The 127314-nt window shown below is 32.1% G+C and overlaps 2 protein-coding genes, 2 non-coding genes and 1 pseudogene across 4 annotated transcripts; 3 read left to right on the plus strand and 2 right to left on the minus strand.

Annotated features, from left to right (window-relative positions):
* Positions 1-1542: 1542 nt before the first annotated feature.
* Positions 1543-61473, minus strand: LOC123706127 (homeobox protein aristaless-like). The gene is made up of 5 exons (XM_045655289.1): positions 60985-61473; positions 10255-10522; positions 8262-8307; positions 2996-3189; positions 1543-2560 (listed from the first exon to the last, which is right to left on the minus strand). Exons 1-5 carry the CDS (start codon positions 61169-61171, stop codon positions 2245-2247), a joined length of 1011 nt encoding a protein of 336 aa, XP_045511245.1. The 5' UTR covers positions 61172-61473; the 3' UTR covers positions 1543-2244.
* Positions 61474-83470: 21997 nt separating this feature from the next.
* On the minus strand, positions 83471-95404 carry LOC123706168 (homeobox protein aristaless-like). The gene is made up of 5 exons (XM_045655334.1): positions 95268-95404; positions 87697-87890; positions 87380-87425; positions 84467-84660; positions 83471-84184 (listed from the first exon to the last, which is right to left on the minus strand). The coding sequence occupies exons 2-5, from the start codon at positions 87885-87887 to the stop codon at positions 83824-83826; spliced, it is 792 nt and encodes a 263-aa protein (XP_045511290.1). The 5' UTR covers positions 87888-87890; positions 95268-95404; the 3' UTR covers positions 83471-83823.
* An 11037-nt stretch (positions 95405-106441) lies between these two features.
* Positions 106442-106561, plus strand: LOC123690773 (annotated as a pseudogene).
* Positions 106562-111315: 4754 nt separating this feature from the next.
* On the plus strand, positions 111316-111433 carry LOC123690772. The gene has a single exon (XR_006751335.1). It is a non-coding gene; the product is annotated as a 5S ribosomal RNA (ribosomal RNA).
* A 461-nt stretch (positions 111434-111894) lies between these two features.
* Positions 111895-111968, plus strand: Trnat-agu. The gene has a single exon. It is a non-coding gene; the product is annotated as a tRNA-Thr (tRNA).
* The last annotated feature ends 15346 nt before the right edge of the window (positions 111969-127314 follow it).

The following is a 127314-nucleotide window of genomic DNA, read 5'->3' on the forward strand; positions in this document are numbered from 1 at the left end:
TTCACACCGTAGCGTAGCCAGAGGGCGGTTCCTGCAGATAACTTGGCCAGGATAAAAAACTTCATTTCAATAAAAATTAACTGCTTATTTATTTGTTTTATAAATTCCTAAATGTATATACACTGCATTATGTTGTTTTGAGTATAAATGAAGTGGGTTTCTAAACTGTTCCAGAGTTTTAATAATTTTTAGTTTTATTTCAACCTTTAAGTACAACTTCCGAATAATTTATCATGCTCAAATAAAAGTATATAGAACCAATTCGAATCACAACTATTTCTCATTAAAATCGTTAGCTTAAAGCAACATTATAATTGAATTTTAGATTAATAACTCTTTTGAAATCAATCGAACCCACGCTCTTCCCACGAAGCTATGATGGGTAATTGAATTTCTTATTGGATTACATTTTAATTAGAAGTGATTATGTTATTAATGAGTGTCATAGATGTTGTATTGTCTATGTGATGGAAGAATTGAACGGTGAGTTACTGGCCATGCCGCGGGTCTGTCTGTGATTGATCACTGCCCTGCGGCGTTTGATGATCGCCGAAATTGCTTTGCAGGGCTGGATTTGAAACTGAACTTTTAGGCTTTCTAAGACGATTGGAAATGTACTTCTGGATTCAAGTTTATTTGTGTGTGTGTAAATACTTATAATTTTGTTACATTGTTTGCTTTTATTGCGTAGCTTTTCCAATATATGAAATGCAAATAACTTAAAAAAGTTTTTAAAAATGTGTTCGTTTGCTATAATATAATAAGCTGTATTTCTAAACAAGCTCTTTACACCGGGAGTTTATGTATTATTATCGTAGTTCGTAAATATATGCAAACTTTACATGACGCTATGAGTCTCGTTACAGTCTATGTAAAAATACGTCAGTGTGCTTTAAAAAAATATGACGGCATATTACATACATTTTTCCATCAATAGAGACAACATTAGCGAGCTTTAAAATGACATAAAATTTTAATACTTTATATATTTTGTATAATAATTATATTAAATATAATCCGGTCCTGGCTGTATCTTCCTTTAATTACCATTTAGTGAGGTCTCGAAAAGTTAATAGCTCCTCTTGATCACATTGAAATCAATGAAGTAGTTATGTAAATTATCAAATCGGATCAGCGGGGTTACATTAATCTTGTTATAACGCTCTAGTTTCTACTAATATATGCTATTAAATATTATGTAAATTTATAGGTTAGTTGAGCGTTCTCACAAAAACGGTTGTGTGGATTTGGATGAAGTTAGTTATATGGATTTTTATGCTTAATTGCTTATTGTAGTTCAACAGCAATCTTATTTTATTTTAGGAAGATTTCAGTTTCTAATGCTGTATTTCTATGTAGTTTAAATTGGTACGAAATTTACTGTCATAGTATATTTTTAATTGTTCTACGTTTTTTTTAATTTTGTCTGAGAAATTTTAAAAAAGACAGACATTTCACTTCCATTAGACTTTTAAGTACCTATATGAGTTATTGGAAGATTAATAATATCAACTTATAAATGGTTTAAATAAAAGACACACAAAGCTTTAATTTTTTATTTCATACGGTTTAATGTATTTCATATAAAATAGAAAACAAGACCATTTTTACACATAGTTTGTAATGTTTTACCATTTTGGAAACTCATGCGTTTCTTTGGTGCAAAAAATATGAAACTCACAATAAATACATTGGGAAACAATTTAAAATGAAATTATTACTACACAATGTCAATGGTCCACAATACAATACAATTTATTCTAAACAAATACCATTGTCTATCTCCCTTAGCACCTAATTATATACATCTATATTAAAACTAGAATAAATAACAGTAAGGCAAATAACTGGACGGATGAAGTAACTATATTAATTTTATTACAAATAAAAACATCAATTTGTATTCGATGTTCATTATGCTATGTATCGGTTTACACAGTTGAAAGTTATTACATTTCGAGGTACATACTCAATTTATCACAAATTAGTAATTACAAAAAATAAATCCATAAATAATTAAGTTCTACTCAAAAACAATCAAACAAGTTTAAATACTGAAAAATAATTGGTCCCATTATTAGTATAGATAAACGTAACGAATACAAAATGTAGATCAAAAAATAACCTATTGAACTGAAACTGTGTAAACCAACATGTGCAATCACCATATAAAATACAAAACAGCCCCAGATCACGTGTATGCACCGAACGAACAAACAAAACCATTCGCTAATTGTACAAGGTTCAACTGATCATGTCAGTGTGATGTCTTTGTCGAAGCATTTCAAGTCGTAGCTCATGTTCCCGGGCCGCCATTCGCAAGGCCGCGATGCTAGAACTCCTGCGTTCTACTTCTGGGGGATTTGGGGGGGATTCGCTGCCGGGGGATATGGGGGGAGAGACGGGGGGAGGTTCAGGGGAGTGGCGGGGGGGAGCGGATAGTCCCGCTAGTAAGGAGTGGAAGGGGGGAGATGATGTGTACATGGGAGCGCTGAATAGGGGAGGACGGGAGAGGGGCGCGCTGAGGTACTGTGTGCTGAGCACTGGTGAGCCCGTGTAGCTGTTGAGAAAATAAGTTTATTATTTATTGTGACTAATAGTAAATTATTTAGGATTCAAAAGCTTATGGCTTCCGAATGAGGTGTCTTAAGTTTTTATTTATTTTTATTTCGAGTAATTATTTTAATTAGGACAACTAAGACTATTTACTTCTAGAGTATTTTTCTACGGCAATATACCCTTTCACTGAATATTCAGTACCTAAATATATTGATTTTAATTAAACTTCAAATGTTACGTCACGATTTCATTAAAGTGAAATTAATAATTGATTGTAAATGTTATTTCCTAGCAATCTTTAAATATTTATTAATATTTGAAAGTATAATAAACATTTATATGCAAACGTACATTCTATATACAATCCTTTTTATACATAGGAACTAGAAATTAAATGTCTCTATTATTTACTACCTAATGCAAAGCAAGAACTTACCGAAAAGACGCCAGCGCATTGGCATCAAACGGTTTTCTGAAGCCAAAGCTGAGCTGCGAGAAGGGGTTAGGCATGGACGCGACCACAGAGGGCGGTGGGGCCGCTGCTCCCCCCAGGTACGGGTTGTAGGGGTGAGCTTGGGGACCCACTTTCTCTTGCTTTCTCCATTTCGCGCGACGGTTTTGGAACCAGACCTGTAAATCAGTGGAGAGAGGATTTAGTTGATATTGTTACTGTACCTTAGTTATTGTTGTATTTTTTAAATTCAGAATTTTTCTGTTCTTTGTCCGTTATTGGTTATTGTTTGCAAAGTTGTGTTTCGAATAACCAATAATTTAGAATTCTTATTCACTCACCTATAATATGCAGTCATTCATAAATAGTCCGTTGAAAAGTTACATTTGGGGTTGCATTTCTTAGAGGACGCAATTTTATTTTTTCGATGTGTAGAGGGGGTTAGTGTGAAGCTATCACCAAGTTTGTGGGGTCGCGACCCTTGTCCCACGGCCGCCATCTTGAAAATAGTGGAATATATGGTTTATATACTTACGATATATCTCCTAAACTGTATATCTGATAAAAAAAATTAGTTAACATTATTTGTTGAAAATTAAATTCTCTACAATTTTGGTCCAGTAACTTTTTGTCGTAGAACTATAAATAAAAAGTTATAAGCGAAAATGTTCAGATAATAGAGATATTTATATTTTTCAATAAAACTTTTTTATCATTTTACGAAGAAATGATATCAGACCATTTTTGTAGATTTTTTTCGAGGAACAACTTTTACATACAACATTTTTTCATAAAGTCAGTAGCTAAGGTTTTAAAGCGCTCGACGAAATTAGTACTATTTTTCAGTACTGTTAGCTGTACGTTAAACATATATTATGTGTGTATTAATAATTATTTGTCATCAGTAATTGGTTTTTTTTGTTATTATAATATTTTTAATAATTAATTTTGCAATATTATTAATAATTAATTATTGACTCTTTTCCCCACCACCCAGGAGGTAGAGTCTGGAAGCACGTTTTTTTTTACGTCGAAAAGCAGGGCTGAAATGTTCTGTTCTTGCAGTGCTGCATGGGAAAAGAGCCAATAGCTAATATATGTATAGTTAAGAGTACTGAAAAATAGTACTCACTTCAGAGCGCTGAAAAACCTTAGCTATTGACGTAATGAAAAAATGTTGTATATAAAAGTTGTTCCTCGAAAAACAATCTACAAAAATGATCTGATATCATTTCTTCGTAAAATGATAAAAAACAATTTTATCGAAACATTTAAATAGCTCTAATTTCTGAACATTTTCGCTTATAAATTTTTTATTTATAGTTCTACGACAAAAAGTTACTGGACCAAAGTTGTAGAGAATTTAATTTGCAATAAATAATGTTCACAAATTTTTTTTATCAGATAAATAGTTTAAGATATATCGTAAAAACCATTTCAACCACTATTTTCAAGATGGCGGCCGTGGGACAAGGGTTGCGACCCCACAAACTTGGTTTTAGCTTCACATTGAACCCCCCTACACATCCAAAAAATAAAATTGCGTCCTCTAAAAAATGCAAGGTTAGGCCAAAAAAATGTAACATTTCAATGGACTAAAATACTATAAGACATACTGACATAGTCAACCCTTATTGAATTCACAGTTTGAATAAATTATGTGTTAAGTCTTATAATAAACCAACTAAAAGAGCTAATCGGAGATTCCGGCAAAACAATATTTTGAATCAAATTTATGGCAAATTTTTCTCTACCACCTACCAAACTTTACAATATCCCTGCAATTCATTTTGAGGCACATTGTACATTCAAACCATTTAAACGTTTTACGAGTTTTTATCCGTTTGATCCGGTTTAATTTCTTACTCATTCTGGTTGAATGTAGGAAGCAAAAACTACTGGAATTATTAAGCTTAATGAACGATCGGTAGAGCCCCCCGTTGATTGATTTTGCGATGCATTCGAGTTTAACAATCATTTACGGCCTACCGCCGTGTTTAAAATTCCAACTTCAGTTTTTGTTGAGTATTTAAATAGAATTTATAATACCATCAATATCTTGCCAATGGAATAAAACAAATAACAACTACATGAAACCGTATGTATGTTTCGAGAACGAATTGTTTTTTCCTAATTTGTTCGTTCAAACGGTAAGTTAACGGTAAGTAAATAATAATTCCACTATACTTTACTATAGATCGATTAATTAATACGACTATTATCGATCTAAGTATAGTCAAATGCTATGTTTTTCCATAATAAATGAATTGAAGCGTGTGTAGGTCACATAGCTCAATAGAAATGTAAATACAATAGAAATTATAACGCAACTTTTTGCTGAACTTTGAAGGTTACATTATAACCTCAAATATGCACTTGTACAGTAAATGCATCGTGCTAAGTACACTCCTGTTTTAAACATGAGTTTTGTTGTTGCAAAAAGCGCCAGACAACATGCCGTAATCATTATGTAAAATTTCATTTTATGGTGATTTAAATTAATTCACTTATGATAAATGTGCAAGTGTAAAAAATTCAGTACGTTTCTTTAAATGTCGACATAATTGATGCTATGTGGGGGAGCCGTGCGTTCGGCATTCTTGGGCTTTTACTTTATTTTGTACAAACTGATATTGTTCACTTAAGTAATAATAATGGGGTTTTACCTCACAGTATTTCCATCCATAAATTCTTGATCGGACTTAAAGAACAAGAAAAGAAGAAAAAAAAAGAAAAGAAGGATGAATTGAAACCAGCTGTTCTTGTGTTTTGTGCTTAATATACATGGGCATGAAATTCTTTAGTAATTTATCGTGTACATTTGTATATTAAGATATCAATTAGCTAGAGTTATCTAAAGTTAAATAATAAAGAAAAAATATATTTGTTTATAAATGTATTTACATTAATCTTCCACTAATTACATAATAACAAAAACTAACTCAGTTTTAAGAAAACTAATTCCAATCCCGTAATATCTGAAGTCATGGTCACCATCCGTCTATAGTTACGAATAGTTAGTTTTTCATGAGTCGGTGAATTTTAACGGCTCAATTTTGTACCGAGCATTTTTGAAATAAAGTCGCTTTTGGAACGCTGTTAATAACTTCATTATCGCGAACTGCGTAAGTGTGTGTTGCGAATTAATTTCTCAAAATATCTAGCGTTTCTTTGAAATAATAACTGATTCTGAGCTGCTGTAATTGTTTTAATTAAAGTGGTTTAGCAGATCTTTAGTTTCGTTTGATGAGTGCCAATTAGTGCGAGTGATTTCTGTTCGTTGGAAACAAAAAAAGCGTTTACGAAGTTTACAAACGGTATGAAACGTTTTTTTTTGACAAAAAATTATGATTTTTATATTTTTTTGTAATATCATTAGGTGGTTTTGTTACGGGACCGTATCGATGGTAGAAGTTAATAAATATTAATTTACAAAGAATGTAAATAAACTAGGCTAGAAGCAATTATCTAGTTTGTAGTTCGGTTCTTGTTTAATTTTTTTTCATTTTAACAAAAAGTCTAAGTGAACAAGAGCATTTACTAACGCTTATTTTTTATTTTTCTACAAAGCATAGAAAATATACTTCATAGCCGCATTTGTAGCAGTAATGATAAAAACATTACGAGGGCGACATAAATTTATTACGCGTTATCAAATTTTAATGTTTCATTTTGTGTCCGTACAGCCTGCAGTACTATCTCCATAATTTATTGCCGTGGATAGTGGACCAATTAGGTTTGCATTCAATACAATTTTTTGAATTCTGTGTATTAAGACTGTTTTCATAGTAAACTTCATAGTGATGATTATAAATGGTTTTCTTTAAAAAAATAATGAACGGTTAATCCTGCACTTTGATCAATTACTATGAATTAATAAAAAAAAAATGACGTGTGGCACTCGGGGACTGCCGCGGTAAAGCTATTGCATGCTATGCCTTCAAGCCACACCTCCGCCCGTCGGAGTGGTGAGCGTGAGGTTTTTTCGTTACGGAATTTCTCGATTCGGTCCCCGCACTCAAGGCCCGCGATAGAAGCTATGCAATAGCTTAAAAAGATGATTCAACACTTAGTTATCAAAAATACAAATACAGATTAATAACTTTCGAAAATGAGAAGACTCAAAACGGGAATATCATCGAAGTATGGAATACCAATCAATATTTTTAGGTATAGAATAATGTATGAATATACCTTTATCTTGCTCTACATATAGATTGATAACAGAATCAGATGCAAGAGCCAAGATGTGTACCTATCAAAATTAGTTGAATTCATTATATAAAAGTCAAAAGATGGACAAAATATTATGTGATGTACCTAGATTTATATTATATGTGTAACTAAATTTTTAGTAAGGATAAGTTAAGATATAATAGAGATACAATATAGTTAAAATAAAAATTGATCTTTTTTGGTAAGTCTGGTGTTCACTTGTTTGGGGTATTTGACTGAACAACTTTCTTGGAAAATTAGGCGATAAACCTTCGGTGTCTTAGACCGAGATTTTTTTATAGTATGTATTTTTGTATTGTCAAGTTAGATAAAAAAATTGAATATATCGAGTTACTTAATAAATTTATTCAATCAAACACAATTAATATGTTAAGAAATTGAATACAATTGCGAAAAAAACCGAGTTCCGCTGTTTGTAATAATATGGCGCTCTTATTAGAATAAATGTAATTAGTTTTTGCATTGATAAACGTAATTGCATAGTGTTTAATTGGAAAACTTATTGGAGCGTCAAATAATTTCCGTGAAAATAGTGTAGATCATAATAATTATATATTTTTTATATTTCCTAATGTCTACAGACATAATTAGGTAAGTTCGGAGGTCTGCCCTTCATTCGTTCTTCCATTATTTGAATAATTATATATTTAATAGTAACCTATAGTGATTAAGAATACGAGTTATTTGGTATTATGACACAGATACTAATATTGGATGTTTTAATTACAGAAGGTATATATGTGTGGCTTAATTTAACATCGTGATAGAGCCAATATATTCTAGAACCAAAAAATAAGTTTGAAAACATATACCTAAAATCTGCGATTAGCTCAAAGAGTGAAAGATTATAATATAGGTACGAGAATAGAAGTTTTTTAAAATAATTACTCCATTCGGAAGTAGAAAGTCTCTAAGTTACTATAGAGACGTATTCAAAGATCTATCAATATTCTCAGAGCATATACGTTATACGAATATTTACATAGATATTGTAAAATTATTATGAGTTTATTACCTGTATTCTTGCTTCTGTGAGACCGATCTTCATTGCCAGTTCTTCTCTGTAACAAATAATATAAATATTACCCTTCATATTCAATATTCAAACGAGAAACAATTGACTGAAAAGTGAAAACACATTTAAGCATTGCTTACACTTATTTCAGTTCCAAATGTTGCAGAAATGAAATGAAATGAAAATTTATTTGTAGAATTGTGGTTACAAAGTTTTTTTATAAAATTTATTTCTCGACCCCACAATTCGCCAACAAATTGGCATACAAATCTTAATATATATAAATCTCGTGTCACAATGTTTGTCCTCAATGGACTCCTAAACCACTTAACTGTTTATAATAAAATTCGCACACCATGTGCAGTCCGATCCAACTTGAGAGATAGGATAGTTTTTATGAAAAAAAAACATAATAAAAGGTACCACGGGCGAAGTCGGGGCGAACCGCTAGTATGTTTATAGAATTCAACAGATTGAGTAGGTATGCACCTATTTTATTGGAACTTGCCTTATAATCTTAACATAGGAGATTCATAAGCTACATTAGAAAAAAAATCTAGAATAGGGAAAATACTAGAGTAATTTGAATTATAAACACTGAATATTTTTTGATAGTGAAACAATAAGTATTTAAATGTTCTTATATTATATTGTTGTATTGTGTAGGAAGTTCTTGAGAAGCCTTATAAATAATTATGTAGCTATTTAATTATCAGCCGCGTGCTTATGAGCAATTAAATAGCTTATTAAGATTAAAATGAAAAATATTTTTCTTATAGTCTTTTATATTATAGTAGATTTAATAAAAACAAGATAACGTCTAATTAAATCAACTATAATTATAATTATCGGTTGTTTTGCACTTTTTCTTATTTATCTATTATGTTTTTATGTACGTATATAGTATCAAAGAAAATGTAGCATAAAAATAACTGATAGGATAATTGGTATCAAACGGACATCCTGTAATTGGTTTGATACCTATCAACATCTGGCTAATTAAGTAATGAAATTAATGCTATGATAAGATATATAACCCCGTATTTATTTATATACCCAGGAAGTTTAGCACAAATTACCGCAATCTATCAATAATTAATCCAATTATCTTAATCTTGTTCAATTTACGCATTTCCGATATGACTTTAATATTGATAAAATATTGTGTTCTATCTTATCATGTTGGTTATATAACGAAACAATAAGTAGCAGACGTTATTATCTAGGCTTTTGCAAATTGCTTTATCAGGGATTTGCGATTTGATAAATGTATTTTTAATAACTCAGGCCCCGGAACCACAGACTCAATAGAAAATCTATTGTGTCTGGGGCCGATCTGGCCGCTTGGGGCTCAATGGATTAAATTTATAGTAATTAGTATTGGGTAAACATATTAACTATGAATATCTATTAGCATCCTGCGGTGAAATATGTATAAGGTTGATAGAAATAGTACAGCCATTTTATCTACGATATCATTTGGTAACTGAAATTAACTCTAGTATAATTGATAATTTAATATATTTTGTGATTTAGCTTAAATTTTGTGCATTTTATTATTACACGCTCTTATTACTAAGCTCAAAGGAGGTTATAGTTTTGCATACGCTGAGTTCGTAAAAATACTTATAAAATTGCAGACGCATTTTTTTTCATAAAGATGAATTCTTAAAACTCTATGTGCACATCCATAATTAGCAACCCGCCCAACTTTGCCACCAGCACGTTAGCTATCGTTTGATTATGTTTTCATAGACAAAATGTTCACATTAGCGAAGCGGTAGGTATATGTCGCCGGCACATGGATTTTCAAGAAAAATTTATCAAAAAAATTTTGACGTAGGTAATTTTGTTGTTTAAGTATTTTTTACGTGATTAAGTAGTGCATGCAAAACTACAAGTCGCCTCGCGCTTAGTATACCAATTGTGGGACACCCTGTATATTGTAGTTTGTAAACTAAACTAGATTGTCAAGGATTCTTCGCAAACTCACCTCGTAAACACATCAGGGTAATGCGTCCTAGAGAAAGCCTTTTCCAGCTCTTCCAATTGGAAACTCGTGAAGGTAGTTCTGTATCTCCTTTGCTTACGTTTGGGGGCGAAGTCGTCAGCGTCGTCACTGTCCGCGGAGCCCGGGGGCGGCCGCTCGGACGGGGACTGGTCGGAGCGGTGCAACTCCGGCGTGGTTCTAGGAGAATCGTCCTTTGTAAGCTCGGATATGCCCATGCTAGTGTACTTTTGGTACTCTTGTGCGTAGTAATCTGTGGAAGAGATGACTGTTTAGTTATAATATATTTCAAGGGTGTGTTACAATGATGTTTAGATGGCAGGAATATAATATGTTGGTATACCTAGACAATAAAATATATAGCACAATTCTTTTGTTAACAAACCCATTTTAACATGATACAAATCCATGTTGGGATTTGAATTTAGATATGTGATATATGATATGTCATATATACCTACATACTATCATAATATAATATTTGTACAATATGTCAATGTTCAAGTCTATTTTACCATCGATACATTGTTTTGCTAAGATAATATTAATTAAATGGTATTCGTTTTTCTAGTCACAAACTGCATTACATTGTAACAGATAAAAATAACAATTCCTTAACTTTGTAAAGCAATGACGTCTATCGTATCAGTATCGTGTTTAGCATCTATTATTCACAATGCAAATTCCGACCTCAGTTTCTCGTAATCAATCGACGTTTAATAAGTTAATGCTATTAACTTAATTACCGCTTGATTATAGTGTTGTCTTTAATTGGACCGTCATTACGGCTCCGAGAAAATAAGAAGAATGACAGACGTATGTGCTAGAATGTGCGTTAACGTATCCACGGCAAAAAGTGTTGCCATTTTCGATCGCTTTTTGTTGCCAGTTATAATAATTGAACGAAAATTAAAACTACTAACGAGTTATAAAGAAATAATTAAAATATCTCTTGGGCTCGTCAGTAGAGTAAAAAGAACAAATTCGTAAACAGATCGTTTAAAGAACTTTGGAAAACCTATAAGATCGGTCTGTTAAATTGTGTATTTAAATTAACGTTGCGAGCGGATGTCGTGAAATCTAATTACGTATATTTTCGCCGAGTTATGAAGATCGCGTGTGATAATTTGACAAATTATTTAATTTAATTCGCAAATTGCTGATGCTTGCGTTGCGGGTGCAATTATGTAGATATATCAGGAATGCATCAATGTTTACTTATTATAATATATTTTTATTGTACATGAGGACAAGTACAACAATAGAATATTAATAAGTGTGATAATATAAAGCTTATAAGAAAACTGTATTAATTATGCTAAAATGTATATTCGCATTAAAGTAAGGGACGCATTTTAAAATCATGGTGTGTCAATAAATTGATCACATAATAATATTTTCTAGCTTCAATAATTGAATAAAATTTTACCATTTACTTCAAAAATGAGATTAATTAAGTATAGGTAGTGCTGTGAAATATGAAGTTTATTAGGTACCGTATTTTAACTGTACAAAATAATATTACGAGGCAGACCTTCTGGTTTTATAGAATAGCAATGTAAGGTCTAAGGAATATTCCACTTTTTAAGAATTAATTGCAGAAAACTTGCTCAATACTAGAAATTTTAAGGTATCAGTTATGTAATTACATTCGAATTAATCGAAATTACTATTCACTAATTAAAGCAATAATTATTTGCATAATTTGTGCGAGTCAAGTGTTTGATTGTAATTACAATATAATTCTCAAGAGTCACGAGAACGGAAGGATGTTTACGTAACGCCTGATAATAATGGATATAATTTGATAATTATTTATTGGTAATTCGATAATAATTCCATTATCAGTTGTAAATAGATCAATTTTACCTCAAGCTATTATTGTACAGAATTTATTAGGCAACAGTTTTATCTTTTGTTGATATGCTTTGGCTGTGTTAGATTAGAAAATACATAATATGTATTAGAATAAGTGTAAAATAGTAGTTGTTGTTAATAGGTAATGGTTAAACCTCCCGAAAACCCATACGGTCAAAAGGACAATTAATATGCCTCTCACGATTCGTAATTGTTTAAATTAGTAAAACCACAAAGCGAGTAAATACGGGAAGGAAAATCTCAATGGAGAGGTTCCAGAACCTTAATTTACCGTTATAATGTGACCTACCGATTATTATAAATTGTATAATACCTAATTTAATAATATACACACCGGCACAATACAATTTTATAAATGAATACAATAGTTGTCAAGTCATAATAATTATTATATCAAACGTTATATTGCAGTGGGAATATACACATACCTACATGTATGTATTATGTACAAATGAAAAATGCATACTATAGTTAGCGTTTAGCTACTATTATGTATTCTGTGCTATAGTGTTCATTCCACGTTGATTGATCATGTCGATTGCAATGTCGATAATGAAATCTTTGAATATGACACATATCAGTACCTACCTATGTAATTTGTTCGCCTTTTTCCCCATAAAAATATGTCGTTTCGCAATTTGTTTGTTTTCCTTCTCATATTTAATTGAAAATTATAATTATACAGTCGGGGATTCCTCAAATTGTGTGACTAAGATTTACAACATCATAACAAATAAGTTTTGTGAATCACCGAAGTACTTGTCACAAGTTGTGAGCAATGAAAATCTATATATTTAAAACCAATTGTGTATTATCAATTATTTACATTTTTATTCTGAATCTTATTGTTAATTAAATAAACTCCAAAACTCAAATTCAAACATTTATTTATTCAATTGCACTTCTTCGAGAAGCACTTTTGCAACGTCATTTTTAACATTAACCGATATAAGCTTCTTGCATTAACCCCTCTATTACAAAATGGATATTATCATCAATTTACAAGGTAGGTACGCAAAAATGTATTGCATAGGTATATCTTATCAATTATCACATTGTCAATTTCCCGTTTCCTTTTGTTAATATTGATAACGAATTGCAGCTAAAGTAATTTGTGTTATTTATCAAGAATCGGTAATCTGCTCATTCATTTTTTAATCGACAGTATTTATGACATGACAAATCGTTTTATCAAATGTCATTCATAGTTATCCAGTGTTATCCAAAGTATAAATAGTGATAAGAATAACCATAAACATATTATTATGGAGTTAATTCATCACCTAGAAGTTTATTTGTGACGCTTAAATTGCAGCACGCTGTTTGGTTCAGTTTTTAAAGGTCGTGCAGATAAAATCGTGAGATCAATCATTATTGAATTTTTACTACTATTCATATTTGTAGTAATCTTCTAATTATAGATGCAAGAACGATTACGGTGGCAAGATCATCTTTTTTTACTGTTCTTCATAATTATTAGTTAGGTACTAGCTTGCTTACTACCCGCATACTTCCTGTTCCCGTGGGATTTCCGGGATAAAACCTATCCTATGTGTTAATCCAAGTTACCCTCTACAGGTATGTTTGCTACATTTCGTTGTAATCGGTTCAGTAGTAGATATTTGCGTGCAAGAGTAACAAACAAGCATACATACGCATATTATATATATTAGGATAGGATAGGATAGCTAAGCTGCACAACTTATAAAGTATAAGACATCATTCTCAACAATAATATAAAACCTCAATGTTACACGAGCTATCGTATAAAAAATTGTTTCCAATTAAATTATAAATTCTCGAAACAATTACGTCTACAATTATGCATTATTTGTATAAAATGATTATTTCATTAAACAATTACACTTGGAGTTATGACCTATGATATGACATTTTGTATTCTCTTATAAATGAGTTTTACTTTGTTGCGCCACCATAATTTAAGGGCTTAATAAACCATAATAAAATCTTTATTACCCATGATTGCAGCTCAACTTGATTAAATAATTCTCCGATACAGAATGTAATGTAATTGAAATTATGTTGAATTAAAAATCGAGATCGGCGAAGGTTTTATTAAAAGAGTATTTAAAATAGAATAAAATACACGGGCATTGGAAGGTCAAATAAAGAATAAAGTTGAATTGTTATCCTCTTATTTGTGACATACCTAATTTATGACATTCATAACTAATTGTGTGTATTGATTTATTCAATACTTTTTTTTAAGATTATTTGCAGGGTTCGAATTATTTTATAGATGTAACGATAAATACATATATAGGTTTATTTGCTTCAAACAATGAAACTGTAATTCTATAAAAAGGGTGAACTGAGAACGGTATTCACAAATGAGCCGCTGTATTACAGCGATTGGAATTAACAAATAGCAATAATTTACATCGTAAATTATGCCTTAATAACATGGCAACTTATCTCGACCTAAGACATCTACTCTCACAAACATAATATTCAATTTTATAATTTCCTGTATGTCGTAAGTTGTAGTAATAAAGTTCAAATTTGAACAACTGTTTCGTTTCGTATTTGCAAAAATAAGTTTGTTAATGTTAGTCATAAAACAAAAGGAATGATACGTGGAAGTTAATTACGTTCAGAAATGTAATTAGGTCTAATCAAATAACGTAATCTCTTTTTGTGCTTTTATCGTGTTAAAATTATTTTTTATGTAGGTAGTAGGTACATATGTTAACTTTTTAATGGGAGCTCTTGTGAGAGTCAATGCTTAGAATGTAGCGAATGATTAAAAAGTATACAGCATTATAAGCAAGATTCAATAAATCTATCGTTTGGAACTACAGCAACAAGCAAACAATTTTTCTGCATTTTAATTAATTTATACACACTTCCATTGTTATGGCATATTGAATTTATTGAGTTTTATAAGTATTAAGTATAAAAAAGCACTCATTAATTCAACTGCATTATTATTGGAATGCCACTTTCCTTAATACATGCCATTTTCAATAATATTATAATCAATGCATCTTAGATACAATCATCCTATAAGAAATATTTTAATTCGTTTATTAAACACAACAAAGATTAACTTAAACAGATAGGTGTAATTAGGGCTGCAAAAATTTCCACAATGCAATTATAGATCATGTGAACGATAAGTTAATTTACGCATTGTAATGTAAAAATAAAAGTCGCCAACCCTAACATACCGCAGGCTCTAGTCACGACTGACGTCGCATTTTTAATAAAATTACCCTATAAATTATTGCGTGTGCCTCGACATGAATGTTACTGTTTATTGACAGCACAATCAAGACTGTCTTAAGTTGTAATGTATTTAAAATGGAATAATTACGTGCTAAGTGACCGGCGACAATAGAAACGTCGCGCTATCAATATTTATTTCTATAAGAAATGCAATATATAAATAACCCCATCAAAATTAACGGAGTCAATAATAATTACCATAAATTACAGCTATGACCGGTAATGTCGAGATAATGATGATAAGTTATAACATTCACAACACAATGAAATATAAGCATCGGATATAAAATTATGCGCATTGCATTCTAATTTGAAAGGAAAATTAATTCCAACGCGCGTCGTCGCATAAAATTGGAAAAATAACTGAATGGCATATAATAACATGGCTGCGGCGCTGGACGGTTGATTTTATCTTCGACACTTATATGCGGGTATTGATCGAAAGTTCTACGAATTTTATTAAATCACAATCAATGTTTCATTTTCGTTAACCTTGCTGTAGCTTTTCCTAGAAAAGCAATCAACTTGCTGAATGTTTCAAATTTACATTATTAATTTATTTGTGGCGCAATTTTTATCAATCGGTAATGTGATAATTATTATCTAACGTTGATATCAAAGAAAGTTATAATAATTTTACAAACTTTTTAAACGCAGTAATATTCTGGTAATAAATTAAAAATTTTATGTTTATTTAATTCTTTACGCTGTAGTGCGTTAACGGAAATTACATTATTCAACAGGAGCCACAAAGTGGTAATAAATAAATAAAAAATGAATTGATTAATAAATTCTTTTGCTATTTTATTGAAATGAAAAGTATTAAACAAATAGAGAATATGTTTACCAGTTATTTAATGTTTTTTGTAAGGCTCACTGTTGTATTAAAAATGAACAATTTTATGCAAGTAGTAAAATAGCATTTTATGAGTCAACAAATAATCTTATAAAATAACATAGCCTCACAAAATAAACACAAGTATTATACGAATTACGAAGCAATATCCTTTATCATGTCAACGCGTATAAAAATGCCCGTATCGTAATGTAAACAAACGTTAAATAATTATAAAAGTATAATGTCCATAATGCGATGCGAATTGCGAACTATGACGCAGACATTTACGTGTTTCCAGTCAATAAAAGTAGTCTCCCATACAAGAAGCAGCATTAATAGCAATTAATTTCTCAAACGCATATTCCGAACGGTTTCACATCTACTCGCGTTCCGGTTTCGTGCTAATGAACAATTATACAAACTATTATTTATATTTACACCGGCCGCGGCCGCGGTGCGATCGATATTAGCAATTTTAAACAGACATTATATACACTCTCTCACGGATGCTACAACTACCTGATAATTGTTAGCGCTGACAAGAAAAATAGGTGTCATTTTCTTAACGGTTCTCTTTATTGATGCAAAAACTTAATGCAAAGATGATCGTGCGTTTATTTCAATCTTCGTCTAATAACTAATTGTTATACGAGTTCTTGTGATATTATAATGAGTAATTGTGATATTGTAACGCAATGCGGTCGTTAACTTAATAAAAACTAAAAACTGAAAACTGCACTATTATTGCATTATTGTAATTCAATTGTTGTTTCTATTGATAATGTTGCTAATTGTTCATTTTTTTTCCTTATTTGGACTCACTAGGTACACATTTACGTGCGACATTCTTACCCTATACGTACTGACGTGTAGCACTTACGGCTTGGTATTTTTAACCGACTTCAAAAAAAAGGAGGAGGTTATCAATTCGGCCGGTATATATTTTTTTTTTTTATGTATGTACACCGATTACTCCGAGGTTTCTGAACCGATTTACGTGATTCTTTTTTTGTTCGATGCGGGATGGTGTCGGATTGGTCCCATAAAAATTTTATTCGGATAGGCCCAGTAGTTTTTATTTTATGAGCATTTTTGTCTGTAGGTATTTGTAAATTTTGCAAGTGCAAGTTTGAAGTCGGTTGTTTTTAACGCAATTATCACTTGTAAAAAAAATGAATCAAACGGATAAAATGTCATGTTAATAAGAATTTACGATATCACAAACAGGGATAGATGTTTACACATTATATTTGTTATGAAATAAAATACTATTGAGTATTGATTTACCCTGCACAAAACTAACACGTAACTTCTATGATATTTTTATCACAATTTAACTATTTTTTATGCACACTCAATTTCACTCTATCTGATTAACACACACCTATTATATAAGACACCCCTCGAACTTTTTACTTCTCACTATATTACCATAAAATGAAGTTAAATACAATCGAAGTTACAAATCACACGCTACACTTGGCATTAGTATTTTTGTATTAATAATGAATTTCTATTACACTTTTTGTATTATTTCTATCAGACAAATGACTCATATTATCTAATCAAAAGTATATGAGATACTATGTATTAAATATCATCGTGATTTGGCACTATTTTTGCAAAAAAAATCAGTGTAAGGCATGTGTAAGTGCTTTACAGTGATATGAAAGCCCATAAATTAGTACAGTACAACACATTTCAACATACTTTCTGTTATCAAATATGCGGCAATTTTTCGTCAACGATGGTTTCAAAACCTATTTATTAATTTATTTTTGTTAGATTAGTTAGTAATTTTTTTTTTCAAAATATCTCATTATGGTTCCGCTCCTATTGTTATAAGTTTAAGAGATAAAAGGACGATTCAACACGAAAAATATTTTTCAATTTGAACCAGTAGTTCCTAAGTTTGGCACGTTCAAATAACAAAGAAACAAATTCTTCAGCTTCAGTCAGTAGGTATCTATATGTAGATTATTAGTACATAATTATAAAGAAAATATGTATTTTGTTTAAATTTTTACAAACAAATTAATCAAAACGTTCAAAAAAAAATCCCACATGCACAATTTCCTAAACAAAAACTCATATTTGCCCCAAGTAGCTTTCTTTTGACAAGAAAAATGTTTCAAATCGAATTCAACCGTTGCAACCAACGGTTTAGCAATTAAAGTTAGTATAGTCGGCCCTTTCACTCGATTCGCAAGTACGAATTAGCAACGTGCGCCGGAGTGCGGGCGATAATTGCGTACGACGCATGCGCACCGCGCACTGCGTACACATACAATTATAGTGTAAATGCAGCTTACGCACGGAAGTTGTTAGAGATTCGAGCTATTTTAATGTTTCCTAACAATCTGTTCAAGTGTTCGGCTAACTAGAACCATTTTACCCTCATTTGGCTAGACTAGATCACAAGATAATACGCTAAAAAGCTATAAGAAAATCATTATGGGCTATAGTTAGGTTGAGCGTGTTGCGTATTTTGAGAAGAAACAAATTCTATGAAGACTAAAGTAAATGTACGATTCGTTCATGTATATGACCTTCCTTTGTTTTTATTTGTGTGGTTAATACAAGTCTAACAAGTCACATTTTGAACTACTTAATTTTAAAAATCACTGAATTATACATGTACCTAAAAATATAAATGAATATATCTACTTATATATTATATTCACTGAGTACAAGAGAACTTTACTCACTCTCTGCCAATTTATAATTATTATAGTTATGAGATTGATTATCATATTAATAAGCTAAATTTTATTAGTCGGTGATCCAATGTGCCAAATTTTGCCGTACCTACTTATACAATGTATAAGTAGTGCCAATTGCCAAATCTTATTAAAGTTTTGTCGAAAAAGAGTAGGTAACAGCCTAAGATTAAGTATATTTTGCATTTAGCTAGCTAGTAATATATGTAAAACCGTTTCATGTTACCCTTGATTTAGAAAAGTAATAATATTATTAATTGCCTGGTTTTATCGAATGTCGTTGAACAAGCGCTACCGTCCTTTTTGTGTCAGCTTAACTACCGACTCGGCTATCCATGTGAATGTTCATTTATTTATTTTAATTTAATGCAAGTACCTAACCAACTAATTAATCTACTTAGTACAACGTATTAAGTATGATATCGGGGAGGAAATCGACCGTAATTAATTTATTTTTATTTAATTTGCAATTAATGAACACAATTACTTAGTCATTTCCTTTTATTTATATAACTATTATTGAAATTTAATTAATAAGAAGATGAGTAAGGATACGTTGGTTGAAGTTGATTTTCGGATTCATATTATATCGTAATAGGGTCACAGTCATCATAGTGTTTTATTAGATTTATTATTTTTGTACGAATTTTTTGCCCCACTCATAATGCGAAGCAATAAAGATTGCTCTATTATCGTACCTAAATGTAATATTATGTTGTTACATGGAGTTTCCAATTATAATTTATTCTGTTATATATTTATTTAATTATATTACTAAATATTATATTAATTGGCCACTGTTGTTGATTCATGCCGTGGAAAGATAGATACATAATGAATAAAAAAACTGAAATGGTTGGCTCTTTAGAAGTAAATGTCAATCGTCAATCACTAAGCTCTAGGCTATCTATACTTAGAATTAGTATCTTACTTAGGTTCAGTAGTTCCTTAGATCAACAAGCACTAAATTGATTAATGATATTGGTAGTTAAGTAAAGGTCTGGTTTGGATAAGATAAAGTATAAACTTTACGGTACAAACTAATTGCTTATGTTAACAAGCTAATGTAAACCGGGGTTAAGTAAATAAGTTGTGATTATTTTATTTATAGCCTTGGGTTTTATTATTTGATGACTGGAATTAATTTTACCGTCTTGGTCTACTGTTGAACTTTTTAATCAATTAATTTAACTTCGTTCCTTTATAAACAGGTACTTGCTTATATTTATGTAAATTTTAAAATATGTTAGTTCAAGAATAACATTGCTTGGAATATTAATTTAATTTAAAAAGTTTAAAGTTGTATTGTGACGTACCTACGAATAAAAATGTACCTAAAAACTATATCAACACGGTTTCGATAAAAATATTGAAAATCTAAAATACTTCTTTTGTTTTATGCAATCTATAAAAATATATAAAAAGTTGCTCACGATTTGTCATTCGGATTTATTTTAATGTGACGGTTTGTTTTGATTAAGTTCAATCAAAGCGTAGGGTTAAGCGGATTCCCCCCAACGGTCCAGGCCTTGTCGCGGCGGAGGGGCTCAGTAGCTCAGAGTTATGGCCCTCTGAGTGAAGCGAAATTGGACCAGCGAGGGGCTGAACGGCTGGTTTAGAGTCGGGGAGATTCGACCGGCCCGACGGCCAGGGCTAGGTGTGGCCCAGCGGCCGCTGTGTGCGGCGTGGGATGGCGACCAGAGGTCGTGGCTTGGTGGACCTCGTGTCCACTAGGCAAAGGTGGCGCTGAACGGCAGTCGGGGTTGGAAAGCCTCGACTGACCCGACGGCAGAGGTCCTGTTTTGGACCAGAGAGGAGCCGGCTTTTATGCGGCGGTGGATGGCGGCCAGAGGTCGCGGCGCGGCTGACTTGCTGGTTTAGCAAGCCACGCCGTGCAGCGGAGGGCGGGATCCCGACGCGTCATTGTGATGACGCGCGGAGACTCCTGCAGAGAGGTGTGGAGCGGCGGCCGCTGTAAAACGGCCGTCTGCCAACTCGTAATCCGGTCCGTGGGGCCGGACCGAGGGCCGCCACCTCTGGTGAGGTGGGGGCTGCGAGGTAATCTCTATAAAAGTGCGCCGGAGGGTCCCTCGACGTGTATTTCACACATCGGAGGACCTTCCGACGTGCACCCTCCGGCCGGACGGTGATGGGGTCGGGGGTTCGGGGGAACGCGGATGATGGAGCGGGGAAAAATCCATTGTCTGCGCGTTGGTGGCGTAAGCCTTCGTTCCAGCAGCCGCCAGCGAGGGGGGATCTAGTGGTGGGCCTGGAAACGGGCATCTGCTGGGCGGGACACGCGGTAGAGTCGTAACTGTTCCCGCAGTTCCGTCCAAAGCAGCGCGATGGAACAGAGTGGGGTTTTAGTCGGTAGAAATCCGACATAACCACGGCTCCATCCCCGGGAGCCGGGGGTATCTAAGAAGATTTCCCCACTATAAAAAAAAAAAAAAAAAAAAAAAAAAAAAAAGGGTTAAGCGGATTACGGCGCACGAAAGGAGATGCAAGTAACACGCGTCTTAATTCGCTACATCTACTGTTTATAGTATTAAATGCTTAATGGACCGGATATTAAATTTATTATTGATTATGTTATGGACCATAAAATTTTAATATGCTTTTTAATTACTTATAACCACATTTCCTACTTTTCGATATGTAGTGAGGATATTTTATAAGGGATAATTAAAATAAAATTTTAATTGAATATAGTACATTTAATTAACACAATTTAAGATAAGTCGTAATTAAAAATTCTATACGCATATATGAAATACCTTTGCTCAATGCGCATGCTTCTATTTGTTCCAGAATTCAACACAAAAAGTGAAAAATGTATTGTATGTAATATGTATATTGTACAGCTTTTAAAACTTCGTGGAAGCTCATAACTTAACCGTAAACTTTAACATTAAAATATTATCGTGCCTTTAACTACTCTTTGATAATTCCATAAAATTAAATCATTTAAGACCAAAGAAAAAAGTCACTTGGCCTCACATATTTTATAGTAACAGTAATACCGAGCATGTTTATTAAATTACCTTTTAATGTAACTTAATTGAAAGCAAGCAAGTAATTTGCTAGCCTTCGGGCCAACTATTCAACATAGAGTAAGAACGGAACAGAACCGGCAGGATTCTTGATACATACCCATAAAATAACTATTGTTATTAGTACCTTTATGTTTTAAGAATTAACGGTTGATGAAAATTATAGGCGAATGTCGTAATTAAATATCACACAAATAATGAATATCGTAAATGAATGGACATTAAATATGAAATTAATTAATGCGTTGAACTTTAAATGTGAATGGGCAACGTTGAATTGAATATATTTACTATAGGAAAATTTCTTTAGATTCAATACTATAGTAGAGCCATTTTAATAGGCAACATTTGACAGTTCAACAAAATTCAACAACGTAACCTAGTAACGACGACATAGAATAACATGATATTTCGTTTTGTTAGAACTGCACATTTGCTTAACTTTTTTCAATTACGATTACATATTTATAATTATAATGACCGATACAAGTTATTTTAAGATTTCATTTTACTGATAAACCATCCTAAACATAATAAACAATTTCTGAATTGAAGAACTGCCTCTCTTCGAAGATAAAATTGATAGACGTCAAATGTTGCCTATTAAATTGGCTCGACTATAGTAGCATGGAACTGTAGTTTGAGGGGTAAATAAAATTTAAGAAATATCGTTATAATTGTATATTTTATCCTATACGTATAAGGCCATGTCATTGTCTAGGTGTTAATTTAATTGAGGGTAGCCCTAAACCAAAATAAAGGTATGTGAAGGTACTCCTTTTAACATAAGTTATTGCCCGTGGGATTCCTTTCAAAACCTGTCTAGTCCTTTAAAAGATTACGCGGAACAATCCGATAGACAGAAAAAAAAGGTTTTTTTTGTTATGGATACCGAAATTACAGACGACTATATTTTTAATCATTTTTACCATTAGGTATATAGGAGTGAAAGAATTTAAAACTAAACGGTTTCACATGCATATTAATGATTGATTAATTAATCTATGATAATTTTATTGTTGTCGTTTAAAAATAGACTACTTAATTTTATCTACATTTTTTACTCTGCCATATTATCAGCTTAAAGTTAAAAAAGTAAAAAAACAAATTACTTTTTTCTAGAAAATTTTGATAAGGAAATACCGTTTCGATGTCTGAATGCCTTACCTACAAGTTAAAACCAAGTCTCTATGCATGCGACTATATTTTTACTTGAAATGAAATATCGCAGAAAAATAGTTTCGGAAAATCTATGGCAGATTTTGTAAAAAATAATAAAGATTTTGTAAAGTATGTACCTATAAAATTTCGTGATACTGAAAACGTGTAAAAATTCTGTTGAAATATTTTTCTCAATGGTAAACTGAGTTCAATCTTCTTAGTACATAAACAAATACATAGAACAATTCAACTCGAAATTACACGATTTTCCGTGCAGACTCTACCCTCGAAGCTAGCTGAGCATTCAAAACGAATAAATCGAGTAAAAAGGAAAAAATAGATCGCGTTTTAAATTGTCTTTAATTAGTCTACTTTGTCACAGATTACGCAATTGCATCGCTGACAGATGGAAAGATTTACAACTCAATTAAATTTGGTTCAATTAAACCCCATTGCGGTATTGCACAGCGCTGTTATTTATCATTAAATTAATAAACATTTTATAAGGTATTGTCCCATTTTATAATTTATGGGCGACATTTAAGCGGGCTGCATGATTGCAGGCCTTATTCATTACTCTTTTAGCCAGCGGCACAGTGGCCAATGTTAACAACTGTGTGTTCATATACCAACCTGACACTAAGTGTAAGTGCGTAGCGTAAGAGCTGGGGAAGTGCTTTTAAGTGTGTTTTATTTGCAACAATTTTATACATTTATTAGGGGCCATCCATAAAGTACGTCACACTAATTTCATGAGTTTTTGAGCACCCCCCCGTGCTTGTCACAGGTGGTCACATTTCTAATTTCCCTAGTGTGACGTCACATGTTTTGCAATTTAACATCGAAAAATTATTAAATTAAAACAGCAGTTCCGAAATTAGTTTTATTTCCATTTAAATTAAGTACTTTTTATGAAATCTACATAATATCAAATATTTGAAACAATAACAAAAGAATAAACTACCTAACGAATAAATATAAATTGTCAACAAAACAATTTAAACCGTATTGACCTAAAGATAGAGTTGGACATATTTTTTAGTTTATATAATTTATATTTCAAATTACGCGATTAGTAGGTACCTCTAGATTTTGAAATGTGATGTCACGAAACTTAGGACCCCTCCCACCCCTTGTCACACCATGTCACACTTTGTCGACCCCCTCCCCCCCCTCTTTACGTGTGACGTACTTTATGGATGGCCCCTTATCACAAATATGTGTTTTGTGTATTTAAATATGTGTGTGAGTGTGTATTTAAATATGTGTGTGAGTGTATATGTGAGTGGTTTGTTGAAGTACATCAGGTTTGTACATTGTACAAGTGATTTTTCTTATAATAATAATAATCAATAAAAATATGTATAATTAAAAACGACTATATTAATAAAGTAAATAACTTAGATAACTCTTTGAATACTTAACCAAAAATAAACTATAATAAAAATTCAAATACTTTTTTTACAAAGCGACTCAATATATAATTAACACACATAAATTTTCAACTGATTACATCAATTGCGAAAGTCATGCGAGAATGCAGGCAATTCTTATTTATCACGAAAAAACAATTAAAACATCATTATTACATACCCCACTCTAACAATAAAGCAATAAAGATTTATCGGCTCTTATTCTAGTACCTACTTGAGGCATTACCGCGAAGTAGTTTATTTAATTAAACTAAGACAGCAATCAACGTGCCTTCCCAGCCAACGTACGAGGAACTCGACATCTGTCTTCTGCTGAATAGACTCCGGTACACGCGATACGGAGACGTGTAAAAATGCTTGTTATTGAGTATTCAGAGACTGTAATACGATAAAGCTTTGTTCCACTACGTTGTTAAAATACACCCTGTATAAAATGTGTTTTTAAATCTGGTACAAATAGGATTATATTTGGTTTCAAAGCTATAAATATGTATGTCTACTTACACCTGCATAATTTGAAAATCATAATTGCTGGTTACGTTAACCGCTTAAGTGATTACAAAATGTCACATAAATTATGCGTCAAAATGCACTTCCCTTTGATTTTGCATAATTAGGTGCATGCAAAGTTGTATAATGATCGACACACCCTTTCAATGTAGTAAAACGGCAAGTGACAAAATATGACCTGAAATGACAACAATTAGGGATATCTGCGCGTGCAAATGATGATCTTGAGAAAGAAACATAAAATTACAAAGACAAAATTACACTACCAGTACAAAAATAACAAATTGAACACAAAAATACTGCAGAAAAAAGTATCTATTTTTTTGTCGTATTATAATGCTGTATTCGTATTACGCGTTTTAATATTAATATGGACACGAGCGCAAAATTGAACTGGAGTTATAAGGAATATTACGCCTCATATATTATATTTTTTATCCGATCCCTCATTTAACTGAACAATTCCGAACTGTCATTACCAATGTCGTTTATAGACATGTCCATTTCTATTTCTTTCTAGTGGATATTGTTTTTGCGCAATGATCATTAGATGCCGCGTTTAGTGAAGATACTTATTTTCTTTTGTGCGACGTTCTTTTATAATGAAGTGATATTGACGAGGGAAAGGAAAGTACTAAACAAGTTGTTTACGTAAGTACTTACATAAATAAATAAGATAACGTCGATCTACATCCAGTATTAAGAGGAATCGTTAAGAATGTTATGTTAAACTTAAATATTAATATACATTTGAAAAACTGAGAAAACATAATCATCACCTAAATAACAAATCCATCTAAAACAAAGATAAACTAAGAATTTTGTAATGTTTTATCAAATATTTAACCGTTCGTAGCATTATGTTATTAAAAGGCAGAACGAAATGAAGTAATTTATTCCATTTCTAACAAAAATAAATTAATCCTATAACAGAGTACGATTTATTATATTCTTCGCGGAATTGGTAACATCATTTCTACTACCAGTTTTTATCTCGTATAACCAGCCGCTGTTATACTGATTCAAACGAATTCACTTTTAAAAGGTCGTAACTCACAAATGCTTATTGATTTTTAGTTGACGTTTGATTCAGTCTCTCTCAATATTAAACAACATCATCTAACAGGGTGGCAAATTGCTCCTTTTTCGATGCCTCGACTGTTTGCCTGACTGGAATTTATAACATGCGAAATCCCTAAGCTTGTAAAAAGTAAATTCCATTTAATTATGGACGATTTAAAAATCTGTGAACAATGCGAACGATCCTTTGAGGTTGCCAGCCGGTTTTTATTTATGACGAAACTAATTTTATAATTTCGTATTACTGATAATATAGTATGATGAATTGCGGAATTAATTGAGCGATTTTTAAATCAAATGTAAGTCTAAAATACGATGTTAATTAGTTAGTGCAGAAGTAAAATCCGTACAAAGTAAGCTAACTAATAAATAAATACTCGATCATTACGTTACTTTGATAGCACAATTTAATGATAAGTGATGAATAAATGATTACCAAGTAATGCTCAAAGGATTAATTCAATGTCATTCTGCGGTTATAATTAAATAAATAAGCGACTTTGTGCTGTATGAGAGCTATTAAGGTAATTATAATAATATTGCCAGATGTCAAAACAATTTTTTATTAAGAATGGACGAACAAAAAGGTTAATGGTAGCGCTAAATCCATATTGTACCTAGAGTTGTAATTAATATAATATTCCTGCTGGTTCTGAAGTACACCGCAACTTCATAGAATACTATAATTAGACGGAAATTGTTTTAGCAGCTATTTTACTTGTTTGAGTCACACTTCAAATTTTAGGTATAACTTTATGGAACAGAAATTTAAAGAGTCAAAAATTGATTTCGATTGAAGCTTCGTCGTTCTAGAAACGTCGTTCAAAAATTCGACTAAACTTAGTAGAAAATATAATGTGGGTCGAAGAAAACTTGGTGCTTTAGACTATGATATATAAAAGAGCTAGATACGTTACCCGCTCTCTATTTTGGCAAGAAAAAACTCAGGTAAGTGCCCGAGTTTCACTTAGTCACGCACCATTCAGCGTCGTGGCTGGACGTTCTTTTTGTATTTTAATCGGCAGTTGTTATTACGAAGTACATGAGCGAGACATGTATTATGTCTCGTGCGTGAGAGTGAAAGAGAGAACAACTGTATTGGTGATAATGCGTTAGTAAGTAGGTATGTATTAATTACGCTGTTTTTTAGTGCAATGATGTTGGCGTATGCCGCGTCTACTAGTATAATAGGTCATTGGCTTTAGATCAAATTTTTTCGTAAATAACATAAAAGAGAGAAGGACAAAATAAGTAACCGTTTGTGTCAGTATTCGAATTTGTATAGAAATTACTATGTATCACACAGTTATATGTAATTTTCTGTTTATATCATGAGAATGTATTTTTGATTGACCACTGACCAGTCGTCAAAAAACTTTTTTACACCACAATATAATATATCACCGACAAATAATAATCTAAATATATCAACACGTCAACATCTATTTTGCCAAAGAGCGCTAAAATATTCCTACAAAGGTTGACATTTAGGAATTCATCATATACCTAGTTTAACTCCTTTTATTTTGTAATCTAAGGTTTAACTGTATTCGTCTTAATTTCCATATTATTGGTTGTTTAGTCAGCAGGACATTGTCACGTATTTGCAATTAATACTGAGACGCGTCGCCGTCGAGGGCTGGCGTCACAAACGTAGATATTTGAAGATTTATTTCTCTCCATCGCTAAAAGGTTTGGGAGAGTCACCGCACGATAAGTAGTTAAGTATAATTAGTCGCCACGCGACCACCGGACGTGCTTTGAGGTTTCTTTGAGTTTGGTAGTATCGTATAATATTTATTTTTCAAATTACCGTTGTATACAATATACATGCTTCATATCTTATGGCGCCGCGACTTGTGTCATACAATCATTTGCAGGAATATTTTAGTTGTCAGTAATTCAGATCCTACCTACAAAAATTGTTGAGATAACTTAGTAAACTGTTGATGTTGAATTTTGAAAGCAAATTTATCCATTTAAATGCGAGTGCATGAATAACATTAAATATCAGCAGGCTAATTTTCTTTTCAGTCTTAATTTCTACACACATCTTATTTATAAGTACCCTATCATTATCCTGTAGCTCATAATCAAATTATAACTTCAAAGAAGCAGAGCAAGAGGTCGATATAATGACATTACAATTAGCCGTCCCAAAAGATTCGGTCAAGAGCAGTGCGTGCCGACACGGCGACGTTGCGTGTTTGTAGCGGGCAGCGACAAAACTGTCATTCCTGAGACATACCCTGGGCCTCCGCGACCGAATCGCCTTTATCTTCGGCGCCTTCGACAAATTACGTCGGCTCCAAAAAGTCAACGAGCTTATCACAAAACGTTAGAGCGTGTGTTAGTTGCTTGTTCGTCGTTTCTTTTAATTTCGCCCGTATAGTTTTTGTTACGTCCTCATTTTAGGGTTATCTGGCTCGGTATGGCTGCGTGCCTCCGTCACATATTTTTGTCTGTTACCCTTTTTGTAGCAATCTCAGCTCAGTTGTGAGTGCCCAAACATATTTAGTGATTATGGTTACTCTTTTATGTTGCCTTCCAATATTTTATGTTCTTTCACATATCTAACTTTAATGATGTCGACAAAAAAGTACAATGGTTGTTGTTAATATTTATAATTTTGTGTAGACCTGTATAATATGATCTATACCCGATGTACAGAATATGTCTATCGATATATTCGTATAATCATGTCATATTGGTGCTCATTTTGTAAAATAAATCATATGGTATATGAACGTTTACTATTAAACAGTTTTTATAAGAGACTCTAGGTCGTCGTCGTCTTAGTTTTAAAGTTAAAAACGACGGAGCAAATCATAATATATCATCAGCCTATTTTGTTCCCACTTCCCTGCAGTGGAAATGGTCCTTTTATGAGGAGTAAAATACATAATTATTATACACAGACATACATTATTGTCTGTGTTATTATATGTTAAATATATATTAAGAACTTGGCCTTGCAGCTCAGTTTAATTGAAAGTGATTATAAATTTTAGGTATAGTTTGCATCGTGTAGGAAGCTCCTTGAGATAGGTACCCAAGTTTTTAGTAAAAACTGATCATCTGTTCAAAACATGTCAAAGGCAGAATCCATCTTTAGTGGGATTGGGAGTTTTCCTTAAAGAAAAAGAAGAACAAAACGAACTTATTTGAAATTTACACAGGAAAAAGGAATCAGGAAAGTTACCCTGTTATAATTTCAAACAGGTTAACTATAATTTACAATTAATTATATACTATAAGTTACAAAATAATTCAAATTGTATGTATCCAATTTATCTTCATATCTTCTCCAATTTTCCTGCAGAAAGCACATAAAAGTACCAACAAGTGAAAATGTGTTTTACTCAGTTTATATTGTTACTAAATACCTTTAGGAAGCTAATTAACTGGAAGATTAATTAAACCGATCAAAGGAACAAAATTTGTATGTGTGTAAACGTAATTGATTTTTTAATTAGATGGCGAGACAGTAATTAACTTAATTGCAAATTTTAACTCATTTATTAAACCGTGTAAGCTTGGTTAAGTTGCCTTTTTGGTTTTATTAGCTATTGAATAACTTTTTATTGCAGTATATTTAAGCGATTACTTGTAGTAATAAACGATTGAGACATAAATGTTGTACTTAGCCGCAATAAATTCTTGACAGGTGCATAGTATACACGTACACGAATTCAATTACGGGCTGTTCTTGAAACCACTTCGATCAAGATATGTTATTATTACAATTAATTAAATGTTTATGATAGTCAAAGGAGGAAGTGTAGTATTGATTAAATATTTAGCATTAGGTACTAAAGAGAATTCAATTAAACTCACCGAGGTTTTCCAAGCTATGCGTAACCAAGCATCTCATATAACAACTTTAGCACCCAATGTTAGATTTTATCTGATTCAATCTTCAATACTAAACACTAAATGAATTAAAATATCAATTAATTAGAAGAAGAGAGGCGCGCGGGCTCGAGGCAGCACGTTCACAACTGGTTTGAAGAAGCAACTGCCGCGTGCTTCATCCATAATTCAAATAAAACATGGGTCCCAGACTCCGCCCCTGTGGCACACCGGCCAATAGCTCTACATCGGTCTAACTTTAAAACTCCGCCTGCTATAAATTAATTTCCCCTCCGCACTAAAAGTGTACTAGAGTAAAATTAGCCCTATTCAATAATCATTAAATAAATATGTGCCAACATTATTTATCCCAGTATGGTCGTCTCAGTCGAAAGCTGATCGTAATAGCTCGTGGGTGCCGATTGATTATTTGCAATATTCAATTAATAGTCTGCGTGGTTTTGAATACAACTTAACTGGTCTTTCAACTTCTGTATCTATTTTGTGAAGGGCTCGAGTAAGGAATTATAAATAATTATGTAGATTTGTATTGCAAAAAGTAATTAAAATTGTAAAATGCCAAAACGAGTTCCTGAATCAGGCGCCCCATTTATATCTCTACTTGAAGTGATAGTTTTTTTAGCTTCATAGGATAAATTAGAATTAGTCAAACGCCACGTTTATCAAACAGGAAATTCCACAAGCGTCATTGGATTATCTGTGCCAATATTTCGTAAAGGCGAAATGACATTACGATAAGGATTGTAGAGTGTGGACCGATCCGGGTTCAATGCCGTGACAGTCACGAGCTCGTCCACTTTACTTGTTGAGTACCAACCTTCTTGTTTATTTTATTTTTTGACCATTTTAACCTGATTAAATTATATCAGAGTTTTCTAGTCACAATTGGGAGAAATCTAACTATATTATATAAATACATAAACGATGAACACTACATTTTTTTCATATTCATGTAGGCATCTTTATTTCGGTTTATTAAAAAAAAATAACGAAAGGCTTAATAAATTAGTTTAAACCATCAACCATAAATAATGTGTACCTACCGTCTTGACCTACCGTCAATGTAATAGGTACTAATAACATGCCCTCTGTAGGTAGTAGGTACACAATCAAAAACTAAGGCGTATAGCCTTTACTAATAAAAAAAACAAAGTAAGTATATCCAAAAATGAAATATATATGAGTCAAAAGTCATCCTATATTATACAAAAATGATTAAAAAACATAAAACCTGACACTGAATATCTTTACCTAAAAGAATTAAAAAAGTAACAATCGTCTATTAGTACAAAGCATTAAGGTATTAAAGACGTTTCCAGAATTTACGTATGTATGAGTTAGTTCAATTGTACAAATCCCCAAAGAGGAGTAGCTAATACTAATTACTTTCGCCAGAAAAATGTTGATACTTAAAAGGCGTTAACAAAAGAAATTCGGTAGGCAATTACCTGTTCGCTAAATCCGTCTTTGTGGACTCTGATTCATGCTGAATGAATGTCTTTTTTGCTTTTAGTATTGTTTGTTGGCACAATTTGTCAGTTTGTTGTCCTTTTGAGGTTCAACCGCTAGACAGAGCAAAAAATAATGTCTTTCGGAAGTTGCTAATAAGAAGGCGCCTTCGGTAGTTTTTGGTCCTTAGTCGGCTGCGAATTACACTTTTTCGCACAAATATTTGACGCCCAAATTTAGCTTTTACGTCTGTATGAATTTGGTTTGTATTGTGGTTCGGGTACCTTTTTATACACGTGTCGGCATCGATAGAACAATTTTTTCAAAATAATAATACGTTGAAATCAACACGTAGTGTGGTCCGGAAGTTAACTCTGTCATCTAGATTAAGTTTTTATTTTTGTTTCCGATTTTATTCGGTCCTGAACATGGCATTTAAAAATTAAAATTGACATTTATACATTCGTTGAAATCGAATTAAAAAAAAGCAATTGTGTTACAGCATCGGTAAATAAACTGTACTACTTTCGTTATAACGTTGATGTTTTTATTACGTGAAGGGACAGTCGTTAACTGCGTTGTAACACGAAATTAGTTCGAAACAATTACCCCGATAAACATCTCACTCTGACTTTTTATGTTATTCATCGTTAAAAATGATTAATTTCATCAATTTCCGTTTATGACATTAGCGGTTATTTGTTATTTTCAAATTAAGGTATGTGATAGTTTTCAGGATTAACTTATTTATAAATGTCTTTATTTTTGGGCGATAAACGATAAAACAAACATGTCAAACTCAAACCCAAACATTTATTAACAACATTACTTTCAGTAGGGTATGTCGACATTCATGAATAGTAAAAATAGTTAAAGACGTTGTTTTTAGATAAACATATAACAAGAAGGTATATAAACAGTTCGAAACAATAAAGCTCGCCCACTTGTTTACATAAGACATTGTTACGCGTACTCAAAGTTTAAGTGAACCTAATGACGACGAGGCAAGCGTCAAGCGTGACGCTGCGTTAGCGCACGCTTTTTACCCACCGCCTCTCTTCCCATCTCCGCTACCGTTCCACTAAACAAACGTCACGCAACAACACCAAATCGATTCGGTCCGATCGCATCTCCATCGCATCATCAGCCCAATAATAGGAAATCACTTTTTACCACCGCCTCATATTGTTAACGAATCGACTATGAAATTATAGAGCTGATGCATTGTCTCCCTTCCGATCCCAGAAAATTCGCCCATCGAGGAGAAATGTGTTAACTCATAAATTCATTAACCCCGAATCAGTTCTGCTTTGTTTCTGTCGAACAACTTTGTCTACCAAATTGCCGTGATCGAATCGTTTTCTGCGGTAACGGTATAACGCCACGGTGATTTGCTGAAAATTTAACGATTATATACAATCGATGCCATAATTGTTCGTCACGATGAAATGAGGCTATCGGTTTTTATGCACGCATAAATTTAAACAGTCGGGTGTTCCTAGTTTAGTTATTAATGAATTCTATTCAATTTTGATTGGAAATTGGAAATGGTATTCGAATTTCGGTTTGTTGACCGAGGAGTTTAATGGATGTAAAATGGGAAATAAACGAGGAAAAAACAAAGATTGAGGACAGGAGGCAATTTAAACCGCCGTCCATTGACTGAGTGTAATGGAGCGGGGCGATCAGAGGTCTGCCACGAGCCAAACAGTCGGTGACGGGCAGCGGTATCAAACACTTTTTGAATGGCAAATAAATTTAACTAGAATATAATAATTATAAATAAGCGCCTCATATTTTTGTCAGTATTATAATTATTATTTTGTAGATAATGACAATGAGTCATGACTTCGATGAAAATAAGATTAATACCGATAGCTTAACCTTTTGTTTCAAGAGAACTTCACTAATTTAATTCATCACCGTAAGAAAGAAGAAGCTCAGTTATTTGTTCTTGCAAGCCAAGTATGCCATGTTTACGATACGACACGTCTATTAGTGTTCAATAGCCCTGCACTTTGATCACAATAAATGCAGTGGGACGTCAAATGGCGCTATTATTGGCAATAGTGAAAGAAATAAACCCCATTTGAGGTTTCCGCGATCCCATTGCTCTACCTTTTTGTGCGCGCGCGCCGGATGTGGTCGAAGATGAATCAGACCAGTCTGAATCGACCTTTAATGTAAATATAATATCGACATAATTGCTTCGAATAATAACTTTATAATTTGCTTTGAAGTACGGGGAAGTTTAGATGTGTGGGAAATTTTGCTGAGGTCACGTGTGTGCGTTTTATCGACTTCCATCTCCGGCGATGGTGGAAATGAAAAAATAATTCTCTTTTGTGGAAATAACCAAAACAAATCTGGCTCAAATACAATACTAGGTATTCTACAAATAACGATTGTTATTGATATAAAAAAGCCTTTTCAACATGTGTTAGTGAAAAAGCGTCTATCAAAACATGTTGTGTAGTTTATATATTTTTAAAAGTTCATATATTGATTGTGTATGTTGCTGCAAATGTATCTGAAGAAAACACGCGTTACCTGTAATTACGACGCAATGAACTTTAAGCAAATTATTGCTTTACATTGTTTTGAAGAGTATGATGGTGGGTTTGTATGGTAAGGAGTCGTAAAACTTAATAAAATATTTGTTACAAACCTATTAATAAGAGCCATGTAGTTTTTAAAAGTGACGGTAATAATTTTTAATTTATTTTATTCATAGCTGCTAGTAAAAGGGTGTAATCACGCGATCATATTTTAACTTAAATAGTAGGTAGCTTCTACACATTAATAAATAATATTTACGCGCCAATACGTACGAATTTAATATAAAGTATTCTTTTGTATATTTGTTTGTTTCAAACCAGTTATTTTTAGGTTTTCGTATACTCTTAGGGCCGATTTTTCAATTCCCAGATAAACAGCTAGATAGACTTTATTCTTCAGTTAACAAAATATTCAATTTTTCAATAGACGAATAGGACTTATCTATCGAATAACTACGTTATTTGAGGAATAAATCTATCTGCTGCTCCAACGGCCAGATAGCATGCTATTCGACGATTAGACGTTTGAGTTGACAATTGACGCGTCAAATTTGGGATATTTTCGTATGTAATAACATAGAGCGTAGAATTTTTACAATAAAGCCTCTTTCTATAAAATAATTATCAATTAAAATCATATTGAAATTGATGTTTTTGATAGTACCTACTGATGATCATGCCATTGAAAATTTGCCGGACGCTGCCTTTATGTCGTTTCCATCGTAAAATATATAAATTTTAACACAAATTTAATCAAAACTCTTTACTCGAATCACAACAATAATCAACAATCATAGAACACAAGATAAACTTAAAATGCACTCCTGACGTGAGTCATAATGACGGTTGTTGACAACTTGCAAGAGTTGACTCTATCCCGCTCTAACCTGACTAATTTAATATGTTTGTTTCGCCATTCCGAGAGCAGAGCTGCCAATATGGAAATATTTGGTCAGATAGTTATTCATCAAATAAATCACGATTGAAAAATAGGCGAGCCGTTATGAGTTAGATAAGCAATTGAATAAATCTATTCGAGGGGTAGTTATTAGACTGTTTATCTGGGCATTGAAAAATCGGCCCTTAAATGTCATACAAAGTTATACCTACAGTTGAGATCACAGATATTGTATTTGTTTTTATATAATGATATGTTAATTTGATGTTTATTTAGGTATATCTTTTGAAGTATCCTTGCTCTGGGCTTACATAAATGTAGAGGCTGGGTTTGAGTGGGCGTCAATTAGCTCTTTCAAATCCAGTTTTTTATTTATACATACAAATTTGCAAGTAATAACTACCTAAATGTATTTTACTACATTTGACAGCCAATTAGTGAAGTGGTTGGGAACATTCATATTGCGGGTAATGGGGGTATGCGTACAATTGCCACTGTTTTCATGAGTAGGGTCTTAACTTTATTTAAAGAGTAATACTAAAATGTTGTAATTGCCAAACATTACCTGATCGATTTTTAAAACCTCTTTTACCATTATAATTTTTTCTCTTTACAAAATAACATTGCCTCTATTTTTTATGATCCCGCGTCATCTGGGGCAGAGCCGGGACAAGCAGCTAGCTTTTAATTATTTCGAGCTTTATCAATATTGCATACCTATACAGGGTTACTTGTAAAACACCAGCAACCTCGCAGGACAAGATAGCTAACATCATAAGTAACAACATTTGTTCTACGACTATTGACATAACCCAATAAATTATTTTTAAATGATTTTTTAAGCTTTTATTGTACTCTCCTAACATTTGTAAGTCTATGTTCTATTCATTATCGGATGGACGACGCGACGCCCCCTTCCCCCTTTCGTTCGCTTCTTGTTTACGTATTTTTTGGAATGCGCGTAGAGTTTATAATATTCAAACGGGAAATTAAATGAATATTTATTTTTGTATGAAAATAAAATCTAATAACAAATTATCAAAAGTCGTAAAACAATAATGTTATTACTTATGATGTTACCTATCTTGTCCTGCGAGGTTGCTGGTGTTTTACAATTAACCCTGTATATTATTTATTTCGGATAATTAGTTCAAATTTATAAGGTTATTTATAAACTAATATATCACTTTAACCCGTCCCCATCACGATTACGCATAGAAAACAAAACGACTCACTCAAATAGTTAATGTTATGTTTTCGTGGAGAAAATTATCGTTCATTGAGCACCGCGTAACTGCTGATTGACGTGATTCGTACAAGTGCGTGTTTCAAACTTTGACCGACTTTGTAATACTTCTTTATTAGCATTGTGTCATTTAGACTTTGTAAACTTTTATTTCGCTTTTACTTTGAGTTTGTTTGATTAAACAGGGATTAGGGCGTCAATTCTTACTATGTTTGGATTAGTTAAACGAATCTTGGCAATTTGGAGTACCTAATAGTTGCTATGGATCGATATAGTTTAAAATTTAAATAATGGTTTAACATTATTGACTATTAATGTTTAAATGTTTCAATACATACCTACATAGTTATAGTAGATTTAGGATATGTAAGTACGTATACACAAATTGCTTAATCCACCCAGTATAATTACTAAAATTGAGACACAACCTAACCTTTTGGCTTACCACCGTATTATGATTGTTTACCCGTCATAATCCATAAATAATTCCAACATTAACAACCAATGTCTAAAATTAGGTAATTTGGTAACATTAATCCAATAATGTCAGCGAATAGGCATATTATTTGATGAATGTTAGACAAATATTGTGGTTTAGACAAATTGACCATCAAATTTGATTGGATTGCTTCATTCGTTATTATACTTTTGATCGCCTTTGATTGAGGAACTTAAACATTATAGAAACGATAATTAGATGCAGGCAAAAAGAGGGACATCTGTGAATCAAATCATAATCAAAAGTTAATATTTTCAAATGTTTTTCTTAATTGGAAAAATGTATGGTTAAAAGAAAGTTAAAAGAAAATATATTCTGATAAAAATTAACGATAACGTGGGTTCAAAATAGATTAGATTGAGATTTGTTTTAAGAATATAAAATTCTATCCACAAAAAGAAAATTGTTGCTCTTAATGTAAAACTGATCTTTATTTTAACAGTGTTTTAACAGTCTTACAGTCTTCTCTTTGACAACATCTTTAGCATCAGAAAGTAAAGAAGTACATACCCAGTCCTTTGCCTATATGTAAATAATGATGCTATCGATATATATTTACGACTATGATTCCTAAACATATTATACTAAATACTTAAATAGACGATGTAAATACATTTAAGAAATACCTGAGCGAAATAAAAACAAAAAACGATGCAGTGGAAGCGCGCCAAAAAAGCTGTACTCAAACAAAGCTAATTTGATCGCTCATCCTTTTTCAAAATCCACACGCATTTGGCGCGTTGACCTTACCCGTCGAACCCTTCAACGTTCGGATACACGACAATAATTAGTTTAACATCAAGCCACACACGGTGACCGGCCAAATGAGTTTTTTTTCCTCTACCTGCCAAATTGCTCGGGTATCGTGTATTAAAACAACATTAGTTGACGCTTATGTTTCGGTAACCGACGATTAGCAACTAGCCTTCCGTGCGCTTAGATGTCATTATGCGCTGATCTCTATCTAATAATATCGTCAGAAGGAAGCAGTGAGCACTTTAGCAGTCATTTCTTTGGATAGTTTTTGTTTGTTGAATCTCTTCGGTATAGTCTTGCATATGCTCTGTGTCATGTGTGGTTGTAAAAATTCATTGCGTAGTCTGCATTGTATATCACAACTAGCATTAATATAAAGCTTTCGATTTATTATTGTCATCACTCATCACGTAAAAATTGTGTCAAAAACAATTAACTACACTTTGATTAAAATAATGAATTAGGTATTGTTGTAATTTTTTACTATGGTTTATACCACATATCTTTTTTAATTAACTTTTTTGGTGTGTACCTGCTTTAATAATACCTACCCTACCTATTTAATAATACGAACAATTATTTTGAAAGTTTTCCAAAAGTAATATAGGTATTTGGTAATTACTGGAGATGTCAGCAAGGTAGTGCCACTATAAAACTATATAACATAATTCATAATGTATTAGTAACCTCCTGAATGCACTTGTTACCTATAACACGAGTTGGATATAGGTATGAAGTAATCATTGATTTAAATAAATAAAAACCGGCCAAGTGCGAGTCGGGCTCGCGCACAAAGGGTTCCGTAGCAGCAAATATAATAAACTTATTATGTCAATTTATACACCTGGTGAATGGAGCCTAAACTCTCCCGATATTTTGCCTTGTACTTTTATGTATGAATATTAATTTTATATATGTATTTATAAATATTCCGTGCTATAGGCGTGCCCAAATCGGCTTGTGATAACTGAATAAAGAAGTATATACACCAGCTTCACAATTAAAATTACCAAATATATTATCCAGGTGAGTTTCACCTCTAGTGGTTATACAATTCAAATGCACAATGTATTTAAGGTACATTACTGGATAAGGATTAATGGCGTATTGCTTGAATAAGCTAATATTTCTCGTAAAAAGTACCTACATTATAAAGATTTTATATCATCGCGGATTTTTAAAGGTTTACAATACTGTAGTATATTTTTTGATCTATCTTATAAGGTTCAGCCATCGTTTTCAGTGTAAGCACAATAACTTAACCAAAATTACAGTTAAATCAACCTATCTCAAAAACTATAAGAGATACTTTGATCAAACCAAAAATCGTTGAAAGAGTTAATTAGCATGCATCACCTCTATTTTTTTTAGAATTTTATACCCCGTAGTTATAAAAATAGAGGGGGGGGGGGACATACTTTTTACGACTTTGAGAGCTGATATCTCAAAAACCGTTCACTTTAAGAAAAATGTTTTTTAGAAAACTTTATATCATTTTAAAAGACCTTTCCATTGATACCCCACACGGGTATGTACATCGAAAAAAAAAATTTCATCCCTCAGTTACATGTATGGGGGGCCCCACCCCCAATTCTTTTTTTTACTATTTAGTGTCATATTTTTGTAGCGGTTCATACAACACATATTCCCATCAAATTTCATCACTGTAGTACTTATAGTTTCCGAGTAAATCGGCTGTGACAGACGGACAGACGGACAGACGGACAGACGGACATGACGAAACTATAAGGGTTCCGTTTTTGCCATTTTGGCTACGGAACCCTAAAAAGGGGATAAAGTAAAGTGCCTATTTTCTTATTATTCATAAAAATGGTCAATGAAAATGAGTAAGTAAATATTAAATCAAGAGCAATTTGATTTATAGGGTAGCCCTTATTAATCAACTTATACTAAGAAGGTACATACTATTCATTATTTAGTAACTATGAAGTTTTTTGAAACTTCACGTGAAGACACGTGGTTTTTTGAACGCACTATTGTTTATTAGATGTTGAAAATGAAAGATCTATTTATAATTGTAGGTAATAAGGAGGCGGATTAATTCATATAGTACTTAATGGTATTATTAAGAAAGGTTCTTCACCTTTTCGCAGACATTAATTTTATAGAAAGACAGCATAGAAAACATACAAGCCGGCATAAATACTAAAAAAAAGTAATTAGAAATCCTCATTCAATTATTTTCATTACAATTTAATTTATCATGTTTGGACTACATTTTTTGTTGTGAGTACCGACAACTAATTTCAAAATAATTGACTTTTTTGTACAAAAACTCGCTGTTCTAGACATGAAATTGTTCCAATTGCATGTAATTGCGGTGATGTGTCAAAAAAGGGGTAAATTAGGTAGTGTGACGCGTTTATGATGAATTTGTAAATTGAATTTTATTATGGGGTATCGCATCGCCGGTGAGAAAGGACTGTTAGGTGCTTATTATTTAAATTACCTCACATCTGGTCCCTCGTGAATATTGAAACGATTTATTACAATAAGAAGTTTGTAAAAGTATTTTTATTGTGTTCATATTAAAAACTTATATGAATTTTATTTATGAGCTTTTAAAATAAGAAACATACGTCTCATTGAGAAACAAAGAACAAACACAGACTTGCAGTGTAGAGTCGCAGATAATATAATACAAATACACAACTATGTAGAGTGAGACATTTAAATGGATAGAAATTAATTATTTTCTCCACGACTATTCCTTAATGTTCAAATTAAAAATGTACTTATTATAATTTCTTCTATGCAAAAATAGTTAAAAAAAGAAAACAGGTGTTAGAGAGACACAAGAACGGATATACTTGGGGTAAACAGAATGTTTTTGCTGCTTTCTATTTAAAATAAGAATTTGTTTTATACGTCCAATTATAAAGACCAGTGTAAGCTATTAATTATTTTCTACGAAAAGAAGCTAGGTACCATTTTTAAAGCGTTTAAAACAAGCAATTGATGTAATATGAAAATGATGAAACGTCAATATAATAATGACCCTTATTTACCTACATGTGGCCTCTAATTGCACCTTCATTAGTTCGCACAGTCGACACTAATTTTGTAAAATATTCCTAGAAACGTAACAGCAATCAGCAGATAGCGATCGAGTCAAAGTGACAATAATAAGATGTCGGTTGCCTACAAACGTGTGCCAAATCGTATTTTAATTAGCTAGATAAGACACGTCATTAGCTAGCAAATTACCTGCATAGCTGTTTGTTTTATTTCATTTTTCTTATCTTTTAATGTTATATCTTGTCTGTAAAATTACCGGAACTTGAGGCGCGGTGTGAGTGCGAGCTAATGGCTTTTCATTTTTATGATGAACGAGGAACGAATTGTGCAGATCTTAATGATTCAGTAGGAAATTAATTTTTAACTGATGTGCATTTGAAACTAATGTGCAATGGTCTAATTAGTTTACTTACGTAGAGATTATATCATTTGCGTAATGGTAATGCATTTTTCAAGCGATTTTAAAAAGGCTCATTTACATAAGATCTGAGCACGATTTTACCATTTTTGTTCTCGATTATTTGTATTCATGAGACCAATAAGGTCATCTTTATTATTCGTGTAGCTATCTACCTACATCAAATTCTTTAGCGTCATAAATACAAGATAATAACATTTAAATGACGTTTTAAAAGAGCTCAAACTGAAGGTGCGAAGGGTTGGGAGGAGACCAATAGGTCATAATTAATAATATGAATAATTCATAGTTATGGCTTAAATTATGACACCTGCATCAGAGAATACTAAGTATGCCTGCTCGCCGACTGTCTGACTTCATTATCACAATATGTCGATCCGTTATCTGATGGTTATTGTATACACATACGTATAATACTGTTTGTTACAGGCGTTGCGCAAAGTTTATTATATTTTTTGTTGTAGCCCATTGTTTATATTTAACTAGTAGTTTATCTGATGTTTTGATTACATCTTAGGCAACTCAGCAACTGCTCAAAAGTAATTTGAAACTTTTTTTTTGTTGTAATTATGTTAAAGTTTGTAGGTATCATTGTATTTATAGAATAAAATTATTCGTCTCAGATATTATACTATACCTACTTACATAATATAATTTTAAATTATATAAAATTGGACGCCAAAGTAAGGTTGCATAGTGGTTGTATAAATTTAATTAAGTAGGTAGTTACTAAATTATTAAGATATTAAATACGTAGTCCGATGTTGTTAATTGGACTGGGAAAGCGAATGACGTCATAGGAAAAGGCTGCTTACGTATGCTGTCATTATTGTTACGGTAAGATTCGTCATTATTATCTAAGTTTCGATAACCTAAAAATGTGTGGCATTCCAAAAGCCTAACCCGTAAGCTGTAGCATTCCAATACCGTGTTTTCGATAAAGAAGAACAGGAGTCATGGATACTACCCGAGTGACATTATTTTTACGGGACACTAAATGTGTCCAATATCAGGGATCGGTAGTCGTTTCCAAAACCCTTGTCGTGTAGCCTTGCACGAACAAATTTATGTACGACCACGAATGTTTGTTTTGTGTCGGTTTTGTGACATGAAATATTAATGAAACATTTATTATGTTTTGACGATAATATCTCATGAGCTTTCAGGTTTATGTGCTTAAGTAGTTTCTGTTGTTTTTTGTTTATTCATCAGGAGTAAAAATTTGAACCTCTTTTAACGAAAATTACGCGGACGGAAGAGTATGAATTTTGGCATACTTATCTATACTAATATTATAAAGAGGAAAGGTTTGTTTGTATGTATGTAGGTAGATATGGTTTTCACGCATAAATTACTGAACCAATTACAATGAAATTTAGCACACATATAGAGGGTAACTTGGATTAACACATAGGATAGGACGTGTTATCTCGGAAATCCCACGGGAACGAGAACTATGCGGGTTTTCCTTTGAAAACGCGGGCGTAAACGCGGGCGAAAAGCTGGTAGTTTATAATTTGTATATGGTAAAGGAGTGCAGAATGGTAACCTTGCTCAATAATTTTAATCATTTTAAATCTATAAAATGCTTAATTATGATATGTCAAATGCAACATACATTTTTTGGATTTTTAATCGTTTATAAAATTTACTATTTTGCTCTCGTTGTTTTCTTGCTTTCGTTACCTACTCTGTATATATTTCAGTGCCTGGATACCATTTTTCACTAAGTACCTATATAAAATTTATTTCATTTTAATACATAATTACTTAATATTAAATCAAATATACAAATATATTATAAAACAATCCTATCTAACGGTTGAATGGCAGAGATCGCTTATAAGCGATAAACTCGCCTATTGTGCATGGTAAATGTGTGTGTGTGTGTCAAATAAAGTGTAATTATTGTATTGTAAATCAATAGGTCATGCGAACGAACAGTGAATTATGTGATGGGATTCAAATATCCTATAAATTGTTCAATTGCAATAATCTACATAAGTTCGTTCTCTATAATATTAATACGGAACCAAACACAAACAACTTGTGACTGACTTTTATTTCTTCTTTTTCACGTCTGTGGGGCCGCGCGTGCGCCCTAATGGTCCACTGTGATAACTCTCACTTTTCGATTTTTTTATAACCACGTCACCCCTAACAAAACACACATATCGCAAACAATAATAAACTCTATCCTCAAAGGTATAAACGTGACATTCCAACGCATACATTTCGATGTAAATTCCAAATACGTACGTCATTTGTAAAGTTATCTGCACTTTATTTAGAGACAAGATTTGTGTACAACAAAGTTTATATTCTGGTCACATTCTTCGAATGTTTCGAATTTTTAACCATTAATTATTGAGTAATTGTAGATGATTTAACGTAAAATATAGAGGTTTAATTCTTTTGCTCTTTATTTAATCTTGTAACGAACTTTTAGTCATTAGAAGGATAAGTTAATTACATAATACCTGAGATACTTGCACATGTTTACATGGGAAACTGTTATTTTACTATATAAAGCGTTTAAAAAATGTATGAAATGTAGCGATATTTTATATGTGTAATTATAGCTATTCAGATAAATAAGATAAATAGAAGCTATTGCAAAAATGTTAATTATAAAATATTATCTTGTGTATTAATTATTGTAGCTTAACAATTATAGTACACGAGTAAAGCTTTAATAACGTTATATGTGCATATTTGAAAATTATGTGCAATCATTATTATTATGCAGTCAAACTTTACGAAAAAATAAGAACAAAGCTCTACTTAAGCGTAGGGGAGACCGGGGATGGTTGGCTATAGGGGCAGGTAGACTAAACAACAATAACTCGCCACCATCACGTGTTTTTCATCAACCAATCATGAGCGACGATGCCTCCCTAAGACCCGGTAACTTGTGTGAAGTGAGCCGCCGCAGACGCGTGGCGTTCGTGAGTGGCATCACATGTTGTATTTTTGGTCTCTGTAAGTAACTTTTTTCGTTCGTACTTTTTTTGTTATTGTGTCTTTGGATCTGTTAGAAACAATGCTGTTGTTATGCCAAATGTAAATATGATAATTTTATTCTATATAACACAGTATTGCTTCCATGTTAGTGCCAGAGTTTGCATATGATACGCAGGTGAAATTCAAAATGGCGTCAGGGGTTGGTTGACTAATTTTGTTCGGGGTAGATAGACTAATTGGTCAACCAACCCCTTTATAATAAGTATAACATTTTATCATTTATTTAAAGAATTGTGTGGGCTAATGGTTAATGTGCATCATCAATGTAAACACTATTATAGTCTTCTCTCACATACTAAATTATAGTTGTATTTTTACAGAAAATGAGGACGTACAAAAGAAAATCTGAAAGGGGTGATGTACCAAAAGATATCATAGAAAGAGCTTGCCACGCCAACAAAAAAATACCAAATTCCATACAAAACGTTGCATCGTTATGTGACTAAACTTAAACAAAAGCTAGAACGTTATCGGAACCTCGGGAAAGCTGATTTGACCCTAGACACGGCGGGGTACATAAAAAATAGGCAGGTATTTAGCGATGACGAAGAAAATAAACTGGTAGCTTATTTGAAGACGGCTGCTGACATTTATTATGGATTAACACCGTATGAGACACGCAAGTTTGCATTTGAATACGCAAAAAATAATAATAAAACTGCACCTGAATCTTGGAATACAAAATTAATGGCTGGCGAAGATTGGCTTGGTAATTTCTTAAAACGTCATCCCTCGTTATCAATAAGATCACCTCAACCTACAAGCCTGTCTAGAGCTACGTCGTTCAACAAACAAAATGTAAGTGAGTTCTTTGTTAACTTGAAAACAGTTTACAAACGAATAAATCTAAGCCCAGGTGATATTTGGAATGTTGATGAGACGGGACTTACAACAGTCCATGTGCCTAATAGAGTCATAGCTCGCCGGGGTATTAAAAATTTGGGTAAAATGACTTCGGCTGAAAGAGGCACTTTAGTGACAATTGCAGTAGCAATTTCAGCTCTCGGCAACATGGTTCCCCCGTTTTTTGTTTTTCCAAGAGGACATTTCAAGGAGCATTTTCTTAAGGCGGGTCCTATAGGTTCAGACGGTGACGCTAACCCATCTGGATGGATGAAAGAAGAAAATTTCATAAAATACGCAAAGCATTTTGTGAAACACGTGAAACCCAGTAAAGAAAAGCCTATTCTTCTGCTCTTGGACAACCACGACTCACATTTATAAATCGAGGTGCTGGATTATTTCAAAAACAATGGGATTACAGTTTTGTCATTCCCCCCGCATTGTAGCCACAAACTACAACCACTTGACAGAAGCGTTTACGGACCTTTAGTAAAGTTCTTTATTAACCAAGAATGGATCTCAAATTAAAGTTTGTTTATAATTAAATAAAAAGTTTCTATCATTTAGTACATTTTAATGTTTTATTTTATACTAATCCTCTTTATTTACACTAATTACTGCCTAGGTCAACCTACCCCATGCCTATAGTCAACTTACCCCGGACATGGGGTAGGTTGACCAAGCGTCAGGGGTTTAGAAAATCGACTAAATAAATATTATAATGAGAAATATATAGGTTATAGATTAGTATTTTAGGTACCTGAATAGTTCTTCTATCTGTATCAACTGCTATTTTTGTTATATACAGTTAAACATCAGAGATATACGAGCTTAAGTCAAAAGTTAGTCAACCATCCCCGGTCTCCCCTACAAACAGTATGAATTTTTTATGATGATTGGTATATTTGCATTATAATAACTTTAATATCGTTTTACAGTTTACAGTTAGGTATCCATAAATTTTGCTAAAACGAATGTCCTAATTATTTGTTCCTATATGTATATCTTCTTGTTTTATGAGGTTATAGTTTTTGTAAGTCTTGTAAAAATAGGAGCAAAATAGTAATTTGAATAATTCCAGGTGAAAATACGAAAAAATTGTTTCTTGTTTGACCCACGAATGGTTTTAGTGTTTAGACGTGTCTGTGAAAGAAACGTCGATCGACTTGACTTATACAATGGTAATCATGTGCATGTTTATTGGATATGTATTATTCATCACCTAACATTGTTTAGTAATTGAAAAGAATTGTATTATGTGGCAGAATTATTATTGCATCCAGTGTGACAGTGTCTCTTTGTTATACTTAAGAAATACCCTCTAGGTTCTAGAAGATTCTTGTATGATGAAAGTTAAGCTTTCTTTGATTTAAACTGTTTGGTTGAATATTATTTTATTATGATCTTTATAACCAAGAAAATATTTTACATTGAAATGACCAATTTATGAATAGGTTAATAATAATTAATCTCTCATTGTTATATTATTTACTGTATATCATTGGATACTGACTTTCACGATAGTTATATGTTACCCCTTATTATATACATATTTTTTCACCTCTTTTTATGGTATATTAGTTATAAAATATTTTATTTATGTATGAAATGTAATTTAGTAGTCATGTTACGCAAAAGGGAATAGCATTTCATAATAATTGTTATGTTTGTGTTTAATTTACATTAAATTACAACCACTGGCCTTTTGTAAATAAACTGACATATTAATGAGACTATTGACGTAGACATTAAAACATACCGTTGGCTAATATTTCAATGCAATTCCTTTTCACAAGATCTCGAAAGGAAAGTGAATAAGATATCAACATTCTGTATACAGTATTCATCTATTTGACGGCTGTAAATAAATGAACATAAACGTAACGTAAACTTTTTTAAAGGTAAGTTCGATTCTTGGTCTAAACTCTAAGCAATTAATTTTGGAAAATCTTTAAATGAAGTTCTATTTATTTTTAAAACTAAAGGAATATTTCCTTTAAGCAAAATTGCTATCTCCAGTATTTAAAGTAATTTCCCTCGAGGGCACATAGCAAAGTTCCACCCTGTATATAGTTATACACTTGGTATAGTTATACCCTGTATATACTCGACTTAGACTCTATTTTTCCTTTATCTATAAATAGATAATCAAGTGTGTAATTTTTGAGCTAAAATATGTTATTATTTGCAGGTAAAAAAATTAATTATTCCTAAAAAAAGCTCAGCATAATAAACAGTTTCTCATACTCTCAAAGACGGCAAAATACTATAATAATTAATAATACGCTTAGTACTTAATGAATAATGGGAGAATAGCTTTGTGTTGTTACATGCAAGTTGGGTCCGTTTGGTAAAAATAATGTACTCGTTTGAATGCACCTGCGTACGAGAGGGTAATACTGTTTATTAATTAGTTTCGATGGCACGCGGAGGGAACATGAATATTACAATCAATGTTACGGGTAGATACTAAAAGATGACAGATTACAAAGTTTACTGCAACACTAGATGTGTAAAGTTGTTTAAATCTATTTTTAAAATTTTAACGGATAGAGTTTAGAAATACAGAGCGTTTATTTTTTAGTAGAACGACGAAAACTTTTTTGAAATAACTGCGTATGTAGTTTTTAATCATTACACACGGAAAATAACTAATCTTGTGATTGGTATTTAACCTAAAATGATAGTTCCTTCACAGCACTTAATTACATTGTCAGCTAAGAATTAAAAAAGAATGAGGTCAAAATATTATAGAATTTATGACAAAATGTAGGTAGTAGGTATTCTCTTGAAACAAACTAATTAAATACCCATATGAATTGAAGAAAATTACAATAATCATCAAATTTAAATAAAAAAGGAGTATCTAAGTAGGTATAAGGCATAATTAAAAATTCAAATTAACTTTACTTGCTGAATGTGATTACACGGTATGGATGGCGTACCGTCTTTATCATAAAATATGTCTAAAGTACACGTTCTGCGCGTAAATTGAGTGTGAAATATGAATAAATTAAAAATAAAATTACAATTAATTTAAAATGTCACACAGTCTTTGAATATAGATCATAACAAGGAAAAAGAAAAATATATCTCGGCAGCGCGACCTCTAATTACTTATTAAATATCCAAGCAATATAGGATAATACTACTTCATTCGGTTTGCCTGTAACATGAATAAAAAATTCTATAAATTGTAAACTCCCAGCGCAATCCTAGACGGTTGAATGGCGTTATTGATTATGGCCATTTTAGAAATAGGTGCTTACATATTACGTAATTAGCTAGTCGTTGCATAAGAAATGTAATTGAATTTTTATTTAAGCACTGATTTAGGTATGACTTTAAGTTAAATCAAAATTTTTCTCACATAATGTGTACGTACATTAAAAACGTTTTAATGGTCATAATACCTATCTGTATTGTGTAAGGCAAAGGTACCGATTGGGGTTTAAAAAATGTACTGTTATATCATAAATTATATTGTTTATTGATTAAATTACGGAATTGCAGTATAACGTTATATTAATATGCGTGTTTTCATAATTTTGCACAGGTGTTAATTTCCTTAGAAAGTTAGAATAAATTAAAGCGACAGGAACTTGGGTAATTTCACTTTATATGAGTTACAAAGGCCAGTAATAATTTATAATAGAAGGTATTATGAACTCCATGTATGTATTTTCTGTATTAGTATCAGTAATTAATTGGTTTAATTTTCCGCGCGAAGGGACGATGTTTTGCAAGTCAATTTCTACAACAACCGAGCCTAGATCGACGCGATATGCTGCGTCTTAGTTTTTATAAAACTATTAATGTCATAAAATAATCGAATAAATTATACTTTGTAACGTACGCTGCGTTTTAATATTTATAAGCGTGCGTTTGCAGTATTGGTTCGCAGTCTGTAACGTATCAAACATAATAAAATGTTAAAGCAGGGATATATCAAATTTTATGAAGTGTCATTCTTCTAAAATTATTGCTTCATAAATCTCTTTTTTGTAATATTTATAGCCTAAATTTATTAGTTTCAATACCATATAGGTAGTACCTACTAATGGTATCTGCTTTTCGGGATGTGCCTATTTACAGGTGGGTACGTACTTAGCGTAGAAGGTCATAAGTAGGTACAATTAATTTTCAGTAAATTGGCAAAAGTGTCATAAAATTTTATGGTTAATGTAATAAAAATTCAATTAGCTGACGTAATACTTTAAACTTTAACTTAAAGTTAAAAGCTATCGTCGTGAGTTGAGACACTGAAAAATTGCAGAAAAAAAAACCTTTATCCTACCTTTCATACCTATCTAGGTATCGAAATTAAATTTTATTCTCTATCTACTGATGATCATTGTAATTTGTAATATGACTACGAATTACGTATTATTATTTAAGTAGGTATAGGTATTCAATGATAACTTTTAATATAAATTTTTTTTAAATGTTCTAGAACACGAAGAAAATCACGGGTTAAATAACAAAAAAATCATTATTTTAAAAAACCAATTATTTATGTAATTTTATAATGTGATAGGTATACCTATTTAAATATTGTTTTATGTAGATTGATAGATCAGTGTCTCTTTATCGTAAGAGAAAGAGTTAACTAAAAAGCTCTATCTTAAGAGTTCTTCTTATTAATGGTATGTAGTTCCTTAATTGTTTTTAAATTGTGTATAACTAACTTAACTAACTTTTATCAGGAGCTTATATTTGAGCTTTATTGCAAGTTTGAAGACACAGAAATTTGTTTTTTGCATAAAAAGCTATATTTTAGCTGCAAATTAACATCCAATTCATTGCTGATAGTGTCGATATAATAGGTTTAATTTAAAAGCAAATAAGGTGATAAGATAGTTGAATTAAACATGTAGATTGTAGGTACATGCTAAATTCGAAGAACGTCAACAATTTCAGATAATTATTATTATGATAGCCCAAAATAGACTGTAAAGTTATAAAAACGATGACTTTACAAGCCGTTAATTCGAATAGTAATTGCTTTTTAAATTAACCTTTGAATAAATTGCATTTTCTTAGGTGTCTAGAGCAGGGATGTAACGGAGGTAGTTTTATCGGAACCGAAATCGGAATCGGAGTTTTCTAATTTGGTTTATCGGAATCGGAATCGAAATCGGAATCGAAATCGGAGGCAGGGTCAGTTTGTTTAAGGACAAATAAAACATGATTTATAGTCAATTCTTTTCATTTTTATTATTTATTATAAAATAAAAAACAACTGTGAAAAAAAATTGGCATAATTCCAAATGAACAAAAGATAAAATTAATGAATTCAAAGTTTAATTAAAATTAAAACCCAAAGTAGCGTGTTATATTTGGTGACATTACAATAAATGAACAATAGCTAAAGCAAATTAAATCAAAATGGACTCCAAAAGTAATGTATTGTACTTTATGAACAAAAGCTTTGATGCTTTGTCCCATCCAATCTATTTCTTAAAGAGTCGTAAATTAGGCCAGCACCACTAAAAAGTTGTTCGCTAGCTACCGAGCCCGGTGGACATGACAAATATTGCCGGGCAATTGATTGTAGGGGCTGGAATTTTGTACAACTGGACTTAGGTTTCATTATCCCACACAAAAACAGATCACTTTCATTGATAATAAGCCGCAAAAATCAAAACAATTATCTATAACCTATAAACGTGTCTTGGGCGTAACAAATAATAACAAGTGAAAAAATAATTGATGATAGAGTGCACGTAGTGGGGGTCGGGGGATTCCCCGCGCGACATGTATGAACCTGTTTGGCACAGGCCGTCGCGCGCCGCCCGCTTTGTTTCGTTCGACCTCCGATTAACATCCGATACAAAAGTATCGGAACCGAAGTCGGAACCGAAAGTGTAATAATAATCGGAAGTTCCGACTTAACGGAACCGGAATCGAAGCTCCGTTACATCTCTGGTCTAGAGTACAACGTACAACTATGTAGTCGCTAGCTTAGTGAATGCTCAATAGAAACATGCAAATTCACCGTATAAATGTAACGAACAACAAAGCAATTACGTGCTAACATTTCTCGAGTAAAAAATATCAATTATTCGCAAATAAGACACAATAGGACATTATCATATAATTATTCGATGGCATGTGTTTGGTATGCGTTCGATTTTATAATGAGCAAGCGCCTGGGGAATTTGATGTTTTAATTGTGAGAAAGTCTAACCGTATCGTAACTCTTCCAATATACTTAAGTATATTGGAAGACAATTCAATCAACAATTCAACAAATCTTTCTTGTATGCGTCTGCTAGTTGCTATAATGTACCTATCTATGCACAGATAATATAGGTAATACTCCTATGGGTAAACTTTCTTAGAAGTTACATTCTCTATATATTTGAAATTTGGAAACTAGTTAGTGCTTAGTTAGGTAAATTTTCGTGGTAGGCCCCACATAAAATAAATAATACGTACTTATGTCAAAAAGACTGGAGAAAGGTTATTAACTCTCGATAAGTACTCATTTAAAGCTTATTATACGGTCATAATATGATCGGATTAGTGTAAAGGACTAAACATTGACAATAAGAACTAAGAATAATTATTAAACAAAAATCCACTCAAACTCAAGTGATTTGAACAATATCCAAATTAACATCGTATAAACCGACCAAATTTCCAAGCTTGTCACCTGTTCCCCTGATATTGTGTTAGCGTAATCGTTTGGTGTTCAATTTACCTCCGGAAGGCTCTTGTTAGGGTGTGACGTCACAGGCTGGTACGGACGGCGCAGACGATCAGTCTGCATTTTTAATTATGGCTTTATGTTGCTTATATAGCGGTTATTAAGGGCTAGTTTCCTATGCTATTTGGAGGTGCTAGTTTATGTGAGCAATATAGTGGTAAAGCAAAAGTGTTGTAAATTGGAGAAGATATTTGTTTTGTTACATTTATAGGAATTATAATTAAGGTTTTGAAATGTGAAGAAAGAAAAATATTAAAGGAATATGCCACAGTAAAATATTTTTATGGGTTCAATCCTTGTTCAATCAGATCAGAAAATACATTTAGAAATAAATCTTTTTTATCCTAGACGATATTATACCTAGGTACCTAATTTGTCTTAAAACAATTATTATTAAAAAAGTATTGAATATAAAACTAGGAAGACAAATTAAATAGAAATTACAACAAAATATCCAGTCGTTTCAATTTATTTCAATAAACGTTTTATTACTTGTGATATAAAATAATTAAATAGTAATCAGCCTTTATTTTACATATGGAATAATTTACAACAATTATTGAAGTAACTACTAGAGCTAGGAAACAATTTAAACCTAATGGAAATTGTATTCAAAGTAATTATACAGAATACGACAATATCAACTAGCTTATCGCCCGTGGCTTCGCCCGCGTTTTCAAAGAAAAACCCGCATAGTTCCCTTTCCAGTGGGATTTCCGGGATATAGCCTATGTTATGTGTTAATTCAAGTAACCTTCTATATGTGTGCTAAATTTCATTATAATCGGTTCAGTAGTATTTGCGTGAAAGAATAACAAACATGCATACATATACATGAACAATGCACATAGGTATACATCCATCCTCACAAACTTTCGCATAATTATAATATTAGTAGGATAGGATAGGAACCATAATATCCTATAGAAATGCAATAGGTAGGTAGTGTACGTAATTGAAATTACAAAGTAAAATGGTTGTGTAAGAATAATTATTATCTGTTAATCTATGGCGTCAATTATTTTATTATTATGAAATTATTGTACATATATATATTATGAAATTATTATATATAATTTATTATGAAATGTGTTGTAAACTTGAAAAAAATTATGTACCTTAGTTAGTTTAAAATCTTACTAATAACTGAGAAGAAAATAATATAAGGGTATAATTATAGTCTAATTTTATCAAATGGAATAATGAAAACCTTCTAAACAAAACTCTACACATAAAATAAACAAGTACGTAGGTATAGGTAGGTTCTTTCATATAATTTTAGTTATATACATTATTAATCGTTATTTTCTTTTTCATGCATTATTAATTTATTAGTTATCTGTGACTTTGTATTACATAGAAAATATAAATATAAAGAAAAGGAAATGTAATTTTACGTCCTAAATGTCAAAATAAAACGTAACTCTCAATTATTTGTGTAAGTACAAGCTTAGGGATGAAATTAAAAATAAATATTCAGGATTGTCATAAGAAAAACTTTTCTTATACCTAACATAGCACATTCTAATCATCACAATTATTGTAAATTTGTAAAATATTATTTTATTAATTTATTATATAGACGGTACCTAAGTATAGTAAACGCGTAGAGAACGATTTTTTGATGTTTGGATGGAGCTTTTTATCATGTATGAACTTATACAAACCGCTTAACAACTTTGTTATAAGTATTAATTTAAAAGCCAAGTTTTTTTTTGTAATTAAACACAAGTCAAGCTGATTGCCATTGAGGAAATAGGTAACAACTTTATGAGGGACTTAAACCGGTAAACACCGTTTAAGCAATATTTAATTAATTACTCGTTATTCCAAATATTTATAGCAAGGATTGACAGGGGTAGGGAGGGTTTTAGGTATAATATCTAAAAAATAAATGTCATTTTTTTAATTTAAGACTACAAACTATTGCAAAGTAATGATGATTCAAATGTAGCGCAGAATTAAGTACCTACAATTTGAGCCATAACTTAAAATACTAATTTAAATTTGAAAAGTAAATAACAACTTTACGAGGGACTTACCTATAACCTTATATACCTACCTACCCTATGATATATAAAAGAGCTATATATAAAAGAGATATAGTATAATAGGTCATTGTACCTACCTAGGTTCTATTGCATACTTTTCATTTAGCACACCACTTGATCCATTTGAGACAGAATAAAAAGATTCCAGATTCGGGATATTCGGGATATAGGTACAACCTTGGATTTAGGAAAAATGTTGTTTTCACAAAAAAATAGTACATACCTACATAATAGTAGTAGAAAATATAAAAAATATATTGGGAAATGTGACACATAGGTACATATTATGTTTTACTCCACGTGTATTGTGTGAGAGAAGGCACATAATATGTACTAAGTAGGGTCATTGCGCTGGTTTTCGTCCAATTATAGGAGTTGCCAACTTTGTGATACGAAATAAATATTTTGGAGCACCCTTCCTTAAACATATAATTTTTTTTTTAAGTCCTTATATAGTCTTCTTTAAGATAATATTAAGGGAAAATAAATCATTTTGATGTATCTTTTTATTTAAATTATTTTCTGCAAAAGTAGGGTAAATGCTAGTTTTCGTCCAAAAAAACTGGTTTTCGTCCTAGTGTAAGCTAGTTTTCGACCACCGTGTAGAAAAAGGAGGGTAGGTCAACTATTAAGTTTAAAATCAATTACAGGTAAATATATACGTTTATTTAATTAACATTACAATTTCTCACTACCCAGGTTTAGTTTTACTTGTGGTTTTACTAATAATAATCAATATAACTAGTCAACACAGAGATCTATGTAGCACTTGGCAGTCCTTATAGGCGTTAGTGATGACTGTATAATCATTCGTAATAAAGAAAGGAATGCGTTCCTTACAATGTAAATGAAACAAGTAATAATTACAGGACTAAGAAATAACATCAAAAAACAGAAATATTCATTCTAACAACAAAAATTTTCATTCTAATACTTTGTTTATCAAATGAAACGTACTATAAACACACAGCCATAATAATAAGTTTTAGCTACAGAATCTTCAGTGTACGCAGCGTCTTTTTTTTCTAGATTTCTTAGACTCCTTCGAGGCCATCTAAAAACAATAAGATCTTTCTGAGGATACGTTGAGTAAGTATAATAAAAAAATACTGTATTGGCAAAACAGACCTAGAATAAAAGATGATACTCAAGTGAATGATAATCAAGAAAAATACAGTGTATTATGTCTGACCTACCCCCATTTATGCTACGAATAATTGACTCTACTTCACATAAGGAGAATGATACATGACTGAATGAATGACAATATTAGGTACCTACAACACTCTGGCCCTCACCAATTATTTATAAGGAAGATACTGAATAGAAAACTTTTCAATACGTAAAAATAGACGAAAAGTAATGCAAAAGAATGGCTATATTTAATTTTTGGATACTCCAATACTCATTCATGGACGAAAACTAAAACATTTAAAGCTTAATTTAGTTTTCGTCCACTTCTTTAACGCGAGGTATTTCAACGCGAGGCAAGATTTTAGGAAGTGAAGTGTGGGGGGCCGTTCGCGTGACTCGCGCTCCTCGCGCTGCTCGCGTCGTTTGTTTTTCGTCGTTAGCGCTATGCCACAGTGTAAAATATATCAAAAGTAAATTGTGATCAATTTTTATTATGTAAGCAATGTAAAAGTGTTTGTGTCAGATTGTAAATATAAAAGTAAATAAAGTAGGTAAGCATTTACAACTTTATAAACTGAGATAAGTAGGTACTAGGAATTTATTAATTAGCACAACATAATTATGGAAGTACTTGGTGTAACTAATAAATATTACTTGCTGCTACCAGTAGAAGCTTAGAGTATTATATTAGAATAGTATAGAGCGCGTGTATTGCACAAATTGCTTAGTGCGCATCGAAGGCAGATGAGCTATAGATACTATATAGATGTGTGTGTGACAAATAGGGATGGGTAGGTATCAATTGCGTGTTGAGCTATCGATAAGTTATGTAAATAAATATGTAACATAAGAAAATATATTGTTCAATATGTTATTAAAGGAGAAATGTATGAAGAAAGTCTAAATATATGTAATTTTAAATAATAATGTAAAGTCTTCTATTAATTATAAGTAGTTTAAAAAAATGTATAATTGAAATATCTGAAAAAACGTGTGGACTTCTTAAATATTAAAATTAAGAAAATAAAAGATCGGGTTTAGTACTATTTTTTAATAATAAATCAAATAATAATAGTATTTAATGTTAAATAAAAATAAGAATTAATTAATAATTTAAAATGAAATAATAAACAATATAAATAATTAAATATATATCAATTCTATACCTACCAAAACCTTCAAAAATCAATTTAGTAACATTACATACTTTACATTTACACTATAATACATTCGCATTCATAATATTAGAAAGTGTATGATACAAAACACAACACAAAATTATTTTTAATATATTTTTAAAAGAGTTTTAATATTAAAGTCAAATATTAATATGTTAAAATATAGTTTTTCTTGTAAACTATCGAGTACAGCGTTGGTCAAGTCACATCACTACGATCACGTGGCGGCAGTAAGGTGTGCGAAGGGTGCGCGAGCGAGCCTGCGCGTGTCCGCCTCCCACTTCCCCTTGTATTTATTATCTATTATCTATTTATTTAATCAGGCATAGTATGGTGCTGAAACGAGACATACTTTTCAATGAACTATAATAACAATGATTATGAACTAACTATTATCATCTATTATACAGTAAAAGTTCCTTATTCGCGCTTCCTTTATTCGCGTTTTCACTATTCGGGAATTAAAAAAATGCAACAATTTCTATATTCGCGACTAAAAATTTTTTTATTCGCGGATTTAATAAGTACATACATAATAATAAAATTATTCCAATATAATTATATATCTAACCCAATATCCTTGTCAAATGGACTAATAAGAAAGTAAAATAGATCTTATTACAAGTTTGCCTAAAGTACATAATATTATGTTGTTAAATGATATCGCCGAGGCCTTTGACCCAAGCCGCCTTTGTCGCAAGCCGCCTTTGCCGCGATTGATGTTTTTGAGAATGTAAATAAACAGAATGGAAGCAACCTTATAACTCAATAAATAAAGTATATTTTTAAATGTAGTTCCGTTTATAGTAAAAGCCGCTTTGCGTGTTTTATTGTTTCGTCTTTCACATTCGTTACAAAATTGTGATCGAGTAACGTCTACTGCACTCTTCCTAGTTTATAATGTCAACTAAAAAAAATGAGACACGAAAAAAATCTCAATCGTCACCTAGGAACGTATACCTAACGTAGAACCTATAATCCCATATAATAATTACCATTCCGTATTCACGGTTTCTGTATTCGAGGCATATATTTTATGGAACATATACCCCGCCAATAAGGAACTTTTACTGTAGTGATTAATAATTATTATTAGTCAATAATCATTATTATTTGACTATTATCAATTATTTTTTAACTAATAATCATTATTGTTTTTTTCCTTAAAATAAACAACTGTAATTAATAATTATACCCCAAAATTATGCAAATAATACACCAATTACGTAACAATAATCCATACTAATATTATAAATGCGAACGTAACTCTGTCTGTCTGTCTGTTACTCAATCACGCCTAAACTACTGAACCAATTTGCATGAAATTTGGTATTGAGATATTTTGATACCCGAGAAAGGGCATAAGCTACCTTTTATTGCGAAATATGTACCACGGGCGAAGCCGGGGCGGACCACTAGTATTATATATATAAAACAAATTATTATAAACTAAACTCTTATTTCACAGTAACGCAGCTTTTATCGTTTTGAAATAAAAGCATACGAGGTGAAACTTTATGACCAACTGATATTTTTATTCTGTGTCATCAAGTAACTACGTTTTTATCATATTACTCAATTTACATTCCGTTTCTTATAGTTCTCTTTTCCTGTTCTTTTTTTTGATACTGACACTGCTTTCTTCCGAATTTTGTTTGTTTTGTTACCCATTTTCAATAATTTATCGTTACTCAAAACGTAAAATCGAGCGGAGATAATTTGACACAGGTCCTACGTTAGCAAGCGCCTGATCAGGACTGGCGGGGTAGCGGGCAGCGCGGTTTGTAAAGAAAACGCTGGGCAACGTTAAGTTCTGAGATATAATATGTATTTAATAATTACAGGGCTTCAGTAGAAACCCAAAATTTAGCACGTTTTCTGCAGTACATCAAAATACATATCCTTATATAAAAATTATTTCCAAAATCAGAAATTTCATTAATAAATAATTCGTTTTCGATCTTTATTTTAGCCTATTTTTATGATTTTATATGATCGACCAAAATACACGTGGTTGTGTAACAAATTAGCACACTTTTTAGGAAATATCTTGAAGTGTATTGATTATTTTTTCTAGAAGCGTCATATAATTGCAAATACATGAAAAATTTGATCTTGCAAACCAATTTTACTCCGCTTCGCTGAAAGGACTCCCCTTAAATATTTTTTTATTTTGGCAGCACTGACATAGCAGTGGACGGAAACCAAAAAAACTAAACTAATAGCAATAAAGATCACTTCGGGAGAAACTATTCAGTATTTTAAAGGTCCGATAAAGTAAAATGACCCTAACAAATATTCACGTAGCTGTTTGAGTTTCCGTCCACTTGGACGAAAACCAAATATTTTGAGAATTTGGTAACCTAGTATCCGTCCACTTAATATTTCGAAGAGTATTATAAAAATGTATGATAAACACTTATAATTGCGTTTATTATGCTTATAAATAAACATACGTACCAAAAACATTACGTAAACTAGCTAAAACAGTGATTTACCTTACCATGAACTTTTCTCGCCGGCAAATTTTTCTCTTGCGCGATGACATCTGCAAGGCACGTATGCGAAGCGGCCACATTTACGTTAATTTTTTGAACTCTCTTCTTGTCAAATCAAATTTTAATGTTGATAGTACTGTTGCTTAAACATTATGGACCGTAAAAAGTGCAAACTTGCGCGGGAAGGTAGGTTTGTATTCAAGTTTTACGCACGTGATTGTAGCAGGTCAGTCAAATGGACGAAAACAGAAGCTGGACGGCAAACCAGCGCAATTACCCTACCTACCTACTTAAATAATATGATGAAATTTAGGTAGGTAGATATTATCTTGCTTATCGTCTTGAATTTAAATAGTTTTTTATGAGCTATCAAGCATTTATTATTTTAATACATAAATAGGTACCTATGAAAAAATAAAATAGGTATTTTTTTAAAATTAGTTTGCAAAACCAATTAAGTAAGTAAATAATGAAAAAAACGCTCAATACCTTTATACCTAATACCTACCTTCTTAACTCACCCCTCACCCTTTCTCATATTACCTATGTCTAACGTGAAATATCTAAATAAATGAAACTTAATAGGGTAATTGCGCCAGTTCGCGTCCACTTAGTGCAGTTGGAAAGTTTGAAGGAGAAAATAAAAATGTTCCAGAACAAATTTCAACGCAAAATTTATGTAACGTGTTCCTTACATAGTCTATTTTATGATTTCCTTTCAATTGTGTTGGAAATATCATGTGGTTTTTATTTATCTAGACAAATAGCAGAATTTGGCGTTTTACCCAGTTCGCGTCCATAAATTCCTTTTTGCGTCCACCCGTGGACCAGTTCGCGTCCACCAGCTTAGAAAAGGAATTAAGAGTGTATTGGGTGATATTTTATCAGATAAATGCAAATAAAAATTAGATTTTAATAAATTATTTATTTACGAATATAGTTATTTAATAAAAACCGGCCAAATGCGAGTGGGACTCGCTTACCGAGGGTTCCGTATTAACCTGTCTTTTTTCATATGTTTTAACTGTAAATGATTATTTTTTCAATGTTTCCCTTATTTGTGCTATAAGACGTTGCTTCGTACCAAACTTCAAGTGTCTGTGTTCACGTAAAGTACCCTGTAGGTTTTGATTCCCTTGCGAATGTCGAAATTTGCGAAAATTTGCAGCATAAACGGCTGTATCTTTTGATTGCTTTGGCTTATAAGTTTGATTTTTTCACTGCTTCAAGGGACCGTAGACTTGAGTATTCAAAATAAATTTCAGCTTTATACCTCTACGCGCTACTGAGAAAAAGGGTCTTGACAGAAAGACAGACCGGCAGACGGACATACAGACGGACGGATATCAAAGTGATCCTACAAGGATTCCGGTTTTTCCTTTTGAGGTTCGGAACCCTAAAATCAACATTATTATTAATATAATTCACTGTGTAAGGAAACTGGAAAAACTTAATTATATTTATCTTCTCATCATTATTAGAACCAAAAATTAACAAAAAACAAAGTTACGTTATAAAAATAAATAATAATCAGTTCTATTAAGATTACCTACCTACCCTATTTTTTAGTTTCTAATGAATTAAATTTCCTTTTTGTTTATATTATTTTCTTAACCACAGACTTATTGACTCTCATTCTCAAAAATACTGGTCTCATTCTTAGAATACCCATTTTAAAATGAAAAAATAGCATAAAAATTTGCTAATTTGAATGAAAATTTAAATTAACAGCTTGTGGTCTTAGTCAAAAATTTACAATCTATTTTAAATTACATATTTTAACAAATAATTCATTGCTACGTAATGAAAAACAATGTGGACGCAATATGTTCTATTGTTATGCACTACAGGTATAGTTTGCGCCCACCGTGGACGCAAAATGGAAGTTGTACAAATTCGGTGTAGTAATTCGCGTCCACCTTATTTTAGCTATTAATTGTAAGAGAAATAAGCTTATTTATAATCCATACTATTCCATGTTTTGTTAGCAAAGCAAAGAAACAGTTACATATTCAAAACTTCACATTTAACAATAAGATACTTACCGTCAAACGCGACGCTGCGCACTATTTTTTTCTCAAAATCCCGCGCGTTTTAGCTCTCTCGTTTATTAGCCAAACTTAAATATTTTTTTAAATAGGATAGGCGGTGCGCAGGCATAATTTGAATAAGTGTGCATGTCTCTTATACATTGAGGTAATTATAGGAAATTTTTCTTATTACAATTTTACATAAAGTATACTTATTTTCGTGAATTTTCTAAAAGATATCCGCAAAATGGACGCGAATAGGCAGGTGGACGCGAACAGGCGCAATGACCCTAAGTAGTATAATAATTAAGATACCTAATTCTTATCAACATTCAAATCATATTTAGCTATCGTTTATTTGTACTTTGGAATGGTGAAATCAAAGATGCCATAGAAATCTCTTGAACGTTTTTGCTGATAGCCCCATGGCTAAAGGTTTTTTTTTTTTTAATAAACATGATAGGAGATAAGCAAACAGCTTTATAAAAGTAAAATAATAAATAAAATTGGCAATAAAAGACAATTTAAATCTGATTAGGTAGTTAGGTACCTATAATAAACAAAGAAATGAATTGTTTTTAACGTACCTTCACTCGCGTTCGCGGTGCCGTCGGCAGGCCGGTCATCTTCCCCGCCAACGAGATTCCTTATGCTAAACGAACTGGTCTTCCTCGTGGACACTTCAGAAGCCATCCCAACCTCCCCGTTCACCTCACGGCACTCGCTCACTGTGACATTCACCCCATCGTTTTCCCGCCGTGTCGTCAAGTCCATTTTGATTTTTTGCACTGCTATTCCAAATTCGAAATTCGTATTTTTTTCTCTGCCACATTTTCACGCAACGGCCAGTTCGATATAGGAACTCATTTTTAAATGTCACAGATTAAAAAAATATTGTAAATAAAACGGAGTTTCCGCACTGGTATTGTCATGCCAAAATTTTGTGAACACTTTCAAATACAGAGTAATGTTTATATCATTGTGTTGATAAGATAAAATGAAATGTAAGGCACGTTTAAATTTCACGGTTGTTTAGCGTATTGCGATTGTATCAACGCGCGTTGAGTTTGCCGAGGTGAGCGCGACTGGTCCTCTTTCCTCCTCAGACATTACGATCGTGTGTTCCTCCCTACGCCCTCTGAGGCGGAGCGACCGCCTACTACACGCGTCATAAACGACTCTACACTGAGGACTTGTCAAATACTAGAGTGCAAGTTTTTCACGCGGTTTGTTAATAGTCGTAATTGCTCTTATCATTTAAATGAAACTTATTTTAACTAATAACATAATAAGCCTTACATACAGGTTTTAGCTAACATTGTGTTCGTGTATCGACGGTGCGACCATAATTATTTTTCTTCTGTTATTTATTTATGAATACTGTTTAACTTTTGTAATTAAATGTTAAATAATAAATTTGAATTTGGTAATGTTAGGTATTTATTATATAGATAAGAATTACTTCCTATGTTAATTTTTTGTAAAAAAAAATTATCATAAATATTCTCTCATACTCTTTTCCGACTACCCACATAGGTACCTAGTACCTAATAGGATAAATATTCGCAGATTGAACATACTTTTATTCAACTGTTATTATAAATATCTAATAATAAATAATAATACAAAATGTACAGGCTTAGAATAAACGATACCAAACTCATTCTTCAAGAAATAATTGAGAAATTATACCTAATTAGTATTTTTTCTTAGCATTTCCATTTTCTAGGTAGATAATAAATCAGGGTTGATTTTGAATTTTACCCAAACTCAATAGCGGTTTCAGTTTAGTTGTTGAATTTGAAATAATAGTTGGAAAGTAAGTAGCAGTCAGAACAATGAGTAATGTGTAAAGTAAAATAACCAATAAATATGACCACATTTATCATGATTTCAGCGCATAAATTGAGTTTTCAATGCATCAATGTAGAATAACCTCAGGGCTGAGAGCGAGTTTTAAAACTTGTTAAAATAACGGTGTTTTTATCGTCTTTTATTTATTAAATGTTGATTGAAATTATAGATGTAGGTATATTTAAGATATAAATAAAAATAACAATTAATTTGCAAGATAGAGAAGAAGAATTATTATTATTAATTATTTTGTGATTCTTTGACATAAAGTAGGTATGGTCGATTCTGGGAATTCTGACTGGATTAACGATTACTAAAATATAATTTTCAGTTATAAAAAAGTGATTATTCCGGGTATTCGATAATAATAATAAAAAATAGATATACAGTCTTGTAGTTTTCGTTTTTTATTAATTGCAATTAAACGACACTGAATTAATTAATCATTCGCATTCAGTGACCTACAATCGTCGATTAGAATATTAAAAAAAAAAATTAACTCAAATGATGGATTTTTTCACAAGTTATAGTGTTTTCAGGTTTCACACATGACGGACAGGAAAATTTTTTGACCTATTTCGGTGTTTTTTTCCAATTCTATTGAAGTAAATCAATTTTTAAAAAGTATGGGATTAATCTCCATTAAATTATCTCGACAATAGTATGCAAAATATCTTGATTCCGTGAACTAACAAGGCTATAATAATAAGAATAGCTGCAAAAATGAGGCGAAAAAAATTTTTCGATCGTAAAGCACTCTCTGATGCTTCGCATCGTCGTGCAAAAACACTCTCCATAAATGCTTCAATAAACAACCCTACAAAGCACAGACTACTAAACCAAAGAGCACAGAGTGGGCATAGACAGTAGAACATAGTAGCCAATTCATGTAATGTCGCCAGGACCGTAAATTCTAGTTAAACCTCAATTCCCACCTCACCCCGGGCTACGACTTAATTTATTTTCTCATAACCGTTTGGCACAATGTTTATTTTGTAAAGACAATTGCAAATGTACTTGTTAAGGTTTTGTGATTTATTTAAAAGTGGGTAGGTACCTAGATATATTGTCTGGGTGGGTGAGTCTAGATATATTTAACTGTTTTTAAAGGTTTATTTAGGAAAGAACTTCCTTATATACTGCACAATATAGGTAGTTTATTTTGCTCCATCATACAAAGCCTACTTGTGGACGAACTCTGTGATGTAGGTAATATGAAGGTACCTAACTGATTATTTTCTTTGTTATGTCATGTAAGATCCCAAACACGTGATGAACGAAATCGAGATTGTTTGATTTATCCTTCAATATTGATTTTATAAATAAACTATATTTTTTGTCATGTATTTTTAGTCTAAGCAAAGAATTAATCAAACCAATCACATTATGCAATAAAATAATTGATATCATAAAAATAAAGTCTCGACCATAATAAATTCTAATTTACTGTTCGTCTTGAATCGAACTTCGTCAAATTAAATTAACATAGACTATTAGCAATCAATATGAGTGTTTTTTGTAGTTGCCGCCATTAAGGCTTTCGGAATTATAATGTCTGTGTTATATAGGAACAGCGGGGCGCACAGGGGCAAAAACTGTAGCATCTCGCTAAGGCAAGGAGCTGTCTTAATCTAGATATATCGAACGTTAGGCTTCCTGACCGCAAGTTGAACGAATATCGCATTAATAACTGTCACCTAACGTATTAAAAACAGATTCTAGAATGTTCGTTGAATTGCGCTGTCAAGGAAATTGACACATGATATTATGTGTCAAAGGCTTTGACGTAAGCGTGGTTTTTTTTAATAAGTATTTTCCCAAGGTTTTGTAGGCTTGTTGACAATTCATTCAGTGTACTTGGCTGTATTTGTAAAAATGTAGGTAGATAACAAAAAATCTAGCTACATGTACCTGAAATTTACTGTAAAAATGTATTCCAATCAAGAGGAGCGACTGATAATTCAAGGAATTTAGATAGAATTACTAGATATAACACAAATAGTTTTTTTTTTAATTATATACCTATACCCGCACAGAATAAAACATTATTATCAATACCTAACATTTCTTCAAGATTTCAGTGTGGAGTCACGTATCTCGACTTGATCTCGACATATAAGGTAAGCATAGCTTTTTCTTTAAAAAAAATTACCTAACGCGCATTATACCAGTTAAAATTGAAATTAAATTTACATATTTATTTATATAAAATTATCTTCAAAACTTTTGGGTGTCAGAATTCCATGAAATCTATTAACATGGCGCTTTGGAATTCGAAAGAAAAATCGTATATTTTTAAAGGCACAAAGACAAATTACCATCGATCCATATGCTAACCATCTGTAAGATGACAGGTGACGTGTTTTCCCTAAATGTAAACCTTCCCGCCTAAAGTTTTTGTTAATCATCAGCAATGCATTAACATGATATATGACAACATCTTTAAGTGCAGTTAGTAAATGCTTTTTAAGTGCTCTTTTTATTCTCCATATATACAATATACCTACTATGTTACAATTTGAGGAATAGGTACAGCAGGTGGAGTTTATTGTTTTTAACGTGTCAATTATAATGATTTATTGTACACTTTTAATTGATAGAGTAAGTTATTAATAATTAGTATACATGGGATAACCAGATGTAGTTTTTGTTGACGATTAAATGGTTTTGTTTCATGTTTTTCTCTCAGCTTGGAAATATTTACACTAGCTTCTTAGTATAATATCTTACTTAATAGTTGTTTGTAATCCTAATCATTTTTGTATGTTTCTATGTAAATCAATTATATCTTAGACTATTGAAACGACTGAGAACCAATTTGACATAAGTACGATTTATCGTTTGAATTCTGTGAGTAAGTTCTTTTAAACTTTACAGAAGTCTTATTATAAATTTGTTAACCCTTCATTGAAGGTTATGTTTAGAATATTTCAAATATCCCGTACCGGAAAGAAGAAAAAGATCTAATAAATTTGGAACTTTTTATGGTTATGAAAGCTAATCGTATTTCTTCATTTTTTATTTACATGCGAAAGCACTGCCACAACTAACCCAAGTTCGCGCGAACCGTAGAGCAAATATTGTTCTCCCTACCGTTAATTAACAAATCATACACATGCTAATAGCTATCGGCCAATATTTGTGTAGCGATCGGCCATTCTCTACCAGTAAAGAATAAAGTTGGCGCCGGCGTTCACAAAGCGAGCGAACCAGCGGGGCGCCGATCTCAATTATACAACGCTACAAACTTATTCTATTTGTATGGTAATTTACTCATTACGGGATACAAAAAGGGTGGAGGGCTAAATCCGATTTATGAGTGGACGCCGAAAATCTTCACTAATGAAATGGCTTTCGGTAAGAGTCGTTAGATTTTATTGTGAACGTGTGTCGTTTGTGTTTATTGAAAATATGGTTTATGATATTTTTTGAGGCTGTGTGAACCGAACAGAATCTACAAAGTTACATGAAATATAGAATAAACAGATTGTCAGTATAAAATCAATAATAGATAGGTAATATAATACCTATATACTTAGAGTATATATACTATCTATAGAGTGCGAACAACCAAGTGGGAACAGTAGGCACAGGTGGGAACAACACGACGCTCCCGCCGCGAGCGCTCGCAGTCGTGGTTGAGTGCTCACGAAGTGCGTTGCTCTGGATTTTTTTTATATTTACGAATAAACATGGTGAAATGTGCAGTTCTATCTTGCAAAAACGATACTAGAAAATACACAAAATTGAAATCCACTATCACATTTCATCAGTAAGTCGATTGTTATACTTATTTTTATGAAAATAAATCTAGCATCGCGGGGGTGAAGGGTAGGTGGGAGGCGGACACGCGCAGGCTCGCTCGCGCGCCTCACTGCCGTCACGTGATCGTAGTGATGTGACCTGACCAACGCTGTACTCGATATAAAGTTTACTAGAAGAACTATATTTTAACAAATTATTTATTTAACTTTAAAATTAAAACTCTTTTAAAAATGTATTATAAATAAATTTGTGGTGTGTTTTGTATGATACACTTTCTAATATTATGAATGCGAATGTATTATAGTGTAAATGTAAAGTATGTAATGTTACGATATATTTTCTGAACCGCTAAATTGATTTTGAAGATTTTGATAGTAGAATGGATAAAATTAAATAAAAAAATTATTAATATTATTTATTATATTATCATTTTAAATTATTGATTATTCCTTAATATTTTTTACCATTTTTAAAACATTATTATTATTGTTTGATTTATTATTAAAGAAATAGCACTAAACCCGATCTTTTATTTTATTAACTTTATTATTTAAAAAGTACTCACGTTTTTCTGATATTCCAATTAAACATATTTTTTTAAAGTACTTATAATTAATACAAGAAAATTTCTTATATAATATTTAATATTCAAATGGAATAAACAAACTTTATTCAGTTGGTAAACAAATAAAAAAATTACATATTTATACTTTATTCATATATTTTTCCTTTAATAACTTATTGAACATAAAATTTACTTATGATACATATTTATTTACATAAATTATCGATAGTTCAACACGCAATTGATACCTACCCATCCCTATTTGTCACACACACATCTATATAGTATCTATAGCTCATCTGCCTACGATCCGCACTAGGCAATTTGTGCAATACACTCGCTCTATACTATTGTAATATATACTCTAAGCCTATATATATATACTAAAAGACCTGACCTTAATATCAAAATTTCCCGAGATTTTAAAGAAAAAGGCAGATAGATTATTACCTATTAGAAAAAAAAAAATGAAATAAAACTATTTTAATTCTACAACTTTACTCAACTCACAGATTTATAATAATTACTTTCACATAGTTATACCTATTTGATATCTAAATATTCCAAGGCAGAAATCAAAGTCATCGTTCATATTTATTTCATGAAAGGCCGATTGAAGGAGCCGAGTTTTTTTGTCCTACCGTTGTTTGTTCATAAACTGATTGAAGTACCATTATGTCGGTAAATAGATTATAGTACATACCGTTTGTAAGCGATACGCCGACAATTGTTTTTTGGAGATGCTTGGATTTTCTTGGTTTAGTTTTCGTCTAAATCTATAGAGAGCATAATATGTAGTATACTCTGTACATTTATAGAGACGACGAAGACTCTGTACGTATATAGGTCGATCAATTTCTGAAATTGGTTTTAATATAGGTAAATATTTCATACACATTATGTGAAAATTTTAATGATTTGGAACGCAGTGGGACTAGTATACCCGTGACAATCAATTTTATGGGTATTTTCACACAACAGAATATGTATATCAACTTTAACCAACTGACCAGAACTTGAAAACTGGATATTAGACAATATAAAAGAACATTCATAATATAGAAAAACATAATACACACCATCCCTAGTATTTCAGATGTGGTAAATGGTAAGAGAATCTTCCCCTATTCATGTGATTTTTGGCATATACCTAGTTTCACTCCTTTTCACTCAATTTATATAAATGTTAAACAAAATATTAATTTTATAACCTTCAAAATGTTCTACAGAACCTCTAGAGGTGTAGTCCACAATTTCACGGCGCGTCTGCGCAAGCCGCAAGTCACTCTGAACCAATTTGCCTGCTTTGTTTCAAAGGACACCGCTCAGCGTAGAGCTGTTTAATTAAATATTAAATAATTACTAATGTAGTACGGAGTGCACGATTGTGAAGATTTGCAATTTGATACTTCGAAGTCGAATGTAATTGTTGGAACTCGGAAGCTTGGATATGTAATGTGAGTACTAACGATACACATTAAAAATATAATTTAATGTGTATTACTATTAAGTAAGTTCTAAAAATCAGTGTTGGTTTAATCTTTAAATCTGCTTGTTGTGCACGAATCACTACTTACATAGTATAAAACAAAGTCACTTTCTCTGTCCCTATGTTCCTCATCTTTCAAACTACGCAACGGAATTTTATGCGTTTTTTTTAATAGATAGAGTGATTCAAGAGGAAGGTTTTAGTATATAATTTATTAGGTTTAAGTCAAAGCGGGCAAAGCCGCGGGCGGTAAACTAGTATAATATATAAATAATATTGATATAACTTGTCTATCATCGTCCTTCACACTCAAATTTATTAAAAAACTAAGATATGCAATTAACATTGTGCGATGTGCATGTGCCGTAAGATTTTTTAAAACGAACACAACAATACCATCCTATTTACGATATTTCTATTTATGTATATTTTGAGAAATCCAATACTGAATCTAATACTGTTAATTTGGTGAATACTTCACCAAATAAACAAACAAATAATCCATTTAAAACCATGATGTAAAAGTCGTGCCAACAACTTTCATATTACAACACATAGACTACATACACAAGCGTGTTTGTATATACTCACGTATATATTATACATAAGCGGCGGAGTAATTAAAATAAGATAAATGCGCTTTCGGGCGTGACAAGCTATTTAAGTAATTTATTATGTACTGTTTATTTAAATAGGATTCATTACGCATTCACTGATAAGAGGTACATTAATATTACTAGAGAGGTTTGAAGGCTTAACTGGTAGAGTGAGCTAGCGCGCAAGAGCAACTTTTGTCTCCGCAACTACCTCTATATTGTCTCTCCCATCAACTCTATGGGCTAGTAAGAAAGTGCGTACGTAGCGACGCAACTTCCTATAGAGTTGATGGGAGAGACAAAATAGTTGCGGATACAAAAGTTGCTATTCAGTGCAGATTTGTGGCTACCACAGACTTTTTAGTGATTTAAAAAATAAATATTATTTTGTCCATTGATTTGGATTGTTTTTAATAAGGAACGGGAACTATGCGGTTTTTTCTTTGACTGCGCGGGGAAGCCGCGGGCGGAAACCTAGTTATAATATAATTATTTCGTGATCGAGATTTTTACTCATTCGTATTTTTAATACTCTGATAAGATTAGGTTTGATATTTGGCTTCATAACTCCCGATACTATCGTTTTTATCAAATTTGATGTGAATAAAATATCTAATAATAAATAATTCGAATTGCAGACGTAATTAATACGTGCAAATTCTCAGACAGATATAATTTGCGATTGATAAATAAAAATAAAACTAAGATAGGTATTATATTATAGTAAGGGCCGATTTTTCAATCCTTGGTGAAAATTTATCCGTCCAATAAAGTATTACACGAACATTTTAAAATGTCACCTGTAAATTGTCATATATACCTACGGATAATTAGAATACATTTTTGAAATGGTAGTTTAATACGTTATTCGATGAATAAGTTTTAACCAAGGATTGAAAAATCAGCCCTAAAATGTGTTCACATTTACTTTTCTCATAAAGGCTTAATTTTTATTAATTTTGTTCGCTACCTTTATTTCGACATAGTTTTCATTTAATATAACACGGGTACAGTCGGGTACAAGAGCGCTGTGTACACGCCCACTAATTCAATTTACATCGCTCTCGGTACCTGTACAGTCGAGTTGACAAGTGATTTCAATACTTTAATTTATTGACTATTTAGAATAAACTGTATGTGAAAATTAGTAAAGTAACAGTAAGTAAACTTGAAAAATCAAAAATAGTCAATTTAACGTCTTTGGGTTTAATAATGATGTAGTTAGGTACATTTTTATATTATTAAATATTATAAAAAGTAGACGAACCTAAATCTTAGTTATATCACTTTCACTTATATGGGAAAAATATTTTTTATTTTATTTAGAATGTCACCTGTTATAGGATGGGGTCGACATGTTTGCAGAACTTTTCATATCGTATCTCTCTTCTTTCTGTTCCTTACGTCCTTTTCGTTCACGATTTCCTATGACTTTTTTTTTATTTTCATTGTTAATCTATACTAATATTATAAAGCTGAAGAGTTTCTTTGTTTGTTTGTTTGAACGCGCTAATCTCGAGAACTACTGGTCCGATTTGAAAAATTCTTTCGATGTTAGATAGCTTATTTATCGAGGATGGCTATAGCGCTATATTACTTATATCATCACGCTACATCTAACAGGAGTGGAGCCACGGGGGTGAAACCGCGCGGAGCAACTAGTCTATCGATATTACTCTTTATCTCTTTTGTTTGTGTCTACTTTTATTCTCTACTAGCTTTCTGTCCGCGGCTTCGCCCGCTTTGTCTAAAACCTAATAAATTACTTATATACTAAAACCTTCCTCTCGAATCATTCTATCTATTAAAACCGCATCAAAATCCGTTGCGTAGTTTTAAAGATTTAAGCATACCTACATAGGGACAGATAAAGCGACTTTGTTTTATAGTTTATACTATGTAGTGATATTCCTCTGTTAAAAGTTATACATAATCAATTTTTAACAAAGTTAATAGTACTGTAGGGTGTGCATTTCCATTCGCAAGACACTTTCCTCCACGCCAGTACATTGTCAGAATTAATGAGCAGCGATGATTTGCAAAACAAGGAGTTTGTATGGGATATTAAATTTTGTAATTACGCTAACAGGCTCGGCCGCAATCTTATTCATTTGAGCTAATCGGCTGCCGACAGTAGCTGGATAGACTGTGGTTAATTAGTTTTCGAGCTGTTTGTTTAGGCAACTCTATTATTGGCTATTTCGATGTGTGTAGATTAATTATTGATTTAGCTTATTTTTGGTTTTGCGGTTATGTCTTGAGATTAGGAATATTGACTGTTATTTTAATAGGTTTTGTTAGTGATCTTTCTGTCAAAAAAACGGTAAAATAATATTATTATTACAACATAATAGAAACGAAACTCCATTGCTAAAGTAAAACTTAATTTTGAGTTGCATTTTGTGATTTAAAACAAAGTCTATCAATTTAAAGAGAATACATTCTGTATAGTTATTTTCCACACGAAAAAAAACCAGTAAATTACTGAAATTATTCCACCATATACAAGTAAGTTTATTACATTATATAACAATGAATTCCGCAATCCTACGCGTTATAAATAAACATTTAGAAAAATAGAAATCCATCCCAGAAAAAGGTGGACATTCTACAATAATCGTATCAAAATGTAAAATGTAAATGAATTCCAGTTGCAAGAAACGTCAAGGACTTGATCCAAATTGAGTTATCTGAAGATCTTCATTAAGTTTTTGCTTTGGAAAGGGGTTGAATGTGGCCTCGTCATTCGATCCTCCATTTCTTTTGAGTTGATAATTTAGAATACATTGAACTCGATTTATTTATTTTAGCTTTTTGTGTTAAAACGTGATTTTAAATAAATATAAATTGAAAAAGTATATAATTAATAAACTTAGAAATTTGCAGAAATTGTCTGGGAACCGATTTCACCAGTTGCATTTTTTTTGGTAAAACTTGTTGAATAACTAAATCATAACAAATAAGGAATAAATCTGTAAGGAATCTATGTATGTAAAAATAAATAAATAAATAAGTAATAACATCATAAACAATGCTAATTTTAAATTGTATATTTGAACACATACAGTTAGATATGCTAATAACATAAAATACGAGGTCAAAAACTTAGCCGAGGACTAATGGTAACTGCCGTAACCGCAGACTAATCGGGGAGCTTCAAACCACAAGCTTTTTGGCGATTTCCTAAATCATAGTACAATGTAGGTTAACTGTCCCAATGTGAATTATTATTAGAACATTATAATGATGACATGTAAATATCGTATAGTAGTTTTAAATCTCATTACTGTTCGTTCTCATTATTGTATCGTATAGTAGTTTTAAATATTTAAACTGTTCGGCGTTGCTATCAAAATTCAAATTTAAAGTTCCTTTTACATATCCCAGAAATCCCGTTAACCTTTTATCTTCTCCCTTTCGTAAGACTGTCCTTGGTTCCTGCTCTCCGATTCCCAGACTCTGTAGACTTTACAACAAATATTCTAAAGATATTGATATATATTTTCCCTTAGTCTAAGTAAATTTAAGATTCTGGTTCATCAAAAACATATTAGATTTGTTTTTTTTTTGTAAAACATATTAGATTTTTTTGTATTGTATTTAAATGTATTAGTAGTTTTTTTTTGTATAAAGTTGTTTTAACTTTCAATGTCTAAATTTCATTCGTGAATGTGGTGTTTACCTAACTAAAATTGTACACTTAGCTTTAAGTTTAATTTTATGTATATTTGTCAATTTGTGTAACAATTTCTGGTAAACCTTAATAAATAAATAAATAAATAAATTACAATATAATATTGGCTATATATGAGTTTGTATTACAAAAGGGAATTAATTGTTCGAAAACTAACGGGTAAAGGTAGTAAGGTAAGTAGCGCCACATTAGCGTTTAATTTTTAAGGTTTTTTTTAAGTTAAATAAAATTTATAATAATCTATACTTTCTCAATGGTATTTTTTACTACACGACACGAATCACGATAGTTATCACTACAAAGCCGCTTTTTCTGTCCCTATGTCCCTATATCCCTATGTCCCTTTGTATGCTTAGATCTTTAAAACTACGCAACGGATTTTGATGCGGGTTTTTTTAATAGATAGAGTGATTAAAGAGGAAGGTTTTAGTATATAATTTATTAGGTTTTAGACAAAGAGTGCGAAGCCGCGGGCGGTAACCTAGTTAGGTACAGTATAAAATGAACTACACGAATAACCCTAGTCATCTAATCCGATCATTTCAAATTATAGAAAGTAATTTTTATAGAAAGTTAGGTTTTTTATGAGTAATTATTAAAATTGCGTTGATCGGATGCTGAACGTGAAAAGTGTACCAATTTAGTGCAGATCATCGGTAATTGTACTGGAACGATGGACAAATAGAATATCCAATTGCGGTTTTCTCACTGGCCTGTTGGTTTTGTACCGGAGCTACTAAAGTTTTGATCTTGGAGTTACCTTTTTTATGCATAGAGTCATGACTAAGGTATATAATTAAGAGCTTTATATGCTGCATAAGGAGGTATTTCTATAGCTCTGTTATTCTGGTAAATAAACTACATTTCTGTCAAGTATCATCAACATCAGTTGTAGTATATCCATCCACCCTCACAATCTTTCACGTTTATAATATTGGTAAGATAAGATTAGGATTCTTCATAATATTATATAAAGAGATTCAAGAGAAGAGTGAATAGATATCATCTGAAGAAGGGCGATACATTTTCAAGCAACTTCAAAGCTTTCCTATTGGCCGTTAAAAAAATTGAGCTTATTCAAAATCCGTTGAAAGCTGCCGCTGTGATTTCTTCAAATCGTTTTACCGTTTGTACTCATTTATGATAATATGAAAAGAGTTTGTCACGAATATTGAAGAATTCATATTACATAGGTATATTCGTTGTCTATAAATTAGTTATAAATAATTTCATCCAAAGATATATTTGATTGCATAGACTTCAAACCTAATCACCATCAATCATAGTATTATAATAATTTAAGTTTAAGAGAATCTGATAAATGAATAATTATAGTATTTTTACATGCTTCTTTCGAGTCTTTTCTGGATGCTGGTGAATAGCAACTTACAGCATATCTCCACCTAGGGCATGCAGAACCGAGTCCGGTTCCAAGTTTCTGAAACCCGGTTCCAAATCGAGCTCAGAACCGGGTAGAACCGGGTTACCCGGTTCTTTTATAATACTTCGGAAAAAATACGAAATTAAACAAAAGTAACTGTAAAAGTACCTGATGGGCCTTTTATTTTACGCAGCTTGTGTCTTATTTTATTAAATTAATAAAGGAACAAAATTTCAATACTTCTCTTTATTTATCAGTCTTATTAAAGTACCTTGTTATCATAATATCACATATTTAAACTTAAACCTTATTCATTAACTGCAAACTGTAAAGCAAAAAACCGGCCAAGTGCGAGTCGGACTCGCGCTCCGAAGACTCGAAAAAACCTACTTACATGTTTTTATAATGTTGTAACTTGTAACTTTAAAATTTATGTTTCTAGCAATTTTTCCTTTATCTGTGTTATAAGACGTTACTTTTACCAAATTTAAAGGCTCTGTGTTCATGAAAAGTACCCAGCTGTAGGTTTTGAGTCCCATGCGAATGTCGAAATTTGCAAAAAATTTCAGCATTTACGGCTGTATCTTTTGATACGTTGGCTTGTGAGTTTGACTTTTTCACATAAAAGGGACCGATCACCGAAGACTCGAGTATTCGATATAAATTTCAGCTTGATACTAAAAACAAAAACATGACTGGATCATCATATGAAACAGTAAAATCAACAAGCTTTTCAAATTCACGACAAATCTAATAAAAATATTTCTGTAGCCTAATTTTTGTCATTTTCGAAGCCTAATTTGTTTTTTTTTTGGTAATACACCCGTAGGAAACTTATAGCATCTAAGGTTAGACAACCAATCAGAGCCAAATCAAAACCAATCGCGATGCACGTGAGTCTGACGTTGCCAGATACAATAAATTTGTTAAAATAATGCAACAAAATATAAATAATACTTAATATTTTAATATTTTGGTCGGAACCGGGAGAACCGGGTTTCATACTATTCAGACCCGGTTCTCAAGATCATCAAAAAACCCGGGTTTACCCGGGTTTTTCGGAACCGGGTAAACCCGGGTGCATGCCCTATCTCCACCCAAACTAGGTAAACAATGTTTCAATAAATACCTATTTCCAATAAAATTCAATAACTAGGTATATAGGTAGTGTGTAATTCGGTGATCACGTGTATAAAACTTCTTTGTATGTATTTCTGTATGTACACTGCGATACTCTAATCACTACCAATCACTACTCTCTTGCGCTTTCGACGCATGCGTGAAGTATTTTGATTTGAATTTGTGCCTCCTAACACAGTATTACAATATTATTTTATTACAATATTATTTCCTACAGTAAGGAATCGCCTTTGATGTCGCGCGATGCCGCCGCCAGCGTAGGTACTTACGCTGCCACACGAAAATACGCTAGGGTTGCAACAAATGGGAAATAAAACAATTGTGATTATTAATATTATGATGAAATCATTTATTCATATGTACATTCAAAATAATTGCTATTATTAAATCTGATGTAATTATTTGTTCATAAATATATAATTACAGATATTGCACTGCTAAATATTATTTACGTGGACACTTTATTTTTGGATGTTCTTAATTGTATATTATACCATTTAACTAAGTAATGCATTCGCATTGGGATGTACAATCTGATTAGAAAATAATGAGGACAACATATACATAGCTTTGATTTTAATTCAACAGATACAATTAATACAATCTTTCTGAAATATTGTTTCCTTCTGGGATATCAATGTAGATTTACATCCGTAAACGGAACAGTTTGTGCGCGCCTTAATAGAATGTGTAAGTACCTATGAATAATAAAATTATTACACAAAAAATACGACTGCGTCGTCCTTTCGCGATAGTTAATGCAAACTCAGCGTGATTGCATTAAGCGGCCCGCGTCGCCCGACCCCCCGCCAGTTCCCCTCCGTTTCTCTGTACAAGTACATTCGTCGCCATACTGTAGGAAATATGGTAATACTGTGCTCCTAAGCTGAGTAGATAGCTACCTACGCGCTCTTAGAATGACAACCCATTTTATTACTGCCTATAATATACCTAATAGTCCTAGTTGCTTCTTCTTCATTTTGACTCTGTTTTAATTTCTCTTAAGTACCTACTTAAAGTAAGTGCTAGAATCAATTTCAGTGGTTTGATTTTATGTCTGTAATTATTTAATATTTATTCTTTTATTTAGAGACCCAAGTCACGAAGCTTTATATGTATGTCGTTGGCTTAAGCAGTGGATTTCAATAATAATCAATTTCGAATACTTAGTTGATCAAATATTTCGTACATGAATGTTCGATCACCTTGTTAAGATTATGATTACGCGATCTGTTACAATCGCACGCGACTTCCGCGCAACCACAATCATTTGCCGGCTAAATTGTTACCGACCATCGACCAGCGACCATCGACTAGCCATCAATGATGTTTGCTTTGTTCAAATCTTGATTGTCTGTGGTGCTTGCGGTAATTTGTCTACTCTATAATACGCCCATATCGTAAAATGTTTACCTTCCAATTTTAAACATTCGAAAGCTTCTTTTTATTGCAAAATCGTGATGAATAATAACATTATATTTCACCGCAAATCAAATATACGTTATCTACTGAAGTCTAGACGCCATTTATATCGTCTGCCGAGACGTTCCAATTTCAAACGAATTCAAATCGTGTTCCTTTTAAATGTCATTTGTTTGTCGATTCGGCGCGTGCCCACTAATGGAAAGCTTTAACCAATCTTTGCTAAACGATTGCTTAGCGAAAAGAATGATAGGGTGCTATAAAACATACGCTCTATGTCATTTTAAACTCCAACGTATGAGTTATAGATTTCATTTTAGACTGTGGATCGAGACATTTAGGACTTTTCTGGAATATTTTCGATCGCGATATCAGTCAGTGTATATGCTTCGAGACTTCGACTTTTAACCTTTTATCGTTCGAAAGAGCGTTGAATTAAAACATTACATTATATCTACATATTGTGTGCGATTTAAAGTGTTTCTCGATTAATGACAATCGATTGGAAACCAATATTTTATGAAGGTACTCTTGTGTTGATAGTTTTCTATTATGAATTCAATCAACATAAATTAGTTTTAATTTGGCCGGCGGAATTCATGTCTGGGTTTTGTTGACCCAGCTTATTCCCGCTTCATTATGAGAAATATTTTTTGTTTGTATTAATTTAAAAACATACAGTCGATTCGATGTCGAAATAACCGGCATCAATTATAATTTATACTTTTGTTAGATTTTAATTCAAACGTACCTTGTTTTTACGGTTAATTTTTAAATTTTACCTATTTGATACTAACTAATTGATAAAATTGTTTATTATAGCGCCGACAATAATACAAAATAGTTAAATATTATTATCATAGAAATTTGTCTCGTTATTTAGATTTCTATGATTATTATAAATATTCTAAGAAACCTTTGTTAAAAGTTCACATAAATAAAAAGTTAATCATGCGTATAAAGTAAAAACGAGCAATCGTAAACGGTGCCATAAAAAGAGATGCCATGTTGTAAGCTAAATAGAAATTAATTAAAAATAAACAGGAAATTTTGAAATCATCATAATCGTTCCCGTTTCTCATGGCCGGCCATATGTTATCATTAGAGTTAACGAGACGTTTACGATCCGATGTATCGACTACGAATATTAGACGAATATCGATTTTATATATGTGATATGGTTAATGTAAACGCCAACTTTGTTTCGTAATGAAAGGATAATTTAAGGCATAAGATTGTATTGTATGTACCAATCTACGTGTCTTGACTTGGCTATGGTACAATAAGCTTTATTTGAATAAAAAAATGCATCTTAACCCTTAATTTGGTATAGTCCGGTGTGACGGACACTTATTTAAAATAAATCCTGTCAAGTTTTTATTTCATGTTCATCGATTTTTAATCGATTAAATGTTTATTTATACCATAAACAAATAGTAAAAAATTAAGCAATGATTGTGACAACATTGCATATGTCAGTTGGGACGCAAAATGTCTGCGAAAAGGCGGCCACCTGTTTTCCTCAAGGTATTTATAATTATTTTTCTTATTTTTTGTCGAAAAACGAATTGAATTTTATATTTATTTATTAGATCATAAACATATCAATCATTATTTACAAAAACATACACACTTTATTACATTTTTATGGTATTTATTTGTAACCGAAATGTTTTGTCCGTCACAGCGGACATTGCTAATTGTATAGAAAAGTACCACTTTATTACTATGTCCGCTGCGGCGGACACCGTCAAAATGTGTGTGTGTGAGTTTGGATTTTTTTTCATTGCCAACAGCCTAATCGCGCAAGTATGATTATTGATTTAGTGCCGAATGAACATACACCTTCCTATGCTAGCGAAATATCAGATTCGGAAACTCAATTGCATGAAGCACGTACTAATTCTTCCACCCCCCTGTTTTCTCCTGCACCATCTGCACCATCTACCCTTGCTAACGTAACAATTGATACGTCCGTCGATGAAGAATTACACTCCGAAGATTCTGATAGACCTGCTGATGACCAGATTCTTTCGTGCGTGAAATGTGCGAGTCCATTTTTGAAAATGTTCAGTCCCTATCTGCTATTCCTTGATTGCTTGCAACGCCTATAACACCAATAGCTTCTTGATTAGCATCCCGAAAAATAAGATCTAGGAAACCACCTACACTCAAAGCCAAAAGACCAAAAAAAACAAAAAAATTCAGCTGACTTACAATTATTGGAGAGTAACTCAATTCCGTCACCAAGCGACAATAGAAGAAGGTGAGGAGGATGATTACATAGACATGCCAGAAGATGATTCACCTTTGAGTTTCCTTCACCTTTTTTTCTCTAGATATTTTACTAGTATCGTAGAGCAGACAAACTTATATTCAGTTAAAAAAACCGGCAAGTCAATTCAACTAACAGAAGAAGAATTTAGAGACTTTTTTTAAATTTTCATACAAAATAAACTTGAATTGGTTTTTTTTTAACTTCATACAAAATAAACTGTACTTCGGTATCAAATAGTTCTAAAATTTTCATTTCTGTATTTTTCTTTAGTAAAAAAACATAAAAATAGCTGTGGTTTTTATTTTCCGTAATTTGGCAGTGTCCGCTGTGACGGACACAGGTTTTCCCAGCAGTGGGCTATGGTAGATTTTTTTTTTCATTTTTCGAGAACTTTATGACATACTCCTAAAACCACAAAATTGTCAAATTCATATATTTTGAATATTTTTATCGGTGCCAAATTAAGGGTTAATGAGATACTTGTTAGTTTAAACAGTTTTAAAGATTAGGGTAAATTCCCTTTATAAAAATTCTTGCTTCTATAAGTTCTAGCACTGTTCCATCTCGTGTGATCGTAGGTATCTCTTTATGGTGAAAAAGCTCAGGTATTTTGAAATGCCTACTGCAAAAATTAAAAATGTTCTAAAATATGTGTAATTTAATTTTATTGAATGTGATTTCCCAAAACATAACAAAAACTTAACATTGGAAAATGACATATTTCAGAATTATTCACCATAAAGTTCTTCGAGCTTAATATTTGAGGATGGAGCATTAGAAGATGTAGAATAACAGCCGGAAAATAAATTGAGCTATTTTTAGCAGAAAAAGGTAATATAATATTTTTATACGAAGCTCTCGGACTAGTTTATAGACATCCATTGGATCGATTAATTTCTATAAATGTAAATTCGCGGCGCGATCGTTTCACTAATCACAATATAGCGCCATAAACATTTTATGACATTATGTCGTAAATAATTTTACGATTAATTGGCACAAAGTACATTGTAACTAATGTTATTAGTTTTTAGCTTAATTGGATATTATTTATGTGCATATTTTAAAACTAATTTTGACTAATCAATTTAGGCACAGCTCATTAGCAGATTTGTATGGAAGATATTATATTTATTGTAATTTAGTATTGATTATTTTTTCCATATGAGTAGGTCATGTAGGAAGATGAAAAAATTAAAAGTAACGAAATGTGTCAAATATCATCATCTAAGTATTATTTATAGCTTATTTTAAGGAATCTATATTTTTATGGAGATTCATATTTTGTAGATACATACATATTATTGAATTTATACTTGGTTTTAAAAACTTTGCAATCGATTTTAAATACATAATATATCGATATTGTTGAATTATATTATTTATTTTTTTATTTATTTTATAATCTTGATTCACAAAATTACCTCTTGGAAACAAAAGTACATTTCGAAAACCTTGGATAGCCTTAAGGTTTAAGCGAAATGTGCTTAAATTCTAGAAATTAATGTTCTACCTACATCCTTTCAGATACCAATTAAGTATTGTTAATAATTAATAATCCCGTAAACTATAATTATTGTAGAAGGGATTTATATATTCAATAAAATAACCAAAGAAACTGATACCTTACTAGTCTATTAAAATCCCTATATTAAGTGTAGTATTCTTCTCTAATATATAAAAATCAATGCCACTTTTCGTTGTAATTCCATAACTCGAGAACGGCTGAACCGATTTCGATAATTCTTTTTTTATTATATTCCTTGAAGTACGAGGATGGTTCTTATGTAGAGAAAACGTTAATATGTACCACGGGCGAAGCCGGGGCGGACCGCTAGTATTAATATAATTTTAATGGAATTATTCCGACGTCGATTCTCGCCAACAAAACGTCTTTATTTCTTTGTATAATTTACGACGGGTAATAAAATCGTATACCTAAATATCGGTTAATAAAAGTTAGACAGAATATGAGAGAGCCTGTGTCTGACTTGCGCAGTAAAAATCCAATTTCACTAGTGATGTTCATTTAAAAATCGACGTAATACTTTTTGCAATGTTGAATTATGTACTATTAGTTTTTCTAAGCCTATGAATTAGTCTGAATTGTTGATATGCATGCGCATTGTACACACTTTAATTTTGTTTACTATAAAATAGAATCGAAATATGACTAATCTTCATTAAACTGTTTAAACACATCTACATATTTCGGTAAACACTCGATTTATAACAATTGATGGTTTTAATCAACGTTCAATAGCATTAGAGTATTTAAATATCGTCTCTCGATATACCTTCAAGCTATTCGGGATTAGGCCTATAAAACATTCATCGAACATTTAAACCAAAAGTATGCATGTTTAATATTCATAAATCTGTAATGCTTAATCAATTGTGATGAAGGCGATGAAATCCAATAGCTATTCATCGAATGATGCTCCTCTGTAAACCCTATTGCTATCATAATTTTACGAGGTGTGAGTGGTTTAAGAATTAAGGTTATCAAATATTTGTGAGAATTATCGATACCGTCCCATCACTAGCGATCTCAAAGACGATCGTGCCTCGTAAAATGTTATGATAACCATTATCATTACAAAAGACGCGTGTAATTGTTTGTCAAATAAATATTAATAAAAGTATGATGTTTATTAAATAAAATTTCAAAAATAACATGCGATTGGGTGTTGTGATATTATGAGCGTAAACAAATTACGCACTATTTTGTCCTTCGTAAGTAAGATAAGTGTGGTTATTGATATAAAATAAAAAATAAATGTTTACAATTTTTGTGTTCATTATTATTTGTTTTAATAGAATAATTTGTGATAAAATTAAAAAGTTATGTTAGTTAATAATAAATGTAACGCTTAACGTTTTTTTAATCTTAAATTATCTAAGGAATATACCTACCTAAATAAAAACAAAACTGATAGTTTTCTACTGAAATCATCTAAGGAAATCATAGAACACTTTGTCAGTAGCAAACTTTACCATAGATATTTGACATAGAATTTAAAAGAGGTCATAAAAAACATTTGAATTTAATCAAAAATAAGGCAATAAAAATGTCAACATAAACAACCAGCCATTTTTTATTCCTATTTATATTCCATAAATCTTAGTCCTAAAATTGTTAAAAACGTTTAAAATAACATATATTACACTAAATTACTATCCAGAAAACATTTACATATGTGTCAAATGTTTTATTGCAATTTTATAGGTTTAAATGATTTTTAATATCGTTGAATCGAAAAGATTTTTTGAGTTTTGTCAAAATTAACGTAGTCGAAAATCGAAATTGTAGCAGTTAGAAAATACCCGACAAAAATTAAATGGGCTTATTGATATTTATATGGATGTTTGGTGTCTATGGCATACAGAAAGCTGTTTTGTGATTTTTTTTCTAAACTGTTCCCCAGTTAAAGTTAAATAAGTATAAAAAATTATCCCTTTACATACTGGTAGCATGATTGCTGATAGCACTGGTAGACTAATGTGGTATTAATATTGGTGGCATATCGACCTAAATATTCAAATTTTGAATCATAATATTATTAGCAACTATATCTATTCTGTGTAGATCACTTAAAACGGATTTATCAATTTTTATCTTTGGTATCATGGATATGTACATCGTGTAAAATAAAAACAAATAACCAAGAAACTAGTAGTTATTAGGTACCCCGTATTTACACGACCCCAAATTCGTCTGAGGTCGGAAGATCGTAATTATAGCACGTACTTATCCCTTCACCGGGCCTTGCATAGCATCTGTAATTCTGTAATTAGTGATTAGGTGGCCTGTGAGTCAGGGTAATGACTCATCGTGAAGATGTCTATTGTCTATATTGTATAGGTAGTATCATAGTATGCTATGCTTGCTGACTAGATTTCACCCATACATCCTTAGCACTTACGTACGTATAATAACACCATACTAACATAATAATATTAATAACATAGGCAGTGGCGTAACCAAGTAAGCAAAGGCTCAGCAAATAATAAAATAGACCTCGACGAAAAAAAATACCACCATGACTACCTAAATTACAATCATATATTTATTTTGAAATGGGAGGAATTTGCCAAATTTGAAAGTGTAGTGGAAAAAGCCGTGTAAAAGCTTTACGGGTTTTTAAACATAAATCTATACTTCTATACTAATATTATAAAGCTGAAGAGTTTGATTGTTTGTTTGTTTGAACGCGCTAATCTCAGGAACTACTGGTTCGATTTGAAAAATTCTTTCGGTGTTAGATAGCCCATTTATCGAGGAAGGCTATAGGCTATATATCATCACGCTAAGACCAACAGGAGCGGAGCAATGCGAGTGAAACTGCGGGGAACAGCTAGTAGTTTAATAATCCTGAAGGCTGAAACCTCATATTTTAAATCTTTCGTAGCAAGTTGATTTGCAGTAATGAATTTTATTTATTAATTTATTATTTCATTAGTTTATTCATAAGTCTTTTACCGACTGTCCGACTCTACGATAGGTACCTAACGCCATCCTACATTCAATTTAATAACATTAAGAAACTTAATGCAAAAGAAAATTCAGAAGGAAATAGGACAAAAATTAAATCCAGGTTTAAATGAACACACTAAATAAACTAAAAATAGCTTTATTTTAAAATAACACAATTGTAATTAACATTGGACGGATGCAATAATAATAAATTTATTTATAGATACTTAATAAAATTCAATACTTTAGCCTAGGTATTTACATTTCATGCTTACAATAATTCAAAATAATACGTATAGGTAGGTTTTGTTAAGAATTTACAAAATACACACTGAAATAAAAACATATTTTCCTCAAGTAAGTAAATATAATAAAAAAATACTTACTACAATAATATATTGATATGAAAGAGATATTTTTATTAGGTACTTATCAAAGAATACTGGGAACTGATTGAAATAAACCAACTTTGTAATTTTTTATACTATTGAGCTACATTAAAATAATATAAATTAAAACTTAATTGTAACGGCTGCTTTTCATGTCAGTGCAAATAAATTGGTACCTCAACAAGATTTAAGAATAATAAACTGAACGTTTTATACTCTATATTATTGTAGAGTACCGAAACAGGATAACATGAGCTGGATATAAACAATTATAGTTCTACAAATGCCACATCTACAAAATTTAGAATTTTCATTATGTCGTAGCCTATAGAGCACAGACATTTGACAGCTGCCACAGATAACACAATTTTACAACTTAACACATTAAATCAGCTCTTTGCCTCAACAACTCCAATCGTATTTCGTGTTCCCTGGCTGCCAGTCGCAGCGCATTTATACTAGAACTGGTTATGTCAACTGGTATCGACTCACTTCCAGGGGAAATAGGGGGAGAAATAGAAGGAGCAGGTGACGATCTTTCAGGAGATCTAGATGATGTCCTAGAATCGGATAGTTGAGGTTGTTCAGGGGACAGTCTTGGCGGTTCAGGTGCGGTTAGATTGGCGAATAGAGAGTGGAAGTGAGCGGGTGATGTAGCGTATAAAGGGGCTCCGAAGAGAGGCGGCCGGGACAGCGGGGGGAGGTACTGCGCTCCAAATAGAGGCGTGTTGGCGTACCTGTGTACAATATTAAAATGTTATAAAAAGAGGCAGTGTGATAAAATAGAAATTTAAATACGAAGACGAAAATTAAATTATTAATCAAATACTTACAAAAAGACTGAATTGACTTTGGACTTATAATAATTAGGTTAATAACAATTAAAAAGTATATGTGTCAATCCAGCATATTTAAAAAGCAAAAATTTTGTACATCTTCGACCAGTTTTTAATCAATAAACTCACCTGACTAAACTAAATGAATACAATATAATAATAACAACATCATCTGATCCTTACCTGAAGGAAACCAGCGCATTATCAAACGGCTTCCTCAAGCTAAACCCAAGCTGTGAGAGCGGGTGCGGCGGCGGTGGGAGCGTGGTTGGCGCGGGCAACGGCTGCCCGCTTCCAAGGTAACCGCTATATGGATGCGCGTGGGGCCCCACCTTCTCTTGCTTGCGCCATTTCGCTCGCCGGTTTTGGAACCACACCTGGTGACAAGGCATGTATAAAGCGACTGATCGTTGGAATAAGTTTAAGGCCAGTTTCAAGAAGTGTCTGATAATCTATTTACTTAAATTTTCATGTTAATGCTGATTTACACAGGGTCAGTAGACAAGTCAGTCGCGGCGCCGAAATTCGGCGCTGCGACTGACTTTAACTGTTTACATAGACTTCAAGCCTCTGTACTGACTTCAAATCTGTTTACACAGGTTTTTTTTTCGGGTCAGCACTGATTTGCCTCGAATTTGTAGTCAGTTACTGACCCTGTGTAAATCAGCACTTATGTTAAATGAAAAATAATCTGGACGTATCCAGAAGTTTAAAAATAGACAAATTAACTGATGATGAACTTTTATTAATGTAAGAAAATCTTGTTGCAAGGTCTTATTAATTACATATGTAGGTAGGTATAATTAATGTTTTCGAAACGAAATGAAAAAATATAAAGAGTTAGTTTTCCCGAATTTTGTTATGATTGGAATTCGAAAAATGATTATTTAAGAGTTTGTTAACGATACCTACATCCTCGATTTAATTGCTTTAGTAAATGATTTTGAGACGTTTAGTCCCAGAAAAGATTAACAATATAATATTTTATACATTTTATGGTGAAGCCTTTATAGTGCAATATCGATTCGAATCCTGTACATAAAATTATATTTTGCGACTTTAACTATAGTTCATACATTGGATAAAAACAAGTTGGACATTATAATCACGATAGATAGAGAAATTATAAACAGATTAATCTAGTCCCATAAAGCAATATCTTTATGGACACCGTTTAAACTCTCTTACGTGTCAACATAGTGATTAAAAACCGTTAAAATAGTTTTGCTATATAATTGAGACGTTATATAAACCAATATGGCACATAATACTGCATTCTCTTCGAACGAGTACAGCGACCATGATTTCAGGCCGTAAACGGAAATTTATGGCTTTAATTATCTTTCAAACGGCCAGTTAATTACTTATCAAGAACTGAACGATTCTCCAGTTATATTGTTGGACATGTTTATTAAGTGTCATATTTCTTTACAATTTAATAATCATGGTTGTCGGTTTAATCTTTAATAAACTTTTGTTACTTGAAAATTTTAAGACCGAAACAATACAATTTTGTATACGTTTTATTCTAATAATTTGCTATACGTGATATAAAGTTACATGATATTACTGAAATAATGTTGCTGAAAGTCTAATAGTTCTGTCTATTAAAAAGTCGAGACGAGTGTATAGTATAATAATAATTATTATATACTACTAGTGTATATAATAATAATTATTGATCGATATTGTATTTTTATGTACTTATATTTACAAACTTAGATCACTACCTTATTTATATACCTATACGTAATGACTTAATGAGACATTTGACTGCACTTTAAATGGCGAATTTTCTAAGAACAAAGCGCACTTAAGTGGAAGGTATAATCATAATCGCATTTATGTGTAGGTAAAACAGAAAAACCTTGCCTTACTTTCATTATAATTATTTTAATGCCCGCTATTCGATTGTAATAGATGTGATTCACAAACCACAGTTTTCTCTGTGTTTTTATCATAAAGTCGTTAAGGTGTGCACTCAATATTATACAGTTTTAATGGGAATGTCCCTTTAATCAACGCTTAATGGGCACCTCATCACACAGTCATTAGTATGGACGTGAGAAAAATATTAACGTTTTAAACGTCTACAAATATTTTTTTATTCCCTTTGTAATCGATCGTTATTGAGCTTTCTTGTATAAACGTAATAATGAATATTGAAGTAATTTCTGTTTGTTATGAATGGGCTGTTATTTTGAATGAGTACTTGTGTATTCAGTAAAAACATTAAGTACATATATAATCAAGTAAGGAATATAATATATCAATATCAACCTCTTATAGATTCACCATTCTATATAATATAATCTAGTATTATGGTCCCTCCTATTTCCTCTTATGAGCTATTTTAGGAAGGACAGAGAGAATATTTTATATCGAGTTGATAGAAAAGAGAAGTCGAAGTATTTATAAGAAATCTTCATTCAATGCTCTACCATTCTTATACCATATACAAAGAAGTATGCTTTTTGCGTTAGTAGGTATTTCATGCTAAATATTTACTTAGATCTTCTTATATTGTATTGTATAAAAACTTCAGGTCATAAACTAATCATTGGTTAAAAAACTATAACATGTTTCATATCAGAGCTGCTATCTATAAATCCAATAGAAAATAGCCAATAAATATGAACTGCATCCGCTTATATTGTCGGAATGCTAACTGCCTTTTACGCCGCTATAAAAATTACTATATTAGCAAGTACAATGGCATAACAAAAACATTAACATGTCGGTAATATAGAGGCGAATCAAAGGCGGATAAAATTATTAGTTTTTACACAAATCCATATACGTCTTAAACGACTGTTACATTCGCTTGTTATTGAATTTTATCACGTGTTATGTTATTGCGTTTTTACTTTGAACAATTGAGACTACTGAGACTTTCTGGTTAAAACTTGGCCGGTTTTTAATCTGTGGTATTAAAATATTTAAAGTTGACATATTAAATGAAAATGAATACACATAAAACGTGTCCAGTTTTCTTATCTGTTGCTTGAATATAAAAGTAAGCAACGTAATGGAATAAGAATTTTCCTGAAGCAATGTTCATGCTGAAAAAGTGATTAATATTATTTTAACACTTACTTGGATTCTAGCTTCTGTAAGGCCGATTTTCAAAGCCAACTCCTCTCTATAACGAAAAAAAAAATTTTTAAACATCATATTTTTGGAATGGCTGAAAGTAAGGTAAGTTCACGTTTTATGTTTAGAGTTTATAATAATCATGATATCTTAGAATATGATTCCAAGAAGGGTAGCTTAATGTTAAAGGTGAGCCGTGAGATCAAATTTTTATAAGAACATTCTAACACCAAAGGTGAATTTAATCCGGAGCCTTATAGCTACCTTTGAATGTAAAGTAAAATAAGCATAATAAAAATGTTACTGTTTAAAATATTCACCTCGTAAAGACATCTGGATAATGCGTCCTGCCGAACGCTTTCTCCAGCTCATCCAGCTGGTAACTCGTGAAGGTGGTCCTGTATCTCCTCTGCTTGCGTCTGGGCAGATCCTCGTCATCTAGCCCGCTGCCAGAGCACGGCCGCTCAGGGTCGTGAGGAGGCAGGTCGGTTAGTTGTTCCGATACACCCATGGTCTGGAAGATTTGATTTGGTTAGCAATAGAGTCAAATAATATAGGTACTTAATTATCTGGGGACATATAGATTGCATGATTTGGGGACAGTTTACCTTATTTAAGATTGAGGAGATAATTTAAAAGGTTACGTCACATAATATTACAGAATTTTAGATGACTCGTGAAAATGTTCAGATAATTGTGCAGAATTCACTAATAATGTATCTACTTAGGTATGCATTCGTTTTTTTAAATTAAATATCTTGATAAACCGCAATGGAAAATTTTGATGTTTTATTTTAATTATCTTTTTTATTTTAATTAATGCTGCAAATTGTTTGAATTTTTGATAAGGTACTTATTTAAATTGGTGAAATGTTATAGAAACAGACTGTCAGTATTGCTAATTTCTAATTAAGTACGTTAATGAAAAACATTATCTAGTTCTAGACCGTACCTATTGAAATAACTATACTATTTAATTTTTATTTAATGTAGCGTTTATCGTTTGAAATTTTTAAATTACCGAAATTAGTGGAATATCGTAGCCTGCATTATCTATTTTATTCGTTATTATTAGTGAAATTGATTACTTCTATTTTATTTTAATGGAAAATATTAATTAAATAGACCGGAATGAAATTGATTTGTTAATTATTTTTATTAATTAACCTAGTACTTATATACATTTAAATTGAAAAATTATCTAAATTAGTAAAATACTACATTAATCTAAATAATTATAATTCTTCCTTCGTTGTTCTAAAACAATTGAACATTGCCTTTACATTTTTTGTCAGAAAAGCTTCTCTCAAGCGTTGCATATTTTCCAATTGGTGTATAATGCACGTTTTAACTTTAATTTACCGATGACTGATCACAATAAGACGGTAATAGACTAAATTCTATCAAGTGTTACGGCACCTGTCGACGCAGCCATCTGTCGATACAAATTAACTTAAACTTTGTAAAATGCCAGTATGGACGTATGGTATTCAGCTGTGGGGCTGTACCAAAAAAAGCAACATTGACATTATACAACGTTTCCAAAATAAAGTACTGAGAGACATTGTAAATGCTCCATGGTACATCCGTAATGTTGACCTCCACCGTGACCTAAAAGTGGACACCGTGGACAAAATTGTTCAAAAACATGCAGAAGCTCATCAACATCGACTTCATCATCACGTGAATGTTGAAGCTATCCAGCTCCTTGACACCACGGACCTAGTGCGAAGACTAAAAAGGACTAAACCTTTTGAGTTAGTGTAGTGATAAGTGAAAAGTGAACAGTGACAATTATCTGTATACCAAAGCACACGAGAAAAGTGACTTACTTCCCCTTAACAGACACTAAGCAAGTGACAATGGACACTCTCTTAGAATAAGTTATTTAGAAATTTAGGTTAACATAAAATTACTTATTAGTCTTGTAGGCTAGATTGTAATTTGTATAAGGTGCTATTTTAATTAGCAACCTTATTTAATTAAAAAAAAAACTTTGTAAAATAAATGTTTTTGAGCACTAAAAAGGAATTGTTTCATTAAGGCTGTTTCTTGTTTTAATCTAGTACCTATCTATCTATTACTTTGTAATGCATGTGAATTTGAATAGTAATTATTGCTAAGATAATTTGTATATTTCTCATTTTTGTGATAAATTCCCGAACCATTAAAGCAGACATCACTTGATAGATTAATTACGAGTACCTATATTGGATTAGCGTAAAAAACCAAACATAGCTTGTTTTTCACCGACTGTGCTTCTGACTGACCAATCACTTGATTTTAATATTTATAATAATTATTAATCACTGCATTGCGCTGTTATTTGGCTGCATAATTTTGTTTTTGGATTGCATATTATATTTTCTACAATGTATCGTAGACATAAAGAAACGAATTGCGTGCGTTCTGTTCAATTTAACTACCAACCGTTCAACAAAAAATCATACGAAACAAAAACAGCAGTATCGCAGTTACTAAGCGTGATAAAAAACTTGATTAAATTAAATAAAGTAATCAAGAAGTGTGTTTTGCCGGTTCGCTGGTTACATTTCTCATTTGCGTATTGGTCATTGATCCAATGTATCGAATGTCCTACTTCCTACTGACACAATAGTTCAATTGCATCCTTATACTGCGTGGTTATACAATATACATATGTGTATCTCCTGCGCAGTTGGCTAGTTTCAATCGAGATTGGCTGCCGTGTATGATGTTTGGACAAAAGGATTTTACTGTTACAACTTTCCTTCATAAACTGAAAACGTTTGATTCCGTCAAGGACGGATCGGTTTTCATTTTCAAATGCAAAATTATGAACACCAAAAAATGGTACCTACTAATCATGTCACTTTCATATAATTAGCAAATTATTCGACTCTTATTTCTGACCTACACTTGAAGACCAAAAAATCTAACTTTATAGGCATATTTCCTCAAACAAAACAAGCAAAACACTATAATGACATTTTTTTTCAACAAAGTTGCGTAGAGTTCGTTTCCCTTGCCCGTACCGCTCCATTAACCAACTTTCCTTTGACAAAATCAATTAATTTCCGAAACTAACAATTAAAACTTAATTAAAATTGTGGGCCTAGTTTAGATTAACTTACTCATTATAATTACTAACCTATAAAGGCTATTTTGTTAACAATATACTTACCTACTTCATCATCATCAGCCCATATACGTTCCCACTGCTGGGACACGGGCCTCCTATGAGGGCACAGGCCATAATCCACCGCACTGGCCAAGTGCGTGTTGGCGGATGACACATGTCGTCGAACTTTTTAATTCTTCGACATGTCGGTTTCCTCACGATGTTTTCCTTCACCGTTCGAGCAGTGGTGATGTTACAACATGCGCAGATAAATTGAAAAATCAATTTATTTCCTGCGCGCTCGCCTGGTCTCGAACCACGGACTTATCGATTCGAAGTCTAAGGTCTCACCACTGAGCCACCACTGCTCTACCTACCTACTATTATGAAAATCACGTTTTTTTTAAATATTAAAATGGCTTTCTTATTTATCGCTTTTTGGCAATTAGTTTGTTTATATAAGTAGTAACTATCTGCTTTTCTTTATTTTGTAGAAATTATTAAGATCAGATCTTAACACATTTAAAAGGTGCTTTTAATAGAGTTGAATCAATACATGAGTTTGAAAATTGTTATTTATTGTTTGAGTGTGACCCATTTTTTATACTCGTATATAAGTAGGTCTGAAGAACAGGATATAGTGAAAGGTCCTTTTTCGAATTTTCCTACGGAGTTAAAAGGTCTTGGTCAGACCGGAAGAATGATAATATCTTACATGTTTATGAAGAAAACGATCAGTGTACCTATATCGGCTGAGAAATGCTTTTCTTTCCCAATTTATAAATCTTGAGGAGATACGGCACGGTATTTGGCAGAAAACAACATAATAAATTAAATAAAAATAATCTAAAAATGTAATGCCTTAGGCTAAGTCTATCCTGTTAAAGTTGTAACTTTACAACTTAAACAGGATACTAGGGACTTACAAACGTTCAAAATCTAAAGTAGGTAGGTAGCTATTAGAGATCTAAAGATCTTCAGCATCTAAAGATTTTAATATACTACTGTTCATCATTACCAGATATTTAAAAACAAGTTGTTCTTCCTAATTCAGAACGTATTTGGGAAAAGAGAAAATTTGACAATTATCCAGAGGAACGGCAAAATGTTTTTTGATAAGTACAAACAAATTCTCGCTAGCTAATTATGAATAAATACGACGTATTATCAGACAGGTTAATTTGAATTGTACCATAAGGCATAAAGTTAATAACATTTTCAAGTAATTAATAATTTATTCAGATACAAGAGCCGTGCAGTTAGCGTTTTGCAATTAACTCCTAAGTCATAAATATTCGCCAACGTACAGACGTACATACTTCATTTCATACACGATTGCGTTTCAGAATTAAAAGTAATGTCATGTGTAGGAACTTAAAAAATTTATTGCCTGGAATTTTGAGTATTTAGTATTTAGATAATATTCGCAGTCCTTGAAATTAGTTTGATAGCGCTCACATTTTAGACAGAAGGAAAAAAAATCAAGGATGATGTTAATCATAGATGTAAAAATTGATATTTAAAAGAAAATATCAAAAGCAGGTAAAAAAAGTATAAGGAGTAAGGATCTACTTTCTTTGCCATTAAATAGGTAGCTATTACACATCTACCACTAGATTAACTAATAGGCATACGTATATACTACTAATAGGAATAATACGATCGAATATAATCAGAAGCTTTAAAAAATAAGAATTGAAAAAAAACAAATCTTCTTTACCCTACACCAATCTTAAATGCAAAAATTCCAGTTAAAAAAGCTAAGAACCAAACAAATTACGTTTTATGTTAATTCAGAGCTGATTAATTCTAGCATTGGAACAGCGAAGCTTTACTAGATTTAAAAATGCGTAGAATAATGCGATTACTCATGCGTAAGTTATTTAATAGTATTTGTTGATACGCACGGCGCCTTCCCGGATTATACTTTATGTTCGTTCGTCCATTAGTCCGGAACAGATTATCAAATGTTTTGTCACCAGGCTCGTGACACATGAGTTATATCCCGTCTGAAAGTTTTAATGGTAAAGGTTCGGCTACTATTTTTAATTTATCATCATCAAACTAAGGTATTTTGTCTTAAGATCATTGGAAGTGAATCGACTCTGTATTACCGTTGGAATGTTTGGAAAGTACATTGTGATAAAACTGAGTTACCTACTTGTGAATATCGGTATTAAATTCAATGCCTTAATTGTTAAAAAAAGACATTAAAAACACGTGTCAAATGCAAAATACCAATTAAATTGTCAATTAAGAAATGACATAATGAACGCGACAGTATTTTTCCTATTATTTACCTAAGTAATTACTAATTACAGACGTTATTCCGCAGTAGGTACCTACTTGGTACAGAAAACATTTCTTTTATCAATTTAGCAGACACGAATTAATAAAATTAACATATTAATAATATGTAATTATACGAAGGCAATGGAAATTGAACCCTAACTAAAGGTCGTGTTATCAGCTAAGAGACAGGCATCAGTCACGGGTGACTCATCCACTTTCAGCTTATCTAAAGGTTTCAAATAATCCGAAACACCATTAACACCCGTCCTTACTAATGGACAAAAACATTTAATCCCTGAATTCTAAGAGTGCAAAAAGATTATATCGAAGAAAATATTATGAGTTTTAAAGATGTTTTTCTTCAAGGCATAAAGGCAAATATATTTACAATGATGATCCCATTATAATCGGACCTAATACAATAATTGAAAAAACATCGAAGTTCGAATGCAGAACCCCATAAAATCGTATCAGATTACCAGATCAAATCAAACTTTAATATTACATTCAAAATTACGCCAATCATTAGCTGATATTAATCTCATACAAATCTACCCTAATTTCATCATCGAATAATGAAACAAAAAATTTGATCACAATTAAAAATCGAGATATAAATCGTTCTGTAACCGACTTTCCTATTAAACACACCGCTAGTAGCCCAGAGTAGCGTGTAATGAGAAATCAGAATGTTAATTAAGATCTAATTAAGTCTAATACAATCAATGCTGCTCGCGTTCCGGATACTTCCGCAAGTCATCCAGTGGTTATCTAAACCAGCGCTACGAGACCCTTGACCTTCACGTATCTCTTTAAACAAAATCCAACCTAATACCTATGCAACAACTGGGGGCATATACAGAGGCCATGCAAGCTGGTAACTTTAATCGAATTGAGATCGGCCAACCCTTTAGTAAAAAATTGGTTAGAATCACTCATTCGGGGAGCTATTGTGGCGCGAGAACTCAATTTAGTACACATTGTATTGTAAAACTACGTGAGATTGGTGTAAATAGTACTTAATAAAGATATCACGTCGTATTAAAGGGAGATAAGTGAGATGTGTTATTTAATTTGAGATATAAAATCATAATAATTGTATTACAATTTTAATACAATTATATTATTACAATGACTATACTAATTTTTGCATTATCGTGTGAAATACAGTACTTATACATTTTTCCTTTCAACCTATCAGTTAATTATCGCTAGCTATTATAAGGGATAATAGCTGGCTTATCTTTGTCAAAATATTATCTAACTCCAGTGACTGTTTGTAAAGTGTCGCCTACACGGTTTTCTCCAGCAATAAAATATTTATTATCCAATATATCTACTGAAGCGTAAAATACAAATGTGTATTCTATAGATTTATAAATAGATTTAACAGCAAGATGAATACTTACGTGGCTCAATAAAAGTCCAATAAAAAGGAGACCACTACAATGGCTCGATCTTTGTTGTTGACCCATACAGTAATCTAAAGAGCATTTATAGACCCCGAGATATGGACACAACGTACGGAGCTGATCATAATACAAGCTATAAACAAAATTAACAACACAAGGAACCCCGCTGATTTCAATTTTGGGTCTGACATCGGCCCTAATTCAATAAAGCAATAAAATTCACCTAATTATGCAAATGCTTTTAAAATATCGAATATTATACCTTTTCTGACTACAAAAATTATGATGGGCGCCGTCAAGTTAGCGTTGATTAATGGAAGCCGGTTCTTCCGTAATCAAAATAATGTCATTATACAATTTAATTGTTGTTTATAATTAGAATAGCTGCGGGGGGCTTGACGTAGTGTGTACATACTTAATATGTATATGTATAACCAATAAAATAATCTTAATTCATAATAATACCTACGATATTTTACACCTTCTTCCAAATGGCTTGTATAGGAAATATGAAATGATATTTCCTAAATAATAATAAAAAAAACGTGTGCGTGTACACACGTAAGATGTGTAGGTATTTTTCAAAAAATAATTTACTATATGCAACTTTACAAAAATACGTCGAATCACGCGTGGTAGGGATAAGAAAAAGATGGCGCGTAACGGAAAAATGTCACGCGTAACGAAAAAATGTTACACAAAATTTTTCCAACCCCGATAAAGAAGTTTCGGTTCAAAAAAAAATAAGAAAATATTACATCTGCAATTTTTTTTAAATCGAGGACATGACCCCGACATAATATTACGATAAAATGATTGATTACATGTGCGCCAATAATTAAAAGATAAAAATATATCTATGAAATGATATTTCCTAAATAATAATTATTGATATTAATATAGAATGATTGATTACATGTGCGACAATAATTAAAAGATAAAAATAATCGATAAAAATTTTATAGGATAAAATTAAATAAAAAATAATAAATTAATTAACAAGACTATTTAATATTTTTGATAGTATTTAAACATAGTTATTAAAATAAAATAAAAATTAACAACAATTAAAAAAAATAATACTCACATTAAAACACTTAAAATCAGCAGCAACAACTTATTCCGCAATCAACAATTTATAAAATAAGTTCACACAACCTAAATAGGTGCGTCACAATTTACATGACACGTTACGAACACAACAAATTAATAAACTATGACACACCAACGCCTTCAATCGACTGGTTATGAATAAAGAGACTTGACTGCGATCACCTACGCACGAGTCAAAAATGAAGAACAAAAAATGTATCGGGCCCAAGCTCCGCCTTGCGGTACGCCCGACCAATAGCCGCGCTCAAATACATTGACAGTCGCGAGGGTGGGCTCGAATCGTTTGATACCAGTCCCAAGTTCGATACTGCTAATTGACTTTATCAACAAACTGACTTTACTGGCCACGGTCACGATATATGCGTTTGTCTGCCGCGTCGAAAGCCTAACTGCTACTCACTAGCAATGAAATTAAGTATCAACCAAGATTTTCTCGTGGCTTATTTTTTGTTGTAATAATTTTCACACAGTCTTCAACAAAGACTATAAAATGAATTAGGTACCTACCTATGATAAAATTAAAAATCTGTGTTCGACATCGAGTAATTTTTTAGTTTTTGTAAAATGAAAGGCAAAACTTGAAAGAAATATTATGTAAACTTACTTTAAAGTTCAGACTTGACCAGACTAAGATCATAAAAAAAGGAACAAACAGACCCATGTCAATATTTAGCAATAAAATTACCTAGGTAAGTAGTAAGTTACAATATAATCGCTTTACTGTCTGAAATAGTGTTAGCGGTATAATTTGAAGTTTGAACTCACAGCTAAATAACTATCATGAATGATAAGCATTCTAACGACTAATTCGACAAGCATTCTTCGACTCATTTTAATTTATTTTCAGAGTCGATGACCTGTATGTAGCCTGTACCTACAGATACAATTAATTTCAGTTAATAAACTTGTCGATCTAATTCACGGCTTCGAAGATAAATTAATAATATAATTCGTAAGTTTCATTCAACTAAATTACTAAAACAAATGGGTATGTAAGATATTAAATTAGACAACAATAGACCTAGGTACCTACTTAAGGAATTAAATCTTCTCTAGGTATAAATTAATTTCCTTATGATTGTCCTAGCAAACCTATATTACATAAATAATAATTGATAGATCGCTCCAAACTGACCACGATGATTCTGCAATATTATCTATCTAATAATTATTTCGCTATTAACAATGACTCAATGCTTAATTCCAACAATCATTTGTATAATTCATACAAAATTACATCGTGTTAAAATATTGTAGCCTTTGAATATAATGAAACACGACAATTGTGTAAATTCAAATAAACATGAACACGAACGCATTAGACAGAAATTACAAAATAACTAGGATTTCCTCCTAGCCATAATTACAAAGCAAATTACGCAAGTAATAACATATGAATAATAAACCGAGATAAAACTCTTGCTGTAAATTATACTAAACATTTCCCGCGCTCGCTCGAATTAGTCCGTATTTAATTTTGGGAAAATGTAAAAATAAACGTTTTTATTTGTGTAAATAACACAATAAAACCGTGGCCGTTATTAGGGGCACGATACAGCGCAAATTACAGAGATACGATCTTCGTCGCAGTAATTGTTATTTTGTGTCGTTAGTCGTCGATTGTGTAAATTCAGTTAGGGCATACATTTGTTCAATTCAATATATTATTATCAGAGTTCTGTTGGTAGAGTGTTGTATTAATATTTGTTGGCAGAATGGTTAATATTGAGAGAACAGTAGGTATATACAAATCGGTTTTATTAAATAAGTAGGTAGGCACGCAATGGTGTACCTATTTCATAAGTTACTTATAGGTAAGTTATCACTTAAATTAAATGTCATAAAATATTATGGTTTTATCTATTAATCAACAAAATTGTATATTGAAAAGAAATATTTCGAGAAGGTAGGTAGGTAAGCCTACCTACCTTCCTACAAACTGGTATGTAGGTACGTAAGTGCCTAAATGAAATAAAACCGTGAAAAACTTATTAAACTGACCTACCTACCTTCAAAGTTCAAATAGATACCTATGTAAATTCAAATATTGTACCTAGATCTGTATCTTCTTTTCTGCTGTCAACGTTCCAGTTGAAATAACTTTTTGTTACATTAGGTAATATTTCATTAAAAACATAATCAGACGGAACCCAACACTTTTTCCCGCCTCTTTAACTTGACACAAATTTCACCGCGCCGGAAGCGGACGCGTTAGGGAAAAAAATTACGCACTTCCCCACTTGCAGTTATTGCAATAAAGGTAATAATTAGTTTACGAGTCCACAAACACTTCCGACACTCGTATTAAAATGTACGTGACATTTTGAAGATGGACAAGGTAGATTCTTTTATTGCTGTACAATATTAACCCCTAAAATGATAGCAGAAAGAACGGTAATGGCTTATACCCTATAATTTGTCGGCTAGACTATTGGTAACCAAAATCAATCAGTGTGTTATTATTTTTTTAGATGTCCCAGTTCTCCAGATGTGACAATTGCTTCGTCGCCTACTTTGATACTTAAAAAAATAACTAGTGTCTGTGTACTAAATATTATTAAGTATGTCTGCTTTTTTGCACAAAATATCGAATTCTAATCTTTTAACTGGCCTTAAATATAGTATTTAGGAAGGCCACACGAAATAGGCATCACTTTATTCTTTCATCTAATATCATCTATATCTATACCTAATTCGTAACATATCTAGGTATATTGGTATTATCATGTCAACTAAAAGGTTCTTAATGAAATTTACTTTTCTAACAATTTTATTTATTTATTAGATACGACAATGGTAAAAAATATGCTCTATATACAAACTTAATTAACACTCTGATGATGACGCGGACGGCAGATTGGTCTGTTTGCACTAATTTGGCAAATGCCTCCTCCATTCCCAAACGTTAATTCTAACAATTATTTAACACTAAAGAAGTACACAAAGTAAATACAACAGATGATTATTGGGGAAATTCTTTATTATCATTGTTATTTATATTGTCTTTGTCTCAAGAAATTTAACTTTTAAGCCTATTCAAGAAAATTGCCACCAACAGAGCTGCGCAGTAACAACCGTCGCCCACGACCAGCCGCCGCAGCGAAACAGTAACTCAATATTTGTAATAACATTAAATTGATCGACCACGCTTCGTCCTGCGCCCGTCACGATGTTCCCACTAACAAAGTTTACCCGCTTTTGTGTATCGAGCACAAAAAGCAAATCAAGTTACAGAGCAAAACAGATAAATCGACAAACAAATACCATTACCACGGCCATTTTCGACTGCCTTCCGCTCGTGATGATGTTTTTCAGGCCATCTCATGATGCGGTCACTAAAATTGCTGTTGCTTCGCTGCATACTTCATCCATTGGTTCTTTTGCTACTTCTTCCAACTACACTTATAAAGACAAGCAGCAATGTACATTCAAATTTGAAATATCCGTTAAATTAGGCTGCGTCGATGATGAGGGATTCAATTCTCGAGTTGTCTTTTTGGTTTGAGCTAAACAAACTGCGTCGTTGGCCTCAAATCGATTGGTCGCGCCGGATGGTGTACGGGAACGGAGGCGTGACACTGATACCGAAGATTCATTTCAAACAAATATTGATTTTAATTATTTACTTAAATGTTTACATAAGAAAATCTGTTATAATGTAGACTGTAGAGTGCCTTTCTTGTGGAAGGGAAGGTTTTCCTGCAATCAAGATTTACATAATGGAATTGTGGTAAATGATAATTGCGCAACTATACGCAATTATTTGAACGTAGGTACATTATTGCATGATACCTACTTATTCAAGCAATAAAATGAATACCTAATAAAAAAAGAGTGTGTGTACTTATGTACACGCCTTAGAAGTTATACTTCTTTGGCGTATGGAAAAAATACTAGAATATACAACTTGAACATAGTTATCAATTTTCATACCACCTAGAACTAACTTCATGCTGTTAAAGTTAGGTGTCGGTGTGCGCGCGCATCGTAAAAATTCACTCTCATCATTTTTCTCCATCGCGCCAAAAGAAGTATAACTTCAAAAAGTACCCTTAGTTACTTTCCTTTGCATAGCTGTAGATATACTATTTATTGACCTAGTGTCAAAATATTCTAGAATATGGATAACATTTAGATATCTTATATAGGTATGATACTATACTACCTACATACTTTATGATAATATAGAGTTACATATTTTGTAATTAAATTGTTATACTGACATTATTAAAAAGAGCAACTATGGAGTTTCTTGTCGGTATATGCGTGAAAAATATCTTAAATTCTCCAGTGTTAGCATATTTTAAATCACGGTACTATTCCGGTTCTTCTCCATAGATACTGCTCTCCGAATCGGTGGTAACTGGTAAATGTTAAAAATATAACGTTTCAAAAATGCTTCTCTAAGAAGTCTAATTGAATAAATAAATGTTTGAAACCTAAACGATAGTCAAAGTTATTAGTAGAATACGAAAGCTCCTTATGCGCAAAATCTTTACGTTTTTTAATTTAAGATGAGCATTGACATGGTAACAATAAAATACCTCCTAAGACGCAGATATGAAAAAAGATTATAGGCTACAATATGGCATTATATCATATCAATAATTAGTATTTCCGAAAAAGATGAAAAATACGTAATACTTCTTGACACATATTACAATGGTTATAATACCTGCCTTCTTTGTTAAAGTTGCTAAGTAGGTTGTCTCACAAAAGCTAACACCTTTCTAATTACAAAGACTTTGTGTGAAAAGATTCCAGCTACTTAAATACTTACGTACTTTGTTAAAAACAAACCGGGCTTAAATTAAATGATTTTGTAATAATATGTTTTACCTATTACATACATACCTGCTTTGTGAAATGGAGATTTTACTTTTTGAACTCTTTTTGTTATTGGTTATTCACAACTACTATTTGTCTATTTCGTAATCTTCGAAAGAACAGAAGGCTCTTATCATAAGGATATATTATTCATCTAATAGGTAAGGTAGAAGACAAGCTAATTAAGTTTATACTTTGTATGGTCTGCAGCATGTGCTGTGAGCTGTATATAATATAATAATATGGTCGAAGATATAATATTATATAATTTTTATAAGTAACTAGCGGACCGCCCCGGCCGCGCTCGTGGTACATGTTTTCGTTATCTTTACAAGAACCATCCCCGTACTATTATAAAAGAAGAATCGTTTCAGCCGTTCTCGAGTTCTACTACTTACTAACGTGACTTGCGATTCTTTTTTATATATAGCTACCAAAATACAAAGTAAATCATACCAACTTACACAAACATTTTATATATGATATTACTATGTATATAAAATGTTGGTGTAACCCGTGTAAGTTTTAAATATGATATTACTAATTTTATAACCTTTTTGATCTGATTTTTTCAGCTTACACGCTTACAATGTATTCCAGGGATCGTAAAATTGTCCCCACGAGCTTATAGTGATTTAGTAAGAGATATAAAACTTTATTGCTTCATTGCACTCAATGGCTAAATTAGTTTTAAATTTTAATACAACTTATTTGCCTCATATTTAGTAATTTTGATGCACCACTATTACGTAGTACTTTAATCATTAATGTAGGTATTAAAATTATAAAAATTCACAATTTTTTTACGGTTTCTTGAAGAGTAGTGAATTAGAAATTAATAAATAGAATTATAGTAGTATTATTATAGTCTATTATTATCAATTATTATTATAGTATTATTTATTATTATTATTATAGTCATTGAATTCTTTTCAACAGAAGCTTTCCGCCCGCGGCTTCGCCCGCGTTTTGAATGAAAAACCCGCATAGTTCCCGTTCCCGTGGAATTTCCGGGATTGCGTTATTTTCCCGGGATAAAAAGTAGCCTATGGCCTTTCTCGGATATCAAAATATCTCCATAACAAATTTCATGAAAATTGGTTCAGTAATTTAGGCGTGATTGAGTAACAGACAGACAGACAGAGTTACTTTCGCATTTATAACATTATAGTATGGATATTGTAAGAAACTTTTTAAAATATTGTTTGATGTGGGCCACACAACAGAGGCTTTTTCTAAAGTCGAACAAATAAATTATTTCATAAATTAATACATAACATAGGTATTTACCTGTATTAAAAATGTCTTAAATATTAAATTATAAATGATTTGAAAGCATAAATTTGAATATGTATAGATGCTAGAGCATCAAGATATAGGTAGAGCCTACGCCTACGCCTTCTCAAAAAAGAATATATGCCAAAAATAAGTATAGTAAATCATTTATTACATTATATAAAGAAATAACAAGTTCCTTATATTAATACATAGATAACCAGTTTATATAAGTGGACCATTCGTCACCCAGCTTCTTTCCGCGCCGCCGCCCACGCAGCGGATGTAGCAAGTCTTTAATAAATGACATTTCACGTAAATCCGGCAAACAGTGTTAGTTTTGTATGCGATGTAGTTTCTCGCACAATTAACCTTATTTTTACATCTGTAGAATGTAAACTTTTGGATAGTTAGGTACCTATATTATTATTATTTACAGTAACAAAGCAAGAATTTTTATTTAGTCTCTATGTGGACCTATACGATATAATATTTTTAACGTATTTTATTAATTACTGCAACCAGAAAGAGATATATCATGAGCTTGAGAAAGATTTCATGTTAAATTAAACGATGTTATTCCTTATGATTTCGCTCCTAGTCCTATCCCATTAATTTGTTTATTTTCATTCATCTTAGGGGCCATCCATTAATCACGTGATGGTTTTTTGGTATTTTTTGACCCCCCCCTCCCCCTTGGTGATACGTGGTGAGGTTTAAGACTACCCCTCCCCCCTCCCCCCTATATCACGTGTATTTTTTCGTACCTGCAAAGAATCAATTTTTTATTTATAAAAAAAATACTGATATAAGTATCATCTAATTTTATTATAGTAAATTAAAGACTACTTAAATAAACGTTCAGATGTAGACAGAAAGATTGCAGTTTGTTTTTGAATGACATAAAAATAATGAAAGATATGCGTAGAGTATCGCGCGCTTGTCGAAAAATAAATACACGTGATATATTACTTTACCCCCCTCCCCCTTGTGATATTTCGTGATGTTTTGATGGACCCCTCCCCCCCCCCCTTTCGAGCCTCACGTGATTAATGGACAGCCCCTTAATCCGAATGCGAAAGAACATCGCTTAATTGCTTTCGCTATATTCTTATACATTGTAATTTAGTCTACTAAATTATATTACTAACTAACTTATTACCTTTTATAGAAAACGTATATTTGTATGTATGCTGTATAGAGACAAAAGATACGTTCACACCGAGCTAAATATATTTATTTCAAATTTAAACAAAACTAGTGACCAACGTTTATATTATAATATAACAATGTGTCATATTATCAGAATGAATATCAGCCATCAATCATACGTCTAAAGGGATTCGCCCACTTAGCTGTATTACCGTTTTATATAACCCATAACTGTTTAGAAAGTCTAAATCGACTTTTAATTAGTGAGATAAGGGGCTCATTACACTGCCATTATTGTGACAAGTGCTTTTGTGTTTTACATTAGGGGTCCGTGTGCATATTTTATTTAATAATTTATACAATAACATAATATTATAACGGAAGAGTAATAATACTTAATATTCATTATTTGCATCACCATCATCAAATATGGATAGGTCAGTACTGTTGCCTATGTGAAAGTAAATATTTGTGAAATTCACATCATCTTTTATATATACACTCCATAGTGAAACTGAAAGCTCACTGAAAGCTCATCATATTTTGAGTAGGTAGCGTTAGCTCATACATTCTTTCATTCTGTGTATGACAGATAAGTCATAAGGGTTACCAAAATCCAGATTTTTTCAGGATGGATGATTATATAATGAGAGGAAGAGTCGTTCCCATAAAATAATGTAGGTTGATATATACATCTTTTAAGGTTTCGTTGCATTTTTCCAATAGGTATAATTTATAAACCAAAACATAATATCTAAATTATTTCTTCACTTCGAGGAGCCATGCCCTTTATATTTCTTATACATCTTTATATATCTAAAGGAGTGATTGATGAATTCATCTTATATTCGAAGATGAAATGTACAGAACCGTCCCAAGATTTCCAAGCACAGATTATGTTTACACGGAGAGCGTGACACCTCAGTAATGTTATTTTAACAGATGCTAATGCATTCCGCCTTTTGAAGCTTCCGTGGAAAATTGTTTAGTTCATTATTTTATAGCGATAGCAGATTATGATTTGGTAGACTTTATTGTATAACTACGTGTAGTTAGGAAAATTTCCAACTTACTCTACAATAAACCTTTCATTTCAGTTATATTTTTAATATTTAAATTTTAAATTAATCATTATCTGCTTCGTAATAACTAATACATAAACAGTGCAAACTATTCATAATTTATATGTTACCTATTTCTTATCATTAAAACATTGTAGGTATTGCATACACATACTAGCTTACCGCCCGCGGCTTCGCCCGCTTTGTCTAAAACCTAATAAATTATATATACTGAAACCTACCTCTTGAATCACTCTATCTATTAAAAAAATCTCATCAAAATCCGTCGCGTAGTTTTAAAGATTTTTAAGCGTACAAAGGGACATAGGGACACAGAAAGCGACTTTGTTTTATACTAGGTATGTAGTGATACAATTATACCCAAACTATATAACCTTGAATTCCTCCTAGTAAACTAAATAATTGAAATTATAATAAAACAAGCCACATCGAATGTATAATTCGTTTCTCGCAACAAGAATCAATAAAATATGATGCTAATTCAATGATTGGGCCCATTACCTACACTTAGGCATCCAGGGAATAGCACCAAATGATATGTTAGAGCAAGTCCCACGCCGTAATCTTACCAACACATTACGAGACAATTTTCACGGCTCGATAATTTAATATAATCCAAAGGAATAGAATTCGATAAAACGCGACTGCCAATCGATTCTCGCATCGACCGTAATCGATTTCTTGCCATCACTATAAGTTTACAAAACAATGACTCTTAAATTCATGGAATACGATTCAATTCGCGAAGTCTCTAGCCCGCCCGTAGAACATGGCTCCTATAGTGTTGTAGATAGAGATGTCGATATTTTTAACAAAAATCGTGATTCGAATCATCGTATTGATCACGACGTTAAAGATTCCATTAGTTTGGATCGAGGATGGTTGTTTTGATTTCCAATTTGCGCTTGCACCGTTTGGGTGCTAAATAGCAGCACGTATATTATGGATACACTTTTGATTCGTATTGCGATTTTCGATTACAAATTGTATCGCATTGAGCGTAGTAATTCATGTAACTCCAATATTTGAAACGTGTGTGAAATTTTACGACGTTCTTTCAAGGCGTGGAAAAATATAAGTGCTGCTGTCTGTGTGAATTGAGCGCCTTCTGGAAATAGGTATCTAAGTATGAACTGTTCTGTATAGTTCACTGAATGAACATAGATATAATTTTGTAAACCTGTGGGTACATAATATAAGAAGCAGACACTTTGTAAGCGTGAATTTAAAATACATAACATAGGTAATGATTAAATTCAAATATAGCAAAAAAGTGGGTTTACCCACACGCAAATTCTGAACCTTAAGTCCAATTATAAAATCGCGAGCCATAATTCACAATTATTAATACTTATTACAAAGCTAATTTGGACTTAATCACGATCGTAGTCGAAATCGATAAAGTCACGTACACGGCCCTAATGTTAGGGTTGTCTAATTCAAATGTGTAATTCCAACTCGCATTATTACTAAAATGGCCGTTTATGGCAGTCACATCCGCTTATGTTTTATATCTATAATGGATTTCAATTAGGTAATGGCGCCAAGAATTCAGTGACTACCTAGCTATTTATTTAACATTTCTATCATATTACGTGTGCACATGTAAATAGGCAGACTCGAGTTTTTTATCCAATTAGACTTAATATTATATTCTATAGGTATAATATTATCTTACCTTTATTTTACAGTATGAATGAATGAATTCCTTACTTCTGTTATCTGAATTTGGATAATCGTGGAAAGAATTGCAGTCTATGGAAAAATCTAGGAATTTCTATAGATAGCTAGATAGTTACAAAATATACATTCAATTAATTTGTAATATAAATATAAAAAATACTAGTTATATCTGATGAGTACCTACACAAGGGTAAAAATATTACAGAAGAAAAATAATTACATTCAAATAAAAATATAATAAATTTTAGGATTCCATTTTTTTATTACCTAACTACCTCAAAATATGTAAAAAATTGTGAAATAAATTTTATCAACCTGTAAGCATATTTATTTAAAAACTCACTAGTGACAAGTGACGAAGCAAAAACTGTTCTTGACCTTTAAATAACACATTTAATTAAATAATAATCGACGACGACACTTAACATTTAATTTTTAATGAATGATGGCTGATCCAATTTGCGGCATTGTTCCGAAAAGGTTCCGAATATATTCCAAAGTTTACACAATTGTTTATTTTAATTGTATGTAATTTTTACTAATTTAATGTCATGGTTACGACCAACGTAAATTCGTCTTTGTCATTTAAAAGATAAGGTATAACATACAAGGTACACTCAATATTGATACATTTTTTTCTATCTGTAACTGTGACAAACACCAACCTTTTCACCAAACAATGAAAAAATTAACACCGTAACTGATGACATCCATACTATAAATGCGAAAGTAACTCTGTCTGTCTGTCTGTTACTCAATCACGCCTAAACTATTGAACCAAATTTCATGAAATTTGGTATGGAGATATTTTGATACCCGAGAAAGGACATAGGATAGGTTTTATCCCGCAAATCCCACAGGAACGGGAACTATGCGGGTTTTTCTTTTTTTTTACTTTCTTCCTGTTCATATTCTATTTCAAGCAACTTATTTAAAAAGCTGGTACTTTTTGATTTATCACTTTTTTCATACTATGCCTAGGTTCAATTAAATAATTATTACTATTCCACCACTATAAAGCTGTACCATACAAACATGCTGTACGATTGATGCATTATTGATGATAAAATTATTGTTTATGTGTTTTCATAAAAATATATACTTTATTTTCAGCATATTTGTCGCCATCGTCCATACTCCATACCACGTTGAATACACCGGTTCTCGTCCGATCACCGAAGTTAAGCAACCTCGGGCGCGGTCAGTACTTGGATGGGTGACCGCCTGGGAACAGCGCGTGATGTTGGCTTTTTGCAAGAATTTTATTGATTACTAGCTTCCGCCCGCGACTCCGTCCACGCGGATGTCGGTCTTCGCGTGGATGGTTTATATTTTCTCCATTTTGAGTAACTCTGAAAATGATATCTTATAAATACCTACATATCTATTGGACCCAAATACGGCTAGGCCTATAATAATACGCAACGTGTGTTCGCGGTTCTACGGAACAACGTCTATGGATAAAACTGAAAAATTAAGATTATTTTTTTTTCTACGTATTTTTCCAGGATAAAAAGTATCCTATTTTACGCCCAGGATAATAAGGTATAATTATACCAAGTTTCATCGAAATCGAACCTGTAGTTTTCACGTGATGTCTTCACATACAGACAGACAGACAGACAGACAGACAAAAATTTTTTTAATCACATATTTGGGTTTGGTATCGATCCAGTAACACCCCCAGCTATTTATTTTTTTAATATTTTCAATGTACAGAATTGACCCTTCTACAGATTTATTATAATATGTACCTATAGATAAATAAGTTTAATACAAAATATTAATATCATTGCTAATATTTCTGAAAGTTTATTTGCATTTAAAAACCATACAAAAGATTAAGCTGAATTTTTATACAGATGAATTTCGATGAATCAATCGCAATCAATGTTTACCTATGCACTTTATTACATTATGTATAATTCCGGACTTATATAAATTGTATATTATAATTTTTTACTTTTGTTATTTTTGTAATGTAATTAATAAATTTAGTGAAAATTTAAATGTAGGTACCTAAGTAGGTATGTGATAGTATTATATAATTTAAATATAATATTATGATTGTATTGCAATACCTGCGTAAAAATGTATTGGTAAGCAATAAATTATTTGAATTTGAATTTGAATTACAGAATCTATACATATAATAAATCTGTAGAAGGGTCAATTCTGTACATTGAAAATATTGAAAAAATAAATAGCAGGGGTTGTTACTGGATCGATACCAAACCCAAATATGTAATTAAAAAAATTTTTGTCTGTCTGTCTGTCTGTCTGTCTGTCTGTATGTGAAGACATCACGTGAAAACTACCGGTTCGATTTCGATGAAACTTGGTATAATTATACCTTATTATCCTGGGCGTAAAATAGGATACTTTTTATCCTGGAAAAATACGTAGAAAAAAAATAATCTTACTTTTTCAGTTATCCATGATAGACGTTGTTCTGTAGAACCGCGAACACACGTTGCGTATTATTAATTTATTATAGGCCTAGCCGTATTTGGGTCAGATAGATATTTATAAGATGTTATTGACAGAGGTACTCAAAATGGAGAAACAAACCATCCACGCGAAGACCGACATCCGCGCGGACGGAGTCGCGGGCGGAAGCTAGTACAGAATAACATAGAAGTCTTCTCTTTATCAGGCAGCTAAATTTAGTTGTTCTTTATAAGTAACATTATTTATTTTAATCACTTTAATGTATACGAAGTGTAAACGTTATCAGTGGTAAATGAGACATGAAAGATAACAGACAGTACAGAGGGTCTCGGTAATGAAACTAGGCACGCGAACCAATGTGTGTTAACTATAGTTACTAAAACGTTATATAACGAAAAAAACTAACTAAAACAGATTATTTAGAATGATTCGATTAGTTTCAACAAGGAGAATAATTATTGGAAAAGATCTGAAAAATTAAAAAATTCAAACCCACTTCTTTAAATAGGTAAGTAACATTTTTTTAACACATCGCGCGTTTTTAAATAAAAATTATAAAGCATTGTCTCCTTGTTTACGAGTTGCCAAATTTTGTTATTATTCTCAACAAATAATAATTTATAATAAATGTATCATGATATTATAACAAGTGATAACTGCGTTAAAAACAACCGACTTCAAACTTGCACTTGCAAAATTTACAAATACCTACAGACAAAAATGCTCATAAAATAAAAACTACTGGGCCTATTCGAATAAAATTTTTATGGGACCAATTCGACACCATCCCGCATCGAACAAAATAAAAATCACGTAAATCGGTTCAGAAACCTTGGAGTAATCGGTGTACATACATAAAAAAAATATATATATATATACCGGCCGAATTGATAACCTCCTCCTTTTTTTGAAGTCGGTTAAAAAATGAGCATACCTACCTACTTATAATATAATATCATTTTAAGATATTATATTATAAACAATATATATATATAAACAACATATAAACAATCTCGTGCTATCATTTCCACCCCATCATTCCAAATTCTTCCATTCCTCTTTCACCATTTCCGCAATTTCCCTCTGGAATGCCCTACCAGATTCGGTAAGAAGAGCTCCAAGCCTCCCAATTTTTAAAGCCAGTCTTAAAAAACATTACAGTACTTTGCTACAGGAAAATTAAGAACTCTCACTATTTCTCCTTCAAGTATCAAATTTTTCTATCCTCAGTCAGTATAACATAACATTATATAATATGTAAGTGTATGTGTATATATTATATTATGTATTGTATATATTATATATATTTATATATATATATATTTTATATGTATTTATATATTTATCTATTTATGTGTATTATATTTATGTTTATTTAGTTTAGCATCTTAATATTTTTTGTTTTTAAGTATTTCTTGCACTTTTATTTTATCTTGTGTAATATTTGTACATGAACTTTCACTCTTGTACCACGCCTACTCTCCTACTTCTCAGCTCTCCTTTGCTTTTTGGTTGTCTGGAAGAAATCGCTCATGAGCGATAAGACCGCCTACTGTACCCTGACCTCTTTTGCTGCTTTTACACTGTCTTTCTGTAAATTTCTGTGTGTACAATAAAGTATTTTTATTATTATTATGTGTATCTCATTCCATAATACTCGGGTACCATCATAAGGAAGGTACCCGGTCCTTTGGAAGGCTTACGTGGGGACACGGATCCAACACGCAGAGGCCCTTTAGAGAACTTTACTGTGTTGTGGGACACCAGCCGCAGCCTGCCCATGACTGCACTATAGAGATACAGTCCTAGGCAGTCTGCGGCCGATGTAGGACTATTTCGAGATATGGAAAAACAAAATAAACTGGGCTATGGAGTGGGATGTTAAATGGGCCGGTATTTGGGGACTATTGGAAACTATGGCACCTGCCTTTCTACTAAAAGAAAGTAAAAATATGTTGGCAGGTGGTGACTCGCCCTCTCACTGTATGGGCCCCCGAAATAAGTCGCTGCAATAGTGCGACAAGGGGGCAACATATTGTGAGCAGCTAAGGGTGGAGAGGCGTCCTTGGACTTTAAACTACGATCACGCGCTCCCTGAGGGTCCAGCATCACGTGCCCACTCGCCACTTACACTTCGCATCCACCCTTCGAGCTAAAAGCTCTCGCGACTCCACTCTGGCCGGCCGGTTAAGGCAAGCCAGAGGTGGGGGTCCTGTCCTCGTCAGGTTTCACTCCGACCGGCCGGTGAAGGCAAGCCGGAGATGAAGACAGGGGCCTCCCCCGGGAGCGCTCGGTTCCCGCGGGGTCGCTACTCCCCGACACCCCGCCACAAGGTGTCCTGCGGGTTGACTGACTGCACGGGTGGAATATCTACTGTCACGTAGACAATAGATATTCCAACCGTGGGCGATGGGGTCGTCACATCCCTACGCCGTTATTATTATTATTATTAAGATTTCTTTTTCTAAGTAATCTTATATAAAATATATAAGTAAGACATTTGTTTGATTACTAAGTACATCATGTCTCGAAAACCCATTACCTATCATATGTTATTAATTATTATTACTTAAGGTCTACATTTAACTAGTCAATTCAAAGCAGTTAAATTGATTGTGTAATATTTTGTTCACTATTAGAATGCATTTAATAATTTAATTGCAATCTATTTGTAATTAAAAACTGTTTAGGCCTAGGTACGTAAGAAATGTAAGTATTTTTTCAAAATTTTCTTAAAAACTATGACTAGGTAACTACCTACTGTATCATAGTTTTTAAACGAGAATACTTAGGTACCACTGCATCAGTTGGTTAATATACGGTATAATTGCACTAATTTACTTGATTAGGGCATTAAAAGCAAATCTAATTTGTTTGCTGCATTACCGTGTGTTCTTTACTGCGGATTTGCATGTCCCAGTCACGGGTTAGATGCAATTAGTTTTATAGCCGTGACTGCTTTTTGTTTGTTATTTGTTAACTATTTAGTAATCTGAGGTTTCAGTTTTAACTTCATAAGAAGAATAATTAGAAAAAGTCGTTCTACGGCTCAGTTCTACGGTGATGACATAGATGAAGACTACGTTGATTAATTTGAACAAAAAAAATGTGTGCGAGTAATAGTGTACACACGTAAGAAGTGAAACTTCTTTATGACCTTATTTTTCAAAAAATAATCCATACTATATTAATATTATAAATGCGAAGGTAACTCTGTCTGTCTGTCTGTCTGTTACTCAATCACGCCTTAACTACTGAACCAATTTGCATGAAATTTGGAATAGAGATATTTTGATACCCGAGAAAGGACATAAACATACTTTTTATCCCGGGAAAATGACGCATTCCCGGAAATCCCACGGGAACGGGAACTATACGGGTTTTTCTTTGACTGCGCGCGCGAAGCTGCGGGCGGAGACCTAGTATTTTATAAATTTTGAAACTAAAACAAAACATCCATACGATAAAACAAACAGAAAAAAATAACTAAAAAAATAACAAATTTATTTTTTTCTTGCTTGTAATACAATACATTATTTCGAAGCGACCATCGCCAACGTCCATACCACGTTGAATACACCGGTTCTCGTCCGATCACCGAAGTAAGCAACGTCGGGCGCGGTCAGTACTTGGATGGGTGACCGCCTGGGAACACCGCGTGATGTTGGCCTTTTGCTGTTTTTTTTTTAATAATTTTCATTTTTTTATAAATATTGAATTATTAAGATATTACTCAAAGCAAACCAGGATAAAGTAGTTAAAAGTAAATCTAATTTGTTTGAAGTTTGGCTGATGTTCCTAGACAAAGCTATTTACGTAAATTTATGGCTTCATCGCGTGATCAATTCGAAATCACACGACTGCATTATATTTTTTCATTATAATGTTAACAATTACCATTTCTTAACATTAAAATTGATGAATATATTAGAATTAAAATAAAATATTAACGCTATACAACATAAAAAAAATATTGTAAAATGTAATAGGTAGATAAAAATAAACAAAAACAGGCTAAAATAAACAAGTGACTGTACGTGTCAAATGTAATTATTCAAAACAAAATTGTGGATCTTTTATCAAAATCAGCACGTATAACAAATGAAGAGTTATTTCGAACGGCCCCGCATCGGCACCGTGGCTTAGTTGGTTAAAGCGCCTGTCTAGTAAACAGGAGATCGTGAGTTCGAATCTCGCCGGCGCCTGATATTTTTATCCTTTTAACTATTTTTTTTATTTGCACGTGTTTGATTTTTTAAAATTGTATTTTTTATAAATAATTTCAACCGAATAATAAAATAACTTATAAAAGAACTTTAAACATTTGATTGCTAAAATAAAAATTTACATCCAAATAAAATTAATTTAGTTTCAATCTAAAAAATAAATAAACCTGTTCAGTGTTCACTTAACTCAAAAGTTATGAATAGTATTTCCTTGGACAATCGTAGCCCATAACAATAACAAGGGTAATCAAAATAATAAATGGCGGCGGGGAGCGGATCGCTTTTTGTTTCCAATTATTTTTATTGGTGTTCTGTTAATTACATTCTTTAGCGAGAGCCGGCCGCGACCCGTAAGAACATTGAGAACCCTATTCTTAAACCATTTGATATAAAACTAACTATAATTTATACGGAACCTTTCATGTATAAGGTACGATGGGATTGTCATCGTCCTTTAGGACAAAAATCCCCAAATAAAAAAAGATTAAAAAAAAAAAGTAAATAAGTTTGAATTGACGAATTTTTTTATCAACAATACCTAATTAATGTATGCACCTTGAACTAAATTTGCAATTTGGACGTAGGTGTTCTTCTGCCCATAATAACATTCTGTAGGTCTGTAATCATGATTAAAATATTAATGATTTAATTGTTACTCAGAATAATTCAACATAATATTAAAATGTAATCCACGAAATAAATAATTTCTAAAATTATGAGACATATTATTTTCTATTAGACATTCGAAGTTTATCTAATAATGACGTAACACATTTTTTAATCAAATCCTAAAATACAATTTGAAGTTAAGATTCAAGTATCGCACGACACCACAATAGTGTACCCCATCGTCCGAGAATGCACTTAAAAGCGCCTGTTCGCAGTAACAAAGTAGAGTGTTATGTTTTTGCTAAGCATTTATTGATTGAGCTATACAGAGCCGCGAATTTTTATTGGCTTAATGAAAGCGGTGTCGGTAAAGGAATAAGCGGTTAGTTGTTAATGGCCGAGAGATGGTTATTTGAAACGATTAAAGGCAAAGCCAAGATTTCATGCTTGTTATATTTCATACATAGGCTGTATAGTGTATAATGTATATGTACCTATAGGTACAAATATGGGAATGATATTACGGTTGAGCTGATGCAAACAAATCTATATAAATATGAAGAAAAGGTATTATGCGAAAACTACCTTACGAATACTTAGTAGAAATGGTGAAAAAGTATGCAAAAAAGTACCTATATAAAGATGATAATATAAAAAAGCTAAATTGAAAATGATGTTTTGAGTAAAGTGGATTCAATTTCTGCGAGAGATTTTATAAATTAATTATTGAATACCTAATATGTAAGTATGTATAAGTCATAGGCTAAGGTCATAGGTATACCTACTGGCTACTAAGTATATCTAGCTATTGTTTTTAGGTTACGAATTTCACTTACACAAGTAAGTAGCCGTACCCTCATTTTTTTGGACAGTAATTTTATCTGAATTATTTAATATTTCGGAAATCCTATTTCAATATTTAAGTTACAGCCTACTCGTATTATTTAGATTAGATATTGTTACGTATATCTCATGTCCTGTTAACGTCATTAATTTGTTTTATCTCTCCACACAGTTAATGGTTAATGGTTTAATCATAAAGAGTAGACATGGCGCCAAACAAAGTTAATTACAAATAATAGTCTAATATAGCGTGTATAATCTGTGATATCCAATAATTCATAATTATCATTGCGAGCGCCTAACGAATTCGATTGGAGCTATTCCGGGGAATTTTATTAAGTGGCCGTGTAATTGGTTGTAATTAACATGTTTGTAGAAAAATCTGAAAATTATATCGATTATTTCGGGTTCCTTTTTTTCGTTGTGTGTAATCTAGAGTTATATTATTAGCGCAGGAGTCGCATATTTTGTTTTTGTTAAAATTTTGATGTGCTTTATACCTAATATACCTACCTACCTACAAAAGTTTACAGTATTTTTTTCTAACAATATTCTTTGCGGAAGAGGCATAAATAACTAACTACCCACGTTATGTATAATTTTATAAGTACTTAAACTTTAAACCAAACAAGATAGATCACAATCCTAAAAAAATATTAAGCGTTCCGCTTTCCATTACATTCACAATAACATAACCAATAAAAGGATCATAAACAAATTTGTAACAATCAAATCGGTCGTAAAGCTCGATCTACGAAATTATATCACATCGGGAACACGGCCGCATTTTATTGCCTAATTTTCTTGATTTGTTTTGTCTAATGAGCGCTGCGCTGTATGTTCCACTAACAATCGAAAAAAGCAACTTACAAACGGAAAAAAGACAAAAAATCAACCAATTTTTTACTCTATGCCAATGATAATAAGATTCTATAACGTTTTTTAAATAGAACACGAATTTGGTCGAACCTTATTATTAGTTTTATAGTCTCGTAATTGGATGAAACGCTCGCTTTGTTTCGGATGTCGGCTATTTAGATGTTTTCCCAATATCCATGTTGATATAAAATATAATGTGATTGTAATTTATTAATCATTCTTATTAAGCGAAGATGGTTTGAGCACGAATAGATTTCTTGACTTTAATTTAAAATGGGAAAGTTTGATGTTTCGCGTGTTTCGATTAAATTATCTATTAAATAGGAATATTATTTTATAAAATTATATAAACTAACTACTTATAGTTTAGAAAAATATAACATAAACTTACAGTCTACAGACCTTTCAGTTTAAAAAATACAATATTATCTTATTAGGTTACAGAAGGAATTTATTTTGCCCCAATTGTTTTAAACTGAATAAGTTTGAAGGAACCTTGTTTTTTTGCAAATGATATCTAAAACAATTGAGTCGATACATATCAAACTCCGGTAAGTCCATTCTAACAGAAATGTGGGAATCGAGGTATTTTTAATAACTTAAAAAAACAATATGTTTGGACCTTTATAATTTTTGACGGATATAATATAATACATTAGAATCATTTTTACGAAGAAAAAGAAATGTATTACTTGATGATTATGCCACAAAATTAGATTTAAATCTGGACATACAGGCGTTTGATATGTACCAGCAAAACTTACCGGGTTTTGAAAAACATCGTCATGGACTTACAGGGATTTGATAGAACTTAATTTTGGGACGTACTGAGGTGGTGGAAATGGGTAGATAATTCGTCGCGTTGTAAGTATTGGACATTAAAATAAAATATGTACATTAAAAGATACAAATTATTATTATTATTAACCTTTATCATCCCACCGCTGGGCAAAGAGAAGGGTCAATAAATCAAAACAGTTGAAAAAATCTCAGTACGGCCCTGGGCTACATGGCTGGGAATAACTACTGTGCGTGTGCTGTGCGTCTAGTTTCATTTATCTTTTAGCTGTTCAAGCAAGGCTCAGAGCCTTGTCTGTTTTAGCTTTTGGTATTGTTTTATTCCTTGCTTTGTCTTGAACCACCACCTCTATAGTAAAACTGTTTTCTTCCATCATTTATCAATTAAAACGATTTATAAGCATTGGTCACACGTGTTAGCTTCAACAAAATTGAGAGAAATGGCAGCCATTTTAGTGCTATACTGCGCTGTGATTGGTCGAAATGGACTTACCTGAGTTTGATAAACCACTGTCGACGGACATACCGGAGTTTGAAAAAAAACATTTACTTTAAACCTTATTTTAATAGAGATACGATTGACTTACCTTACTTTGAAAAGTACAGACTGGTTTAGTTTTACAATTCAAAATTGGCGCCATTGTTATCTCAATTTTGGCGGGGAGTGGACTTACCGGAGTTTGATATGTATCGACTCAATTAGGGTCAATGTACCACTAGCTGACCAAGCGCCAATACATGACCAAAATTCAAATATACGCGCCAATTAAGAAAATACGGCAGCCCCAGATGATAGTTTATTGTTTTTTCTATAAAGCAACATCATCTATAAAATAAAAACAAACCTTGCTGCTATTGGTCAGAAATATCGACATTTTTTCAACACGAAGATGTAATTAAGTAGGTAATCACATTTTTTACTAAGAGTTTTTATCGGGAGTTGATTGGGAAATATTAATTTATCTTGAATGCAATCGATTACTCTTTATATGTCTTGTTATAGGCATAATGTTGAACCATTCTGTTATAGACTTTCGGCTTCATTTTTGGCATGAACAGTTTTTCATGATTTTTAGCGGCCTGGTTATCTTTTGGAGCAACAAAAACAATTTTTCGCCTATTGTTGACCAGTATGGTCAGCTCTTGGTTCTTTATATTTTGCTAAGAAAGACTTGCTTTTTTTGTGCTTATACCTAATTTAACAAACCATATAAGCCGTCTAAGTCCTATTCCAACACCAACAATGCATCTCGAATCAACATCAACTTCAGTCAGTCATTTCCTTGAACCTCCTTCGCCGAAATTAGTAGATTTAATAACTAAAATGCAACAGCAAATAAGTCCAGCTTTTGGCAAACATTTCATATGGCCTTCTGATTCTCCGTTAAAAAAGAAGATTGAACGCTTGCCCTTTGCTACAACTTCCAAGAAATGGCAAGACTACTGGGTGTCGAAGGAAAAAGAGAAAAAAGAAAAGATTGGTATGGTACGTAGGTATAGTCATTAAGGATTAATATCAGTATTGTAAGAATGATTTATAACATTTAATAAAATAAACTTCAATATAAATACAGACTTTTTTTTATTTATTAAATAAAACTAATGTTCGAAGAAGGATATTTTGTCCATTTTGAAAATGGTCAACTTTTAGAGCAATGATGGTCAGGTATTGGTGATCAGTGGTCAGGTATTGGTACTTTTAGCAGAAGTAACTTTCAGAGTAGTTTTCATAAAACCTTTAAAGGCTATCAAATTGATACTAAGAACAATAGTTGCAGTGACTATTCAATTATCTGTGTCCCAAAAATAACATTGAACGTAAAACAAATAACCCGTTTTTTATCTATAGCTAAAGATAAAACCGCTTAAATGGTCAACTAGTGGTACATCAACCCTATATGAAGAAACAACGTAAGTGTGCAAGTAATGCAATTATTTCCGATATATTAAAAAAAAGATACTTCGAAGAAATAGATCCGTCAATATTATAATATAGAGCCTGTGTATAGAGCTAATATTGGTTGTAGGTATATGTTACTACCTAAGTATTAACGTAAGCTTTCATAAACATCCGTTTTGTATTTACACAATCACTTTATACATAATTAATGTATTAATTACCGGAATATTAATTAGCCCGGGTATGAATTGATTGTCAACATGAGGGGCGGACTACAGCGCGCCGCTCCGCCCAACGCCTACTGTGATTTACAAGGAATTATTGCGTAATAAAGTACCTACCTACAGTATGGAGTATTTTTGCAATTTAATATTAAGGGTATTATTTATAAGGTAGGAGATAATTAACATCAAAGCTTTTTTATGAAATCCAATCATACATTTTTTTGAATATAATTGCAGACTGTAGGTATGTGTCGCTTTTTGTATGAAAAAGTAATAAATTTCTATTACTTTTTCGGCGATAAAAAGCACGTAAGGAATATCTAAGATAAAAATTATAATGGAACATTTTAGGAATAATTCTGTATTCAGATAAATTTTGAACAATTTTAAACATTTCAAAGCAAATCACACGTTTTGTACACACATACACATTTTGTATTTTACACATAATTAGGTTTAAATACCGAACTACTACATTTATTAATTTTTTTTTCGATTCTTTATCATTGTCGACTGTCGAGTGTTGCAATCACTCTACATCTTGCTTCTTCTTAACGAGGGTCTTATTAGCCAATTACCGGCTGTGGACAACCCGTGGAGATCGCCATTTTCATTTTTCAACAACCAATAATATATTGGATACTTATTTAATAAGTAATAACTGATATTCATGTCTTTCGCACTTTTGGGTATAACTTCGCTCGACGAAATCTAAAAGGAGTAGATATTTTTTATTTAATTAATAGGTAGATACACTAAGGTTAAAACTATTTCATCGTAGATACCTTGGTAGAGATAAATATAAATCCGTTTAATTTCAAAGGTAGAGTAAAACTTCAATGTGTTTACAATTTACATACCTAGAAAACTTTTGAAACGAGTTCCTACAATTGGTAAGTAGGTACCAACCTACACACGTAAAAAACCATTTTTTTTTAACGTTGGGAAATGCTTTTACGCATCCCCCTCTACAGTTTTGCTGTATGAGGGGGTATGTGGGACTCGCAAGAAGCCATACCCACTAAAACCCAACGGTGGCCACCGTTCACCTTCGGCGGCAGGGGTTAACAGCTAGGCCTTATACCCCCACCGCCTACGTAGTGAGTGCCGCAACTTGGCGACCCGACCAAGCCCATAAGTTGGCAATAGGTGACGGTATCGAAAATGATAACGCCACCATATTAGGTACCGGGCTATCCGCTTTTTGTCACAGGGGGGGCCCCGGCCGGTTTACTTGCAGCGAGCATAACTGTAGTATGCTCGTCTCTACGTAAACCTCCCCCTGTGTTGGTTCGCATTAATTTAAGGCTGACGTTCGACGTACAGACGTCTGCGTCTGCCTGGTTTAAGTCGGCGCAGAGGGTCAGCCGCTGGGTCATTTTCCCTAGCCCTCTCTGCGTCCTCCTTTGCCCTCATGATGGTATCGCAGAAGGCCACAACCATATTCCAATTCGCTTCGCCAGCGACCATTGACTTAACGAGGCCTTGCAGGGTCAACTCGTTTCGACACACGTAAAAAAAAAAACCATAGGTAACTTAATTTATAGTGCAGCCCTCAATGTCCTTACTAATTAATCTACAAATTTATTTCATGTCTACTTCCTATAAGCCCTTTAACTACCTAAGTGAATTATTTAATTTTACTACTAATTGAAGTGTCCACTAACAAATGTTGTATTTATTATAATTAATGTAGATTGGGGCTATAATTAATCCCTTATAGGTATCCTAATTTTCGAATGGTTCATGGAAAATTGAAGCTATAGGCTCTCTACATATTATCTAGTACCATCTATTTAGTATTTACCTTATCTAGTAATCAAATATGTACCAGAAATCAGAATTATTGTATAACAAAATATAATTATTAATTATGTATTTAATTTAACACATTTCCACATAATAATACAGTTCGAAACATACAATCTTAAATTTGAACATCGATACGCGTCAATTAGACACAAAACGAATGCTTTACGCACCAACACAATAACAGCTCGTACCACAGAATAAGTTACTGTCGACGCCATTTTGTATTGAAATTCAAGCACAATATATTACGTTTGTTTGTTAAGTTAATTGCTAAATGGACTTCGTTATTCAGGCGCATATTTTATTAACTATCAGTGCTCGCGAGTCAAATAAATATCTTTGATTGTGAAAGATGTATCCGCTTTTCGGTTCCCTGAACGAAACGCCCGCGGCTGTTTATTTGAACAATATTTTTCAAAGTATTGAAACGTTTTAGGATTACGTTTTAAAGGTTTGGGTTGTCGATGTAATTAACGCTTGGTTTTAAATATTCAATTAGAACTCTACCTAGAGATACTGTTAATTCCTAGGTACATAGAGCTGACTGGAAGACTAGATATTTCATTTAAGCCTTTACTTATTCAATAATACATAATATTCTTGTTTATTTTTAACATAATTCTAACAGGAGCCCTTTATGCGGAGGTTTTCCTGTAAGTCTACAATGAGCCAAAGTACAAAATACTTATTTAGGTTGGTATATTTTAGGTAGGTATCTTAACACAGCCTAATCTACTTATCTTAACATTAAAACTACTAGAAATTATTCCGTAGTACGACGTTAAATGATCCTAATAAACACTAACACACTTCCTATACAAATAAACATTCGAGCATCCTATCAATCCGCCCGAGGCGAAACAAGCAATTTAATTTATTTTCCGACTCTGACCGCCATTTGCATAAAACGTTAATAATTTATCCACATAAAAAATTAACCTCTTACCCCAAACTTAATTAGAATCCACTAAGAAAGGCATACTTAAACTTTAATTACTTACAAGTTTTATTCAGTTAATTTTGTTTTAGTGAACGTCATAAGTCAAGTTATCAATTAGTCAATCAGTATGATGGATGAACGTCGAATATTTTGGCAGTGAAGAAATAAAAAGTTACGTACCTTCCTACGCGGTGGGGCCCCGCTGTTCTACTAGCGTATTATGTTCGTAATTTATTTAAATTTATTCAAATCTTTTATTTAAACCTACAACAATCTTTCTCCTGCACATGGATGAGCTGTAGGCTCTATCTATATCTAGCTTATAAATATTCTATCCGTTGAGAATGAGAAATACCTGAACAATTTTAAAAGATTCTGGCTGAATATGTTAAGATTAGTAAAAAAAATACATAGGTACATAGGTTATAGGTATAAGGTACTTAATAGCATTCAATGCTAAATTATAGTAGGTACATACTTTAAAAAGTAGGTATATCTTACCCACGAAAGTTTTTAATGACTCTATGTTTCCTAAATCTAATTTTAACGGTTCGGTACTCTAACTTTAAATATGTAACAATTTGGTCCTAATCCATTACACATTATAATAAAAAATAGGCACGTTACATAATTTATTAGACCTTATCCACACAACTAGAGTTGGTCAGCAACATAATTGGAAAAGCCCGAGGCTTCAGTTATTTATGCGCACCATACATCATCTGTTGAGACAAACAAACAATCATACGCAAATACGTTTAATGTAATGATGTTTGTGATCACTTGTTGAAATGTTATATTTATGTTGATGTGTAAATTTTATTTATCATTGAGAAGTAGGTAGTTATAGGTAAACTGTTTAGTGTTTAGGAATCACGTACCTAGGAAGATAATATTCTATAATGGTAGAGACACTTTTATTTATTATAATTGTAACATGTGGTTTTATGTAGTGGTAGTTGTACAAATTAAAACATTATTAGGTACTGCAAGGTAAGCTGGATTTCTTATTATTTCGTACACATCATAGTAAATCAAGATATGAGTGAGTAATTTTAGGAAGAAAAAAAAAAGGAAATTTCGATTGAATCAGTAGACGAGTTATCGAGTATTTACGTAGATAGTGACAGAGAATACTCTACTCTACTTACTACCCTGTAGGTACAGCTCACTTAAACATTATGTTAAAATATATATACCTATTTATAGAAGATAGAAGCTTTTCCTCCTTCGTTTTCTCGACAAATTATGATCATCGATAAATGTAAAATTAATTTAGTAATGGATTAGAATAAATACTGCTACACAGCTCGCTCCAAGCCGCACCGCGTGACGCCGCGGTCTGCACCTACCACCTACCTACTGAGAATTCTCACATTATAATCGTTTTATTGGTAGGTAATAGTGTTATATTATCTGTGGTACTTATTACTTATTAATCAAGCTTATCTCGTCATAATAGAGAAGGTTGATATGGTTCAATTTTTAATTAGGTAGATATATCATAATACGATACCTAGTGTTTTGATGTAGGTACCTACCTAAAAAAATTGCTAAGATGAATTTGTGCTGATTGAATGATAATATGTTTTATTAGTATGAACCTAACTATAATACCTAGATATATTTAGGTAAAATCTCTGCTAATTTAGGAATTTAATCTCCATCACTCAGGATCTGAAACGTAAGCTTCTTACAGTATAGTAGGTAACTAGTAATGACAGAGAGCAAAAGTCACGTCATTGGACAAAGCTCTACAATTATAAAATGGCAAAAAGTAGAGCAAATTAATTACTTACTTCGAATGAATGCCATCTGTTTACAAGCAGGTACTAATATAACCAATGATAGTGTTCAGTATGACTAACTCAAACTGTCACCTCAACAGCGTAAATCGTACTTATCGTTAGATTCAGTGAAATGTCCCATAAAGTGATAACATAATTGAATCGAACAGTGGTCTGCCCACGTATGGTAATTAGACAAATGCCTGCGTGGTGCGACGACACGCTGGGTCCGTAAGATAGACCTACGATTCTATTAGGTGCGGTTAATATGAGTTTTGTTTTGTTTGGACAGCATCTAAGCCAAGAATAAAGACGAAGTATGAAGATTCAAGATATTCTATGTGGTGAGGTGCCAAAAATTGCACGGGTAAAGTTTTAAGGACGTTGTTTTTCAGGATGACTGGATAAAGCAAGGATTATAAATTTAAATAAAAATATATTATAAAAATATAGTTAACTATTCTAGGATTTTATTCTTACTAAAAAATTTACTTTTTTTATCAAGAAATTATAAAGCAAATTCTTAAAACTCTATCACTTGTTTGTCACCTATGGATATAATGAAATATTTTAATAGATAAGTACTTTCAGAAAATATCATGCATAATTGTACCAAGTTTCAGTATCATCATCATCATCATCATCAGCCCATATACGTTCCCACTGCTGGGACACGGGCCTCCTATGAGGGTACAGGCCATAATCCACCACGCTGGCCAAGTGCGGGTTGGCGGATGACACATGTCGTCGAACTTTTTTTAATTCTTCGACATGTCGGTTTCCTCACGATGTTTTCCTTCACCGTTCGAGCAGTGGTGATGTTACAACATGCGCAGATAAATTGAAAAATCAATTTATTTCCTGCGCGCTCGCCTGGTCTCGAACCACGGACTTATCGATTCGAAGTCCGAGGTCTCACCACTGAGCCCCGAGTTTCAGTATACCTATCATAAATTATGATTGTCTTAAAAACCACAATATCATGGTCATAATCACATTGTTGTTTAGATTTCCTGTGAAATGTCTTTGAGAAAACCATCTAAGGACTGGCTTATCGTGACACAGATCTTCTGAATACACAATTGCTGCAATTTTATATGAAATATTATTAAGATTGTGTCGTAAAATAGGAACTAGACGACGAGGTAGGTAGGTAATAAAGTTGATAACGAATTATTAATAGTATGATGTGTTAGGTTACTCATATTTCTTGAATAAATTATGAATGTTAAATAGTTATTGGTAACGCGAGAGCTACTTTGAAACTAGCATTATAATTTTATTTAAATACTTACATCCCTAATTTTAAATATAAATCAGAACGTGGGTAGGTAGGTCGTAAGTCGTGATGTGTTTTTGAACATAGGTAGGTACCTATTACGTTGTACTAATAGGTATGAGGAGTAGGTACTCCTTATACCTATTAGTACAACAGCTTACCTATTTTTCCTTTTGTTGATACTTAAAATATTTAAATAAGTAATAAAACACGTAACAAACTTATTAATTAGCCATCGTAGCGTAAACTTAAAGCAGCGATAATTGGCCTGTTTATTGCGCCTACCCACCTTTGCATCACCCCATTCAAACTAACCAATTTTCCGGTCGATTTACCAAAATACGTAGGTAGGTGCCCTCACGAAAACGTCACGGCAGGAACAAAAAGAAATCAACCTAACAGAACCTCATTGTGTATAATTAATTACTTGTAAACAAGGGCGATGATTTTACGAAAAGTAAATAATAATTGTAGAAAGCTAGCCGGTGTCGGAATAACAATGCTACTTGATTTTATGCTTTTTTTCTTGAATGGAGCAAGGTATTCATCAGAGCGATGTTTCCTTTGTGAACCAATGAATTGTTTGTTCCGTTGTGGGTTTATTTAATCACCTAAGGTGAAATAGAATTACCTAGTAGTTTATTTGAGTAATAGGTATGTGCTTCATGAGGGTTTTTAAGGTATGTATTTGGACTGAACACTTTTTATTTATAGCTCTACAATCCGCCGAGTTTCAAGTTACCTACTTTTTTTTAAGCTCTACGTTTTATAAGCTTAATATTTTTTAAAAGTAATGATGTAGATGTGTATAGTTAGGGATAATTAAAGTTAGTATCTATTAATACAAATAGTAAAACATTAGGTACAACAGTTTATTTCTAAGTCTTCCTCAGTATGAAAATAACACTCCATAGTACTTTTTAGTACCTACCTACAGGCGGCTTGTTCCTTATTCATTCCTTTGACTACCGCAAACCCCTTAATTTTCACAAAAATCTCAGCATTTCTCCAATTAAGACCATCTGTTTACATGCTTCTCACAATAGTTGCTCCGTCTGGCGCCAGCCTAAGCCTAAGCAGGGCGGGGCCGCTAACTTGCTAGTCAGCTTCCAGCGATTAAGCGGGCACGCCTCGACATTCGACTATCGAAACAGAATTACCCGCAACTTTTTAATAAATTGAATTTTTTGTACACCCGTTTCCGTATTAAGGTGCACACGTTTTTTCTTTAACTAGCTTGTTGGTGTTTGATTTTGAGGGTTCTATTAAAATATGTATAAGAATTAGGAAAGTATCTACCTACTATGTAGGTACATTTCAATATTCCGAAAATAGTAAAATTGTATAATACCAGTTTATTTTTTTTTTTGATGTGAGATCTGTGAGATGTTCATTTTATGTAGTTAGGTATACTGCCGTTGCTAGCCGCCCGGATTCGCACAGATGCAGTGTTGCTATACTATACCTATTGTGCATGTTATATACCTACATAATATAACAACTTATCTACCTTTTAAATCCCTACAGATATTGAAAAAATTAAATTAAATTTGATATCGATCTCAAAATATACGTGTTTCATTTGGTATTTCAACAAAAAATGTGTGCTGGACAAAGCACAACCTTTAATATTTAAAATTTCAAGGCTGAAACTAATTTCAGCCTTGAAAAGATCATAACGGAGACAGATGATTAAAATTATGACCACATCCATGTTGATGTATTAACTTATTTATTAAACAGCTTTTTTTAACGGCTTATTTTATGATTCTTTTATGTAAAATTAGTACCTATATCTTTATAACTGAGCCGTAACCTCTCCATTGACGACGCGGTTGGCGCAGTGGTAAAGTAACTGCCTACTGAGCCGACGCGACGGTCCCGGGTTCGATCCCCGGTCAGGACAAATATTTGTGTGATGATCTCAATTATTTGTTCTTGGGTCTGGGTGTTATTATCTATATATATGAATTTATTAAATATTATATTTATCGTCGCCTAGTACCCACAACACAAGCCTTAATTGAGCTTACTGTGGGACTAGGTCGATTTGTGTAATAATGTCCTATAATATTTATTTATTTATTTTATTTATTATTTATCCAATGCGTATCTAAATATACCATAATATGGGGTTTAGTAAATAAGTACAACATTTCAAAATTGTATAAGTATCTTTATTTGTATCTACATATAAACACGTGGGTACGATAAGAATTACACCATTTAAGACGAGTGCATTACGAATACATACAAGTCCGTTCCAGTCTTTGGCACAATCTCTTTGAAGACAAAGACTCCATCACTTCCTTTATAATTCCTAAATACTAGTTTATACACAACATACATATAATCAAATTCACAGGACATAAATATATTGATTATTATTTCGATATAATTTTCATTGCAACATAATTATTTTTGAATAATTTCGAACATAAATAAAAGTCAGGCTCCTAGAAAGAAAAAAACAAAAATTATAATAATGTACAATAAAATATGAAACCAAAACTATTACCTAATTATTAAAAAAAAAATACATCAAGCAAAATATGAACCTGACAAAAACTAAAGATATATAAAAGAAAATCATAATTAACATCACAACGTAAAAAGCACAATGTCATGGTAACAAAAACAAAATTTCGCTTGAAAAAAATTACACCACATAATACATTTATATTATCTAAGTGCATATTACAATAATTATACTAAATAAAGAAGAAATCATGAATCACAAAAATCGCATTACATATATCCTTATAATAAGAATTGACTACATTAAAAATGACGAGAATCAAAATTATCCTACAAGTTTAAAGATCTATGAGTATTAAAAAATTTATCAAATCGGTGGTGAAGAAACTAGAAAATTTTGTGATTTAGAATGAGAATTAAAGACAAATATTTACAGCACGTAATAGAAAATAATTAAATTTAACTAATAATAGTTTAAGTACAAGAAACTGTACGATATCTACATTACCATTTTGGGCGCCATTTTTTATCTGTGTCCACGCCGTAAATGGCGCGAAAAAATATAAAGATTAACGTACACAGCCAAGATAATAATATACGGTTTATTAGTGTTATTATTTAAATAATGGTCAACGCTGACCAAAAATTACAAATTTGTAATTATCATAGTATCTAATCAACACATTTTACTGCCATAACTTCCTAGTTAGTAACTACACAAAATCTACGTAAGCTCGCAGACGCTGATCCCAAACTATGTAATCGTTATTGCCTTTCATTGAACTGTAAAACTACGAAACGTATCAGTTTTCTAGAAAACTTTAGAATAATGTTCCCGTCGCCGTTCCCCTCTCACGTCACTCGTGTACGTAGGTAACGCTACAAACGTGGCTCGTTTTATTTATTTTAATTCATTTTAATGTTTATTTTGTGGTTTTAAAAAAGGTGTAGATGATCAATATATCTCATTAATATGATAGGTACATATTTCATTGCTGTCTTAAAACAAAATATGTCCAATATAGTATCTTTAGGTTTATTATGTGTCCATTACAAAAACAACTAATGTACCATTAAATCTAAGTACACCCTTTTTAATCTTCCATTTCTTTCTTTATTATTTTTCCTTTTTACTGTTATTTTATCCTCTTTTATTGATGTTTTTCCCACTAATAACAACTTCTACCATTTTAAGGCATCTACGTGAAAGACATTAATGAATAACAGCTACGCAACGTGTGTAAATGTTCAAAAATGTCATTAAATTCGTGTGTGTTTCCTAATTGAAGCTAATAGCTATGCAACGTTTAAAAATGAACAAGTGTATGTGCTTCTAAATTGTTTCTTAGTAAAGATGAAATAATCGAATTTCAATTATTTCGTATCACAATGCCGTGTCGTAAGATCATTTTCAAATTTTAATTTTCCACCTAATTCCATAAAAACTAATGTTTTCGAAAAAACGTTCATTTCGCCTAATTCCTTTGTTCCATAGTTACAACTTGTAACGCACTTCTCAATACGAATACATAGTATATAGATACAAAAATTGTGTAAAATATCACTACATTTAACCGGTGCATTTTTAGAATTTGTTGTGCGTTAAATTTGCAGGCACTAAGGTGCGATAAGTACCTTATATTTAAGGACTAATAATATCCTGCTTTATAGAGCATTAAATTTCGAAGTAACATAGTAATTTGTTACGTTTTTTATTATATAGTATTGCCATACTATTAAATTCACCAATCGATCGAAAAATTGCACCTATAATTA

The sequence above is a fragment of the Colias croceus genome, chromosome 3, assembly GCF_905220415.1.
Source record: "Colias croceus chromosome 3, ilColCroc2.1".
NCBI classification, from domain to species: Eukaryota; Metazoa; Arthropoda; class Insecta; order Lepidoptera; family Pieridae; genus Colias; species Colias croceus.

What these genes read in the sequence shown, in the direction of transcription:
- LOC123706127 (XM_045655289.1), bottom strand. Translation starts at nt 61,171, where the DNA reads ATGGACTTGACGACACGGCGGGAAAACGATGGGGTGAATGTCACAGTG. An exon ending in CACCGCGAACGCGAGTGAAG is followed by an intron (nt 10,523 to 60,984) that starts GTACGTTAAAAA and finishes TCTCTTCCACAG; the next exon opens with ATTACTACGCACAAGAGTAC. An exon ending in TCACAGAAGCAAGAATACAG is followed by an intron (nt 3,190 to 8,261) that starts GTAATAAACTCA and finishes ACTGATTTACAG; the next exon opens with GTCTGGTTCCAAAACCGTCG.
- LOC123706168 (XM_045655334.1), bottom strand. Translation starts at nt 87,887, where the DNA reads ATGGGTGTATCGGAACAACTAACCGACCTGCCTCCTCACGACCCTGAG. An exon ending in TATCCAGATGTCTTTACGAG is followed by an intron (nt 87,426 to 87,696) that starts GTGAATATTTTA and finishes TTTTCGTTATAG; the next exon opens with AGAGGAGTTGGCTTTGAAAA. An exon ending in AATGCGCTGGTTTCCTTCAG is followed by an intron (nt 84,185 to 84,466) that starts GTAAGGATCAGA and finishes TATTGTACACAG; the next exon opens with GTACGCCAACACGCCTCTAT.